The 139,112-nt window shown below is 54.0% G+C and overlaps 3 protein-coding genes and 1 long non-coding RNA gene across 8 annotated transcripts; 2 read left to right on the forward strand and 2 right to left on the reverse strand.

Moving 5' to 3' along the window:
- Nucleotides 1–10,990: 10,990 nt before the first annotated feature.
- SOX18 (SRY-box transcription factor 18) lies at nucleotides 10,991–16,992 on the reverse strand. Its single transcript, XM_074888481.1, has 2 exons — nucleotides 14,885–16,992; nucleotides 10,991–13,040 (listed from the first exon to the last, which is right to left on the reverse strand). The coding sequence occupies exons 1-2, from the start codon at nucleotides 15,285–15,287 to the stop codon at nucleotides 12,190–12,192; spliced, it is 1,254 nt and encodes a 417-aa protein (XP_074744582.1). The 5' UTR covers nucleotides 15,288–16,992; the 3' UTR covers nucleotides 10,991–12,189.
- A 194-nt stretch (nucleotides 16,993–17,186) lies between these two features.
- LOC141951792 (uncharacterized) lies at nucleotides 17,187–23,779 on the forward strand. 2 transcript variants are annotated; one of them, XR_012631452.1, is made up of 3 exons: nucleotides 17,187–17,344; nucleotides 20,115–22,574; nucleotides 23,427–23,779. It is a non-coding gene; the product is annotated as an uncharacterized LOC141951792 (long non-coding RNA). The 2 variants fall into 2 exon arrangements; XR_012631451.1 differs by lacking the exon at nucleotides 23,427–23,779 and having other exon boundaries at nucleotides 20,115–22,793.
- An 8,052-nt stretch (nucleotides 23,780–31,831) lies between these two features.
- On the forward strand, nucleotides 31,832–49,668 carry TCEA2 (transcription elongation factor A2). 4 transcript variants are annotated; one of them, XM_074887818.1, is made up of 12 exons: nucleotides 31,906–32,033; nucleotides 33,185–33,277; nucleotides 33,371–33,579; nucleotides 34,757–34,819; nucleotides 35,472–35,577; nucleotides 37,035–37,125; nucleotides 42,979–43,112; nucleotides 44,572–44,628; nucleotides 45,403–45,557; nucleotides 46,159–46,305; nucleotides 48,680–48,751; nucleotides 49,369–49,668. In XM_074887818.1, exons 4-12 carry the CDS (start codon nucleotides 34,766–34,768, stop codon nucleotides 49,375–49,377), a joined length of 825 nt encoding a protein of 274 aa, XP_074743919.1. In that variant the 5' UTR covers nucleotides 31,906–32,033; nucleotides 33,185–33,277; nucleotides 33,371–33,579; nucleotides 34,757–34,765; the 3' UTR covers nucleotides 49,378–49,668. The 4 variants fall into 4 exon arrangements, with proteins under 4 accessions (XP_074743918.1, XP_074743917.1, XP_074743919.1 ...); XM_074887819.1 differs by lacking the exon at nucleotides 33,185–33,277 and having other exon boundaries at nucleotides 31,969–32,033; XM_074887817.1 differs by lacking the exons at nucleotides 33,185–33,277; nucleotides 33,371–33,579 and having other exon boundaries at nucleotides 31,832–32,033.
- Nucleotides 49,669–49,800: 132 nt separating this feature from the next.
- On the reverse strand, nucleotides 49,801–61,688 carry RGS19 (regulator of G protein signaling 19). The gene is made up of 6 exons (XM_074887815.1): nucleotides 60,911–61,688; nucleotides 58,042–58,184; nucleotides 57,752–57,888; nucleotides 55,592–55,666; nucleotides 54,022–54,256; nucleotides 49,801–53,432 (listed from the first exon to the last, which is right to left on the reverse strand). Exons 1-6 carry the CDS (start codon nucleotides 61,323–61,325, stop codon nucleotides 53,244–53,246), a joined length of 1,194 nt encoding a protein of 397 aa, XP_074743916.1. The 5' UTR covers nucleotides 61,326–61,688; the 3' UTR covers nucleotides 49,801–53,243.
- Between the last annotated feature and the right edge of the window lie 77,424 nt (nucleotides 61,689–139,112).

Raw genomic sequence — 139,112 nt, forward strand, 5'->3', positions numbered from 1 at the left:
GAACATAAAGGGAGAACGAAGTTTATTTAGGAGTCCTCAAGCGGGGCTGGTGGGGCGGTAGAGGGATGCTCAGTGGGGCTGTGGGTGCGTGTGTCTCCGCGGGACGGTGTTTTGGTGGGGCTGGGAGGGACCCTGGGGGTATTTTGGCCCCGGGGTGGGTTGCAGGGTATCACCTTCCTCCTGCCAGAGGGTCCAGTGTGCCACGGGGGATGGTGGGGGCAGCTCGGTCCTCACCGGGGCTGGGATGTGCTGGGGGAGTCCCCACCATCCCCATCCCCTCCACGGGTGGAGAAAGGGGCCCGGGGAGCATCACGCTCAGACCTACAAGAGTGTCCCCAGCCTTCAGCGAGATCATATGAGGTTCCTGTTTCACAAGACGGAGGATGGCATTTCCATTGTGCTCGCAGGGGATGTGTTGCAACGGGGCAGCCGCTTCCATCCTTTGTCCTCCTCCCCGCAGAGGAGGAGTCTCAGCCTCTGCCAGGGTGACCCGTCACACCCTGGCCCCCCCCTCAGCCACCAAATTCAGCTCCGCTGGCCGCGTCAGCCCTCCCCGGTGGGGCCCTGCTGCGGGCATCACCGGCACCGTGGGCATCACCGGCACCGCCACCGCTCTCCAGCTCCCAAGGTGCCTCCTTGCTGCCACCACACCGGGTGCCCTCGGCCGGGGGGTCCCCACCGGGTGTGGGGACACGCCATGAAGGTGCTGCCCAACCTCGAGCCCCTCCCGGTGCTGATCCCGGGGTGCCCCGGCTGCCTCCGCTGCAGGGCTCCTGCCTAATTTTCACAACCAATTAACAAATGAGGGGCTGACCCCACCAAAGCCCAACTGTGAATCCCTGGGCGCTGGTGGCAGCCCCAGCTCCCCTGGGATGATGCCACCATCCCGGCCCCGCTCCCCTGCCCGCAGCGGGCAGCTGCCTGCTTTTAGGAAGCTCTGCCTTTGGGTCGGGCGCTCCCAGCCTGGACCCGCTTTCTATTCCCCAGCCGGGGCCCAGTGCGCTGAATATAAAGTAACACGGCATTGTTACGAAAAATAATTAAAACCCAACAAAAAGGCGAGCAGCAGCTGGAAGGGCGAAATCGGAGCAAGGCGGGCTGGCAGTAACCCTTTGCGGGGCCACAGGGCAGGCAAGGCAGGCAGGGCAGGCAGGGCACTGGCATCCTGCATCCCAGCTCTGCCGCTGGTGCCCGCGGGAGTGTAAGGGGAGGTGATGGGCTCGAGGTGTCCCCGCGCAGACCATGGGCAGGATGGGGACGGCTCCCCGTGGGCAAGGGGGGACTCGTGCTCTGGGGGACTCATAAAACAATGGGATTTTGGCTCAGGTTTTGGGGGTGCTGCGGGGTGGCCTGCTCCCTAAATCCCTGCTGGAGGATGGGATGTGCAACCTGGGGACCACTCAACCCGGGGGCTGCCCATCCCCATCCCCACCCAGGGTCCCTTCTGCGACCACCGACAGGACACAGGTGCCACAGGCCGGTGTCCCCTCCCTGCCACCAGCATCCCACCATGGAGCGGGGTACCAGGGGCGGTGGCAAGGAGACGAGGACGTGTTCCCCAGCCGCGGGCCTCGCTCCAGCTGGGCGCTGTTTTGTAAGGACTCCTGGGCCTCTGCGGCGCAGAGATAAGCCCAAGAATTCACCGTCGGTTCCAAATATCCCGTCCGCTTCCTCCCGCCGTCCTCACCGCCGCTCCAGCCCGCTTGTCTCATTTCCGCAGCAGCGTGCTGGGGAGAGCCTTCCTGTTTTCCCCCCGGCCCCGGGGCGGCGGCGGGGGGCTGCGGGGCGCGGGGAGGAAGGGCAGGACAATGGGTGCAGGCAGGGACGGGCAGCTGCCCGCCTCCCAGGCTGGGGGGGTTGTGCTGGGGGTTGGGGGGTTTCCTCGGTGGGCTGGGATGGGGGCAGGCGGGTGACAGGTGGCAGTGGTGGGGATGTGGGGCTGAGCTGAGATTGCGGATGGGGTTTCTTTCCTTTCCTTTTATTATTTCTTTTTTTTCTTTAAGGCTTTTGCTGTAAATCAACCCAAGCTCCTTGCAGAGTATCTCTGCCCGCACACACACCCACCCTGCCCCCTTCCACCTAGGCATCACCCTGGCATGAGAACGGGGCTGGAGCCAGGTACCACAGCTCAGCCCAACCACGGTGGAGAAAAGCCCTGGGTGGGGGGACCCTGCCCTCCATGAGGAGATGAACCCCCCACCCCAGAGCTGCTTTTTAGGGTCCTTCCAGTAAAACCACCCACCGCAACCCACCAGCCACAGCGTGGGAGAGCAGCATCCCCACAGGCCTGTCACCTCCCAGGGGCCGCGCCGCGGGGTGGGGGGCCGAGAGGCTGCTCCCCCATCCCAAACCGCAGCTGCAGGAAAAGAGGGATCTGCTTTCGAGCTTTGCTCGCTCCCAGCCCAGCATCCTCCCGCCGCAGGTGGGAGCGGCCGGTGAGCAGCCCCACGTCCCCCAGCTTTTGGGGAGGGGAGAAGACTTTTGCCCCCCAGCTCCCGGGCCGAGTGTGAGTGTTTACTCGCTGCCTTTCTCACCGCTCGCAGCGTGGCAGGAGTTATTCAAAGGCGGGCGGAAGCGAGCGCAGCAACTGAAACAACAATGAAAAGGAAACGGAGCTTGAAAAATTCTCCGTTCATAAATCAACTGAACTGCAGGTGATCCCTGGGCAGAGCGAGCCGAGGAAAAGACACGGCTCGGCACGGCCGGCAGCTGGGCGGCCCCCAGCCCCCCCAGACAGGGATGGGGGGGTGGCCAGGGTGGCCCAGAGTGGTTCTGGGGGATGCTGGGGTTGGTGTCCACATCCCCAGGGCTGCACATTGGGGCAGGTGAGGTGCAAGTATCGCTGGGTTAATTTTTATTATATAGAAGCAAATCTGGGTGAGAGGGGCCAAGCTGTGCCGGGTGGAGCTGCTTTCCGTGGTGGGGCTGGTGTCACACACACATGTACAAGCACACGCACACGCACACACACATGTACACACACATGTATGCGCACACACACACACACCTCCCGGACCAGGGAAAGGCAGAGAAACTCAGCCAGTGTGGGGATGGGATGGGGCACAGAGGCCGTGCCGCAGCCCCTCGGGGCCAGCAGAGCGGGGAGATGGGGTTATCATGGTGCTTGAAGGGGTGCAGAGCAGCCCCCCGGCTCTTTCTTCACCTCCTCTGCAACTTCACGCTGCTTTTTGAGGGTGAAACGCATCATTTTTGAAGCAGAGGAGCCAACGGGGTGCGGATGAGCACGGCTCCAACCGTGGCCATGCTACGGGAGACACTGGGGTTAACGGGAGATGATCCAGGGCTCTCAGAGGCATCGGGCCATGGCTCCTCGCTGGGATCTCGTAAAGGCTTTTTCCTCCTTAGGAAAAGGAGCTGCTGTCTTGGGACGGGCTCTTCGGCGCTGGCAGCATCCCTGTGCGGGCAGGGGGTGGGCACAGGCAGAAAACATCTCCCCCCTCCAGCCAGGTCCTGCAGCAACTTGCTTTGGGTAAGATGGGGACCAGTTTGGACAAACCCAGGTCTGCCCTCCTCGCTGCTCCCTCTCTGCCAGCCCCCATGAGCTGAAACCGGACCTTGGGGACACTGAAAAGCTGCTCGTGGCTTTGGGACCGGTGGATGGCCCCAAGGACCAGGCTAGTGGCAGCAGGCTGAGCCTTACAGCAGAGGAAAGGATCCGGTCGTGGTCACCGCGCTGGGAAAACCAGGCAGGATTGTGTGTCCCCCTCTCCCGCTATCCATCCCCCCCCCTTCTGCAATTTCCCTGTCATCTTGTCTTTTGGCAGAGCTGGAAAACTGGGAGACCACCGTAAATAAATCCTGTGTCTTTAAGCCATTTTGTACAGTACAAGAAAACGCACTCGTTGAATTACAGCTTTTTAATCAAATACATGTAACCATGTCACTTAAAGTGCTCGCGAAAAGCAGGGAAAAAAAAAAAAACCAACACAATTGGAAGAGCACGATATTAAAACCAGCTGCTTGCTTACCCCCACCACAGTTAATAGTTTTTGAATGTTCTGAATGAGAGAGAAACCAGAGCCAAGCTCCACTTTCATGTCCATCTTTCTGATCAAGCCCTGTCAGACGGGGGGAGCCGGGCAGCCTGGCACAGAGCGGTGGACACTGGAGGGCTGCACTCGCCTCTCTTGCCACTTCTCCCATCCCCACGGGCTTTCTCCCCACGGTGACGGGGCTGTGGGAGCCCATGGTCTTCCGGCAGGCAAAGCAGCGCAGCCCGGCTGGGACCCAGCCTGGAGATGTGAGCACAGGTTGCCCAAGCCCTGCAGAGGTGAAGGATGCTGCCCTGGGACGTCACTGCTGTGTTGCATGTCCATCCCCCCCCCGCCCCCCGCCACCAAGTTCAACCCAACTCAACCTCCTGATGCGTCTTCTTGCAAGTTGGCATCGCCGCTCGTCCTCCGCGGGTGCCGAGGCGCCGCGGTGCCCGCAGCATCCCTTCCTCTGAGCGTGCCGGCACGGTCCCCCGTGCCACGGCCCTGTGCCCCGCTCCCTTGGGGCACACATGCCAGGACCACCTCGACGTCTACCTCCGGCCTCGCTGGCCACCGACCCCCCCCGCCCCCAGCACAGCCTGCCAACCACCCCGAGCTGTGCGGTTCCCCCGTAACATGGACCAACGCTCATTAAGCGAGAGGCAGAGACCACCAAATATGTCAAAACACACTTAAAATTTATTGTTTCATACCATACGTTTGAGTCTCTTGAACGCCGGCCAGTGTTTCTCCCTCTCCGCGATGGGGCCTATCTGCTGTCACCGACGCTTCGCGTATATGTATAGCCCGCTTGCTTTCTGTCTTTTTTTTTCTTCACCCCCTTCTTTCTTTAAATGAAAAATACAAACAATTGATGGAAAATGTACATTTGTTCCATATGGGACGGTCGGAGCGTGGAGAGGAGCCAGGAGAGTCATTTTTAGGCAGACTCCTCTCTCCAGCGGATGGCTGGATGGCTTCCCAGAACGGCCCCGCGCGGCCTGGCCTGACTCTCCTGACGAGCCTCAGACAGTCTGTGACGTTCCTGTGCTGGCGGGGGGGACATGATTCAGCTCCCTGCTGGGCTCAACCCTCCTGGGGCTGCTGGCCACAGGAGGAGGGAGAGGTTTCCACCGAGACCCCTGCAACATCCCAGAAGTGCTGAGCTTAGTTGTGTAGGAAGTGATGGGGAGACTTGCCTTGTGTGGAAGGTTGAGTTAGGCTGGTTGGGTTGAGTTGGGTAGGATAAGTTGAGTTGGTTGGGTTGTGTTTTGTTAGGTTGGTTGGGTTGTGTTGGGTAAAGTTGGTTAGGATGGGTTAGGTTGGTTGGGTTGGGTTGGTTAGGCTAGGCTGGCTTGCCTTCAGTTGGGTTGGGTTGCCTTCAGTTGGGTTGGGTTGTCTTCGGTTGGGTTGGCTTATTTTGGGTTGGATTGCATTACATTGAGTTGTGCTGGGTTGGTTTAGGTTGTACTGGGTTGGTTTAGGTTGGGTTGGGTTGGGTTAGGTTGCATTGTATCGGTGGTGTTGGTTGAATTGGGTTGTGTTGCGTTGAGTTGGGTTGTACTGGGTTGGGTTGGGTGATCTCTGGAGAGCATGTCCAATCCTCCCCTGACCCTTCGGGTGTATCACAGCATTGCTGGCTCAGCTCAGGAGAGCAGCCCGCATTGGCTCTCATCGAGGTCTGTGGGGCTCAGCTCGGCTGAGAGAACAAACCCCCAAACTCCCCCCATGTTGGGTGAACAGACAGATGGTGTGGGGCTGGGGACTGTGGGGCCAGAGGCTGGTGGTGGCCCCGAGGTAGGGGGAGGAACGTGAGGGCTCGTGGAGGCAATGCTGGGAGCTGGGGGACCACAGCCAGAGCTCCATCGTGATGGAGAGGTTGAACTTTGCATTGAAACTCTAAAAAAAAAGACTTTTAGGCTGCACAGACTTCCCAGCGCACATTAAGGACTCCTTGATGGCTTATTTTCTTTTCCTTTCACAAAACCTGCAATATTTATAATACCACGGCCCCAACTCCCTGCAGGCAGCTGCCTTCCTCTGCCTGCAGCCTCCCAGCACCTAGGGCTGCCGCTGCTCCGCTGCTGGGAAACTGCTGGGGACAGAACTAGGGAGAGCATCCATCATCACCTCGCGTTCCTCTGCCACCCGGCCGGCCACTCCGGGCATGACCATGGAGGAAATGGTGCCTTTCCTGTCCCGCAAGGAGTGTTGAGATTTTCAAACATTTCCTTTCCCAAACTGGCTGCAAAAAAGAAAGTTGGGGAAGGTTTGGGAACTTTTCTTCTGCTTGGTCAGGAAAGGTTGTTCTGGGAACATTTGAAACCTTTCTTCGCATTTCAACCTTTTCCCTTTGGTTAACCTCTACAACGTATATTCAGTGATTCTGTGATTAATGTTCATGATACTACATCCATTAATTTTTTTATAATACTGTTACATCTCAGTGGTTTGCCTCCCATTTAAGAAAAATGGAAACTTTTTTTTTTTTCCAATGCTCTTTTTCTCAAGTCAGGAAATGTTTTGGAGCCATTTCCCACAAACAGGTTTGGTTTTGATAAATCTTTTTTTTTTTTGGTGGAAGAGGGGAAAAAAAAAATCCCATCACTAGCTCTAGAGCAGCTGCTGAGTGCTACCGGTGGGGAACCAGCACCAGCAGCATCTTCCCGTTCCCACCGTGTCCCCCCACAGGGATGTGTGGTGGTGAACCCCCAAAATACATGGACTGAGAAGCTCTAATTCCCCCTTAATGTCCCAGCTGGGATGACTTCACCGAGGCTGCGTGTCTGTGGGTGTGTGTCGGCATTCCCCCCTCTCCAGTCCTCTCCGGGCCAGGACGGCTCTGGCTGCCCCGGCGGGTCCCTCTCGGTCCCGGTTCCGCCGCAGCTTCAGCAACGGGATGGTAACCCTGTACTTGGCACTGGTGAGGCAGCACCTCAATTACTGGGTTCAGTTTTGGGCCCCTCACTCCAAAAAGGCCATTGAATGACTCGAGCGTGTCCAGAGAAGGGCAACGGAGCTGGTGCAGGGTCTGGAGCACAGGTCTGATGGGGAGCGGCTGAGGGAACTGGGGGGGTTTAGTCTGGAGAAGAGGAAGCTGAGGGGAGACCTCATGGCCCTCTCCAACTCCCTGAAAGGAGGGTGCAGAGAGGGGGGATGAGTCTCTTGAGCCAAGGAACCAGCGCCAGGACAAGAGGGAATGGCCTCAAGCTGCACCAGGGCAGGGTCAGACTGGCTCTTAGGAAGGATTTCTTTGCAGAAGGGGTTGTTGGGCGTTGGAATGGGCTGCCCAGGGCAGGGGGGGAGTCCCCATCCCTGGAGGGGTTGAAGAGTCGGGTTGACCCAGCGCTGAGGGATCTGGTGGAGTTGGGAACGGTCAGGGTGAGGTTCATGGTTGGACTGGAGGATCTTCAAGGGCTTTTCCAACTGAGATGATTCTGTGATTCTGTGAGCCCAGAGCTGCGTATCGCAGCCGGGCCGGCTGGCACATGCTGTTTTAATATTTGGGTGATGTCATCAAGTGTTCTATAATGCCGTAAAAAAACCAGAACGTCTATAAACCTGACCAGTGAACCTCCAGCAGAACACACACGTGCAGGGGTGTGCACACAGATACATGCACATGGATACACGCACACGTGCATGCACAGGGACGTGCACACACACACACGTGGATGTGCATGGAGACACACGCCTTCACACACGCAGGAACATGGCTGCACATGCGTACGCACCCGTGTACACACACACATGCATGTGCGATGTGCGGACGGATGCGCCTGTGGACGCACGTGCAGACTGATGGATGTGTGGAAGGGAACACGCACACACACAAACACACGCAGAGGTGCACACACGTGGCTATACACATGCACACGCACACTCGGCTGCACGCACATGGACACCCAGGGATGCACACAGACATTTCACAGAATCCCAGAATCATCTCGGTTGGAAAAGCCCTTGAAGCTCCTCCAGTCCAACCATGAACCTCACCCTGACCGTTCCCAACTCCACCAGATCCCTCAGCGCTGGGTCAACCCGACTCTTCAACCCCTCCAGGGATGGGGACTCCACCACTGCCCTGGGCAGATTCCTCTTGCCCTGGCAGTGCCTCCCCCGCTCCCGCCCCGGCAGCCATCCCGGGAAAGCCAGCAGGATGAGCCTGTCAGGTTTTACATATACCTGTCAAATACTTTCTCCATATTTCTGCCGTAACGACCTGCTAAGAGCCCCTTGCTCCTCCTCCTCCCCAGTCTAAAACCATCAGGCCCCGAGCTTTGGAGAGATTAAGTCATAAAAATCGGAAGGGGCTGTGTAGTAACAGCCCCGGCCTGAGCCATAATGGCAGTGAAATCATCCCCAAACTATTTCAGCTCCGTCCATTTCCAGTCCCACGTCACACCTGAGCCACCGGCACGCAGCAAAATAAACCGCTGGTGGATGGTTTCCTGGCCCCAGCGTGGCCATACAGGGATGGGGGCAGGGAAAGGAGGTGATGTTAAAAATAAAAAAGGCTCTCCCGGTGCTCGGGGCTGGTCCCGGTGCCCGAGCAGAGCAGGATGCGTCCTGGCCGGGCTGAGGGACCGCTGAGCTCCCGCCAGCATGGCTGGAGGAGCCCGTCCCAGCCCCAGCCGGCTTTTCTGCCCCGTGGTTTGTGTTTGTTTGCTGAGCAAACCCCCACGGCCAAATAGCCAAAGTCAAGTGAAACGGGGAGATAGTGGATTCAGCATCAGATCGAACACAGCTAATTAGTGGTGTGGTGAAAGCTCGTCAGGGAGCCAGCACCCCTTCCAGGGTCTGCCCAGCTCCTGGCGGAGCCGGACCAGCCCTGGTGCCAACCAGCCCAGCCAAACCCAGGGTTTGGAGAGGGCCAAATCCTGTCCTGGCCACGGTTAAAACGTGATGCCGCAGCCCCGATGCTGCAGGAAGGCGCCTGCCCAAACCGCTGCCAGCTCCGTACCAGCCACACGCTGCCCGCTCGGAGGCGAGGCTGGAGGAACAGTCCCAGTTTCAGACACTTTTTGATGCATTTGATGAGAAAATGATGAGTTTAGGTGAAAAAGGCTGGGCGAAACACCGAGCCATGGGAGGAGGCAGCATCCCCCGGGGTCTGGCACGGGTCCTTCTGTCTGTTATCTGACCCAAACCTGCGCTCCTGTTTTCTTCCTCTGTCCTTTCCCTTCTTTCTCGTTTCCCCATGACCTGGGGTAGGGCTGGCCAGCGAGACGGGGCAGCCACGCATTGTTCACAGCCTCAATTACAATTAGGCTTTATTATTAATAAAAACACCCAGGGCTGAGTTAGGCAGGGCGGGTGGCAGGGCTCTGCCTGCTTTTGTGTAGAAGCAAGCCAGGGCTTTGCTGGCAAACACCATACGGTGTTAGAGCGATGCAGACCCGGGGAGCCAAAATTTGGTGCTGGGACTTGGTGACCTGGACACGGGTGGGCACAACTGGTCCCTGCAAACCCCCCCGGCACCGCTCGGTGCGTTCGCACCGACGCAGCAGCCGTGGTTCCTACGTGCTGCAGCCCCGGTGCATTTACGGATGGGAGTGACCAGCCATCAGCCCGCAGTTTCCAGTCTGGTGCCCGCCCCAGCCCTGCGGCAGCATCGTGGGCACAAAGCAAAGAGAGCTCCACTCCCCACCCAGCCCCATGGCAAAGTGACATTTTCAACGGTTTTGCAGCGCAGGTGCTTTGGGAAAGCTCCTGTCCGTGCCCAGCCACGCTCTGGGTGCCAGTGAGCACCCAAAACTGGGACACGCTGGACCCAAATTGCTCCAGAGCGAGGAACCGCAGCCAAAAAAACACCCCAAGGGTTTCTAGCCGTCCTCTGAGATCAGAGATGAGCTGGCACGGCCCGAGCCGTGGGGAAAGAAGGGAATTTCTGCTGGAGAAAAATGACTTAACGTTTCCTCCGCGATGCGATGGGCTGCCGGCTTCCCCCGGCACCGCGGGGCAGCTGGGCGAGGGCCGGCGTGCGCATCGCTCCTTTGAACCGCAGGAAGTGATCGCATCCTCGCCTGGAAGGTACCTGGAAGCTGGAAAATAAGTCAAGGCTTTCTTTTCTGCTCCCCCTAATCTCCTTCCTCCCAGGCCGCTTCGGGGAGCGGAGCGGGACGGAGCCTATAGACGGCTGCTTCCTTTCATAGTCATCGGCGGCGGCACAGGATGCTTCTCATTTGGTGTTGTGTTTGTTTGCTGCGGCGCGGGTTCTGGCACCCGCCGGGCGCCCGCCAGCCCTCCCGTGTAGGTAGTGAGGTCATTTTTCCATGTATTCCCCCTTTTTACATACTGTATATGGAAAGACAATGAAGCGCCTTTCTGGCGTTTAATGGGAACACGTCGCCAGCCCCCAAAGTGGTCCCGTTTATTAGCGCTTCACATTAAACAACAAAAAAAAGTGAGTCAGGATTTAGTCTTGTTAACACTAATGTGAATTTAATTTAGGAGAAGCTTGAAAATTAATGTCATTTGTTAAATATCCATTTCCCCTAAAAGGCAATTCTTTGCCAACAACAACAACAAAAAACCTCTTCTTCTATTCAATATTTTTTTTTTTTAAATAGCCTTTTTTGGCGATATCAGCCTGGTTTAAATCACTCGGCGTTCAAGGAACGGATGCCACCGGGTTTTTATGCAACAGATTGTCATTTCTCCTTTTCACATTGAACAAAAAATACTGTAAATCATAAAGTGATTCATGGGAGGGGGATGAAGCTCCGGCAAAGCACCGGCGGCTCCAAGCGGGGCCCAGCCCGGCCCGGCAACGGCTCAGCAAGACCCAGCGGCTGCCGGAGCCGGGCCGCAGCCAGCGAGGGCCGGGAGGTGGAAGGGCTCCGGCACACGGTGGTTTCTTCCAGCTCTGAGGACTGGAGCGAAGGCGTCGGAGCAGCCAGGCTCTATTTTTGGGTGGTTTCATGGGAAAACGGGGTGAGCCGTGGGGACCACGCACCGATGCGCTGGCAAAATAATAACCACACCGAGGCTCGTTTCAGAGGAGGATATCACATGTTTTATTATATTTTAATCTGAGAACAGCTGCTTTTCCTGCAGAGCACATCTCCGGGCGGCACGGCGCGGTGCCGTGGGGTGGCCGCCGGCATCTCGTCCCGCTGCCGGCGCTGCCGGAGCCGCCGTCCCGCGCCGAGCCGAGCCGAGCTCGCGGAGCCCGAGGCGGCTGACGGGGCGGGCGGGCGGCAGCCTGGAAATTAATACATTTGCCAGGTTGTCAAAACATTAATCAACGGATACAAAAATCTGGAAATGGTTGGGACAACATGTATTTGCGGAAAATATGTGTTCACACAACAAGCACACAAGATGGGAACAATTATATGAAGATGTTTTAATAATTAACCAGTATAAAACAGTTTGCTCTCCATACAGTTCTAGACAATAAAAGTGTTTGCAGTCATATTTTTCTTTTGTACAAAATTCCAGTCAATTGTTCCACAATATTTACATTGTCATTCCCTTTTCACAAAATATCTCCTTTCCCCCCCCTTTTTTTTTTTTTTTTAAATCCAGCTTTGCTACATAAATGCTTTAGATCTCATGGATATCCCTTGATTTATTTTTAAAAAGTCTAATAAAAAAAACCCAGAAGACATTAAATACCATTTTATATATAAAAATGCTTAGTAAAAATATAGTTTTGTTGCCCAATTAAAATATATTGCTGAGAATACAGTAAAAACTGTCCTAAAGCCCACCCCTAACAGGCGCCGACTCTTTAATGGCCCCGGCAAAGTCTTCCTAAAAGTTTTCCCCCCCGCCCTGCAAGTCCGCCTGCCCTTGGGTTAAATACTGAGGGCAGGTCGCTTCGGCTCATCCTGGTGGTGGTTGTTTCAGGCAGGATTTACTGGAATTGGCGTAAAAATGCCCTTTTGAGCTGGTGGGAGCTACGGCTACGCTCTGCTGAGGGCTGGAGCGCGGAGGGCGGCAGGCAGGGTAGTGCTTGGGAAAGGCGTCTATCTGTGTTATATAGTTATACGGTATATCAGTGAGTTCAGCATGGTTTGTCTCTAAAAAAAACCAAAATAAAAAAACAAAACCAAAACAAAAGAAAGCGATGCATTTAATGAGATACTCTAAATATGATGGAGCTCGTGGTTAAAGGAGAATGGCTTTTTGTTTTTAGAGGAGAGTCGGGGCTCTCCCGGCGAGAGCATCGGGCGGTGGGGCCAACCTAACCGGTGATGCAGGGGCTATAGTAGACAGCGCTGCTGGCATCGGACAAGGCAGATATCAAGCTGCTCTCCTCGCAGGAGATGCTTCTAGGAGTCACTTTGGACAAGGAGACATGGTAAGGGAGGCCCGAGGCTTCGGGACGAGTCCTGCTCATGTTCAAATACTGGTCAAACTCGTTGCGGTCAACATCTGTCCAGAGCTCGGTTTGGTTCAAGTGATCCACGCTCTCCATGTGGTGGGCTTCGGGCGGGGGCGAGAGCTGGCCCAGGTGGGCGGAAAGCCCGTTCTGAGTTCCCGAGCACATCTGGTTGTAGTATATGCTGGAGGGATGGGGAGTCCTCATGGCGTCGGCCAAGTGCGAGGGGGTCTGCGCGTAGGGCACCGCCACGTCCCGCCCCATGCACTTCTCCTGGGGAAACTCCATCTGGTGATGGTGGTGGTAGCCGCGAAAGGGCATCATGTTGCAGTCATCCTGCATGTGCGGAGGGAAAAACGCCGGCTCGGTTTGTTCCAAGACATCCAAGGGAGACATCTCAGGAGTTGGCAAGCCATAGTTTTCAATATCCGACCCCATGGAGTGGAGTTCTCTGAAGTGGTTAAGTGGGGGAGGCTGGGGGTGGCCCGGCTGGCTGCCGCCATGGTGACTCATGCTGAAGTTGTCACTGCAAGGCTGGGAAAGGTTATGCAGGAGGATATTGGGTTCCATCCTCTTGATTTTCTTGGCTTGCTTCTTTCTCCTTGGGCGGTACTTGTAGTTGGGGTGATCCTGGAGATGCTGGATTCGCAGCCGCTCTGCCTCTTCCACGAAGGGACGCTTGTCGCTGGCGCTCAGCGCTTTCCACGACTGGCCTGGAAGGGGAAAGCGAAGCTCTGTGACACTGGCTCGGCCACCCGGTGCTGGCCGGGGCGTGGGGACACCCGGGGAGAGGGAGCCCTTGGGGTGGGAAGGGCTCCCTTGGACGGTTCGGTGCCTGAGCAGGGTCCCGGTGCTGACACGAGGAACAGCTGGGGAGCGGGAGCCCAAGCAGGGCTTGGGCTGCGCCCAGCGCTTCGGCACAGCGGGAGAATGGGGGTTCAAAGCCTGGGGGGGGGGCGCGGGAACCCCTTTGCCAGAGCTGAGGATTCTGCCTCCCGCTGCCCCTCGGCACAGCCCAGTCCCTGGCGTGCCTGCTTCCCTGCATCCCGCACCCACCGCCCCGCTCCTCTGCGGCCCCACTTGCCCACCCCCAATCCCCACACCCCGCAGCCCTGTATCCTGAATCCCACGTCCCCACACCCCGTGGCTCCGCATCCTGCTGCCCCATCTGGCCATATCCTGCTTCCCGTAGTCCCGCATCCTGCAACTCCCTCTGCCCATATCCTGCTTCCCGTGTTCCCACATCCCGCATCCTACAGCCGTGTATCCCGCATCCTGCAGCCCTGTATTCCATATCCTGCAGCCCCGCAGCTGCGTACCCCACAGCCCTGCCTCTCTGGCAGCCCGCAGCCCCGTTTCCCTGCATCTTGCGTACACGCAGCTCTGTCTCCTCACATCCCACGACCCACAGTCCCATATTCCCACATCCTCTAACACCAGATCCCGCAGCCCTCAATCCCGCAGCCCTCAATCCTGCAGCCCTGCATCCTTGCAGCCTGCAGCCGCATCCCTTCGTCCCACATCCCTACGTCTCGCATCCTGCAGCTCTCTAACCTTGCAGCTCGCAGCCCTGCAGCCCGCAGCTCCCCATCCTTGTAACCCAGCTCCTGCACCCCCATACCCTCGCAGCCTGCATCCCGCAGCCTTGCAGCGCACATCCCAACACCCTGTACCCCGTCATCCTGCATTCCCAGCCCTGGATCCCTGCATCCCAACACCCTGTACCCCTGCAGCCCACATTTCCAGCCCTGGATCCCTGCATCCTGCTGGCCTGGACCCCTGCAGCCCGCATCTCCAACCCCATAACCACCTATCCCTGCATCCCCAGCCCCGTACCCCCACATCCCTGCATCCGTAACTCCGCACCCCTGCATCCCGCAGATCTGGACTCTCACAGCCCACAGCCCCAGCCCTGCACCCCTGCATCCCGCATCCCTGCACTCTTGCAGCCTGCACCCCCAGCCCCGTATCCCCATATCCCGCATCCCTAACTTCGTACCCCTGCACCCCACAGCTCTCCACTCTTGCAGCCCACATCACCAGACCTGTACCCCCACATCCCTGCATCCGCAGCCCTGTACCCCCACATTCCTGCCTCCTCAGCCCTTTACCCCTGCATTCTGCATCCCTGCACTCTTGCAGCCTGCACCCCCAGCCCCGTACTGCTGTAACCCCACATCCCCAGCCCTGCACCCCGACATCCCTGCATCCCTAGCTCCGTATCCCCTTCTCCTGCATCCCTGGACTCTTGCAGCCCACACCCCCAGCCCCGTACCCCCACATCCCTGCCTCTCCAGCCCCGTACCCCCTCCTCCTGCATCCCTGCACTCTTGCAGCCAGCACCCCCATCCCTGTACCCCTGTAACTCTGCCTCCCCACCCCTGTACTCCCACATCCCTGCATCCCTAACTCCGCACCCCTGCCTCCTGCATCCCTGCCTTCTCACAGCCCACACCCCCAGCCCCGTACCCCCGTAACCCTGCATCCCCACCCCGTACCCCCACATCTCTGCCTCCCCAGCCCCTCTCCCCCTCCTCCCGCAGCCCGTCCCGCTCACCCAGCATCTTGCTGAGCACGGCGTTGTGCAGGTCGGGGTTCTGCTGCGCCAGCCGCTTGCGCTCATCCTTCGCCCAGACCATGAAGGCGTTCATGGGCCGGCGGATGCGGGAATCCTCGCCGGCCTTGCCCTCGGCTCGCCCGGCCGGGGGGCTGTATCCATAGCCCGGCTCGGGGCTGGGCGTGCGGCTGGGGGCCGCGCCGGGGGCCGCGCCCGGGGCCCCGGGGCCGAAGGCGAAGCCGGGCTCGGGGCTGGGCGTGCGGCTGGCGGGGGAGGCGGCTCCCGGGGGGCGCGGGAAGGCGAGCCCGGGCTCAGCGGCCGGCACGGCGGCGGTGACCCATGAACAGTCGCCCCGGGGTTGCGATATCTCCTCTCGGCAGTAGTTAGACTCAGATATATTCATTCCAGCTGGACAGCACTTTGTGTCCGACCCGACCGGGTTACCGGAGAGAGAACCGGGTCCCGCCGCGTCCCACCGGGTCCAGCAGCCGCTGAGCACCAGCCCCGCCGCTCGCCTCCGCTTCGGGGGGATTTGGGGTCGGCTTGTTTTGTTTGGGTTTCTTTTCTTTTTTTTTTTTTCTCTTTTATTTTTTTTTCCCCCCTTTCCCCCCAAAAAAAAACTTTTGGGATGATGCTGGGCTGGAAGGGGCAAAATATAGCCGGGCTGGACCAATCAGCGGGGCGGAGGGGAGGAGGAGGAGGAGGAGGACGAGAGGGAGAGGAGGAGGGAGAGGAGGAGGAGGAGGAGAAGGAGATGGAGATGAGGGGGAGGAGGAGGAGAAGGAGATGGAGATGAGGGGGAGGAGGAGGAGAAGGAGATGGAGATGAGGGGGAGGAGGAGGAGAAGAAGGAGGAGAAGGAGAAGGAGGAGGAGGAGGAGGAGGAGGAAGGGGGGTGTCCCCAGGCACCAGCAGGAAGAGCCACCCGGGGAGGGCCGGGCTGGGACCGGTGTGGACGCTGCTGCCCAGCTCCCTTCCTTCCAAGGAAGAGGGTTGTTAATTTTTTCTCTGCCTTCTTTTCCTTTTTTCTTTCTTTTTTTCTTTTTTCTCTGCCTTCTTTTCCTTTTTTCTTTCTCTTTTTCTTTTTTCTCTGCCTTCTTTTCCTTTTTTCTTTCTTTTTTTCTTTTTTCTCTGCCTTCTTTTCCTTTTTTTCTTTCTTTCTTTTTTTCTCTGCAAGCCCCTTTCCTGGCTACTTGCAATCTGCCCACGTCTCCCGCAGCCCCGCCGAGCCCAGGCAGGGCAGTGTTTAGATTCGCCTGCCAGGCTGCCTGTTTGCAGGCGGACAGGGATGCTTGGGGCTTTGCGTTTATTTTTCTTATGACTTATTTCGTGTGTGTGTTTTGGCTAGCATTCCCCGTCCGGGGTCGGGAGCAGCCCTGGGGTGAAGTCAGGGACGAGCACTCTTCCCCCGGCAATTTTCTGGTGGGAATTTCAGTGCCAGGGGGGAGAAACTGCTCTTTGCTTTTAATAAAGCGCTGTTGACATGGAAAGAAACGCATTTCCAGTCTGTCAGCCTTAGGGACTGTTGAGGAATGGTGGGTTCACTGGCAGGCGGGTGATCGCGGCTAAAACCTCCCTCCCGAGCTGCGCTGCAGGGGCTGGCACGGCCGTGCTGTTGCCACACGCGCCGTGGGCACGGCCACATACCCACGGCACGCTGCCATGGGGGAGCAGCCTGTCCCCTGCCACCAGGTCACTGTTCCTCCCGCTCGGCTGCCATCCAGAGCGATTTGCAGTGCCAAGAGCCGGGCTAGGTGGTCTGAAGGTCCTTCCTGCCCTTGACACGGAGGAGTTTTGAACTCTGCGGGACCCTTTTGCAAGCCAGGAGATCTGCTGGCAGACTGTCCCTGCTCCCTGACACCCTGACACCCCCCAGGCCATCGGGTTGAGGTGTGAAAGGTGCCCCAGCTCCGGGCAGCTGCCTCCGAGTCCCTGCTGGCTGCGGACATGCCCAAGACCCCATCCCGAAAGCTGAACCTCCGTGTTCAGGAAGACTTGGGGCACCAAATTGCGCAAGAGCCAAGCTCCCAGCCTCCTCGCAGCGGTGGGGTATTGCATGCCATGGTTTCTGTGTGTCTGGAAGTGATTTGAGAAAGCTGGTCTGCTGTTAACCCTAAACAAAACAAAGGCCTAAAAAAAATAAATAAATAAGTAAAATCTTGTCTCACTTATTCTTCAATCGCAAACCAGGAGTGACAGAGGTTTCGGGCTAGATTTCCTTCACGTTTCTGGAGCCTCTTATTAATATTTTGCAAGAGCAAATCAGCACCAGTGCACAGGAGAGCCCGCACGGCTGCAAGGAGCCTCCTCTCCGCTCTTCCCCGTCCTGCCCCGGCCGTACAGCCCAGGATGGTGCTGGAGCATCGCCACGCCAGAGGAGCTGCCGCGTGCCGCCGGCCGGAGCCGAGCCCCTGCACCGCTGGAGGCTTTGGCTCTTTGCCCCAGCCCTGGGAGCAGCAAGGTGGGTGTTGGTAGGGGAGCTAGGGGCCCCCAGGCCAGGGCCTGTGGCTGCTTGTGGGGTGAAAAGAGCAGTTTTGGGGGCAGTCGGACTGGGCAGCCGCTGGGGACACCCCAGGCATGTCCCCCCCCCACCGATCCTACCCTCTGGCCCCCCCACCACACCCACCCACCAGCACCCTTGGCCTCTGGGTGGGCTCAGGGCAGCCCTGGAACTGGGCTTGGACCTGGTGCCACCAATTAGTATTTGGGATGTGGTGCTGATGAGCTGCAGTGGGGGTGGCAGAGGGGGAAACTCAGATTTTTCCAACCCTGGCAATGATGCTAAGAGCCAGGGCAAACCCTCCTGGGGAGGGGGGAGGCAGACCAGAGCCTCGTGCCTGCCACGCTCACCCTGTGCAACCTCCCAGGTGTTGGGCCTCCTCCGCAGGGGATGGCAGGGGACTCGCCGTGGTTTCTTCACGCAGGGTGGGGGATTGGCGTGGTGCTGCCGTCCCTGTTTGCACTGGGGTGGTTTGGGACTTCATCTGCCCACCGAGCGAAGCTGGGCACTTCAGCAGCAGAGCGTGTGTGCGGTGCAAACCCTGCCCCACAGTGTGTCTGCCACCGGGACGGGGTGGGGGGGGGCGGGAAGAGCCAGGGAGGGTGGTGGAGGGGGAAAGGAAGGACACGGCTTCTGGAGAAGGAGGGATGAGAGCTGCGAAGCAGGGAGAGAGGTGTAGGAGAGCGGTGAGGGGGGGTGGAGCAGCGTGCAAAGCACCTAGAAATGCCTGGTGTAAAAATGCCGGGGTGCAAAGCACACAAAAATGCCCGGAGCAGCCCGGGGTGGGATGGGGGGACCGCGCTGCCTGTGCGGGCAACGCCACAACGCTTCTCTCCCCCTCTCCACTGCCGGCATTCACCCCGCAGAGCAAAAGCTCCCTCACCCAGCCGGGCTGCGGGGTGATGGCCGCGGGCTCTGTGCCCAACTCAGCTTTCCCGGGGCGGGGACAGACACACAAACCCCCCTCCTTTCTCCCTGCTGCTCCAGGGACACAGGGAAGCAACATGGGGTGCTGGTGACCCCCCAGTCCCGGCTCATCTGCAGCGGCACACGGGGAGGAAGCGCTGGACATCCCTGGGCAGAGATAAGGCCAGTGTGTGCCGGCTGGGTGACCTCTCCCCACACCCTCCTCGCCAGGCCTGGCGTCGGGCGAGCTGGACCCCAGCCCGGTACACAACTTCAGGAGTTATATTTTTTTTTTTTTTTCCCTTTTTATTTCTTTTTATTTTCTTCCCCCCCCCCCCCCCCGTTTTATTAGGCTGGCGGCTCGCTGCCCCCATCGCGGCCCCCGGTTTCCCTTCCTAGCATCCCGCGCAGTCCAGCACCACACCTAGCAGAGGAAGCGTGGCAGGGACGGCAGCCTCCGCTCCCCAGCACAAAGGCATTTTCCCTCCCCGCCCCCAGCCCGCGCCTCTGGCTGCCCGTTATTCCTCCCAGCCAGGTCTGATGCCGAGCTCCCACCCGCCTAAAAATAGAGGCGGCACCACCTGGACCATGCCAAGGGGTCTCAGAGATTTGGAGGCTCGAAGTGGGGGTGGTGGGGATGGCAAGAAGGTAAGAGCGAGTGTTGATGGCTGAGCCCGATGGTTATTCCTGCTGCTGATGGCTGTGGGTTGGGGCAGGAACCCCAGGATGGGCTAGGGGCTGTGCAACCAAATCCAAGGGATTTACATCCAGGTTACAGAGGCGGCAGGTGGATGCTGCAGGGCCCTGGTGGCACAGCAGTAGCAAAGCCCTGAACCATGATGGGAAAATTGCTTTTTATTCTCATTTTGCAGAGGTGCAAGGCACGAGGGGAGCAGTCAGTGGGGCAGGGGCGGGGGCAGGATCCATCCCCGGGGCTGGGTGCGGGCACTGAACCCTCCCGCGGTGGCCAGCATCACCTTCACTCACTCACAGGGACCAGCCTGGCTTCGAGATGTGTTCATGCCACTAATGGATTAATCACCACACAATTACCAGTGTGGGGCTGGTGCTGTGGTGTGGCCGATTGGATGAATGAGATATTTCACGGGAAGAGATTTCTTAATAATTACAGCTACTAATTATCTTTAGGCCACACTGCAGAGGTACCCGGAGCAGTGGGGCCAGGCGGGATGGACGTGTCCGACACCCGCACCCGCTTTCCTCATCCCGAAGGAGATGCCCTTTACCAAGGGTGGCCGAGGGGAGCGGGGACATTCCTCACGCAATGTGGGGGGACCCTGCAGCACTGCCCAGGCCGGTGGCTCCCCTGGTCCCCTGAGACATGCCCCCGCGCCAGCAGGTCCCGCGGGCTCCCCCGGGGCCGGGGCCGCTGCAGCCTTGCTGGAACAAAGGCTTCCCGAAGAAAGGCGCTTCCTGGAGAGCAAAGGACTCGGGGCCGGGAGGCTGAAGTCATCTGCTGGGAAATGCTCCGTGTTTCGCCGGAGCCTCCCTTTTTCCAGGGCCCAGCTCAGCGCCCAGTTTCCTTGGGGACAAAGAGTTCAGTGGGTCAGGCAGAGCTGGCAAGCACCGAGCAAGCCGGCCGGGGGCTGCCGGGCGCCGGCAGATGCAGTGTGACATCCGTGTTAGGAGCATCCCGGCAGCAGCCATGTGCCCGTGCAAGGGTGACATGTCCCCCCTGTCCCCAGCCAGGGACCAGACTCCCACCCGACTCGGGGTGGAGAATGGGTGGTTGCTGTCAGCCCCAGCTCTGGGGATGGCCAGCTCAGCTGTTTTCTGCTCATTTGGTCTTTTTCTTGGCTTCCAGCTCCACCTGACAAGTGAAGGGCACTGGGGACAGTGGAAAGGTGCTCTGGGCCACAGTGGCTCTCTCTCCCCGGAGTGCGCTGACCTGGGTGCCCGTTGCCACCCTGTCCCACTGCCACACACACTGGCAGGTCCCCGACGGCTGCGGGACTGAGCCAGGAGCACGATGCAACCTGCACTGGCCAAGGCCGGCCATCAGGCACCACATCCGAGGAAGCAGAGAAAGTTGTCTTTCTTTTTCAGCTCTTTCAATAACCAGAGGTCAGCCTTGTCTATACAGGATTCTAACTGGAATGGCAACAGCAATACCCATTGTGTGAGCAGCGAAACCCACAGCTAACCCAAAAAAGCTGTTTGCTCCACACAGGCACAGCTGGCGCAGCCTCCCGGCTGGTGGCCGGAGCCCTCGGACCTCAGCGGGGCTGTTCTGCCTCCCCCTCCCCTGCCACAGCCTCTTCTTTCACTGCCCTGGCTCTCCCATGAACCAGCTCGGGGTTCTGCACTTCAGCCACATCACCCTGTGATTGCTCCCTGACCTGCTGCCCGTGAAATGCCAGGGTGCAGCCCCCATGCCCCAAGCGTGTGCGGAGCTGCTGGAAATCCCACCCATGGCGCTTACAGCCCGGCTAATGCCGTGGAAAGGCTTCGGCACGGCACGGCACACGAGGAGGGCTGAGCGTGCTGGAGCGCGCGGGGCACGCACGCTGCCTGGAGTCGCTTCCCCGGCAGCTGATTGCAGCGGCAGTCGCTGCTTTAATACTCGGTTCCCATCACAGAGAGAGCCCAGGCTTTTAGGAAGGAAAGTCTTACACTTCTACCAACTATTTCAAGACTCCCATAAACACATTTTTGGTTCAGCATTAATGAATTACCTCAATGCAGAGCTACTCATGCCAAATACATGAATACAGAGTGTAGAAAAGCCGCCGAGAAGCAGATTTGGCTGCCATTCAGCTGCTCCGATCGGCACAATTTCTTTTCTCGATTATAGCAAGAAAATGTGCTCTGCCTGTGGCACCGCGTCCTCCCAGGAACAGGCAGCTGGCTGACAGTTGGGCTGAGCAGAGCCTGGGCACGCCGGGGTTATTCGCTGCTTCCATCACTTGAATTGGCAGAAAATGCTACTCGCTGGTGTCTGTGCAGGAGATGCAGCCAAGAAGCGGGATCCTGCTCTTTCTGCATGCCCAGGCTCGCTGCTCCGGGCCGCCAGACCTCCTCCTGGGTGCTGAGGAAAGGAGAACTGCAATTAGGAGGATTTCCGAGCCTGGCTTTTTTGGGGATGTGGGTCGGGGCTGCCCGTCTCTGGCCCACGAGCACCACGGCTGGGTGCAGCTCCACCACGGCCCCTCGCCATGGAGCTGTGAACCCTCAGCCACGGCCTCGGCGACTGTGTCCCCTGCTTCCCTCCAACAGCAGTGGCCCTGTTGTGCTGAGGACTGCCAGGAGACAATGTGCCCCCCAGAAAAAGTACAGCCCCACTTTTACAAAAACCTTTCTCTCCAGGGCTCTGCCCTCCGCTTTCCTGACCTCCACATCCTGCTGGGAGTTTGCTCACCCCTTGCTCTTCGAGCACCATTTGACTGAAAGTACCGTGGATAATTGGGCTCGTGCTACATCACGGATGCTGCTTTCAAGCAGGGGAGAGGAGGGGAATTAAGGAAGGCCACACAGCAATCACACCTTCACTGCTTTGCGTCTCAGTCCTCAGGAGCTCGTCAGCAAGGGCTGAGCTGGTTATCGCCTCTCTGCTCCCTAAAATGAAACTCTGGCAACAGGGGAGCAGGGGAGAGGGACAGCTGGCAGCACCCGCTGAGCCCCACAGCCGGCAGCAGGAGGGTCGCCCGTCCTCTCCCTCGCCAGGAGGGCTGATGCAGCAACGCAGGACGTCTCCATCTGGGAAAGGTTTGCTGTTCTCAAGAGCCGCTGTGGCTCCCAACGTGTTTTAACTTAGCGTGAGGCATTACCTCACTGGCCTGCTGCAGATGGCAGATGGCTGCTGGCTGCGCCACGCTCCCCTCTCCCCTCTCCCCTCTCCCCTCTCCCCTCTCCCCTTTCCCCGCTTCATCTGCAGCCCCTGAGCCCGGTGCTTTCTGCTCAGGTTTTCCATGCACTGGCTGGTTTGCTCACAGATCCTGGAGAGGTGGTTGCCTGGTTTCTGAGCATCACCCCAGCTAGGCCTGGAGGAAGAGGAGCCCTTTGCAGCACCCCTGGAAGAAGGGGAACACTTTGCAGCACCCCTGGAGGAAGAGGAGCCCTTTGCACATCCCTGGAGGTGACAACCTTTGCCGAAGCTCGCAGCCCACTTCCTTGCACAGGGGGTCTCAGGGCCCCCCCTCTGCTTCACCAAAGCTTTTCCCGCCCAGCAGAAAGGATGAGGATGTTGCTGAGAGCGATCTCACCTTCATACAGACAGGGAAACCCTTGCCAAACTCAAGTGGAGGAGAAGAGTTTTGGCTCAGAGGTGGGTAGATGCTGCTGTGGCTCTGTGCCTCAGTTTCCCCACGTGTTGTGCAGGGCATGGGGCAACCCAGCCTCTCCTCGGGGCCTTTAGAGACAACAATCTCCCTGGCAAAGGTCAGGATGTATCAGGGTAATTTTGACAGAGTGCTTCTTTCCTGAGAGAGAACAATAATAATACTAAGAATAAAGAAAAAGGCCTGAGAGCTTTCCTTCCCTGCAAGCAGAGGAACAACTTTTGCTTTTTGGTGCTGTATTGGAGACATTAAGGGAAGGGAAATGAGCATGAATGTGCTTCATTTGCAGCTCAAAACCCCAAGAACCATATCATGCCCCCCCCCATAAATTGGCCTAAAACATGAGATTTAAAAGCTTGCCACAGACAGCATCTTTTCCTTCACTTTCTGATTTCAGAGCATCCTTTGTGCTGCAGCTCGGGGAAAATGGCAGTGAAATCCCCCAGCAACAGAGCTGGAGCTCAGGGATGCTGCAACTGGCTGCGGGGGGTTTCAGCGCAGGGATGGAGGAGGAGGATGGTAGTGAGGATGCCCAGGGATGAAGGCTGTGCCAATGTCAGGGATCCCCGCCGCTGGCGGGGCGCAGGAGGGCTGGGGGCAGGAGGGAGGCAGCAGGGAAGGGCTCCAAGGGAAAGGCTTTGTTCATGGGCCAGCCGGGAGCGTGCGAGGGCCTCCGGGTTCCAGCATTTCTCCTCCACTTTGCTCCTGCTGTGCGCGGGAGCCGGGCCAAGGTGGAGCACGGCGGGGTGGAGCGGGTCCCTGAGGAAGGCAGGGGACGGCCGCACATTGAGCCCTTAAATTGCCTGGGAAAGCAGCTCTGTCTTTCCAACTCCCTCCAGGGATCTTCTCTCACCGTTTCCCAGGCTGCTTGCCCCGAACACCTCCACCTCTGCCCTCCTCCAGCCACCCCTCTCGCTTGGCCTGTTCAACTTTGCTCCAATCTGAAAGCGCACGGGAAGGATAAAGCAAAGGCTCATGACAGAATGGCCCTTCGTGATGTGCTCGAGCTGGAGAAATAAGGTTAAAGGCTCTTATCTGATGGAGCCACAGCCTTGCCAAAGCCTGTTGCTATCAGCTCGGGACACATGTGCTATTGGCAAAGCTTCGGGGACACAATAATACAAACAGTTTTCATTGTCGAGTCAACAATGATGGGAGAAGGAGCCTGGCGCTATTACCGGTATAAAAGGCGCGCTGTAGGAAAGCTCAGGACAGGAGGATGCAGTCGGGATCAACAGCGGGGTTTAGCAGATTACAGTTCTATTTGTATTCGGGAAGGAGAAACCTTCCATCCCCAGTGGGCTGGAGCCAGAAGGATGGAGCCAGGGGGGGCGGTTTAGGCTGCAAGGAAAAACTCTTTGAGCAGCGCTGGAAGCAGCTGCAGCAAAGTGCTGATGGCAGCGGGTTTGGGCAAGGGCAGGTTTGCAGCGCGTCAGCCCGAGGTCATGCTCTGCCGGCTCGTGAGAAGTCACCCAGGGAAAAAACTTGGGGCTGTACACGACTGAGGGGGCTGCGAGGCGAAGGGGGGCTGCTGCCATGACAGCCCAGGGCTGGTGGGATCCTCTCCACTCCCTCACTACAAAAATCTGTATTTGAACGGTGTGTGCAGGGTGGGTGGGCGATTTGGCACACGCTGCACCCACTCCTGCTGTCATTTGGACTGACACGAGGGCGGTGGGGAGAAGGTTGGTGCCTGGGGGCTGGTGCGCGGGGGCTGTGCTGCACCCCTGAGTTTCACGGGGGGAAGCGGCCTTCCAACACCCGTGTCACATCTCCCCACACTCTTCCTCCTCAGCTTTCCTCCAAACGGGGGATTTTTGGAGAACACACTCTCCTGGGCTGCATTGGATGTGTGGGGGGATGAGTGGGATGGGAGGATGAGTGGGGTAGGAGGATGAGTGGGGTGGGAGGATGAGCAGGATGGGAGGATGAGTGGGGTGGGAGGATGAGTGGGATGAGGCCACTGTCCAGCCCAGGGCAGCAGCCCCTCCAAAGTGGCACCTGAGGTGGCTACCACATGCCCGTGGCTCTGCCTGCCCCAGCCCTGGGGCTGTGCTGTGACCCTGGCACCCAGGCAACGTCTTGATCCACAATGCCACACACTGACGGGGGCACAGGGAAGATGCTTCGGGGGTGCAGGACCCAAACCACAAGATGGAGGGTCTCCAGCCACCCGGCTTGTGGAGGGCGAGCAGCTGGGCCACCCGGACTGAAGCCCAGTGCCAGCCCTCACCCTTGGGGGTGGATGGCAAGGTAGTGGGGAGCATCGCCTCGGCTGTGCCCGTGGCGGTGAGGAAGCGGATGCAGGTTTGCCAGCTGTCATGCCATGGTGGCAGGGATCCCTCTGCCTCCACTCCACAGGAGGCTGTGGGAGGCTGGAAAGCCGGGCAGGAGGTCAGGAACCTATCGGGTGCTGTCAGGGGTCGAGCAGGGCTGGGGTGGCCATTCCCACCAGGAGCAGGGATGTCAGGCGGTAGCCATGGCTGGGAGGCAGGAAGCCCAAGGCAGCCAGCGAGTCTGTCCTCGTCGGCCTTCCCCGTGTATTTTCATGAAACTATGCACCCCATGTTGGGCACAGCACGAGGCCGGCCCCCCTGCACTGCGGACACTGTGAGGCTACTCCTCCCGCAAGGTCAGCAGCCACCTGGCCCCCGTTCTAGCCCTCCTCACCCCGTGTGCAGCTCCCCATCCCCGTGGGCTGCGGGACGGCGCCGATGTTGCCCCTTTTGCACCAGGATTTGGGGTCTCTGCTGTGGCGCTGCAAGGTCTGGAGGGAGGAAAACGCGGCGTGCCTTGGCTGTGGCCTGCAGTGCTGCTGCACAGCCCCGGGTGGCACATCTGGCCCTGGCAAGACACATCTGTGGGGCAGACAGGCTGGCAGGCCCGGGAGGAAGCCCTCGGAGAAAGGACAGCTGTGTCAGCTGCCGGCCTGGCCCTCTCCTGTTCTCAGCTCGGCTGGCGCAGGGTAACTACCCGCCTCGAGCACCCAGCTCTGCCTGCCCGCGCATCCAGATATTCCACCTGGAAGCAGCAACAGCGATTACTCAAATGCACCGAGGAAAATCCCTGGCAGACTGAGGTGCTCAGTGATACTGTGAGATGCAGAAGAGCCCCTCCGGGCTGGGGGTGCACTGGGGTGAGGGGAGGCATAACCCCCACCTCTGCCCTCCCATCCCCGGGCAGCTGGGGCTTGGCGTTGCCTGCCAGCCCCACGAGCAGCCCCCGCGCACCCGGCAGGCGTTCGGAGCAGGCAGGGGGAGGGCAGCAAAGCCAGGGACAGAGCGGGGGCTGCCGACGTGAGCTCCTCAGCGGGGTGGCCAGAACGGGGCAAGGCGCCTGGTGGCGAAGGCGCAGAGGGAGAGGGATTTCCTGAGCACGGGCAGCCCAAGGATGGCCCCAAGGCCTCCAGTGCGGCCTCTCCCTCCACCCCATCCCGCACACCCTTGTTTTCACAGAGGTGCCTTCGCGCAGGAGGTGGGGGGGGGGCGGGACGCAGGAGGCAGCGGCTGGCAGCCATGTCGGTGCTGGTGCCGACAGGCCGGCTGGCATGTTTTTCCCCCCGGGAGGCTTTAGCAGGAGGCTGTGCATTTCTGGGAATTGTGTCGGGCAGGGAAGGAGGTTATTGTTCGAGCTGCAAGTGCGCGGCACGCTGATGAGATCAGGGCTCGGCGGTAGGGCAGCTGCGCCCTCCGCAGCGCCACTGATGGGGCGATAAGCTGGGGGGAGGCTTTTATCCTTGGCCCCCTCGCTGCAGGGAGAACTGGGCACCGCAAAACCCTGGGGATCCGGCTCCGCTTGGCCTCACCGTGCTGTTAGCAAGGGGCAAGGGGGTGTCCGGGGGGGGGGGTTCAAAGGAAGGGACGAAGGCAGGGAGGGCACTGCCTTCACCCTCTGGCACACCACAGGGCAGCTGCCTGCCCTGCTGACTTCAGCCACACAAACTCTTCCTCCCAGTCCTCCCAGTTCACCCAGCAGCCCCCTCAGATACATGAATTCAGCCCTAGGAGCTCCAATAGATGATGGGTGCCCTCACCGTGGGGGAAACCTGCCCTGCACAGACCCCTGCAGCCCTGCCGAAACAGCTTTCTCTCCAGCCATGGGTGGAGGGGGCCAAACGCTGCCTGTTTGCTGCCTGGATGTCACCCTCTGCCTCACCGGTGGGCAGCGAGGGGGGTGTCCCTACAGCCACTGCGTGGGCACTGTCTGTGTGTTCTCGGGAGGCAGAGGGACCACCGTGACCCCCACTGAAACACCGAGGGCCTTGTGCTCTGGCTGGGCAGCGCAGGGGAGGGTATTTCTGAGAAAAGGCCGCTCTGCGCTGCCCCAGCCCTCCCCGCCAAGCCTCTCCCTCCTCCCTCTCTGCCAGTCGATCCCTGTCTCAGCCCCTCTGAGGTCTCAGTCCCAGCCCTGGCTGCTCTGCCATCTGCATGCTTCTTTGCAGACAGGACAAAAGTCCCAGCGATCCCAAACCGTGTGGGAGACGATATTTGCAAAACCACCAAGAGGAAGAGGCTGGGGACCTCAAAGCTCTTGGCAATCCTTTGCTGCAGGTGAGCTGAGAGGTGCCACGTTTGCCCATGAGAAGCCAACCATCCTCCTCCTCCTCCTCGGGAGGATGCCTCCCTCCCCGTGCCGTGGCTTTTGACCCAGAGCAAGTCATGAGAGCCCGAGAAGGACACTGCCACGGAGGGGGCTCCGCTATCCGGAGAGCGTCCCCCCACCCTGGTCTGGAGGTCGCACTGGCGAGCAGGGCCAACATAGGAAACGCTACATGGGAAAGCCCTGTGTGAGAGCCCAGCAGCCCCTGCCTTCCCACAGCAGAGTTATCAAGGCACCAGTTCAGAGTGGCGCTTTCCATGGGCCAAAAGGGAAGTGCAGACACACCAGACTTCTCAGGGTCAAGGATGCTGGGCAAGCAGTGAGCCGAGAGGCTGCAGGGGGCAAGGGAGGGAACCGGGGCGTGGGGAGGGAGACACAAATAGCAAAATGAATGGCTTGAACTTCCTATGTTTTATGGAGGCGAATAAGAGACACAGAGGGGGAGAGAAAGGAGATCTGAGCGCTTGCCCACACTCTCACGCACGCATGGGGTGGCCCAGAGCCCGTAGCCCGTCGGGGGCTGGTGTGGCACGGCAGCCTGCACCCACTCGGCTGGCACGGCTCTGTGCCAGCTGCTCGTCTGGCCCAGCATCCCCCGAGAACACCTCACGAAGCATGACAGGCTGCTGCTTAGCACTTATTCCTTCCCCCTGTCGCTATTAATTTGAACAGCAGCCAGTATAATTAAAATCGTTAGAAGGAGGAGGTTTAGGGAACATCCAAAGTGTCTCAGAAGAGCGTTGGCAAAGCTGGAGTCCAAACTCCCCCCTGGCACTCACAACGAGCAGGGCCCAGGGAACTGTCATCTCCTCCACGTCCTCCCTTCCACACTCCCTGTTTCACAGGATGGCAGAGGCTGGGGTACCACGCAGGGTGGTCCTGGCCACATTCCCCTCTGTGGCTGCTGCCCGCTGCAGCCCGATCCTGCAGCCCTTCCTGGTGCAGGACTTGTCCCAGGAGGTCCAGATGGCAGCATCCCCAGGCACGGGCTACTCACCAGCAGCACCAGGAGAGATGCGGTGGGAGGCTGTGGGGAGTGGAGGACATGGAGCTGGTTTCTGTTGTGTTAGGAGGGCCTGTGCCACAAGACGAGGTGTGAAGAGGACCCTGGGCTCCTCAGAGGAGAAAACAGGACAGTCTGCAAGACAGAAATGCAAGCCACCATTTGTGCCAAATTCTCAAGGTTTTTTAAGGGTTTGACTGGAGGATTTTGGCTTCTCAGGTCCCTGGTGCCAGGGCTAGGAGACTAAGGACATTAGACAATCGCAGCAAGGAGGGAGACACAAGGCAGATCCCTGCCTCTGTTCTGCGTCTGGCGCAAGCTCATGTCTAGGGGATTGGTTCCCCTGTCTCTCTTCCTCCTCCTCCTCTCCCAAATCTGAGCTGTCCTGGGCTCAGGGAGGAACAGAATAACCATCCCAGGGCAGTCAGTGCTAGGAATGGCTTGTGCAGGACAACCCTCCTCGCCAGTAATGCCAGGAGATGGCCAAGAGTCAGAAACGCTCCATTGCCACTGAGACAGGCTCACGAGGGCGAAAAGGAGGGGAGACACATCAAAACCCCTCCCCAAAATCAGTGCTGCTCTGGAAAAGTCTATGGCAGCTGCTCCCATCTCCCGCGGTGCTGGATGAGGGCTCGGGGTCTACCAGCTGTCTGTTGTTCCCTGGATGGGGTCTCTCGCTACCAGCTCAGAGCCCAGGACAACCGAACATCCAGGCCCTGCGAGCTGTGGCCCAAGGCTGAGATCCTGGAGACTGGGGTGCACCTGAAATTTGGGGGTGTCTCAGGATAGAGCTTCTCCAGGGGTCTCATGGTGGCTAGGTGAGCAAGGCTGGGCCCAGGAGGGCCTCTCCTCTCTGCCTTCCCCAAAAGTGGACCAGATTGAGCTGCCAATGGTTGGGAGTGAGGGAAAGGGTGGGGTTTGGTGGCTGATCTCCAAATAAATGATAGTGAGTTGAATCTGCTGGGGATACTGGAAGCAAGGAAAGCTCATCGGACTTGATCCAGGCCATCCGCTGGGTCCAAAGCAGCTGAGAGTCACTTGGGAAACACTGTAGCCCAGTGGGAAAACCAGGTGAGATCTTGTGGGGTTTTATTTTGCAGCACACTCTCCTCCTGGCTCCACCAGCTCTGCCTGCCGAGGGGAGCTGCCAGCAAGGCACCATGTACAGAGACTTTGTCAGTGCCTCTGGGTGTGCAGGGGTCAGCTGAAGCCCCTTCCCAACCTCTCCCTCGAGGCCAGCTCCAGCGACAGGCTCGCCCCTGCTCTGTTTTTAGCACATTCAAGTAGCTGCTTTCACAAGAGGTAAAAGAAAGTTCACGGATCCGTTGACAGATCAGCCCAAGCAGGAATTTCTCTGGGAATTCCTGCAATAGCAGGTTGGCTCCCGCGGAGGTGGAGTTTCCTCTGGATCTACCTCCACCCAGGCTTGGGGAGCGCTCTGGCCACCGGCTCCACGCTCGGGGGGCTGGGCTGAGCGACGCCACTGCTGCTTCCCGGCCAAGGTCAGCCAGAAACCCTCCCTGCTCCGCAAAAGCCTGTCCTGTTAACCCTTGGGAAGAGTGGAGCTGCAGGCTGGCAGGGTTCGGCTGAAGATCTGGCCCGTGCCCGCAGGCATGCAGGGGCAGGGGGCATTTTCTTTTCCTGCCCAGCCGGCAGCGGACGGGGCTGCAGGCGTGAGGAGTTCATGCCGTTCTGTTCCTCAGGGACCCGCTGCCAACCAGGCAGTCGGGCCTGGGCGAGGACGGTCCGCCGCGGCGGGAGGCCGGCGTTAGTGGGGTGACGGGTTTCTTGCTCGGAGGCAGGGAGCGACAGGGTGACGGCGCTCGGCATCGGTGACTGTGCGCTCTGGAATCTGAGACACGTCCCCGGCCATACTTGTGGTCAGGAACCATCTTTGCGCTGCAGCGATACAAACCACATTCACAGTGGCAGCAGTGCCGCTTGAGCGTGTCTCTGACGCCAAGGACCGGTGTGACCCGACCCCACACACGAGACAGGCAGCTGCCCGCTTCCAAGGACCTCCAGAAGGTCCCCTTGTTCGGACTTATTTCCTCCTCCCTCACAGAGGTGGGCCTCTCCAAAATGGCACCCCCTCGCTTCACAGCCAGACCCTGCCAAGGGATGGAGGCTTTCCAGATGCTGCAGAGGCTCCAGACGGCGGGTTGGAGGGAACATGCGTTCGCAAACATGGGGCCAAGCCAAGAAGTTCCAAGGTAGCGCCAAGTGTCATGCCAAGGAGAAGAGGGTCTGGAGCTCAGGTCTGGTCTGAGGCCACCTCTGGTTTGGGGGATGAATTGAAATGTGTCTCGCACATCTGGGGAGCAGCTCTTGCTCGAGGGGATCCCAGAGGTCTGTCCAACTCCATGTGAGCTGCCATAAAGATTAGCAAGCTGGCAGCTTTAGGTACCTAACGGGCATCTTGGGGATCAGCCACCCCAGAGAGGTTTAGCACTGATCTGTTCAATCCTCCCCACCTTTGTGTGCTGGTAAAGCTAAACTCTGCCCTCAGTGACTCAGTTGCCAGAGGACAGAGCAGGGCTGGAGTGGAGCTCAGGAAGCCCTGGTTCCCAACACCTAATTGTGCAGCCTGAGGCCACACGTAGCACATCTCCATGCTTTCGCTTGATCGGCAGCCCCGCCAGGACAGGACACGGCCGCTCTTTACCAGCACAGTCAGGGCCTTCTCTGAAACATCCGTGCTTGGCGAGGGCTGTGAAGCTGGCTGTGCAAGAGGAGGCTTCGAAGTTGTCCCCCTGCCAGGAACCAGCTGGAGAGAGCAACAATATTCAGCAGCGAGTAAGTCCCATTGTGCAGCTCCCGGGGGAAAGTGCTGCCCTCGCACAGTCTACGAGTGCCACCTACAGGGGGGCTCTGCACCCCGGCCTGGGCACCCCAAACCATCCGTTCCCTCTCCACCCTTCTGTTAATTAGTCTCAAGTCCCTAAGGTCACGCTGGACTGGCTGTACAGCCCCACATCTCCATTTAGCCAGGCAGCGGGGCTAACCGCAGCACTGAGGGTGACCCACCGCAAGACGGATGCCATAGGTGATATTCTTGTGGTGCTTGATCACTGCTGGAGCTGCTTCTCTGGCCCCGAGCACCACAGGGCTGCTGATTCGAGTCGTCTTCAAAGCAGTGTTGCGGCTCCATCGGGATCAGCTCACCTGTGGCTGGTGCAGGAGCGAAGCGAGGCCCACCTGTGGCAGGGCTGGGCAGGTTATAAAGAGCAGGGCTCCCTACTCCCACCCTGGCTGGGATGTGGGTAAGGGTGCAGTGGTGCTCAGGCCTCCGTAGGGGGGGGGGGCACCTGGGGCCCAGCTCAGTGAGCCCTCAGCAGGGGGGGGGGCTCCCTGGGGGATGCCAGGCTGAGGGAGAGGAGACCTGGCTCAGCCACAGATGCCCCACGGCAACAATTTGGAACGCGCGTGTCCCTGCTGTCTCGGGGAGACCAGGGCGCTCCCCCTCCGCGCTCCCTCAGGGCGGCGGCCTGCGGGCTGTGAGGGGACGGACTACAGCCCCCACAATGCCCCGCGGCACGGGCCGTGCGGGCGCGGAGCACGCTGGGAGTTGTAGTCCCGCCGCGCGGCAGGAAGAGGCGGGCGGCCCCCCCGGAGGACTACAAATCCCGTCGTGCACCGCGCGCCGCCCGCCCTGACTGCGGTACCGGGGGCTGTGGTGGGCACCGGGCAGTCGCCGCCACCCCCCCCCCCCCCCCCCGCCTCCTTCCCCCGCCTCGTCCGGCCCCCGGGACCGGCCGCCGCGGGGAGCGGCGCGATGGGCGGGGAGGAGGAGATCGTGCGTATCGCCAGGCGGTTGGACAAGATGGTGGCCAAGAAGAGCGCGGTGAGTGGCGGCGGCCGGGCCCCCGCAGCCCGGTTGGGGTGAGGGGGCCTCCCCCTTTCCCCGGTTTCTGGTCCGGCGGCCGGGGCCTCCTTCTCCGCGGGGCCCCCGTCCTCGCTGCCGTGCTGCAGGGCCCCCCCACTTCTCCCTCAGTGCCCGTTGTGAGGGGGCCTCCCCTTTCCTCATCCCCCATGTTGGGGGCCTCCCTCTCTGTGCGGCCCCCCGTCGTTGTGGTGGAGCAGAAGCCTCCCCCCAGTCAAGGTGTTGCAGTGGGGTGGTCTACTTCTCCGTGGGCTCTGGTGTAGGATCCACCCCATTCCATCCTGCTGTCCGTTACTGGGGGGCGGTGGCTCCGTGTTTTCCCCCCCTGCTGCTGTGACAACTCATCCTTCCCACACTGTGCCCCCCACCCAGGCCTCATGCACCCCCTGCCCCACAGCTCAGCACCCTGGGGTTCACCCTGTGCTGCCTGCTGGGGTGTTCCCCTCCAGGGAAGCATCCTCAGCCCTCCCCCCCCCTCCTCACACTGGGGACCGTTGGCAAGGAGGATTCTTGTGCATTGTCCCCCAGCACTGGCCTGGGGCTCTGTTGTGCCCTCAGGAAAAACCCCAGTGCTTCTGTATTTGCCTCCTGCATCCCCATCCCATGCCAGCACCACTTCAGCTCACTCTCATGTGGCCTTTGGAGTGTGGAGGGCTGGCCTTGCTGCTGTCTGCACGCTGCGGGTCTCGCAGGGTGTGTTGTAGCTGTTGTCTCTGTCTGGGGGGCACAGAGCAAGTATTTCCCTACCTAATGGGCTATGTCGGCTGTACAAAGTGTTACGTAAGTGCTAAGGCAGCAAGATGGGTGACGAGGGTTTGTGAAGGAGGTGGGCTGTCGATCTATGTTTGGGGTGGGGGACAGGGCTTTCTGGGCCAGGGAGGGCTGTGGGGAAGGGGAGGTGGTGGGCGAGGAGGGGAAGGGGTTTGGGGAATGTGGTATTTGGGTGATGGGATGCTGGGCGCGGTTGTTGTGTGAACTTTTGGATGCTGGACTGGCTCTGCCAGCCATGGATAGGGGCAAGCGCTGGCACTCATGTAGCTGTTGTAACAACCCAGGAAAAAGTGTGTTTGGGCTAAACCGCAGCCTGTGATGTCTGTTCCCGTTGATGGCAGGTTTTCAACACCATTGTTGAAATAGGAAAGGAGCAACCTTGCAGAATTTGCTTCCAAGCTTCATTGAGAGAGAGGCAGCTTCTTAAATGAGCGGTATGCAATGTTTCCTCTTGGTTGGCATTTTATATGGTACTGAACCGTAGCGTGTTTATTGTATATCGGCTAACTTACGAACTCTTCCTGCAGGATGGTTGCCTGGAGTACCTGTTTGTTACTCTAGTTTTTGCATGGATCCCCATTTGCTGCCACTGTGCCAAGTGGCTCCATTTCTGATAACGGAGACAGGAATCACCCGGTCATTTTGTATGTTAAGGGCTGGATTTAATGAAGCCCGTTTGGCTGTTGGAGGAACGGAAAGGTGTGAAACTGCCTGAGTGGGAAGTCGCTCGTTCTGGGTACGGTAACGTGTGGTTTATGCTGGTGTGAGTTGCTTGTGTGCGCGCGCTGAAAGCTTTGACTTTGCTTTGATTTGGCTTTCTCAGCATCTGTTCTGTAGGGTGGCACTGGCAGCTGGATTGCTTCTTGCAGGGAATTGGAAACGGCCCTTCTGCGTAGGGAGGACAAGATCTGAGGACAGGGTCTGTCAGTGCAGGCTGCTTTGCTTCTCTACAGTTGTAGGCTCTGTAGGTCTTGCGCTGCAAATGGGCTTGGAGTGGTTGGTGTTTTAAATGTGCTGTTAAATGTGAGCACTAGAAGGTCTTGTGTGGAAGGGGGATGGGAGGAAAGAGCCAGCTGAACGGAGACGGACATACTCCAGGCTGAGATCTGCTGAGTGCTGCTGAAGGGTGACTTGGCTAGTGCTTCTGTCCCTGCCATTTCTCTGGGTGACTACCAATTTCAGGTATCTACAGATTGCTGAGTCAGATTTTTTTTCCTGGATCTGGGTTCTGGGCTGCAGAGCTGATAAAACTTATTATATGAAGCTTCCTTGGAAGTGACCAGCTCTTCAGTGTCACTGCTTGGTGGCTTTTCTCCTGGTATCAGCTCTTGTCCTGGGCAGAGTGAGGTACCAATATGAAAACTAGGAAACAACCACATTAAGTTTCATGCTGTGGAAAGAGAAAACTTTTAGCTCTGTCTCTGGACAGTGATTCTGAGCTTTAAGGGGGTGACTGAAGTTCTTGCAACTCTGCTAACCTGTTCTGGCGAGCTAATAACAACATCAATTGGGGCCCCCGAAACAGCGAGTCCGGTGGTAGGAATACTCTTGGAAGCCAAGCGGTGTTGCTGAGGGGACAGTTGTGATTCAGAGTGTATTTTTCAGGTGTTAAAAACAGTAGGCTTGCCAGGGAAGGATAATAAGCTAATGCTGCAGTGGTACCGTACAACAGCAAAGATCTGTAGCGCTCCAGTGCTCTTCTGGTTTGCCCATTCCAATATCTCAGGTGCCTCCAGACTGTGGGATCTACTGTCTCTCTGGAACAGCAATCCTGGCAGTAATCTTGCTGATGTTTTAGGGAAGGCTTGTTGGTGTTTTTCCCTTTGAATTCAACTTTCTGAATTTATTCCCAAGCTGTTGCATTTCTTCACTAAAAGCTGAGGCACTCATTCTGTTTCTCTTTTTCTCTCCAGGATGGTGCAATGGATTTACTGAAAGAACTGAAAAGTATGCCGATGACTTTGGACTTACTGCAGGTGAGTTGCACAGTTAGGGTAAAAAGCTGAAGTCTGCATGTGGATGAGTCTAAAATGTCGCCTAACTAAACCTAATAGCTTTCCTTTCACTTCTTGCCTCACTGAAAGCATCAAAATAAACATTAAATCCAGAAAACAGTACTGAATGGGAGTTTTGGCCTAAACAGCTCTGGGCCACCGTGTGCTGCCTGAAACTTGTGCACAGCTGCTGAGGCAAACCTGGGTAACTGCTCAAATCCCTCCTTCGGTTTCAAAAAGAGGAAAGACCAGATTAAAGCAGCAAACACAAAGGGCAGCCTTGGGAGAAGTTCTTTGAGTCTTTGTAATGGTGATATTCAGGACACTGGGGAGGTGTGAGCAGAATTACAATTCAGATTAAGATATGCATCTTGGATTTTTTCACTCTGAGCTTAGAATGTCTCTTACAGGTGTGTGGAGAAGGTGTTTGTGGGTGATGGGATGTCTAGCTTGTGGTTGGTTTGTGTAAGCTGGAGAGTGTCATCTCTTCCAAAGTTCTAAGGAGTTAATCATTCTGCCAGTCCTTGGATGCTTCATGGTTATTGCTTTGACTTCATCGTGCTTATTTCTGATTTTAGTTAGTAGCAAATAACGAACCTGTTCTTGAATGATTCATTTGGATGTTCACTTGCAGTCCACCCGCATTGGGATGTCAGTAAATGCACTGAGAAAGCAGAGCACAGATGAAGAAGTGATATCGCTTGCCAAATCCCTCATCAAATCTTGGAAAAAACTTTTAGGTAAGAAAATCAGCGTGTTCCTGTCAGATTCAATTTGTGAAGGAGCTGGCTTCAGCAGGAGACTGGGCTTCTTAAGAGAGCTTATCTGTTGATCTGAACAGAATATTCTAGCAAATCAGCCTTTACAATTGCACCCTCTGTCTTTCAAGTTTTGTCTCTGACCATGCATTCCTCTAGATTTAGCTCCCGTGTAGCTAGCTCATCCTTGAAAGAGCATTGACAGCTTCAGGACTATTCTTAACGTGTAACTGTCCATATAATAATTAGCAGTATTAGCTGTAGAAACAATATCTGCACTCTGAACCCTCTGCCCCTACTTGTGTGCATTGTGGCATTAATACAGCGTGTGCTGTCAAGCTTGTGCAACGACTTGTGAAGAGAAGTGCTGGAATGCATTTTGGGTGATGAGGTGGAGAAGGACCTTACTCTAACACCTTGTAGACAAATTCATGTGGACTGTTTCCTGTGGGGAAGGCTTTCCTGGTGATGAACACTGAGAAGCAGAAGCTTGTAATTCTGTCTGAGGAATCTTAGTGCTGATATAGCACAAACTAATGTTGAGTTACAGATGGAGGGATTACAAATATGATCTTAGTGGTTACCTTTGAGAAAAGAATGAGGCTGAGATTGGAAGGGCAGCTCTACCTGCATCCTGCTAGCAAGACCCGGTGTCTCCCACTCTATCCTAGTGGTGAAGTACCCCAGTGTGACATTCAAACACCTTTTACTTTTTGAACTGATCTCCTGGGCAGCTGTGTGTAACAAAGGGATGTGGTATTTGAGGCTAAATGAGATGTGGAGCTGGCTCTAGTCTGCACCCCAGAGCTCCCCATTTCTTGATAGGCTAAATGAGCGTTAGAAGCCCCATCTTCCTGTCCTGGATGGGGTTGTCACTTCCACATGAGGGTTGATGTGTATTGGCAAGGCTGAGGCAGTTTACCTCTGGGTTGAACTTGTTCTACAGTGTCATGAAAGTCCTCTCCAGGGCTGTGCTATTGGCTTTCAGCAGCACTTGGGGAAACACTAGAAGTTGTATTCCCAGAAGGACTGGCCTGTACTGGCCCTTCAGGTGGTGCTGGCTGGAAATGCTGCTTAAAGTGGTTCTTTAGAGAACTTGATCTAATCTGCACTCAGCAGCCAGGGTGTCTCTGAAAGGAACTTTTGTGATGGGGCATGTCTTGTGAGGAAGCTTACCTCCTTGGCAGGGAAGGTGATTGCTCTAGTTTGGTGAGGAAAGCTTTTGTTTGAATTACTTTCTAACTACAGGCAAGTGAAAGGTCTGTTGGAAAGCGTGAAAGACCATAAAGGCGTTCTTTCTCCTGATTCTTCTTGGAGAATAATAACTTGCTTTAGGCCAACACCATGTAGTGTGAAGACATTGCTTAGTGTGTGCAGGGTTGTAGCATACAGACCAGTTCTGAACCCTTTAGCATTCATTTCTCTTCTTTTGAATATAGATGCTTCGGAGGAAAAAAGTGAGGAGAAAAAGAAAAGCCTGTCCCTGCCAACATCTTCCTCGAAGGAGACTGGTAACTCAAGAGACCAAAGGTAATGCTTCCCTTTAACCAAAGATGATACTGCTATGGAATTTGAATTTTCTTAAGGCACCTTAATTTTCAAGTGTGAGTTGTGAGTTTTGCATAGTCAAATTCCTAATCAGAAACACCAGAAGTGTAGACTTCTTCAGAGAGGATCTGTGTGGTGTTTTTAATAAACTGTAATGCAGAAATATAGATCTGCAAAATACAGTGGTTTTAGTGAGTTTTTAAAATTTTATTCACATCTTATTTCATGTTTTTCTACTCTTGGTTATGTGTTGATTTTTCTATTGGTAAAACATTCCTCTGTTCTTTTTTTGTGTTGCATTTTTATATATTTTTGTTTATTTCTAACTTTGAACTCCTTAGAATGAAGATTTTTGGCCTTTGCAATCTCAAGTGATGGATGGGATTAATACATCACTCTACAGTAAAACTTCCATTTCTTTGTCCTTGGCAAGTCCCAGAAGTCCTCTTTTCACCCATCTGGCAGGTCTGCTGTGTGCTTGCTCCTTGCCATGCCCGTTTCCACTGTTGCAACTGCACTTGCCAAGCTGTTGAGTGGAGGCAGTGATCAAAGGGGAGGGGGCAAATGCAGTTTAAAGCTTTGCTCCAGAGACAGGAGACTTCTCCCAGTCTCAGATCCCAGGAGGGTGTGAGCTTTGTAGATTTAACCCTTAAGTGATTTAGCTGATTTCCCAAGTTTGCCAGAAGGTTCAGAGTATTAAGGCTGCAGTCCTGCTGGTTTGCAGGCTCTTCCATGCTTGCAGCCTGTCTGTTGGTCACTTGCTTGCCACTCTACCCTTCACTTTTCCTTTTCTGCTCAGATCTCTCAAGGTTTGATGCTTTGGTGTGAGCTTTTGCAGCTCTACACAGAGCTGCTGATGGAGAAGGCTACTGATGCTGAGCCAAGTCAAAGTTATCTCACTTCCATAAAATGTGAAAAAGGATTTGCTCAGTATTGCAGTGGAAGTAGTGGGGAGACGTCCCAGCCAGAATTGAATCTTGTAGTGCAACACGGGAGCTAGGGCTGTCTAGATCTGCTTGTGCGATACACCCAGTGGTACGGGGTAAAATCAGTGGGACGGAGTCTCCCAGCTGCTGTTCCCTTTTGTCCCATTGAGAGGAGGTGAGGGTTAGAGCCCCAAGAGCAGTGGGTGATAGTGGAGAAGGGTTTGCTGTGTGAGCTGAGAGAGTTGGTTTGAGCAGTATCACCAGCCTTGTGATGCAAATTACCTTCTCTTCATGATCCTGATACTCTAAAGTACAAACTGGGGCTGCCTTCCCCGGGGTGTGGACACAGGAAGGATTTGTTGTAGGGCTGATGAGGGTAGGGACTGAGTCAGCCATGAGTAGGAGTCTTTGTGCATGTCCTTACTGGTAAAGGGAGGTGGATTTCCCTCCAGGCTAAGGGCTGAAGCCTGTGTGGAAGTACTTGTTGGCTGTTCCTGATGGGGAAAGGAGAAGGCAAGTATTACTGACTTGGCTGGTACTGCTCAAGCCAGGAAGTAGTATTGCAGTTCAAAGAAAAAGGGAAGCTTCTGATTTAACCTTTGGAAAATTGACCTTGTGGAATGCGGAGCCTGGAGGGAAGGAAGGAAGTGAGAGATGTTCCCTGGGCATGTGGCAGTAGACACTTTAAGAGCAAAATGAGCTGGGCCTGCTAGGACCTGTGGTTTAAAGGCTGAGGCTCATAGTAATTTCACTCGGAGAAGGATCTTGGCTGTAGGTAGAGAGGCCAAATCCCACTGTCTCCTTGCCTTGTCAGACAGTTGTTGTGGGGTATGTGGAGTGGAGCTTCTGGCTTGTGCTGCTAATGCTCCACTGTGCCTTGATGTGCTGCAGATACTGCAGGGTGGGGTTTGTTTTTCCTCCTTGATGCTTTCTACATTTATTCAGCCTCCATCTTCTGAATGGCAAAGCATTCCCTTGGTTGTGAAGGATAAACAGAAGCAAATGGATTAGTGTACATAGACCAGCAGAAGTGGCTAGCTCCCGGTGTCAGCCTGTTGAGCCAGGATCTCTTCACAGAGACAGGAATGCTTATTCTCCAGTGCTGCAAAATAAATTAATCTGCCTTGACCAAAAAAAAAAATTTATTAGCAGTGAAGAGTCTTTGTTCTTCAGAGCACAGGCTGTGATGAAGGGAGTCTGACTAGTTGCTCAGTGTGTGATAGCTGGTTCAGCTGAGGCTGCTATCAAGACACCAAAGAGATCAGCTTGTATTCAGATATTTCAGCCACTTAGTCTGACAGATTTTGGCTAGGCCTTTCTCTTCTGTCAGGGAGAAATACTCAAATAGCTCTTGGCCTGAAACTTGTCTTGCTTTCTGGAACACAGATGTAGAAATCCCTCTGTAGTGACTAGAGACTGCGAGACCTGAAGGCTCTGGGCCAGCCAGCGCGGAGCTGGCACCTGTGAAGTTATATGCTGCATTACTGTAATCCAAAGCATATTCTGTTGTGCTGTAGTATTTTAGACCATTAGTGTAGTGCATTTTAATGGGCTATGTCTAATGTTTCTCTGTTTCTGGCAGCATTTTTCTTTTCCAGGATTCTCTAAACTGCCTCTATTAGGAGGCATTGGATCTGTGGCCTGAATTCAGCTCTTCCATGGGATTTTCTTCCAGTGCAGCCCTGAGTTCTGCTCACAGCCCCTGGCTGTTGCTTTGCCACCATTTTGTTCCAGTGTAACTTTTTTTACATATAAACCTTCGTTGCTGGGATAGATTTACAAGCTCTTTCTCCTGTTTAACAGGAACAGTGTGAACCACAAAGATTTCCTGAAATAAGTCTTCTAGGTGTGTTTGAGCTCTATTTCCCAACTATTCTAATTATAAACTAATTTATAAAGCTTAATAAATAACTTTCTGTACAGTCTTTGGAATGGCTGAGAAGTCTGTTTCATCTAATTTGTAAGTGATCAGTTGTCATCTCAGAGCATGTATGACGTGTATGTAGGCGAATATGTCTGTACTCATCAGCATGGGATAACTGCATCTTGTTCAGCTTTTTTCCACCTCCAGAGAATAAACATCTAAATATTTAAGTCAGTAGCATTTGCAGATAGAACCTTCCTGAATATCAATTGTTATCTGTGCAAATACTAGTTTAGAGACACGGCTTTAAGTATTGAATGTGTTGAAGGTCGGTGTTGAGAGTTCACATGCAGTGTTTTGCTCTGGGAGACCTCAGTGTCACTGTTGCTTGCAAAATGAGACAAAAGTTAAAGCTAGAAGAGCTCGCAGAAAGCTGCTCCTGCCACCCCTCCCACGACAGCCCAGCCTCTGCCCACGCTGTCCCTGACAGGCCTTTCTCTAAGCTCTTTGACAACCCTAAAAAACCTCAGGGTAAGACACTTCCACAGCTGCCCTTGGCAGTATATTCTAATTCGTAACTTGCAAAGCTTTACAATTTGAAACTTGCTCTCAGTCAAAACCTGTCTTGTCAAGACCATTTCTTCATGCTGTTGTCTTTAGCAAGTATGGAGGATTTTTCCTACCATCTTCCTTTGTAACAAGTTTTCAGTATTTCAGGACTCATCTCCTCTAAGTCTTCCCTGCTGCAAGCCACCCCAATTCCTTCAGTCTTTCCTTTTATTGTAGGTGTTTTCTAGGTTTTTTTTGCCTTTGTACTTTGGGAAGTCTCATTTTTTCCAAACCATTTTACACGACATGATCAGCTGTGATATTTAGATGAGTTATTCCTGAGTTGTGTATGCTTTGCTATATGCACCCCCGTGCGCGCTGCCTGTGATCTGTGCACAGCTGCTTAAGCACAAAAGTACCTGATGGCGATTTGTACACTCCAGATGGGGGAAGATCAGCATCTGATTGGTTATTTGCAAACTAAGTTGGTTGTTCTTTTTGTAATATGTGCGGTGCAAAACCTATTGAATGTTTTGAGCTGTTTGGACACAAATATGTTCCTTTATAGCCTCCTGCAGTGCTGACCAGTAAAACAAGCTGGTAAAAAGTGGTTTTTATTCAGCTACTGGTCAAAGAGAAACAGTAAGCTCACAATAGAATCTCCCTCATAGAGTGCATCTATTTCATCTGAGCAAGAAATTAAACTTCTGCTATGGTTTGACTCCTGAACAATTTGGTGAAGCTGCACTGGTGGATGCTTCTTAAAAGGGCCTGGTGAAGTTTTGAACTGTGGAAATCCAGTAGCCCCAGTGATTATCTACAGGTTTTGAGGCACTGCAGAGCCAGACTGGGCTTGAATTTAGCAGCAGCAGGGTCTCCCAGGATAAGTTCCTGAATCTGGCTGGTTCAGTTTGTGCAGCAGCAGATTCGGAAGGTTTCCAGCTTAGTGCTGTTTTTCCTGTGGGCTGATAATCCCCTCTGGGACAGTGTAGTGGAAGTGCCTGTTCATAACAGATTTATTTTTGATGGCAAAGAACTGGCAATAGTGACCCAGCTTAACAGCAATTGTCAAGCCACTTGGATCTTCAAGGAGATGTTGCTGGTATAGCATGGGTGAAATATCAGGGTTTCTCTTTTTATTTTTATTTTATCTCTTACTACATTAATGTTACCAGACATTGGCCATAAATACAGTGCATTTTATGGCCCAGACACCAAAGTCAGAGCAATCACTGCTGAAAAAATTGCTGTTCAGCTGCCTAGATTTAAGGGTGGGGAGGGGGGGAAGCTCTATAAAATCTGGCAATCATAATAGTGCAAAGCTTTTACCAGCAGTATTTGCAGGGCTAACTAACTCTACGTGCAGATGTTAGGCTTTATGGGCATGATGTCTCAGCCCCGTGGGGGTACACCCAGCTGAACTGCTCGGAGAAGTCACTTCTTGGGCATGCAGACCTTGCAGCGGTGTGTGCCAGCCTGGCCTGCGCGGGGACTCAGCCTGCCCGCACTGTGCTGTGATCATTGGGCAGTGATTCTGTGCCTTTGTCTCTCCAGCTGGCTCCCCTGGCAGATGACCTGACTGAGTCAGGCACAGCAGGCAGGTGTTTGCATTCCCTTGCCTGTGCCCATGATTGCTTGCAGGTGGAACTGAAGTTATTTTTGTGAGTGAAGCAGTATTTATTAGTCCTGTGCTAGCCTGGCACCTGTGCAAGCTGTGTGTGGTTGTGCAGGGGTGCTCTTCTGTGAGATGAGTAAGCAGAGTCTTGTCCAGATTACAGGAAAAAGGAGGATCCTCTTATGTGTTACGCTTTGTTGGTTGTTTTAATATCAGCTGAAGGAGCCATTTTCTTTCTTTTCCTTAGCACGGCAGCTCCTTCTGGAGGGGCTAGTGTAGGCTTCTCTGATTTCTGCCCCAGAAGGCAGCGTGCTGCACTCCTTGTTGGCTACAGAGAGCTCGAGTGATTTTTTGTTTAGCTGTTCTCTTCCCTACATCTTGGCAGTAAAGGATGAGAGACGAGGAACCAGCTGAGATTAACCAGCTTCTGCTCCCTTTTTGCTGAGAGCAGTTATGGACCCAGTGTCCTGTGAAGGAAGAAAGGTGTAAAGCACCAAGCATCTGTGCGTTATGCTACCAGACCGAGAGTGCTCATAGTCTCAGGAAGTCCTGAGTGTAGGATGGTGTCCGACAGCTTCGTAATATTTTCACTTGATGCCCAGTGGTGCAGAAGTTGCGATGTATTGAATAACAGAGGTCGGTTGGCAGGCCTGCTTTGTGGATTAAACCCTCCATGTGCAGTCAGCAGAGTCCCCAGGAGAGCTCGTGCCTGGGTGGATGGTGTTGGTTGCTCTGTGCTGATCTGGGGCAAGTGTCTTTGCACTATTTTCCTCTGACTGGTTTTGTATTATGATTAACAGGATGCTTGGCCACATACCTGCTGATCTCTGCTCTCAGTGACCCGAACTGAGACATTCTGACAGGTGAAGTTTCTCTTTTAGCTCCAACAAAAGGCAGGAGCCTCCGAAGACTCCGACCACCCCCAAAATTACCACCTTCCCTCCGGCACCCGTCACCTGCGACGCTGTCCGCAACAAATGCAGAGAAATGCTGACAACAGCTCTGCAGGCTGATGGTAAGTTCTGGGGGAAATGCTGCATTGTCTGGAGTGCTTCACAGCTCCTGGTGCATCCTGACAGAGACCTGCACGTAGGTCAGCCCCAGCTCCTCTTAGACACGCTCTTCCGGAGCAGCCTTGTCAAAGGATTATTGTCATCAGCTCAGTCTAGCCACCGGTCACCCCTTTCACAAACTGGCTGGCATTGCAGCATTTTTAGGTGCTTGCACGTGGACCTGGCTTGAGCCAGAGGCACGGCTCTGGGTCAGGTAATGGCTGTTAAGAACGTGGGGTTAAGTGGGGTCTTCTGCTCTGCAGCCTGGGGTGGTCTGGCCAGAAGTTTCCTCTTCAGGTGTGCAGGTATTTGCTTCCCTTTCTAAGTCTCAGTCTTGTCTGATTGCTGCAAGGTGAAGCTGTCATCTCTGCTTACCCCTGGGGCACAAAATGAGGCTGTAAATACCTGGGATTTATCAGTCGTGGTGCTTATGCCAGTCACCATCTGCTCTCCGACTCCCCTGCTGCTGCAGGCTGGAGCCCCCGAAGTACCGTGGTCCTCTGGATCTGGTGTGCAGCAGGTCTCTTGCACTCAGGCTGTGCCGTCTAAAATGAGGCAACTGCAGGTGCTCAGCATCTCTGACAGATTTTAAACACTTCAAGCGGAACACGTGCTTGTGGACAAATTGCAGATCCTTTTGGAGAATTGGGGTCTAAGCACTGCGGTGTTGCATTAATTTGGAGCCAAGGAATGTAGACGGCAGATGGAGAAGTTCACAAAGTCTTTATTTCTAGCCTTCCTGTGCACTTGCATGTGTTTATATATATGCTGCTATAATTATTATTAAGTAATTTAAATATATGTAAATACTATGTAACTCTTAGAAAAACCCTTTCCATATGAAGTCTGGGAAGGAGTCCCCTTGAGTCTTTATCTAAGCTCAGCCCTGTTCTGCCCTATCTTCCCTGCTTTATGGTGTTGGTTACCATACCTGGGGTCCACACTCAGTAGTTATTGCTGTTTAACTGACGTGTGAAAGAGGGGAGGGACAGAGTCCTGAGGAGAAGGGAAATGAAGGCTTGATTCTGCTTGCAGGCTCTGACAGATTGTTGGTGTGAGTAGAGCTACTTCTCATTGACAGCAATATCTGATGAGACTCAATTCCTGTCTATGTATGTTTGATTTCAACTATACCAAGAATATATTGGAAAACTACGTTCTGAGACCGAGGTTCTTGTTAGCTTAGTCTACTGCAGTCCATCTCCTAGAAAGGCAGTCTGTGCCCTCTGGATGGGTCTGTTTTCATCACTGCCCTTTTCAGAAGGGTCAGAGGGTAGCTAGATCAAAGGCTGAGATGTCATTTGATGGAAAGAGCATGTAAATCAAAATAACAAACTATCGAGATTTCTATCTCAGAAATCCGGAGCCTGGGGACCTCTTGCCTGGCTGGAAGTCACTGACCGTGGGTGTCTTGTCTTACAGATGACTACATTGCCGTTGGCGCCGACTGTGAGCACATAGCAGCCCAGATTGAAGAATATATCCTTGCTGTACGGGGCTTCCTAAGGGCCTGCGTGCCTCCAGGCCATGAAATCAATGTGCTTGGAGGAGAAACGGGCCAGTCTTTCTTTGCATTAATGTTCTGCTGCAACTCTGCTTGTCGGGGTTCTGGGTGGGGTTCCAGCCCTGCTTGGCTGAGTCCTGGGTCCCTGAGGAGCCACCAGTGCGGTGTTGGGAGCTCAGGGCAGACCTCGTGCTGGGGTGATGGACGTGGTTATCCCCTTCCTGTTTGCACCAGCGTGGACTGTGATCCCCAGTCTGTCCTTCCCATCAACGTGTTACTTCCTGCTCTCAGCTCTGCTTCCAAATCCACGCAACTTCCCTGTGCATCCCTGTTGTGGAGAGTGTGCTGACAGAGATGAAAGCAATGGGAAGGAGGGAGCAATGAGGATCAAGTTGCATGTTGATTTGAGATCAGGCAGGAGTTTTCTTGGTTTGGGGGCTGTGGGGTGGGAGGTGCAGCTGGGCTCTATTAGTGGAGGGTTTTGTGGCTGCCCTCCTGAGAGAAAGAGCAGGTTGAAGCACCGGAGCATAACTGAAAATAAAGATCATTCCCAGCACAGTGAAAAAGCCAGAACTGAAAACCTTGGACTCTGGGATTGTGTAAGTCTGCTCTCAGATCCAGCAAAACCTCCCAGAGCAGACACTGCTGTTGGGTCCTGGCAGTGGGTAACACTCCCTGCTGTTCACGAGTGGTGTAGAAGGTGGTTGGAGACCTCTGGGTTGATTGCAGACTCCTTGACTGCCATGTACGCATATACCAAGATGTCAAGAACACTGACATGAAATACAAAAACCGAGTGAGGAGCCGCATCTCAAATCTGAAGGACTCCAAAAACCCTGAGCTGAAAAAGAACGTGCTGTGTGGGGTGATCACCCCCGAGCAGATCGCAGTGATGACCTCGGAGGTGAGAAAGCCTGAGGAGCTGGGTTTGTGTCTTACAGGGGCTGTGTCCTGGGGTTTAGCTTGAAGCAAGGGGCTGATCTGCTGCCAGGGTTGTGTATTTAGGACAAGAGGGAATGGCCTCAAGCTGTGCCAGGGCAGGGTCAGACTGGCTCTTAGGAAGGATTTCTTTGCAGAAGGGGTTGTTGGGCGTTGGAATGGGCTGCCCAGGGCAGCGGGGGAGTCCCCATCCCTGGAGGGGTTGAAGAGTCGGGTTGACCCAGCGCTGAGGGATCTGGTGGAGTTGGGAACGGTCAGTGTGAGGTTCATGGTTGGACTGGAGGATCTTCAAGGGCTTTTCCAACCGAGATGATTCTGGGATTTCTCACCAGCTGCTGCCAGAGTACACGGGGAGTGAGCGAGCAGTGGGATTTGCAGTATGGAGAGTAGTCTGTTGGTGCTTCAGATCATTGTGGGGGGCTAGGGGTGAACCAGAAACCAGGAATGAAAGGTTTCTGGTCTTAATACCCATCTGTTAGGCCACCCTGTCTCACAGACTCTTTCCACTGTCGTGGGTGTGGTGGTAAAACTTGACAGATGTGATTTTATTGCTTTTTTTTTGAAAGGAAATGGCCAGTAACGAGCTCAAAGAGATCAGGAAAGCCATGACAAAAGAAGCAATCCGGGAGCATCAGATGGCCAAGACAGGAGGGACGCAGACTGACCTCTTCACCTGTGGGAAATGCAAGAAGAAGAACTGCACCTACACGCAGGTTAGTCCTCCTGCTCCTACGGCCTCTGCACAGGGCACGCTCCATCATGGTCACGAGCTCTTACTGCTCCGTGACAGACCCTGCAGCGTTGCACAAATTCTGCCACTGCTGGAGAGAATGTTTTTTGTACACTTGGAGGCTCTCTAAAATGTGCTGGTTTATACAGTGGTTTTGCACACATTTCCTCGGTGCTGCTTGTGTAACTTTTTTTGGCTCATTTGTACAAGAGCAGGGGTTGTGCAGCACTGAGGAAGCTTTCAAAAGTACAGCAGTGTTGCTTGCTGTGTAGCTTGGGAGAGCTGCGTGTTGAGAGCAGGTGTGGGAATGTGGAGATTCAGACAAAGGAGTGGGTAGCATCGAGGAGAGAGACAGCAGAAACCAAGGCAGGCATGTTGATGGTATTAAAAGTACAAATTAAGAATGTAGATAAGCTGTGGCTGGATGAATCCCAACTTAAAATCAAACAGCATGAAACAGGTGAAACATAAGGAATAAATGAAGCAGGGATGTGAGCAGGCAGAAGGGGATTTTCTTCTCAATGGGCAGCTGCTGGAAGCCTCATGCGTTACCAGTGCTTTTAGTTCCCATGTTTGTACCAGGCGTCTGGAGATAAATGTGCCTTTGCAGTGAGTCAGCGCTTCAGAATGTGCAGATACCCACAAACGCACCAGCCACCACGCGATCGCTGCCGAGTGGGTGCGCGCAAAAACGGCCTCTGCAAGCGCCGAGTGAAACTCCCTCCGTGCGCTTGGACTTGACGTGCAAACGCAGCTGAGAGCCAGGCAGCCGAGCGGGGATTTTCCCTTGGCTCGGCAGCAGCCTCGTGGCCCCGCGGGCTGGCCCAGGCGAGGGGCCTGGCTCTGCCAGCGCGTCCCCGTGAGTCAGCTGGAAGCTCTGCCTGGGCTGTCCCGCTCGCCTCGGCAGCACGTGGGACTCTGGAGTTGAGGCAGGTGACGACAGCGTCTTCTAAATAGAAATATCAGAAGGTTTTCTGTGTTTTTACGAGTTTCCCAGTGAAATCGCTATTTGGTGACTGAGATGTTGCAAGTTCCGAGTAGACGAACTGGCATTTCTGAAAGTGTTGGAACCAGGCAGTAACATTGGGTGAGAATTACAGAACTTAGCTATCCAGCATGCTTGCAAAACATGCTTAATTTGCATCATGCGAATACTGTGACTCTTGCATATTGGGTAATTACACATGTAGATCAGTGTAATTGCCCCTCGGCATAGTTCTGCTGTCTGACTTGAGCAGGGAGTGCCAATATTTTCAGTGTAGATCTGCCTCGTGGTATTCAAATGCCATGAAAATCTGATTTTTAGCTAAGTATGTGTTTCTGGCAGGAGCCTGTCAGAGGCAGCAGCCACATCTGGGTTAAATTCCTGAATTCTGGGTTAAGTTCCTTAATGGCTGAAATACAAAACAGCCTGGAAGTGTGCAGAACCTGGTAACCCAGAGCGTGTGTCTGTGAGGTCAGGATGTAGGACTGGTCTGTAAATGGAAATGGCTTGGGTGGGGGTTTTTTTTGTGTTGCCGTGGAGCCTGTGCTTGATGGGCTGAGGGTTTTGTTGTCTCGCTGCTGGCTGCATCCCTTCCTGGGGGACAGTCCTGGGGGGGCACCAGCTGTGGGTATGTCCCCCTCCAGAGCCACCCACAAGGAATGAACAGCAGAGAGGGTGAGGAGGGGAATCTGCTGCCCCAAAACATGCCACTCTGGGTAGTGTCAGGCTAGAGAAGGGTCATGAGGTGTGTGTACCTCTGTGTGAAACAATAACCACACTCCTTTTGCTCTGCTGAGCCTCGGGGTCTCACTGATGGAGCACAGGTCTTATGAGGAGTGGCTGAGGGAACTGGGGGGGTTTAGTCTGGAGAAGAGGAGGCTGAGGGGAGACCTCATGGCCCTCTCCAACTCCCTGAAAGGAGGCTGCAGAGAGGGGGGATGAGTCTCTTGAACCAAGGAACCAGCGCCAGGACAAGAGGGAATGGCCTCAAGCTGCGCCAGGGCAGGGTCAGACTGGCTCTTAGGAAGGATTTCTTTGCAGAAGGGGCTGTTGGGCGTTGGAATGGGCTGCCCAGGGCAGGGGGGGAGTCCCCATCCCTGGAGGGGTTGAAGAGTCGGGTTGACCCAGCGCTGAGGGATCTGGTGGAGTTGGGAACGGTCAGGGTGAGGTTCATGGTTGGACTGGAGGAGCTTCAAGGGCTTTTCCAACCCAGATGATTCTGTGATGGTGTGATTTTGGACAGAGTGACCCCAGCATGAGTCCCTGGTGCCAGAGAGATGGGGAGTTCCCTGTGACACCCCCCCCCCCCCCCCCCACCTCCATGGGCCCACGTGCGGTGCCTGGCTCTCACATCCCTCGTGTCCTCCCCCAGGTGCAGACCCGCAGCTCCGACGAGCCCATGACCACCTTCGTCGTGTGCAACGAGTGTGGGAACCGCTGGAAGGTAGCACACCAAGGATATTACTGGCACTGAGGGGTGTTAGGGTGGCTGCACCCGCCATGCTGCAGAGGCTTAGCTGCTGCCCTCGGAGGTGCTTGCCAAACACTGACAGGCTCTAGCAAGTCATCTGTCCTCCCAGCGCAGAGGCGAGAGCTCCTGGGTTCATCCCATCTCTGCAGACCAGCTGGGGTCGAGTCTCACTTTTGCATTTCCCTGCCTCCCTCCTCACACCCCCTCTTCTGCCATGACCAGCTTCACAGTGCTTTCCATGCTCCCTCTGCCCCCCGAGAGGTGGTGGTGCTGACATTCAGAATTTTAAAACTGCTCTTTTACACTGCGCCCAGAGCTCGGGGGTGAGCAGAAATCTCCCGGTCAGTGGCAAGCAGAAATGGTGCCACGACCACGTGCCAAAGAGCCGCAGCCGAGAGATTCAAACGGGAGCCCTGTTTGGCCCCAGCTCCAGGGGCTGAGCCCTGCCTCTGCGGAATCCCCAAGCCCTTGCCAGCTTCAGACACGAGACCATCACCTGGATCCCCATCTAGGCAGCACACGCATGACCTGCAACTCCCTTTAGGCCACCAGGTTTTTCTAATCGGGGTTTAAACTCCCTTCTCTTGCAGTTCTGCTGATATGTGCCATGGCCCGAGAGCGGCAGCCAAACGCAGAGCGGAGCGCAGCCTCCATACGCCGGCTCCCACGGCAATTGTGTATTTGTGTCCCGAGTGAGTTTTGCATTGTCACGCGCTGAGCGCCGCTGCCTCTCCGCTCGGGGTGGAGAGCCACGGCTGCGGGCTGGCAGGGTGGCAGGAGAGCTCACTAAACACACTTAGTCGTTATTTTTCTCATCTAAGCGAGTATGGTCACGTTTTCTTCAAAAACTAATATTAAACGTTTTTGTCAGTTTCTGACTTTTATTTGAACACTGTGCGTGCAGCACTTGGGGGTTTTTTTGCGGCGTGGAATGGCGTGGGAGCTTGACGGAGGGTCGGTGTCCAGGTGGATGAGGACTGAACGCTGCCAGGGCCACCAGCGAGATGTCACTGGTGGGTACCCCCATGGTGCGGGAAGGCGTGTTCTGGTCACCTCAAAATCTGAACCCCTGGGCCGAGTCCTGGGGTGGCTGCGTGGGCAGCTCTGGTCTTCCTCACCTGGCTGAGGAGACCGGGTGAGGGCACACAGGTTTTGGGGTGCAGATGCCTTCCATCTTGGCAGTGGTGGTTTGATTTTTTTTTTTTTTTGCAGTGACACATACCTTGCCATCTCGGGCCTTTAAATGCCAACAGCAAAGCTGAATGTGCTGCCTGGGTTGTAACACTGAAAGCTGGGTGACACCAGCCACAAAAAAAAAAAAAAACCACCACTGTTGATTTGGGGGAGCAGGAGAGGGAGGAAGGTGAGGTTGGTGTTTCCTAGTGCTCCATCCCTCTGTGGAAGGAGACTTGTAGAAGCCAAGAGCTCCCTCAGCCCCTCGCAGGGAGCAGGGGGGGCCCGGCAGCCTGTTGCTGTTCCTGTTCCCCAAGAACTGGGGACTGGGAACAGCTCATGGTGAGGGAGAAGCCTTGGGCAGAGGTGGAGGGAATCCCATGGCCAGTGGGCGTGTTAAAGGAGTCCCAGGCGTGTTCCTGCCTGCGTAAGCTCTGCTCTTCGCTTGATTTCTGACAGGCAGCCTGAATTTTTGGAAGGATTTGCTGGAGAGGCTCAGGAGGAGGGGGAATGCTGCAAATACAAGACATTTTCCAGAGGCTTGGACCTGGAGGAGGTGGAGAGTACAGGTGTTGGTGGGAGCTGTTAGCACTTGGCTCTTGAAAGGGTTTGAAGTGAGATGAGGCTCGAGGTGAGCTCGGAGGTGGTGCTGGGAAGGGGTGAGATGAAGAAAGGAGCCTGTAGCAAAGTGAGCTACTGCCTGCAGCTGTGACCCCGGGAGGGGACCTGCAGGGTCAGGCTCTTTCTGAGGGGTAACTAGAACCTGGTGGGGAAATTCAGGCTGAAAGTTGTGGGGACAGAGACTTAAAATCCCTCTTCTCCCTTTTTCCTAGTCTTTAACTAGGAAAAGCCTCTGAGTTTGAGGCGTCGCTGGAGCAGTCCTCTGCACTGCAGCTCCTGCGCTGCAGTCGCATCTCTTACAGCACCGCTCCCCTGTTTGAGTGAAAAACAAGTTATTTCCCCTGGCTTTTCAGCGTGCCGGAGAGCAGCCGCTCGCCAGAGACCTTGGGGAGGCTCAGGGAGGAGCGAGCAGCCACATGAAAGCGATGGCGAACGTGCTCGCAGCCCCTTGGCGGGCTCTGCTCCTCCGAGGGATCCCCACAGGATCCTTCGCTCGGGGCTTTCACTTTACGGGGTGCAGCCAAGTCTCCCGAGAAGGGAAAGATTCAAAGATGCTGACAACTTGTTTAAACCTCACGAGTCTTGTGGCAAATGGGATTATTCAAGCCAGGCTTGGGAGGGAACAGTGTCCTCGCAGAAATTCTTAAAAAAAGCTTCAGGATCTGAAACCCAAGCTGGCCATGGCGCTCTGGCTCGTGTGCCGTGACCGGGAGCCAGCGAATTACCAGTTGCTCTTGCCTTTCTTATATTACTGTAACGAGGGGAGCTGAGCTTGGGTACAGTTTGCTGACAACTCTGAATTACGCAGGGATTGTCCTGAGCAGGAGGCGGCCCCCAGAAGTGAGGGAGAAGGGTCATGTCTTGGTGTTTATTATGGTGCCATTTTGGGGGATAACACCAAGGAGAGATGGAGGGGAAGGCCACTGGCTAAAGAGGGGTCCTGGAACTACAGATTTGCTTTAAAGTGTATAAAAGCTCTTTCAAAGAGACAGATTAACTGGTCCCAGCGGGCTCTTCCCTGGGCTGAGCCCTCCAGGGGGGTGCAGAGAGGCTCCGACCCCCCTGCCCTGCTCCTGAATGGCTTCAGGGATGCTCAGCCTCCAGACCTCGAGCTCCGAGGCCACCTCAGCTCTTTCCTTCTGCTCCCCAAACTCAAACCTCCCCGGCACAGGGTGCTGTGGGGCTGTAGTGGTGCAGGCTTGGCACTTGCGGGGGAAAACCCGCCAGTAACAACCAAATAATAACAATACTGACATTCCTGAAGAAATGAACTATCTCTGGTCTCTCTCAAAAATACATTTTCTTGAATTGTATTTCCAGCTTGGCAAATGACACTCAATTTACTGACATGATTTTCCACGCAGTCATGCCACTAGGAAGGAAGGAAACAAAAAAAAAAAAGCTGAATTTTTTTCTTTGTTTAAAAAATATCTTCAATAAAAAGAACCAGTGCTGCTTTTTTTTTTTTTTTTTTTGGAAAGGGAGGAAGAGAGAAGGAGGGGAAAGGGGTAGATAAATAAGAAACCAGGGGCTGTTCTAAGTCAGGGAAAGCAAAGACTCGTGTTGGTTTTTGGCAGCAGGACCCCGGTGTGGAGGGCAGGAGCTGCTGGCAGAAAGAATTTAATTCTGGGTGCCAGTAAATGATTCCTCATGCCCTACAAAACCACATGGAAATTATAAATGTACCTCCTGGAGCCTGACCTGGCTGCGGCTCGGTGCTGAGCTGCTCCTGAGGGGCCGGGGGGGGCTTCTTCCCCGGGGGGGGGGCAGGTGTGGGGCAGCTTTTGGGGGCACTGGTGCCTGTGGGTCTCTGTGGGAGGGCAGATAATACCTGTCCCCTTCCCCGAGGATGTGGGGTGCTTTGGGGAGATGGGTGGGGGGTGGTGGGTGGCCTGGTGCTGCTGGGGACTGCAGGAGAGGGGGTACCCCCTGCCCCCCCTCCGAGCACATCCTCATGGCCCCAGTGTCCCCTCAGGCCCCTCCAGAGCCCCTGGGGCAGCTTTGGAGATGGGGGGGCTGTGGCCCCAGGGTGCTGCTGCCCCCCAGATCTGCTGGGAATACAAAGGGGGCTGCAGCGCTGCCCCGTGGGCCGCTTCAAACAGACGGAGCGACGTAAACCTGACAAGTTTTTATATGTACAGAGACGCTTGTCAAACCCCCCTCCCGCCCCTCAAATCCCCCAATAAAAGCCAACAAAAACGCATTTAAAATAAAAAGTTAAAAAAAAAAAAAGAACAACAATCGACCTCCCCCCCCCCACCCCCCCCAAACCCCAACCCAGTCCCCAACTGGGTCTCAGGTGGGAAACGGGGACCTGCCGTGCCCCCGGGTGTGGCAGAGAGGGGATAAAGTGACCTTTTCAAAAGGGGGTACAGGGGAGCGGGGCCCTGGGCGCTCTTGGGCGCGCTCCCGCGAGCTTCCCCGGCTCGCTCCGGCCGGCGGCGGGGACAGGGGTTCAGTAGTACGAGCCGGCCCAGGCTGTGCTGCCGCAGCGGCCCCAACCCCGGGGACAGTCCTGGAGGGTGGCCCAGAAACCGGGGTGACGGTTCATAGGTAAAAAGCTAAAAACTTCGGGGGGAGCTGGCGGGGAGGGCGGTGGAGGGGAGGAGGCACCGAGCCCTCCCTGAGCCCACCGTGTCCCCACCGGCGTCCCCGCGGCCGGCGGGTGCTTTTAGGACTCCGAGGAGGAGCGGGAGACGCTCTGGAGCAGCGATTTGTAGATGGCAGAGTTCAGGAAGCGAGGGTAGGAGTCTCTGTGCATGAGCGTGTAGATCTGGAGCTGCGCGTCGTCGAAGGTGTGCGAGGACGGCTCCTGCATCTTCCGGTTGATGACCTCCCGCACCCGCGAGTCCAGGCTCACCTGGGCGGCAGGGACAGAGATAAAGGGGGGGGGTTGGTTGAGGGACCCCCCCCTCGATGACAAGCCCAGCCCCAGCACCCACCCCTGCACCCCCGTGCGAGCTCTCGGGGGAAATCGGGTATCAATGGGGCGACGGCCCTGTGCTGTATATTCGCCCGGGTGTTTTGGTGAGCGTTGCAGGGGGGAGTGGGGGGGCGTCTCTGGGTCCTCCCCGTCTCCCCTTGCTGGGCACAGGGAGGGGGGGTTGGGGTGCTCCTGCCCTGGGTGCCCCCCCTCCAGCTCTGGGGGTTCTGCGAGCTGGGCTGCAGCATCTCCTCGGCCCGCTGGTGCCCTCCTGAGGTTTTGGCCCCGCAGCACAACCGGGCCCGTGGTGCCGCTGCCGGCTGCGTCCTGGGGGTTTTGGGGGGCCGGGAAGACCCTTCCCACCGCCATCCACAAGCACGAAGCAAAGCTGTTACCCTGCCAAACTCATCCCCACCACCCCAAGTTGCTGCAGGGCTGTGACGGCAGCTGGGACAGAGAAACACACACCCCCCTCCCCAAGCCCCATTTTCACCTGAGCCACCCCCCCAGGAGCTCTGCCCCGTACCTCCTTGGGCGAGAGGATGGAGATGTAGTCCTCGTAGATCATCCTGGCCTTCTCGTCGATGGTGTGCTTGTTGCACTCGGTTTTGAGCTCCTCGCACGCCAGCCAGAAGAGCATGTTCTCCTCGCTGTACTCAGTCCGCAAGAACTCCCGGAAGACGTTGCGACCCGCCGGGCTCTTCATCAGCTTGTCGAAGGACTGTGCCCACCCCCGCACCTCCTCTGGCGTGGGTTTGGCGCTGCCGGGTCCCGGCGAGGAAGGCAAAGGGACAACAGAAATCCCAGAATCATCTCGGTTGGAAAAGCCCTTGAAGCTCCTCCAGTCCAACCATGAACCTCACCCTGACCGTTCCCAACTCCACCAGATCCCTCAGCGCTGGGTCAACCCGACTCTTCAACCCCTCCAGGGATGGGGACTCCCCCCCTGCCCTGGGCAGCCCATTCCAACGCCCAACAACCCCTTCTGCAAAGAAATCCTTCCTAAGAGCCAGTCTGACCCTGCCCTGGCGCAGCTTGAGGCCATTCCCTCTTGTCCTGGCGCTGGTTCCTTGGGTCAAGAGACTCATCCCCCCTCTCTGCACCCTCCTTTCAGGGAGTTGGAGAGGGCCATGAGGTCTCCCTGCCGTGTCCCTCCCACCGCGGCTCATCCCTCAGCTCACGCCGAGGCTGCTCCTGCTCGGACTCTGGTTATCACAGGGGCTTTCGGAGGTCGCTTGTGGGGTCTATCCCAGCTCTGCTCAGCCAGGCTGCAGTGTGGGCTTAGTTTCAGCTGAATTTTCCAAGCTGAGATGTATTTTCCTGCTGTTTTTTGCATGAACCCAAAAGGGAGCGAAAGCCCTTCCCTTGCCGAGCTCCGAGCTGCTCTGGCCAGAGAGAGACTGACACGGGTCCATCATCCCTCCCAGCTGGGGGCAGGAGGGAGGGAGGCTGCTCCCCAGCAAATCCTCATTACCTGCTAAAGCACGGCAGGAGCATCATTATCAGTGGCTAATCAGCACGTCTGACCCCTAACCCTGCTGTGCCAGGGCTGGGCTGTGCGCGGGGGTCCCCCAGGGAGCGGGTGCTCAGCTCAGAGCATTCCTGGAGCGGGTCCCTGCCCGTCCCACTCCCCTCCAGACTGTAAATACACCGTGTCCCGTGGTACATCCACACTGCTGCTGCCTCTGCTTCTTTTGCAGCGCTGAGCCCCCCGCAACAGCCTCCCCCCTCCTCTCCGCGGGGCTCTGGGCAGCAGCTCAGAAGGGCAGGATGAGGCTCTCTGCCTCACCAGGACGTGGCCTGAAAGCTGCTGAGGTTCTTGTGTGCCTCAGTTTCCCTTTGCAACGGGCCCAAGGGTCAGAATCTCAGAGGGCTCCAGCCTTTGGCTCCGGGCTCCCCGTTTCTTGCTGGGAACCAGGGACACGCCGCTGGAAGCAGCACCAGGAACTCCCGAGTCTCGGTGCCCCGATCCAGCGGGCAGGATGCGGGGCTGGGGGCCATGGAGGGTGGCAGCAGGGACTGTGCCACGCCGTGCTGTGCCATGCTGGTCCCCCCCTCCCCGTCCCCTGTCCCCGCGGCGCTGCCCCTGCGCTCACCACGCTTCACAGTTTGGGATGGTCTCCAGTTTGGTCTCCCGGGACGCCCTCCATGCTCGCTCCCGGTCCTCGTTCCTAACGGGGAGATGGAAAGGTAGTCAGGGGCGTTGGGGACGCATCCAGACCCCCACCTTGACCCCCCGACTGGGTCTGGCCACCAAATCTCCTCTGTGGGCATCAGCACACCCCCCAGGATCCCAGCACCCAGCCTGGCGACACCCCGGCTCCTTTGTGCAATTTTGCTGTCATCATGCTGTGCTTGGCCCATGGCAAAGCCGTCATGAACCACCACGAAAAAACACCAATAAATAAATAAATGGGGGTGGCTGCGGGGCCCAGGGCTGTGGCTATCGGGGCTCGGGGTGCTCAGCCCCCGTGCCTGGTTATCACCATCTCAAGCCAGCAACAGCCCCGGCTCGCCCAGGAAGCCGGTGGCCGGGATGGATGGAGAAACACAAAGGGCCGGATCCTGCACCCCCAGGACACCCCAGCACCGGTCCAGCCCAGAGGCCGAGCACAGGGTGGAGGTGCCAGGGCTCAGGGGTGCCAGTGTCCCCTGTCCCCGCCCCATCCCTCACCCCCGGGGGTGCAAGGGGGGAGCGGCCTCCAGCCAACTTCCCTCGGGCCCTCGAATTTCGGCACCCGGCGCCGACCGCAGCGCTTCCTGCTTGCGACACCGTCCCGCACTGCTCGCCCAAGATTAAATGTGCAAACTTCTCCCCCGGCGAAGCTGCGGGCACGTCCCTGCCCCTGGGATTCGCTGCCTGAGCCCCAAAATGGTTGGCACTGGTCACTACTTGCCCCAGGAGCGGGGTACAGGAGGGATTTCTGTCCTGGAGGGACACAGGGAAGGGTCACCCTCCCTGTGTCCAAATGCCACCAAGGCTGTGGCAGCGTCCAGGAGGGAGATGTTTGGGGCAGGCTGTGAGGGGAGTGGCTCGCTGTCCTCACTGCCTGGCAAACAGCAAGGAAATGAGACGGGATCAGGCGAGATGAGGCCCCAATGACACCGCGGGGGTTTGCATGGGGCTGGCATCGGTGCCGGGGCTGCAGGGGGGGTCAGCTCCAGGCTTTGCTGCTCCTCCCAGCTCAGCGTTGTCGGTGGCCATAAAGCCCGAAGCTACTGCAAAACTTGAAGCCATCAGCAATCTCAGAGCGGGCTGACGCTGGGGATGGAGAAGAGCAGATGGGATCTCCAAAAATCTGGGCTATCCAGAGAATAAGGAGCTGGGGATCCTCGGAGAGGACAGGAGATGCAGCTGCAGGCAAGCAGCTGGTTAAGCCCTCGGCTCTGGGCAGCACTGGGAGGGCAGGGCTGGACTCTACACCCGCTGCTCCAAGGCAGAGCTGTGCAGGAGGGCTCCCACGGGCGAGGGCCACCCACCCTGGGCAGGCACTGCAGGCGTGAGAAGGCAGCCGTGACGCTGGGCAGGGAAATCAGCTCTCCTCCTGCCCTGCCCTGCCTGAAACAGGCAGCAAAATCCTCCTGCCCGCACAACACTGCACCCAGGGGTCCCGCTGCCCAGGGTGGGCGGGCTGGGGAGGCAGAAATCAGGCAGCTCAGCTGGGCACTGTGCTGTGCCATCGGTGCTGCCCAGCCGGGGACGTCCAGCCCAGGAGAACCGTTAGTGCAGCACCACGGGGGGTCCCAGACCCGCTTTTTTGTATTTTTAAAGATTTGGCTGATGGGGAGGAGTCACGGTGCACCGAGGCTCGGCTGGGGCTCACTGCGTGGGAGAGCAACACGCCACGGCGCTGCCTGATGCCCATCTGCTCCAAAACACTGTTTGTGCCCTTTCTAACCCCAGCACCCGCTGTGCTCTCGACTCCCAACCCACCGCCAGCACACAAGCGGCCCGGAGGCTCCATCCCTGCCACCCTCCTGCACCCGCTGCCTGCGGGCACCGTGCAGAGCACCCAGGGGTGGAGGCTGCTGCGGGACCCCCCCCCCTCCCTCAAACCTGGGCTCGGGGCAGCAGCTGTGTCCAAGTGCTCGGTGCTGCACGAAGCACCGAGGACCAGCAACACGCGGGGGTGACCCTCATGTCTCCCCGGCTTTATGAGACCCATGAATATCGGCCGAGGAGGCGGGTGGGTGACGCTTGGTGGCCGCCCCCTCCCTCCCCGGGAGCCACGGCCGGGGCGGGCGATGGGACGTACCATGAGCAACTGCAGCAGCAGCACCAGCAGAAGCAGCAGGCGTTGGGGCGGTGGTTGCTGGCGGGTTGCACCGTTGTCGGAGAAGTCTCATGCCGGGACATCGGAAGGGGTGTCTCTGCGGACGCGGGTCCTGCGTACTGAAAGGCAGGAGGGGAGGGAGCGGGTGAGCCCCCTCACCACGTGCAAATGAGGGACCCCCCCCTACAGCGACTCGCTGTGATTTAATTTTGGCTCCCACTTGCCATCCTGGCCACCAGCCGGCCCCGAGATGGTCACCTTGGCTACCTCACCTGCGTCCCAGCCTCATACACGGTGGACGGGGTTGGGTCGTGCTTCAGGGGCTCTTCTGCTGCTCTCCGCTCCCCGCAGCCCGCGGGTGAGCCGTGCTGCCCAGACCCCCCGGCTACTGTCCCTGCCGCCTCCTGGACGGAGCCTGTGGGGAGGGAGAGGAGCGGCACCGCGTTACCTTCACAGAGGGACTCCCCCTCCGGCTTCGAGCGGCTCCCGAGGGGGGCTGCTCCAGGCCGGGGAAAGCCCTTTGCAGGCGGCAAGCTGGGGCATGGCAGGCAGAGAGCGCGCAAGAAAAGGAAGTGAGAGGGAAAGGAGGAGGGGAAACACGGCAGCAAGACGCTCTGCCAGCCCCATGCTTTGCCCAGGACCCCCCCTCCACGCTTTGGCGGTGCTGCCGAGCCCCCCCAGGCAGCAGTGGGGCTCAGCACCGGCCCTGTGCACCCCTGGCCGTGCCCTGTGCCGTGGGGAAGCATGGCCGGACCCCCTGGTGTGTTCAGGCCCAGGATGGGGAAGTCGGAGTCGCTCCACGGCATCATGTGAGTGGAAGGAAACGGGGTGTGGGGGGGGAGTTTTCACAGCTCCCAGCACTACACCAAAACTCAGCCTGTGCCAAGCATTGGCCCGGTCCAGCACTCCGCACCGGTGCTGTGGAACGGCCCCGCCGTGCCCACAGGCCTTCCTGTCCCTGCCTGCCTGTCCCTGCCTGCACTGCTGGGTAGGGATGCTCCCGGGCAGGAGCGGTGCCGGGGCTCAGCGCCCACCTTGGCGTGGGGTGGTGGTAAGGATGCGGTCACAGCCGGCTCTGCCTCCCTGTGCCCCGCCGAGGGTGGTGGGCAGCAATCATGGTCCTTTCTCTGCCCAAAGCAAGGACCAGGAGTGGGGGGCAGAGCCCCCCCTGGCCACCCCAGCCCCAGCATCCCTGTCACAAGCTGCCCCAGGTCTCATCCCTTCGCGTTTGAGTCCTGCATGGACTCAGCGAGGGGGACGGAGCCCCCACCCCGAGCCCACAGCCACCCCAGCGGGTGCAGCCCCCCCCCCCCCACCCCGCTAAGCTCCTCGCCTGGGCCTTTGCAAACCCTCCCGCTGGCTCCCATCGCTCCCGCAGGAACGAAAAAGGAGAGAGTCTGCGTTTCGCTCCCAATTGTCCCTATTTATAGCCCCGAGTGCTGGCAGGACGGCCGTGACCTTGTCACCCGGCTCTCGGCAGCAGGCTCCACTCCCTCTCGCACCGCACTGCCCTCAGGTCCACTTAACCCCCTACTTTTTCCCCTTTCCTTCCCCCCTGACCGACCATCTTCCACTCCTGGTGCCCACTCTTCCCCCATGGTGACATCCTGCTCGCCCCACGGTGCCACGGCCATGCTGCCGTGCCCGGCGCTGCCGGGGGAGGGCTGTGGCACTAATTACAGCAAGCGGTGACGAGGCTGTGGGAACTGGGAACGGGGCGAGCAGGAGGAAAACCTGAAGGCTGGGAAAACGCTGTTTCCACCCAGCCCAGCCCGAAGCAAAGGCAGCCCCGGCTCTGCTGCGGCCCCGGGGTGTGGAGCGGGTGGCTGGGGGGTGGTTGGGAGACAGGGATGTGGGGACAGCGCGTGGCATTGCTCCACGGGGACTTTGCTTCTGCAGCTGGTGCTTGAGCCTTGGCCAGAGCAGACCCGCAAGCAGTTGAGCCAAAACATCCCAGAGTGGCAGCAGGACGGAGCAGCATCCCCCAGTGAGGAGCACCCCCTCCCCACACCCGCGGGGTGCACTCAGCACCCAGCCAGGAGGCAGGATCAGCTCGCTGCCCACCCTGGGTGCTGTGGCACCCACCTGGGGACACCACAGCTGCATCGGCTGCACCGAGGAGGTCTGGGAGGAGAGGAGAGGTGTGGGGCTGCAAAGGCCCCCCCTTGGCCCGTGGCACTGCGAGGCGATGCTGTCACACTCTGGATTTGCAGGGCTGGTTTCGCAGCCCTGTGCACCCCTTAACGCCCCTGTAGCACCCCACCCCGCCGGTGGTGTTTCTGGCTGCCCCTGGGGGCTGGGTACCGCTGTGGGGCTGGTGGATAAGGAAGTCCCGGCAGGCCATGGAGCCTAGGGGCGCCGGAGGGAAGGTGAGGGCGTGCGCGAGGCTGCCGAAAGAGGAAGGATGACAAAAAAGGGACGTTTCCCCAGCAAGGAGAAGAGACGCCCCAAAAGCCGCCCTCGCCCAAACACTGTGAGCTCCCCAAGCCCCCCGTGAGCCTTTGCTGTTACTGCCCGGTGGCTGCAGCACCCAGCCCAGGCGTCCCCACGTGCTGGGTGTCCCCAGGCCGTGCTAGCTCATGCGCCCGTGACGTCCCCAGTGAGCCTGGCACCGCCCCGTCCTCTCCCCAAATGGAGAGGGGACCCCTCACGCAACCGGACAAGACGAGTGCTCCCCAAAATCGCTTTTGAAGCGAAACCTCCCGTTCCCTGGGGCTGCTCCTTGCCAGGGCGCTGGGTCAGCTCCATCCTGTGCAGCACATCAAGCGCCCTGTGCCTGGCTCACCCCGGGGCAAAGCAGTCACCAAAATCACCCTGTGCCAACTGTGGCATCGGGGTGCCCACATGGGCAAAACCAAGGTGGTGGCAAATGGTGGCTGCAGGAACGACACCCCTCCATGCACCCCACTTTCCCCGAGCGCCCTGGCTGGGGACGATGCCCTGAGCAGCGTGGCATCCCCCTCCAGCCACCCCCACCTCTGCAAAGTGGGGCACAAACCAGTGCCCACCACGGTGCGGGGGCACCCCCAGCACAGCCTGCACCGAGCCCCCAGTGTGCCCACCCATGCTGTGGCTGGCAGGAGGACACGGGGGGTGGGGTGGGGGGCATGGGGAGGGGAGGCGGTGGCGGCGTGTCCGTACCTGCAGCCTGGCCATCGCGCGGCGGCGGCGGCGGGTGCCAGCCAGGGTGACCCCGGCCGGCTTCAGGGGGTGCGTGGCATCGCCAGGACCGCCGGGTCTGAGGGCGGGGAGGTGGGAGAGAAAAGAAGAGAGAAAGAGAAAAGAAAAGCAGCCGAACACATCCTCTCACAGGAAAGGGAGTGGTAAGGGAAGTGGCAAACTCAACCGAAGAGTTCAGACCTTTTTTGGGAAAGCCCCGGCAGGGCCTGGCTGCTCTCCTCGCCGCCCCGCTGGGGCAGGAGTGGGGCCGAGCGAGTCCCGCCGGCGGCTGAGCCAGGTCACCCTCCTGCTTCCCACCCCTCGGCCGGGTCCGGTGGTTGCCACAGGCATGAGGGTGGCCGAGCCGGGGCTCCCCGGCCAGGACCGGCACCGACATCTCGCCCAGAGAACGCCAGCGCTGGAACGACCCCACAGCCAAGGAACTGGCTTTGCGGAGGAGCGACGGGCAGGACACGTCCCCAGGGTGGGCACGGGCTGGGCTCTGGCACCCGGCTGAGGTCGCTTCGAAGCGCCGGTGTGTCCCCGGGGGCTCGGCGGGGCAAGGAGCGAGGGAAGGGGCCGGTGCCCACGGCGGGGGCTGAGTCAGAGCCTCCTGCCGTGCCTCCCCGCAGCATCGGCCCTGCGACGCCGGGATGTGCCAGGCTGCCGCGCAGAGCAAAGCCCGGCTCCCTCGGCCAGGAGTGACTCACAAACAAAGTTGTTTGGTTTTTTTTTCCTCTTCAGACAAAAAAAAAAAATAGAGAAGAAAGAGAGAGAGAAATCAGACGCCCAACCTCCGTTTCCTTCATTAAATTTGCCCTCGGCACCGCTGCGGGCTCTGGCCCCAGCACCACACCAGCGACCGAAACTGGTTTGTGGTCTCTGCCGGCGGCTGTCCCCTCGCTCACACGCGCTCGCCGCAGGTGGAAAAGGGGAGAAAAGGGGAGAAAGGGGGTGTGGGGGGGATGCCGGCACCCCCCGCACGCTCCCCCGGGGCCCCGGGGCCCAGCCACGGCACGTGCCCGTTATCAGCCCGGCCCAGCGCCCCGCTCGGCGCAGCCGCTTCCCTCGCCCTCCCCGGGGACGCTGAGCTGTTATCTCCTCTCCTCCCCACCCCGCGCGCCCCAGCACCCAAAAACCAACACAGTCAGGCCGCCGCCATCCCCAACCCCACCCAAGTGTCCCCCTCTGCTTCGGCAGGTCCTTTTTCTGCCAGCGCCCACCCTGCTGCCGCTGCTGTCCGCACCGGCGTCCAGCACCGCTCTGCTCCTCTGGTCGCCTGAACCTCATTTATTTTCCAGATGGTTTTCCAGGATTGCCTTTGCTGCTGCCAGGCGGCTCCGAGAGCTGGAGGCTGCCAGGATGCGGCCACGCTCCCATGGGGGACCCCCAGCACCCCCAGCTCGCCGCCCTTGGGGCACCCACGCTCACCAAGGATATTTTTATTCTCCAGCCACAATAGGAGCTCCCCGCCCCAGGAGGGACCTTCCCTCCGCATTTTACGGGTCAAAACCAAAGCGAGCAGCTTCGCTGCTCATCACAGACCCCCGCAGGGATCGCTTGGCCGGGGGTGACGCACAAACCGCCCCCCCCGGGTGCTGGTGGAGGGACCGTCCCCCGCACGGCCGAGCCCTTGCCCTGCACCAGCACCGCCTCAGTGAGGAGCAGCGCTGGCCCCGGCCCCTCACCGTGCCTCGGAGGAGCTGCGAGATGCCCCTCACCTGCGAGACCAGCCACGCTGGATGAGGGCAGGCAGAGCTCGGCCTCCTGCACGCCGCTGCTGGATTCTCCAGTGTCTAATAAGGGTTCAGCCCAGCCTGCAGCTTCCCCACCTCCTCCCTGCCTTTCTCCCGGGAGGGACCCAGCACCTCCAACCTCTGCCAAATTTGGCCAAAATGGGCCAGTGAGTGCGACCAGCAGCAGGCCAGCCCTGCAGGCAGCACAGGTAGGCTATGGGGGGACGGGACCCACCCCCCCCGACCCCACCTCTGCCGGGGTTACCCCGTGGGCAGGCACCGCCACCGAGCCCCACAGCTGCCACTCGCCCCCGCCGCCTGCCCCAGCCACCTGCCAGCGGCACAGGAAGTTTTAGGAGATATTTTTAGACCCGGCTTTCCCCCCCCACCCCCCCCGCCTCCTTTAGCAAACTATTAGAAAAAGACTAAAGAGGTGAGGCTCGAGCCCCCCCCCGATTCTGTGGGGACAGGGCTGGGCTGACCCCCCCACATGGAGGTGCCAGGGGTCCTGGGCACCAGCCGGGTCAGGGTCCCCCCACCCCACCGGGACGAGGTGCTGGTAACGCCGGCAGATGTGCCCACGAATGTGGCGGCGGCGGGCGGATGCCTTTGGGGGAGCTCCTCGGCCCAGCAGTGATTTTTCTGCCATCCCCTGAGACTGGAAAGGCAGGTCCTGGCGATGAGAACCGGGAGATGCTGCAGCGTGTCCCAACACCTCCCCGGTCCTTCGCATCACGAGGGCCGACGGCCCCGTGGGCACCTCTCCTGACGGGATGAGGATGATGCCGGAGTCCTTCCTCCGGATCGGCCATCTCTGCTCCCTGCCCCTCTCCTCGCCTGTAGCCGGGGTGTATTTCTGCACCGAGCATCCTCTGAGCCAAATCCCACCATGAGCTCTCCCGAAAGCACCACGTGAACCTCTCCAGCACCCCCTGGGAAGAGGCGAGCGGACTCGCAGCTCTGCCTGGCACGGCACTGCCGGCACCCACCCCTCCGGCCCCGGCTTTTGACTGAAACAGAGTTAATTATTTCACAGCGTAAAAATAGCACCTGCGACAATCAGCTGGGGGATTTAATAAGGCAAGCCCTGACAATTATGTTTCTATTAGTAGAGGTATCGCGGCGTTGTTAAAGCAGACTCCTATTAAGCATCTGGTAATGATCCATGCGAAAGGAGAAGAAAGATCACGGTAATCAATACTCCGCAGGGGCTAAACCGTACGGATGGAGCCCGGCGGCTGATGGGAGGGAAGGGAAGAGGAAAGGGAGGGATACAGCATCGGCATGGCCGGGGTGAGAGCTGAGCAGGGAGGGTGACAGGGTGCTCCTTGTCCATGGGGTGCTGCCAGCTCAGGACCTGCTCGTCCCCATCCCAGCACAGGCCAGCGCGGGCAGCACCGTGTTCCCCCAAGGACCACGGGGCAGAGGAGGGGGCACTGGTGGTCATTTGGGGGATGGGGATGCTAGGAGGACTGAGGATAAGAAGATGGGGAATTGCCCGTTCTGAGGAAATGAGGAACCAGAGAATCAAGCCTGGATCAGGACAAAAAGGAGGGACCCTGCAGCAGAGGGAAACGCTGGATCGAAGGGGGCGCTTACCGCGGCTCCAAGCGCTCCCCGATGTGTGATTTTCTCGCCGGCACCAGACCAAACCCCACCGGCTGCATCCGGAGGCCCGCGCCAGCACGGGAGCCGCCGGCCGGGCAGAGGGAGGAGGTTTGGGAGCCGGCACCGGCACGGGCGGGAGGTGGGTCCGGCCACGCCGAGGACAGGCCTGGCCCTGCTCTCCAGCCACGCTCCCTGCCCAAAGCGCGGCCCCGCGCCATTGATGTGGTCAGGGCAGGGCTGAGCCCGGCAGCCGGCTCAACCCGCGGTGGGACCGGCCGGGCCGGGGCTACACCAGCACCATGGCTGGGGACAAGGGGGACCATACCCCAGATGCTGCGCCCTGGGGATATCTGCCCACGGCGGGTGAGCTGCGAGCACTGCTGCCTGCACACTGCCAGCCCTGACAGATGCCTTTTGGGGTCTGGCATCAGGGCAGATGTCACGCCTCAGGGCTGGGATGTCCCCCCGGCCCCTAATCCAATGCCACCCCAGGTCCCACAAGCAGAGCTTGCAGAGCCGAGCTTTCGCTTGTACCAGTAAAAACCTTCCTCCCACGCCAGGCTTTGGTCCTACGTTAAAACAGCGAAAGACTGAGGAAGGAGTTTCCCAGGACCTACAGGCAAATACCCAGGGCAGGGAGATTTGGTGACCTGATGCCCTGTCCCAGCCCCGGAGCATCCCGAGGGATACATGACCCTGTCCTGCGGTCACAGCAGCCTCACTGGCACCGGGATGCTCTGCCCTGGCCCAGCCGTGACAAGCAATGGGGAGCTCTGAGCAACTCGTGTCCTCCGAGACCGGCCGCGCCAGTTATTTAAAACCCAACCAAAGGGGAAGAAAGACACTGGGGTTCAGCTCAGCCATCCCCAGGGAGGAGCTGGCAGCATGGGGAGGAAGGAAGCGCTGTCACCCTGTGTGGCCCCTGTGCCACAGAGGTGGCTCTTGGCCCCCGGGCAGTGCCAGCCAGCCACAGCATCCCACTCCTGCTGCCAGACAGGAATGTGGAGCTGGCCTGGGCAACAGGAGCCCGGCCACAGATGGATGCCCATCGCAGGCATTCTGGGCTCAGATGGCAGTAGCTGCCCTCGGTGGGGATCTCAGGGGGACCCCCAATGTGACAGGCCACGGCGATGCCCTTTGCCGAGCTGCCAGGATGCTGCAGGGCCCGGCTGTGCCGTCGGAGGACACAGGAGCTGGCCTGCCACCACCGTCACAGCAACGCATTTCCCCAACCCCAAATCCCCTCTGCGAGCTCTCTCCTCGTGGTGAAACCCACACCAGACTCGCAGGCAGCATCTTTCCTTGTTTTTTTTTCTCATTTTTCAAAGCTAGCTTGAAGCTTTCCCTTCCTTTTCCGGGGTTCCTGCCTGCTAATGCCAATATGTACCTGTTTGCTCTTCCCCTGCCCTTTGCACTGAAACGCTGCTTGGGCATTCGCCTTCTGTTGGAGGAAACCTAAGCCCCAGTTGGGTTCATGCCTGAAGGAGGGGGAAACCCAAACCCTTAACCGCAAACCCCTTTGCTGGCTCCCTGACCCCCTCTATACTGAACCAGCAGTAAATCCAGCTCCGGGTGCGAGCTGCCAGCGCACCCACAGCCTGTCCCCTGCACCCAGAGTCACAGCCACGCGTGGGGACCGCGGGGGCTCTGCTCCCCCCATCCCGTTGCTGCCCCGGAGTCTCCGTGGCTTTTCCACCTCTGGAGCGGGCAAGTGCTGACAAGAAAGCCCAGAGTGTGGCAAAACTGGGCCCCCAAACCCAGCGGATCTTCACAGTCTGAGCAAAGAGCCCTCAAAAGGTCAACCGAGGCCGTTTCCACGCGGTTAGAGAACTGGAAGGGCGGCTTGTTATAAAACTCTACCATACATTTTCCTGCCATCAGGAAACCCCCTTTTTTCCATGTCTAAGATGAACGTTAAAGCTGAACCCCAAAGGACTTTGTTGTTGTTTTTGTTGCTGTTGCTGCTCCACCCTCCCCCCGGTTAAATCTTTGCTTCCACGAAATGGCCAAAGGCAGGAGGTTTTGCAGGATGGGCGAGCGGCAGAGCGCTCCCCACCTCTCCCAGTAAATGCACCCGGGACGGCCGAGCTCCCACAGACCCGCAGGAGCCGATGGGGTGGGCTGGGGCATCACCCTCCATGCCCACCCCAGTGGTTTCCCAGCCAAAAATAATAGAAATAAAATAATTCTCTGTGCTCCCAGAGAGCGCTTTCGCAGAAGGGTGAAGGGTCGAGCAAAACTCAGGGGTCATTGCCGTGTTTTACAGGGTGCTCTGGAGCCAGCAAGAGCCAGGACTTTGCCTTTGCTATAGGTTTACCCTCAAGCCACCAGCTCCCGCATCCCCAGGTCCCACACAGCAGCCGGGCAGGCCCCACGGCTCGTAGATGGGCACAGCCACAGCTCACCCCCAGCAAGACACCGAGCCGGTGGCTCCTGCAGCACACGCACAGCTGGATTTAAAAGATCTGATCCCTGCAAAAAGTTACGGGTGTCCTGAAACTCGTGGGCGCGGTGGGGAGAGCCGCCCGGCGGAGTTATTTGCCACAAACAACGCCGCGGCTCAACGCTACCGTCGGGATTGGGGATTTTCTGCAGGTCACTCTGCCTGTGCTGCATGAACAACCTGTGGTGAAGCAGCTGGGGGAAGAAATGGGCTGGCCGAGCCCAGAACTGATGGAAACGAGCTGGTGTGGCGCTGGGTGCAGGACGGGATGAAAGGGGAGACGCTCGCGGCGCTGGAGGCCCGTTCCCTGAGCTGGCTGGAGCCGTGATGGCCACCGCAGAGCAGCTTCCAAATCTGCGACGGGGCTGCTGGAGTCCCCGAGTTTAGTTTCTTCCCCTCTTACACCACAGATGTTGGACACTCTTCCCCCATCCTGTCCTCCCCACGGGTGAGAAACATGTTGTAACATGTTGGGGGATGAATATAACCGGTGATAAGGTCTAGTATCTTTTCTTCCCCCTGAATTAAGAGGTAGCTACAAAATAATGTACATAAACAACTGGCTTCAGATCCACCCCCCTCTGAAGAGCTTTTGTAATGGAAATGCATAGAGAGATGTGCAGAGACAAATAAGGAACTGAGTAATAGGAAGTCTCGGCAAAGGCCGTGGGCACCGGCGCACCCGGAAGCCGCTGTTATCCCAGGCAAGAGCCCGGAGCGCCAAACCCCGAGAGCGCGTGGTGCGGTGGCATGAAGGCGGCAATGCCCGCCGGCCTCGCTCTGCCGTGCCTGCTCGGCTTTTGGGGTGCTCAGGCCCAGGTTTGGAGCAAGAAACCGGCCCGAGGAGCAGGAGGAGCTGGAAGGGAAAGGCAGGGCACCCTGTGGCTGGCACCCAGCATGGCTCTTACCTCCTCTTGAGCTGACTTCCCAAAATAATTTTATCCAGAGGATAAAAATTTGGAAAAAAAAAGAGGAAAAGCCATGGCAGCTTGAGCTCATGTTCTGCAGAGGTCGAGGAGCGACACGGCGGCTGCTTTGTCACTCCAGACCTGTTGCTCAGAGGGAAGAGCCCTAAGCGCTGAGCTCATCCGGCCCCTTTGCACAAGCCCAGTGGAAACTCAAGATGTTGTAGCCCAAGTCCAGCCTAAAAGTGAGACTACAACTCAAGATGCACTTCAGGAGGTGACAGAGATGCGCTGCTCCCGCACCTCGGGCAGACTCAGCATTAATTACTCTGCCAAGGTATTTTTCTCCCTTTACCCTCTCTCGGTTTGAGTTGCATTATCTGATTATCTGCCTTCGGTTCCTTCTTTTTTCTAATAACAGTATCAAAATGGGCACCCGCACCCTGATTGAGATATATTCGTGTCACTAAATTTCTGCTTCTCCACTATAATCTTATGAGGTGGAGTTTGTTTAATTGCTGAAGAACACGACTGTATTTTGATTAGCGGCTTGAGTCATTTGTGGGGAAGGGCTGATGCGGAGGAGCTAAAATCCTTGTAGGGAAATCTGATGTGGCGCTCTCCCTTGGGAGAGATTCTGAAATATGTGCCCACTGGGGCGACCCGTTTTCCCAAAGAAAACGATATCCACCAGGCCAGCAAACGCCACGGGCTCTGCTCATCCAGCGTGCCACGGGACGAGCGTCTCTATCGACGGCGATGGTGGAGACGCATCCAGAGGGGAATGAACTCCCCTCGCAGCAGGGAAATCCCTCCCACTCACTTAACACTTTTTGTTTAGTTTCTTAAATAAGGCCATGGATCTGCGCCAGAGCAGCCTCATGGAAGCGACGGGGAGACGGAGCTTCCCGGGGGAACCTCTCCGTGCCCGGAGACGCACGGCGATCCACACGCGGAGCAGCTCCGGCCGCGCCGGGCCCTCTCCATCCCTCGGCCGTGGTGCCGAGTCGCGGCATCCCACGATGCTGCCCCATGTCATGGGCTCGTGTTGGGTGACGGTTGGATGTCCCATCCCTGCGGGGTGGGGGGAAAAGCTACATCCCGGTCACCCCCAAACCAGGTCCCTCCACCCAACCCTTTTGGCCATGCCGCTGCTGGAGGAGCCGGCAGGGAGCGGAGCCCACGGTTGCCCTGACCTCAGCCAACCTCCCCGCGCCCCGGCACTCTCCTGTCACAGCCGGCGGGGTCAGGGGTCCCCACGGCTGCTGCTCCCCACGACGAGGCATGGCACCCCTCTGCACAGGGACCCCCACGGGGACCCAGCCTGCCTGGCCCAGCCGGTGCGTGGATGCTCCAGCACCGCCCTGGCACTCACCTGTGGGTGCAGGGAGGGCCGGGGAGGCCTCCGGGGTGGGGGGTTCTTCCCTGCAAGCCCCCCCCTGGGGCTGGGCAAGCCCCGGTGCTGCCGGCCCTGCGGCTGGAGGGTGCCCCCCCCTCCTTCCCCCTTCATCCTCCTCCTCCTCGCAGGAGCCCTGCCCTCCCCCGGGGGGATGCGGCGGGGAGGGCCCCCTCCCTGCTCGGTGCTCGGGGTCCCCCCCTCCCCGCCCCGCCGGCCGGTCCCTACGGAGCATCCCTCTCCGCCCCCCCGCAGCCCTCGCACATGGGGCTGGTGACAGGCAGCAGCCGGACAGACGGACGGACACCCAGCCAGCCACACACCGCCCGACCTCTCCAGCAACCCCGGCGCTCCGCGGTGCTCGGTGCGTGTCCGGCGGGGGGGGAAACGTGCAAAAGGGAGGATGCACGGGGCGGGGGGAGCACGCAAAGGGCGGGGGGGGCATGCAAAGCCGGGTTCACCCGGGGGGAGCGGGGTCCGCCCGCAGCCCGCGGAGGGGGGGGGGGGGGGGGGCCGCGGGGGGAGGCTGGGCTGGGCATAGGGCGAGGGGGGGGCGATGGGCCCGTGTGTGTGTGTGTGTCCCCCCGCCTCCGCGGCATCCCCCTGTACTCACGGGCCGGGCATCCGCGCCGCCGCCGCCCCGGTGCCCCCCCCGGCCGCCGGGTCTGCGCTGCCTCCGGGCTCGGCACCGGAGGGAGGGAGAGGGAGGGAGGGAGGAAGGGAGGGAGGGAGGGAGGGAGAGAGAGAGGGAGGGAGGGAGGGAGAGGGAGGGAGGGAGGCAGCGGGAGCGGAGCGGCTGCGACTGCGCAGGCGTCCCCCGGCCCCTGCGATTGACTTCCTAAAGCAATCGGAGCTTCGGCACTTCCTCACGTCAAAACACACACACACGCACCCAGCGCCCGGCACCGGCACCCAGCGGGGGCACCCAGCACCAGCACTATGCACCCAGTACTGGCACCCAGCACCTACTACATGCACCCAGTACCAGCACTTTGCACCCAGTGCTGGCACCTTGCATCAGTACCCAGTTACCAGCACCATTTACCCAGTACCAGCACTCTGCACCCAGTACTGGTACCCAGTACCAGCACCATTTACCCGGTACTGGCACCCTGCACAAGCGCCCAGTACCAGCATCCTGCACCCAGTACTGGCACCCTGCACCAGCACTGGACACCAGCACCATGCACCCAGTATTGGCACCCAGCATCAGCCCCGTGCACCCAGTAGTGGTACCCTGCCCTAGCACTGGAGGTCCCCTCTCTCCCGCTGCCCATTCCGTGGGGTGCCCATGGAGCTGACCCCCCCATCCATTTCCCGGCCGAGTCCCTGCCAAGCAGCAGCTTTCCCTAAATCATTGGTTTCTCCGCCTTATTTTTTTTTTTTTTTTTGAAAAGGGGGGGGGTTATGCATGGCTAAAAATAAAGGGTGATAAAACTTTGGGAAAGAAAGGAGACATAAAAATTTCATGATCTTGCCAGCCAGGGAAATTATCCCACTTTATTATTTAAAACCTCATTAAAAACCATTTCCCTGGGAGAGACAATGATCAAACCACCGTCTATTTCGATCCTCGAGACGTGCACTCTGCTACGCGGGGAACACGTTTAAAATAGGCCCCGACATGTGCCTGAACACACCAACCCCGACCCCCACCCATGCGAGCAGCATTTCCGAGCTGAGCCCCGCTGCCCCTATGTGGGGGGATGGCACGGCCCCCCCCGCTCCTCCCACCATTTCAACCTGCTCTGTCCAATACTCCGGATTTTCGTCATTTTCCCCATCCAGCTCACGCCAGTGGGAGCCACAAAGTGTTTGCCCAGGGAGCTCTGCGGACGAAGCAGGGTCTTTCCTCCGACTTTGACTTTTCCAAATCTTTGGAGCGGCGGCTGCCAGGCTGCTCCCTCCTGCCGTGTGACCGGGCCGCCAGCCCTCCGCTTCGCTTTAGTGCTTCATTTAACTGGAAGCTCACAAATGCCCATAAACGTTCCTGCATCTTCTGGAACTTTGTAATGGGGGTTTGGGATTATTAGAAATCCCTGTGAACATTTGGGTTTGAGATTCCTTGTGATTTTCCAGCCAGTCTGTCCCTTCGGGTGGTGAAAAGACCGTGAGTGTTTGGTTTAGAAGAAGTCGCCTTTTTAAACAGAAAGTGTGGATTGGGAGGAAATGTTTGGAGCTCCGAAATCACCTGCAGAGTAGTGCTGTCAATAAACAGCCAAACTCACAGCAGCCTGTGCTCAGGGTGCCACAGCTCGGCTGAGACACCTCTGCAAATACACACCCAGCGGGGAGGGAAACGCGGCTTTTCTGGCAGTTGTAAACGCTCCGATAAATACCCAGGAACGCTGCTCCAATTGGACTTTTGAGTTTGGAAAGCTGCTTTCTGCCAGTGCCAGCCTGGGCTGTGAAGCAGGGGTGGGAGCAGGAGCTCCTGGGAAGGCCGAGCAGCACCCAGAGCCCCCGACGAAGGACCCGACAACCCGGCTTGAGCCGTTTCTGTGTGAAACGGTGACAACCGGTGGCAGAGGCGCTGCCGGGGCGGGGGGGGGACACACCCTGCGCCTGTCCCGCAGCGTCCTCTCCGGTTGCACCCCAACCTGTTAAGGCACCCGAAGCTCTTAAGGCATCCCCAGGGTTTTCCCACCCAATCCCCCCCCACCACCCCCGGCGGGTCTCCAGCCCCCGGTGCTCGGCGCTGCAGTGGCGGGACCCGCCCGCAGGTGCCGCCCGACTCCACCGGCAGCGGCTCGGCGGGGCCCCGGGCCCGCCGCCCCCCCGGCGGGGAGGGAAGGGGACTGGGGGGGGGTTCTGCCGGGCGCCTGGGCGAGGGAGAGGAGGCTGCACGGCTTGTTGCAGGGCAGCTCCAGCCCAGGAGCACCTGGGCAGCCGGGGCACCATCCTGTTAGGTGCTGGTGGCGTGTCTGTTTGGTACCAGAGAGGCATCACGGAAGGGAGAGGGTGTGCGCCCCGAAAGCGTGGAGCGGGGCTTTCACAGAATCACAGAATCATCAAGGTTGGAAAAGGTCATCATGGTCGAAGATCATAATTTCAATGGTCATTTTTTCTAATTTTCTGATGGTGTTGCTATAAGCGCTGGGTGAGTGGAGGTGACCTCTGCCAGTCTAACTGCGAGTCCAGCACAAAGCCAGCACCTGCAAAGCTGGTTTTCCTCCTCAAAAACTCCCCCAGTACCACCAGGCAGGATGCTAGGGAGCAGGAAGCCTCTTCTGATGAATATCTGAGAGGAGTCAGCCTGTGTCAGGGCTGAGATACAGCAGCCAGGCTCCCGATGGGTCTGCAAAGCACCGTTTGATGGAGAAATCCTGTCAACGGTTGCTCAATACCCATCACCGGAGCACTCGGCGGTATCATCAGCCTCGCGGGAGCGGGCTGATCCCTCCCAGGGTGTTTCCTGCTTGTGAGCTCCTCAAGAGGCTGGCAGGTGATGAAATCGGATGAATGAAGGCTGCTGAGATGTTCTGCTTTAGAAAAGCCTCTTTCTCCCACCAGCTGCCTGGGCCTTTTAAAGCTTTCCAAGCAGCAGAGCGTAGTTTGACTGGAGTGACCAAAGGAGATGCACCCAGGACTGGAGCTCTGAGGAGGCAACAGTATTTGAGCTACTACAGCCTGAGTGGGAGTTACAGGAGGAGCAACTCAGCTGTCACCCCGCAGGAAGCGCTTGTCAGAGCCGAGATTGCAAAGGTCATGTTCATCCTGTCCCTGAATATGCATCTCCTGGCTGCCGAGGGCAGCCCGAGGACGCTCACCTCGCAGGCAAAGAGCTGGCACGGGTGGGTGCAGGAGGCAGAGCTGCCCTGGAGACCAGCCCTGCTCCGGGGTGTAAATCCACTCTGTGTGTCTCAGTCGCAGAGCTGTCTTTGCAGAATACCTGCTTTGAGCTCTGCAGTCCCATCACAGTTAGTTTATTCCCTTTTGAGAAATACCTGGGCACCCTTTATAACCTTTTTTGCTCTTTTAAGGTCCCAGAGCTTCCCGGGGAATGTCCGAGACACATTTCCCACATGGATCTCTACCTTAGCTATCAGGTGTGTAACAAACCTCCCTATCTCCACGGCTCCCTGTGACTGCTCACATGCTGACTTAAGAGTCATTCTGTTTGGGGTCACGTTTTTCCCCCAGGGCCCTGAAGTGTACAGGTTGTCTCTCCTCTTCTTAAGCTTGAAGATAAAGCAACAACTTGAAGTTCCGGAGTGTGGCTCTCCACAGGTTGTAGAGCAAAGTTTAAAAGGGGCTTTTGCACTATCAGGAGCCACACAACTATAAATTCTATCACATTTAGAGGGAAAAGGGTTGATTATTTTGATTTCCTAATGTAACAGAGCTTATGCAATCATACTGTATATCAACGCACTCATATTCTTCCAAATTCCTCTCTTTAAAAACTTTTTAACCCTTTGGCTGGTTTTATCCCACACTGACAGAGGTACATGTACAAACAGTTGGGTAAAGAATGACCCTGCCAGGGCTGCAACTGTGAGAAAGCCCAACGCATGCTGTCAGACCTTATTAGACAGTAGAGAATCCACATGGATCTGACATTTGATTGATGCCCAAACCGTGGGAAAAGCTTCAGTCAGAGTTTGTGCCCTCTCAGGCACCCAGGTCAGTCCCCCAAGAGACGCCAGCCTGCTGAAAGCCAGACTCTGCAAATTCTGCAGCTCACAGAGTTATTTGTTTGCTTTTTAGTGCCAAGCTGGGAGGGGGTGGGCAGGGAGAAGGAGCTTAGCAGAAGTCTTAGCCAAAAGGGCTAGTGCTGGTGTTCGAGGATGGAACTAATGAGAGCAGCACAGGCACTGCAGCCCCAAAGCCTGGTAGAAATGTCCTTGAAGGAATCGCTGCAAATTATCAGCTCTGCTGCCTGGTGGTACGAGCTGGGAGGGTCTTGGGGGCACTAAGCCATGTCACTACCGCGATTTTTGTCTGAGCCTCTTGATGATCTACAGACTTTCTCTCAAACTCCTGTTATTGTTTGACAGATGGCTGAACTCTTGTTTGAAGTGTGTCAGAAGGAGCTGGAAGTGGTGACAATAAGGACAAAACTGAGGTGGCTGGACTCTTCTGGTTACTTGTGGCTGAAATCAAGGCAGGCAGAGGAGAGCTGGATGGCTGTGCCCTTTCCTCGATCACAAGATGGACAGTGGAAAAAGCCCAGCCTGTTCCAACCTATGTCTGCTAGGATAGTTCAAAAGCATCTCTGACTTTTAAAAATGTAGAAGGAGTTGAAAGACTCTTTGGAGACCTTCCACCTGTAAAAACGAGCACAGGTTGGTCTGGTCTCTGTACAAGTCTGCAGGTAGGTGGAACAGCTCCTGCAGGTGTGTTGGAGAACTAGTGGAAAGTCTCTGCTCCTTGGCTGCAGGGGGAAGGTGATGTAGATGATAAGAGATGGGAAGAGAGTATTTGAGGGGAAGGTTTGAGAAGTCAAGGTCAAGTGTCTATAAGGAAAAGAAAATACTTTGCACAAGAGGGGAAGGTAAAGATACTCTTGGTCACATAATCTAGCCCGAGAACTGTATTTTCTGATTTTTATTCTACTTGCACAAAAAGCATCTCTCCGTCACTTCCTCATCTCTAAATTGTTTGGTAGACACAGTTCATTAGAAATCTGCTCTGTTGAATAGCAAAGTAATGAATCTTTGTGCTTTCCATTTCCTCCATCTGAGCCGGAAAGTGTTTTTCTCACACAATCTCAGTCTCGAGCAGTAATAACAAAACCACAACTTCTGTTGCAGTTCTTTATTTGCAGGTTGGATTCCTCCGTGGACACCTCTAAACACAAGTGTACATGACCTGCTGGCTACAAGACAGCAGACAAAGAAAATGATGGTTATGACTGTGTGAACAAATATCATTCTGATATTTCTGTTTTAACACAGCATGGTCCAGAACGCATTGTCAGGAAAAACTGCTCATGACTTTGAGGTTTCTCACGTATACGCTAAGCTGAGAACAACGTCTCTATGCAGAACAACTGTTGTATGTGGTTTTTGGTTTAAGACCATACACTCCTATTTCTAATTGATCGGGTGACACTGAAGTGTGTAAAGCTTTGATTATGACCTGATTTCTGTTCGTGCAATTCCAGAGCAGACACAATCAAGTTGCAGGATTTACATTTACATTAGCAAGATCCTGGGCAAACTCACGTGGCCAACCTGCCTGTGGCCAACCTGCCTGTTCCTCTAGCTCTTCCACACTGCAAGCACTGAAGGCCCATCTACTGTAGCTGCAGCTGTTGCACAGGTTGGGAAATAATTTCTTTAATTTGGTAGCTGAAACAGCTGGCTATTCCTGGTCGCCCATCCCAATTCATCAGCTGTCTTGAATTATTCTAAAGAGTTCCTCAAAGTTTCAGGGTCTTCTAACAAATATTCCACCTCTTTCATCTTCTAGTATTGCCTTTATGTGATTCCTCTGTAACACAAAAGCAGTGTGAGATGGTGGAGTAAAGGAGAGCAGGGTGCAGTGCACTGAGGGAATGCTGGCTCAGATGCTGGTTCCCAAGTTAGAGCTGTCAGTGGTGGATTCGCCTCAGTCCAAGGGAATAAAGACAAGAAGCAGGAATATAGATGTTTTCTCACTTTTCCCTCTTCTTTCTGTAATGGATGTGGGACAGAGGGAAGGTATTATTTGACATCCCTGCACTCTTAAGATGTTTTTCATTACAGAAGTAAAAGTGTCAAAAATAAGGACCTCCCCCCCTGCCTTAAAATGCTTGGTCCAGTGTGGGAGGCACTGTTTCTGAAGGGAAAGGGTTTATTTTTTCTCAGTCTTGACTCAATCTCAGCTTTCCCTGCTGTGACTGCTGGAGGAGGAGGGGAGGGCTGGCGGGCTTGTGTGTAAGGATTCATTTCCTCCAGGTCCCCGAACAACCATCAGATAACACTGGGGTTCAGGTGCCACGAGCCCAAACTGAATCCGAACCGGTGGCCCTGTATGAAATGCCTGAGCCCAGGGTGTCTGGGGGAGGCAGCCCTGCCCTGCTGCTGCCTGTACCAAACCCCCATCTGCTTCTCCTGCTGGAAAGGGGGGTTAGGAGAGGTCTGAGCCTCTCAGGTCTGAGCCTCTCAGGTCTGAGCGCTGCTGGAGCAGAGATCTTCTCACTTTCTGAGGACAGACTTAAAAGTACCCCTCGAGCAAACTGACTGAGGCATCCTCTTTCTGACACGCTCCTGGGTAAGATGAAAGGAGCCGTTTGCTCCTTCCCCTGCCCCTTTTCTCGGTGACACAGATAGAGGCCATGCGGCTCTTCCTCTGTTTTGGCGAAGGGAGGGGCAGTTTCCTGTTTTTATACAGAAATTAGATTGATCCAGGATGCCTTTGTGCTGCTGCCGTTCCTGAAGCACGCAGAGGGGCTGACAGTGTAGGTGGGCTCTGTGGCTTTTACTGCAGTTTTCCTGCTCGCTGCTAACACCAAGCCTCGGACCCTTCCTGCGCTGCCCCTGGAGTTGAGCTGTATGCAGGGTCCCCTCTCCGACTGGCGCGGGAGGCTCCCAAACACCACTAAAAAGCCTTCCCTGCAAAAACAGGGTCTGTTTTTCCAGTGGCCCATTTCAGGGGGTTTGCAGGGTCCTGGCGAAGTAACGCAGCTCCATCCTGCTCCAGCCATGGGACTGCCCGTCCAAGGCCAGGGCTGTATCTGGCATTAACATCCCAGGAATCTGCTCCAGGCGGGCAGGAATAAAGTGGAGAGACATGTTTACAACTGCTGGGGGGGGAGCTCCCACAGGCAGGGGAGCGGACCCAGCCCAGTGTAACAGTCTCACGGTCTGGCTGTCACTGTCAAGGAATTGGTCTTGAATAAGGAGCAATGGCGAGCAAGCAGCAAATTGGTTTTGCTCGGTGCTTTGGCCACAATTAATGAGGAGGGAACTGGACAAAGGTAATGTATAATTAAGTTGGCTGATAGCAGAGTTCTGTTCAGAGCAGGAATGTGTTGTGTGCTGTCACGCTATAATTAGCAACATTTTGTTATAGTGCTTTTCCTTTCCTTGAAGGAACCCAAAAAGCTTCACAAAATGCACTCGGTTAAAGTTGCCAGCTCCCCTCGGGGACAAAGTCTGCAATGCCCTGATCCTGCGTGGTGGCACGGCCTGGGGCTGGCAGAGGCAGTAGAATGAGGCTTTTCCTCCAGAGACACCCAGCTGGGAGACCCAGGGTCCCTCCACCTGGGGTGACCTGTGAAATGGGGGGTTTTGCCTGTGAGAAAGCTGGAGCATGGAGAGGTGAAGTGGCTTTCTAAGGTCACCAAATGAGTCATGGTAAGGCTAGGAATAGTAGCCAGCAGTCAGGCTCCCAGCTGCTGTACCTATGGTTATTTCTATTTATGCTCTTTACTTCTCTCGCCCGTGGTTTACTGAGTGCATTCCAAGAGTAACTTGCCTGCCAAACTTCCTCCTCTTTAAAACCAGAAATGGACAGATAAGATAGTAGAAGAAATCAGTTTAACTGCTGGTATGTGCACAAACATACCTGAACCCCATCCAAGTTATCAGCCAGGGTTTTTTTAATGCTCTTTCGGGGCAAGAGAAACGCCTCCAGTCTCAAAGCGCCTGTGGCAGTTTGCTGGCAGGGTACCAGATGATTTATTTCCTTCGCCTGTGGTCAAAAGGAGAAAAAATAAAAAAAGCAAAAAATAAAGAAGGCAATCATGTTAGACATAGCAAAACCCGGTCAAGTGACTCCAATATAAATCCCGTGAAGGCAATGGGAGAATCGTGGCTCTGGGAATTAGAAGTTTAGACTGTAAACCAAAATAAAACTGAAACCCCAAATGAATGCTGCATTGTCCCCCAGTAAATTTTCCCAGAATGCCTTATCTACCTCTTAGTGAAGGTCTTGAGGCTTTCTTCCATCAACTTGAGTTGTAAATCAGATTGGCCCCAAGGCCAGAGTATCTGAAAAGCCCTAAACCAGGGGGTAATGATTTGGCTCCTCGTTATTCTTGGGGTGAGCAGAATTAGACTGCTGGGTAAACTGGTGTTCAAAGGCAGCATAAAAAGTCTCATTCAGGCAGCAGAACTGACGTGCAGTCAGACTGTTTATAGCAAATGGAAGCATGGTAGTGGCACGGGCAACCAAAAATGCTGTGCTATATCTGCCAGTCTGCTGTCCGAAGCAGGCACTGAGCATGGAGACAGGCTTGCCTGTTTTGTGACACGAGCTGCCTAAATTCCCTCAAACTGCCCTTGGTCATGGATCAGCGGGTGGGCTGCCCTCGTACTCTGCATCCCAGTGCAGTATCCTATCGCCTCCTCACACTTCTTGGCTCTGTCTCTTCTTTCTAGAGAAGTCCAGAGAAGAGGAGGCTGAGGGGAGACCTCATGGCCCTCTCCAACTCCCTGAAAGGAGGGTGCAGAGAGGGGGGATGAGTCTCTTGAGCCAAGGAACCAGCGCCAGGCCAAGAGGGAATGGCCTCAAGCTGCGCCAGGGCAGGGTCAGACTGGCTCTTAGGAAGGATTTCTTTGCAGAAGGGGTTGTTGGGCGTTGGAATGGGCTGCCCAGGGCAGGGGGGGAGTCCCCATCCCTGGAGGGGTTGAAGAGTCGGGTTGACCCAGCGCTGAGGGATCTGGTGGAGTTGGGAACGGTCAGTGTGAGGTTAATAGTTGGACTGGAGGAGCTTCAAGGGCTTTTCCAACTCAGATGATTCTGGGATTCTGTAATATTTCTCCTCCAATTTCTTCTTTTTGCATTTTGCCCTTTATTTTTCTATTTGCAGTGCTTTTACTGCAGTCTCGTTTTATGGTTCTCTTCACTCCCTGAGTTGAGAGGTGATCTGCTGTGGAAGGCACGCAGAAGCCACTGCTGCTGGCACGAGCCCCCCAGAAGAGCTGAGAGGTGCCGCAGTCCCTAGGCCACCGTCTAAGCCTCAGGATGCGGCCGTGAACTTTGCTCTCCGTGATCTGCGCTGTGGAAGGCAGGGAGCTGCCTGATCTTTGACCAGGAGGGATTCAGTGTTGTGTGGTTTTCTATGTTTCTTCTGTTCTCTACTCTGCTGGATTCTTCCCAACCTTCTCTGGGATCTTCACAGAGGGATCAGACTGGAATAATGTTGGTTCAGTCCCCAGATATCTTGTATACACAGGCTATCCATTTCGATGAGGTGACTTTTGCAGTGTTCCAGGCATAAAAGCTGACTTCCCCTCTTTGCCCTCGCGGTGATTCCCCGATGCTAGAGCTGATGAGTAAGTGTACAACCAAGCTCTCCCTCCTCCTGCCAGCCCTGGCTCTGCACACTGCAGTTCCAGGTCCTTTCACGGAAATTAACATTTACTTTAAGAACTAAAATAAACAAAAACAAATAAATCTCCTAACAAAATAAGATCAATAAAAACATAGCCAAGTGCTTTGTTTTGCTTAGAAGATGCATCTTTGTGCACATCCACTTGTGTGTTGCCAAGTTTTGGAAATCAGCAAAGGCTGACATTGTTTACTGCAAATTAAAGACCCTCTGGAGACACTCTGTCTTGCTTTCCAGTGTAGCCTCGGGCTGGGGGAGGGAGGCAGTTGGACAGTAGCATAGAAGAAACCCTGTTCCAGTGTTGCTAACTATAGCATTAATTTCAGAGTCATAAATAACTTCAGTACCATGGTTACAGCACTAGCCAAGTATGATATCATTTAGTTTAGGATTAGGGAAAAATATCTTCCTTGAGCTGTGGGTTCTAAAATAAGCAACTTTTCCCAAATGGGTTTCTCCCAAAGACTACACAGAGAAACTCCAGCGTGTAGCGGTGAATTAGAAGGATTACTTTGGTAAGGCTGACTGGATGAGAAGTGTCAGCAGGTAAAAAAAGCTCAGAGGGGAGATTCTTCTAAGTTCCTCAGTGAATGACAGCCTGGCACTCGGTTGGTTTTCTTAGAAAACAGCATCTTCCCGTGAGTGAGAGCAAGCGTAGTCTTTTCCAACCCGATCTCTGTATTAGGGAGGCAGGCAGCAGCATCGGTCCCTTCGGAAATCAGATGCCACTAATGCCCACTAGAAAGATGGATTAAGAGATCAGCGCTGCCAGTTCCCATGGCTGCGTGGGCAACACGATAGTAACTGCATGAGCAGGTGAGAGCCAGTGTGCATCCATTGCTCCAGTCGAAAAAACAACTGTGATATTTGTATTACAAAATTTACACACAATTAACATGCACGTACAATTCCGCAGGACCTTGGGGGCAACAGTGAAAGGCTGTTGTGAGAGAGATCCTCACAACAAGGGGCTGCTGGGAGGAGGCGTAATAAGAGAAAATTTGATGGAGAAACCAGACACTTTAAATACTGCAAAAATGGTCATAGGTGGATGATACAGGAAATCTGAATCTAGTGCTCCAGGATACAAAATGCTAGACCACTCAACCCAAAGCACTGATCCCATTCAAAATTGTTCAAAAAGTTATGACAGTAAGTCTGTATTGGTAGGCTTTATGCCAGATTAGATATTGTCTTTCTTCCTGCTGCCGGCATAAAGCCAGCATAAACGCTGTATTATGTACTCTGGCTAATTCAACAGAAACGTAATTGTGTGCCCAGGCATGATCTGGATTGAATTTGTCCTGCTCAATGATCCAGTAGTGCTCAAACCTGTTATAAAGGACCATAGAATTGTGGTACAAACTTCCAAATTTCATGTCTTCTCTAATGTAAGGCGAGAGAATTTTGCCACATGCAAACGTCTACGATAATTGTTGAAATGCTTTCCCTCAGTTTAATGCCATTTCACAGCACAGATTAGAGGGTGCCCTCTCATGAAAAGCTGTGGAGAAACTTGAACACACAGAGAAAAAATAAATGTACTTTTTATTTCTGCTATTCCCGGTTCTAATCATACAGAGAACAGCTGAAAAGTGACATTTCAGGATAGGTCGAACAAGTCTGACTGATACACTGCATTCATTAGCCCTGCCCTTCACTGCTACCCGCTGATCCCAGCCGAGAGATCCTCTGGTAATTAACTTACCCCCAGCCCCTGATAGCAGAGTCTCTGGTGTCGAGGGGATTGCGGGCTTCTGCCGCTCTGAGCAGCCCGAGGACCCCGGCCTCTTTCTTTTGCTCTTTGTCTATGCTAGGCTCGGCTTCTTTGAAGTAACTGTTATCCATCTTGAAGACGTGGGAGGCCAGCATGGAGTTCATTTTCTCAGCAGTGGACTCAGCAAATACCAGATACCTTGCCCTCTCTTGGGCTGTGTTAAATGCAGGGATGCTTTTGGGGGAATAGTCCTCTGTGTGTGAATCTCTCTGTCTTGAAGTCATCTTTACTTCAGCTGTGAACTGCAAAGCAACCTAAAGAGGGGGGGAAAAGAGGAAGATGACAGGAGAATTATATTTGTATATGAGGACAGAGGTTTCTTGAATTACTTGGTATACTTTACACGAAAAAATAGACAGGTCATCTGGCCAAAGGAGTGGCTAGAAGAGATCTCAGTAACTTTAGTACTAATTTGCAGTATCAATAGTTTCTTTAGCATGGCCAGTGAATAAAAGTATTCAGGCTCAGAAGACATGCAACTTGCTTGTGGCTTTGATGCTGACCTGTCCTTTAGCTTTAGCAAACTCAGATCTTTGTCATCTCTCACACTGTGCCTGTTTTCTCCATCTTGGTGGCAGGACATCTGTCCACTGCCTAATAATACAGGACCCTGACCTACGCTGGGACTTCTGCCACCACACGATCCATCACTTCCACAATGACCCAGTCTTATTTCATCAGGGTTATTTAGAACTTCATTCTTTTGTTCAAATCCTCTGCTGTCAGGTAACAGAGTCACATCTGGCCCACTTGAGAGGTTTTGCAGGTAGCTGAGCTGCACTATGCTGAACAGCCTCGTCTGTATTTGGGACGGGGCCTGGACAGCCCAAGGAGCCCTCTCTCCTGCAAGGAGAAACCCTCTGCCAGACCTGTGCATGCATCTCTACTTGGAAGCTCCTGGAAGCTGTTCTCAAGTGTAGTTCAGAAATACGCAGACAATTACATATCACTGCTGTTGTACTAAGACTGCCAACTGTGGGGTCAGGTTGTCCCCTTTGTTTTCCAGTAATTACTATTTTTAGTTCAGGTTTCGTTTGGAGTGTAATGTTTTTAGATGAGCCCAAAGGTCCTCTGGCTGTGCTCTGTGCAGCTTCACAGAAGACAGATGGGGCATTACAGACACAGTGTACTTAGTTCCTGCCACTTCATGAGATTCAAAGTCCAATTCAGTTGATTAAAGAACGATGTTTCCAAGTTCTGAGAAACGCCGTCTCTGCATGGAAGCAGAATACCTGCAGCAGAAATGCAATTTAACAGGGAATAATTTCACCTGCGCAGTAAACGAGGAAGATTGTAAATGTTCAGGGATCACAGGGAAAGTCTGCCATGGCTTGTGTTTTGTTTTAGTAGCTCAGGCCAGGTCAGCTTGTCAAGTGCATCTTGAGATTCATGGCCCTCCTCAATTCCAAGGCAGTCTGTGACCTAAACCAAACCCAAATCGAAGGCAGGACCTAGGCACCAGGCACTGGCCAGCCTAAGTCAGCGCAGCTCCACAGTTCCCATTCAGTGGGGAAGCGGGGCCAGGCAGCACATCTCAGTCCAAACGCCGAGGTCACCAGTGGCTGTCCCAGCTGCAGTGTGAGCTGAGGGCGTGAGTCAAAGCCACAAAAGGCTGCCACAACCTTGCCATGTATAAAAAATGCAAAGATGCTAGATACTGCCTTGTGTGTGCTGATATTTCTTGCTGAAAGCAGTAGAGAAGGTACAAGCCAATGGATGTCAAATACTTAGGCAATCAGGATACATCTGTTGTTCAGAAAGCACCATATCTATTTTAACCTCCCATACACATTAACCAACCGATCCTTCTAAGAGGCCTGGGAAGATCCCAAGTAGCACAATCCTCATTTTACTGAGGCCACAAAGGGTAATTAGCTGACTAACGACTGCAAACATCAGCACCCATATTAAAACTGACACTCAGAGAGTTCTTACACTCATCCCTTGCTGCTGCTGCTGCGTACCTGTAGCACACACGGCAGCCGGGGAGCACTGGCCACAATCCCGATGTTGAGAAACCCCAAATAAAGGACTGGCACAAAGACACAGGGTCTCATGTTTAGGATGTCCTCACGACAGAGAAGACAGGCGGGGTTAGGTCAACAGCTTCTGAAAGCAGTCTGTGTGAAATAGAAACTGCTGTTGGATTTAGCTTGTTGCTACCAAAATGGGTTCCTTGGAGTCATACCAGTATTGTAGAATAAAACCTGAAGTCTAGCTCCTGATTTCAGCCCTAGCTGGCTGCAGATTAACACAAGGCGGCTAGTGGCTGCAGGTGAAAATTATACTAAAGATGGATTAAACGCAGATATTATGGCTGAAACGCGGCGAGGTGCTTGCTGGAGCGGAGGGAGAATGAGTACAAACCCATGGATGGGCTTATGGGAGCCGAGATTGTTTTTCACCAAGCCGTGTGAACCAAACCTGTCAAGTTTCACACGAAGGGCTGCCCGAGGCATACTCGTTTAGTTCTCAGAAACTGGAATTTGTGCATAAATATGTGCCAGCCTGTGGTAACCAGAAACTATTCTTATCACAGGAAATGCTGTTGGTCAGGAGGAACAAATATGTTTGGTCCCCACAGTGCCAGCAAGCCTTTGACTTTGTGCTACACAGATCCTCAGGGTTTATTTCATTGACAACGTTCTTAATAACAAAAGAGCTTGAGTAAATTGGTTTGACTCTAAGCAGACAAGCCACCAAGACACAGAGAATAACATGTTCGGAGCAGAGGGATATGGTGGAGTATAAGCAGTCTGCCTTTGCCTCAGCTGGGTTCTCCTTAGATTGATTTGTACCCTGATGAACATGACTAGCAGGAAGGCAAATTGATTTAATCTACATATTAATATAAAAGAAGAAATTTTAGGGTGTTTGGAGGGTTTATAACACACAATGGAAGGTGGGTGGCAGTTTAAGTGAGACTAAAAGAATCTAATTGAGTGTAAAGGAGGTTAAATTTCTGCCAAAGCTCAGTTTCAGGAGCTGCCAGAAGATGCCAACTTACCTCAATTTAGGATCCATCAAAGTAATATTAGAGTTTGGCCTTAAGCATTGAGTAAGCAGCTTTACGTGCCTGTGGGAGGGAGTGATAGCCTAACAATAGTAGGAATGGTGCATGGTGCATGCAAATTACTCTGAATACATTTGCTCTTCACAGTGGATTTTGGATGGGGATGGAAAGGAAATTAATTTCTTTTTGAAATAAAGCCTAAGATGTTTGTAGTTATTAAGATCAGTAGGTGATTTCAGTGAAAAATTAGCTCTTATGAATGCAATAAAAACTTTGCTGAGCTGTATCCCAGAAAATATATTTTGTAACAGAAATAGTGAATTTTGGGGTTTCTATGTTAACAATAGCTGTATTTAAAAAAAAAAAATAAATAAACAAACCAACCAACCAAAAAAAGCCAGGAAGAGGGTTTTGACTGTAGAGAGAAATACTCTGAATTCCAGGGGAAAAAAAAAAAGAGAAAAAAGAAAACCTGTTAGAAAACTGCTTTGAAGAGGGGTTTTGTAAGTAGATTTAAAAGAAAAGCTGCTAAAGACAGAAAATAGCTTTCTATAAATGAGGAATCCTTTCATTTGTACTGCTCTTACAAAACAACGCAGGAAATCACACAGGATGCTGCTGACGAGCAGGAGGAAGTGGTTTTAAGGATGACATTGGACTCTGCAAGTGGGATGCCAGCCATATCTCAGCGCACGTCTTTCTACCGGTTCATACAGCACGAAGTGCTTTTGCTTTCTCTGCCTCTGCTGCCAGAGCAGCCGCGCACACCAGGATGAGCAGCTCGGGGAGCTCTATTTGAAGCCTCCCTGGCTCATGACTCAACAGGGCCAAACTGTCTTGTAATCTCTTGCTTCGGGGTGGTGTTGTTACAAAACCTGTTCAGGAACTGAAACTTTTGAAGTCTTACCGAGCTGTCTGGTGAAGGCCCCACCTACTCTTGAGTCCTGTTTGACTCGCGACACACCATGTGGGAAGCAGGCAGTGCATGAGGCGGCCTTATTATAGAAATAGGGCAAAGCACTTGACTTCTGCAGAACTCAAGGCTGCCTTTGCCATTTTTAAGTGGTTACAGTAAACAAGATAATCCATGTTTACTGAGGTCCTCGGCGTGTTATTTTCCTTTCACTCTTGATGTGGTGCACAGGTTCAAAGGCACAATACCTCTTCGCCTCAACAGAAGTTGCACGAGGTGGTTTCTAAGAAGGCTGCATGCGCACAGCCTTGCGTGCTTGCTGTGACAGCGTGTGCATCTACTGTAACTGCAAATGAAAACAGTTTCAGTTCTAGCTAGTCATTTGCTACAGTTTTGAATACACTTAAAAATAACTGTGCACACAAATAAAAGACGGACGCACCTACAGAATTTGTGTACACATTTGTGTGTGTATATATATATATATATGGTACACTTTCAGTGAAGGTGCCTGTGTATTTCTGCATGGAGTCTATGTCCCTGCTTCTTTTACTGTACACGAAATGTAGCTCAGATTATTTTCAGCCAACCTATATAGCTTTTAAGCAGTTAAGTTCAGCTCAGTAGCCATGTGAAGCTGAAAAATCTTAAATTTCTATCAGTGCCCTTAAAAACGTCCAAACTCAGAGTAAAATAATTATTCATAAGGCTTGCTCATAAATGGTTCCTGAAAACATGATATTGGTGAGCCTATAACAAAATGCAGGCTTTCACCTCCATGCTGTTTGTTACTCACAGACAGAAATTCAGGAGTACTTAATTTAATGAGAGCCAGTGCAGATCTAGCTGCCTGTTCGTGTGTCTTAAATCTCCCAATGCAGTTAACGCATCAATTCTCTCAACTCCTGCTACAACACTGAAATATATTTTCCTGCTAGGTGTCACCTCAGCATCAGAGGGGAAAAAAACCCCACTGAAAAGGTCCCTTGCTTCAGTGGCACCTGCCCTACCTGTCCTCAGGCACTTGAAATGTGCTGTGTGCCTTTGTTTTTCAGGCAAAACATGGCTTCACTTCCTGACTTCTGTAGTGAAGCAAGAAACAACTTCTTCATTACTAAGAAAATATTACGGACAAGACAAATAGGAATAGTCATGTTTAAAATTTGCAATTTATAAAATACAACTCAATTTCAAATCTGCTGAGGAAAAAAAAAAAGTATCTTTGCTTAATAAACAAGGTCCACCTGCAGTTTGGCTTTTTAGTTTCAAGGTTTCTTTTTGCTGATGGAAGTGGCCTTCGTGTGGGTTAAAGCTCTATAAATGGTTGCACATTGAGGTTTAGTGCTTATCCAGTTTCTCAAGAGGAGGTCAGCCCCTGGTATTTGGGTGGTCCAAGGTAAAACAACAGTGGTTTTCATGATGGTAGAAATAAGACAAGTGAGGTCTTTGTTCTACACCACTCTAAAAGTTACCAAAGAGCCCTGGAGCAGGAAGACCTGGGGCTGAGGTTATCCCCATAGATGCCTTTTCTGAGCTAGATCCATTCCCTGGGCAGAAGATGGAGAGCGAGGATTGCTCATGTACTGCACTCCCAGACAGAAAACACTTTTGCAAATGAAGGAAGGACTGATTTCCCCCAAAACACTGTATCACATTTCCTAGGCTAGTACTTCCCAAGACAGTCTGGCTTGCTGCCACTTCGGTGTGGATGCAGCCACACAAATTTGATCTGAACACAGGCTCCCAGCGCGAGTATCGTGGTTATCTTGGCTCCCACAGCTGGCTTTCCACCCTGGGGAAGTATCAGGGTGAAAACCTGGACGCACCCTGTGAGGCCTTGGGTATTGCCTGGGTGGGTGGAGGCCCTGTGGCCTCACAATCTGGCCCTGCAAGAGGTTTAATTTTCAGAAAAGCTCAGCTGCCGTCTGTGTGCTGGCGTTAGCAGCCAGGCTTTGAAAACAACTCAGCTCTGTCGAGATTGAACTGTCGAAAATCTGGTCAGTTGTGTAACAAAAGGAGCTGCCACACGCTAATTCATAGTCATTCGATCTCTAAGAAAAGCCACTTAGCAGATCTGGACAAGGCTGAAGCTGATAAGGAAAGAACTCATTAAATTGATAGAATTAGAGATCTCTTTTAGCCTTCTCCCCTGCTTGCTATTTGCCACCTGTCACTCACTGTTGTTTCTGTAACTCAACAGTAGGTTTTGGGAGCTGGGATTGTGTCTTCCTACATCTTCTGCTTAAAGTTCTTTTACCATTACGTAATTACCAATAATACAAAGAGAATAGGGTATGAGAAGGGAGCTGCAGAAATCCAATTTTTGTGATGTTGCTCCTGACAGCAAAAAGCCGTTTCTATCTCAAGAATCCTTTATAGTAAGTACATCTCCTAAATAAAACATAAGACTCAGAAAAAAAAAAAACCAAACCCAGCAAAGCTCTCTAGAAAACCTCTGTAACTAACATAGCACTGGAGCTGACCACAGGCAACCTCACGGCCCTGTTGTTTCAGACGATGCTAAGTCTGCCTGGGAAGAACCCCAAGAGCAGACATTCAAAATCGTTGGAGAATTACCTTTTGAATCCTGATACCCCACAGTTCAGTGTTTTGGGAAAAGGCATTGCAGGGACCTCTCCCGGCTGCCAGCGTTGGGCTGAAACGCTGCATCACTGCGGAAGCTGTTGCCCACCATTGTGTAGACAATATATTTATGTGAAAAGAGACAGAAAAGCAGCTCCTTTTTGGGGACAGAACCTGTCGCCCCGTCAGCAGCGCATCTGGAGCACGGCACAGCAGTGCCATACAACACCCCTCCTCACCACACCTGCCCACCCCAGGGTGGCAGCTCTTGCCGAGATCCCCTCAGCCGGGCCCACTGTGGCTCCCCACCTCCTGCCTTCCCCACACACAGATTTGGGGTTTCCTTTGAGGTTTACACACGGTAACAGCACAGCGCCTTCCTGGCCAGCCTGCCACAGCGCTCGGCAGCGCAGAGCCCGGGCTGCCCCAGGCCCCAAAGGAGTGATTTTCTGTCAGGGTTTTCCCTCCTCTCCCCTCGCACTCCCACGCTCCCCTCCGTTGCTTCAGGGCAGCGCAAGGAGACCTCAAGGCCTCGGGGACTGTGGCGCGCTGGGCCGGGCGGCATCTGCGCCCCTCACCGCGGTCTCTGTTCCGCCGGCCGGTCCCCCGAGGCCGGCTGGAGGTGTCGGTCCCCCCCGCGGGGCCGGCTGGGGGTGTCGGTCCCCCCCATCCCCGATGGCCGCTCTTACCCGTCCCCCTTCGCGCAGGCTCCCGCCGCCTGTGTACGGGCGCTGCCATGGCTACGGCGCTGCTAGGCAACGCGGCCACGTGACAGCGGTCACGCCCCCCCGGCAGCGTGACGTCAAGCGACGGAGGGGCGGGACCTAGGGGGCGTGGTTAGGAGGGAGGGGCGTGGCTGGGCGTTGCTATGGGGGCAGTTGCTAGGGATGGGGGGGAAATGGCGGCGGGTGCCAGGGTGAGGCCTGGCCTGGGCCTGTGTGGTCCCTGGTCAGCTGGCCTACCCCACTGGCCCCCTGGGCCAGTCCGCTGAGCTCGCCTGGGGCCTTTAGCATGATCCTGATAATAATAATAATGAACATTTTTGGGCTCAGGCGTGGTAGGCCGCGCCTCAAGTGCTGTGCAGGCCTCAGTGTGGTGGCCCACCTCTTGTTGGGCCTCTTTTGGCAGTTAGCTGCAATAATACTTCATAATTATCATTATTTTCACGGGTGAACTCATTTGAATTTTTCTCATCTATCGTGCTCTCCGCTGCTCTCTCATTGCCAGCAGAGATAAGAGCCACTTTGTATGATTTAATTTATTGCGTACTGGAGTTTTTTAGAGAGGTTTCCACTAGCGGTGCCTGCTTGCAGGCCTGGGCTGTATTTAATATTGTTGGCTCCCTGCTCCATGCCCCCGCTGTGGGGTACTTCTGTTAAGAGCCTCTGGGTGTCTGTGTCAGGCAGCCTTTGGGGCCCTTTGGGCAGTTCACAGCCATTTTGTTTTTCCTTTGCATGTTATAGCTGGAAGCAAATGGCTCGTCTAGCTGAAGGATTCAGTTTGTTTATGTTAGTTAAGTGCTTTTTTACCTTAGGAAAAGGTGTACAGTGAAATCTCAGTAAATAGGTAATGAAGGATGCTGCTCAGGTGCCTGGTTTTGTTTGTTGGGGGTTTTTTTTATTATGAAGACAAAGACTTTCAGGAACTCAATTTTTATTTCCCAGCTTCTTTCATTTCTTTTGGCTGGGCATCATCAACCAAATAGGTATAATAAAACCATGGAAGAAAGTGAATGTACAACAACACGTTTTACCTGAGCAGATGTAAAATTGCACTCATTAAAGAAGCACATTTAGGCATAAATGCAGCTCAAAAATCTCTGTAAGAGCTTCCACTAGGGAAAAAGATTGCTTTGACCTTCAGAGATTGACGCAATGTGCAATGTTTATTAATAGTTTTAGCAAGAAAGTAGCTATATGGGGGGATGTCTTGCCTTTTATTTGGCTGATTTTAAGAGTGCCCTTACCATTTCCTAACTTTCCTACTGAATAGGGTTGATGAAAAACTCCCCTACTCTTAGGTTAATGACTTGGCCGCTGGCTTATACTAATGTCAATCAAAGATTTCTTTGCTCCTCTGATGATGAAAGTAGCACTGTAAATGCTGCAAGACCCCGGGCTTAATCCCACTCACCGCCTTTCCAGAAAGGGGAGGCAGCTCTGAGGCTCTCAGTAGCGGTTTCGTGTATGAGAAATGCTCTCTGAAGCATAAGAGATTTTCTTGCACTGGGCTTTGCTCAAGTTATCAAAGAAAATAAGGACCCCACAAGAAAACAGAATGCTGTGAGGTCATTTTTAGGATAGCATGATGCTGGGAGCGTAGAGCTGGTTGAGTCCTGAGGAAGAGTTTGACCCCCGTGTCCTGCTCCCACCCCCAAATATCCATCAATCCTCTGGCAGGGTTTTTAACACTTCCCATGCGTGTTGCTTCGAGCTGCTGCCGTGCCCATGGTGTCTGAGACGGACGTGAGTCGCGGTGCTGGGCTGCAGGAGCTGTGTGATGGGGCAGAGAAACGCGAGGCGTGTCACAGCTGCTGCTTACGGTGGCGATGAAGCCGTCTGTGCTGTGTCGTGGCGTGTTTAATGGTTGCCTGTCACACGCATGAAACAAAAATGCAGCCTGAAGTCGGAGAACATGCCACTGAGATTCTGCTGTGAAGCGTGTTTCCTGGCGCAGGGCTTGGGAAGGCGCCTTTCTGAAGCATCCCCTTGTTTCTCCTGGGGAGATGCTTCCTGTCCTTTAGGAGGTTTTCTATAATCAAGATTTTCAAGATCTGCTTTCATGTTTTTGCTCACAACTTGTCATGGGTGTGATTACTCATGCTGAGGGTCTTCCTTTGAACACTGCAGCTCAAAACCATCCTCAGCAATACAACCCTGTCTCTTTGCTGTGGACGTGATTTTCAAGCGTAAGAGTTTCTCCATCTAAAGCAAAGATTACATGAATTTTACCAAACCCCCCCATTTTTTTTTTTTTTTTTTTGACAAGTCTCAGCATAACCAGGCCATGAGGAATAAAGCTGGCAGAAGAATGCCACTCTCGTGTCTTAACACTCACATGTAGCAAAGCCAGGGCCTGGGAAGGGTTTGTGGTGTGACTTTTCACAGGCAGTTGGAGCTGGGATTTATTTTTGCCCTTCCCCAGCAGCCTCTCGTCCAGCCCAAGTGAGCCTGCCAGCAGAGGGAGCGCAGCACATGGGCTCACAAAAATAGGAGCTTGCTAAAAAAACCCTAACAAACCCAAACAATTAGCAGAATGATTATGGTCTGTAGCAGAATAAACAGAATAGTCAGAAGTCAGCCTTTCCTCGGCAATGAGATCCAGCTGCAGGCTGGATGGGGAACAGGCACTGCGTCTGGTCGCGATCATGTTCCTTCGGCGGGGAAGTCCCCCGCGTATTGCATGTCCCTGTGTATCGCATGGGGCACTGTCGCTGGCGGGGGTGGACCCCTGTCCCTTTTTTCACCCTCCTTGGTGGATCCACCTCTGTAAGTCCCTATCAGAGCGCAACAGTTTTAGATAAATCAGAATGGAGCTTCCTCTCCCACAGTGCAGCATGAGAGCAAGCAAAGGGCACGAGTGCAGGCGATGGGCAGGGTGATGGGCTCAGAGCTGCTGCGGTGTTGTGCTTGCTCGTGCTCTGGCCATGCTTCAGTTTTTGGCCAGAAGCTGGGAAGTTTTGGGGCTTGCCTGCGAGCGGTGCAGTTCCTGCAGACGGCAGGCTGTGCTCAGCACGGAGAGGTGGAAGTTAAACCTGCTGTCTTAACGAGGCTGATAAAGACTAATGGGAAGTGAAGGTCTCCCCTGGGACTTTATTGTCTGCGGTTTATGCTACCAATGGGCTTTTCCAAAGGATTGGGCTAGTGATGGAACCTGCCTTGCCTACAATGTTCCCCTCATGTCTGGGTGTGGGGGGACTGGCAGGGCTACTCTGGCTTGGGGGAGCTGAGGACCCCCTCCTGCTTCCTGCTCAGACAGAGACCCTCTGGGCCCAGCTGGAGAGCACCCCAACAGTGCTTGGACCTGTTAGCAGGGTGCCAGCCCCCGCGGGAGCCCCGTGCTGCCACAGTTTGGTGTAGGGGAAGCAGAGCACGTAGGATGTATGGCTGTTTTGCTTGGGGGGCAGCAGCAGCTTGTCCTGCTGAAAGCATTCAGCTCTGGGACTTGCTGCTCTCTCCCTGCACTCACCAGCGTGAGAGGCAGCTAAATGATTTCTACCATATCCCTGCCAGCATCTGGGTCCTCTACATCAAAGTTATTGCTTGTGTAGTGTCTCCAAACAGGGCAAACTGCACATCCAGGCTCTGATCCCTCACCCAGAAGGTGTGTGGGGGTTTCGGTGGACTCACTTTGGCACAGCTGTGAGCCGAATCTGGCACCAAACCACTTTTATAGCAGGTTGATCATTAGGAGGAGCTCAGTGTTTGCAGGGTATTTCCATGAGAGCTCTGCAGCCCTTAAAATCCAACGCACTGCTTTCATTGGGGATTAAAAAATGTAGTATCCAGCCAAGCTTTGGTAGTTCAGTTTTTAACAGGGATTTAAGCATTTTAAATCCTTTCAAAGCTGTAAGTAAGAATCATAATTTGAACTCTTGCAGACAGATGTCATGGGAAAAATATGAAGGCTATTTAGAAGGCAGCCTGCCTGCCTGTCCGTCTATCTATCACCTTCTAATCTGCCTGACATGTGCAATCGCCTTTCTCTTTCAAAACACTACGAGGCCAGGTCTGCACAGGCGCGTGTGGAGTGACCTGAGCTTCCCCCGGGTCCTGCCTGCCAGCCGCCCGGCGGCGGACACGACCTGGTGCTCAGCCTCGCTGCAGAGGAGCCTGTACCTGCCTATACCTGGTGATGCAGGTTTGCTGTAAGGGAAGGGTACAACCCACGAAGCAAACACCTGCAGGTCTGGTGGAGGAACTTATCCAGCCAAGGCACTCTTCCCTCTGAAGTGAGTGGGAGAAGGGAAGACGTTTAACTTACCACCAGATAGAGTTTCTTCCCTACTTGTCTGGGGATGAGCGTGACATTTGCAGAAACTCAAGCGCCCTTTGGAAACAAGCAACGCAGGATGATATTTCACTTTTTTAGGTGGCCCGATTGTATTTTTGCCTCCTCCCCCCCCTGCCACTGTAGAGAATTAAATGATGCTCAGCCAAGTAAATCTCTTACTTGGTCAAGTCTTTCCAGCTGTCCTTCACTGGCCGGGGAGCAGTTGCCTTGTATGGGAGCCACGGCTTCCCTAGGAACCCACTCACAGCCTTGCAGATGTTTTTTGGGGAGGCAGGAGGAATCAGCAGCTTGGGCTGACACACACACATCTAATTCTGGCATTGCAGAGGAGGTCAAATGCGGCGAATGACATGGGGATGGCACATCTGACTTCTGAGGCTGGATTTAAATGAGTGAAAAAAGTGTGGTCTGGTTACATGTCTGAAAAAGTTTGAGAAAGAGTTTTTTAAGGGATTTTTGTAGATAAATGAACTGAGCTTAATTCTGTCTTAAGAAAACCATCTTGGGGCTGACTGCTGAAATGCCCTTTGTGTCAATGGTGATTTGAAAGAGAATGTGAGTTTATTTGGTGAATTTAATGAGGGGCTGGGGGGTCTGAGCGAAAAGGTTCATTGCAGAAATTCCCAAGGCTCGGTCATCGCAAACTGCCACGGCTGGAGGAGCATTTCCAGTAAGTGGTCTGGTGTCTGTGCAATGAGAGATGAAAGTGCCCTTTGCCTTTAGCTTATCAAGAAGATTCGATTGTGATGCTTGAATAACATTGCACAGGAGTAAGTAGCTTGATAATGTGGCAGAGTAGGGCTTAGCGAGGTCCAACATCTGGATGCAAAATGCAGATGAGTTCAAATTAGAAATAAGGCAAACATTTTGAATAGCAAGAGATTTAACCACTGGAGCACTCTGCCAGGGGGAGTGGGGTGTTTCTTTACCTCTTGATAATTCTGAGTTAAGGCTGACTGCCTTTCTGGAGATGCTTTTATCCATCACAAGTTCCTGGGCTCAGCACAAAACTATTTCTGAAGGGGGAGAAAATGTAGCAGTTTCTTTTGGCCTTAAGGTCCCAAAAAGGTTGGAAAGAGCAAGATATGCTGTAAACTTGCCTTGTGTTCCTGAGATTATTGAAGAAGAGAAAATGGTCATTACTGTCCAGGCTTTGCTACAGACTCCCTGCCGTGCTTTTTTGCTGACTGCAGTCTGTGCTGAAGTTGCTGCAGCCCATCCTTGGGCGTCGGGAGGGTTAATCAGTGTTTGCAGAGCACCCTGGGTGAATGCTTTGGTGAGGAGGGAGGGCATCATTTATTACTGCAGAGATTGGAAACTCCCTGATGTGATTATAACGTGTAGTGATGGAGGCTATTTTTATTGTATGTTGTGAATATTTCCTTGTATGGAATCACAAGGAGCTTGCTTGTGACTTGTAGCTCTGTTGAAAGCTCTCGCAATGAAGTTCTGGATGTCTTTGGTGTTCCCAAGCCAGTGCTGCATGCAGCAGTGTTAATTAGACTTGGGGGACAACGCATAATAGTGACGAGATAATGAATAACTGAAAATGCCTCTGGCTGCTGCTCTTTGCAAAGGGAGAGGACAGAGTATCACAGTCTCCTCTGCATCTTAGTACCTGGTGTCTTCCCTGGAGCGAGTAATCCCCATCGAAGTGGGAGGAAACTCTTATTTCTTGTTAGTGATCCAGACTGCTGCTCAGCAAATCCCCTTACCATTGGAGCTGCAGATATGTAGCTGTTAACGAGTCAAAATGGCATTAAAGAGGAAGTCAACCTTTTGCACAGTTTCCTCTTGGAAAGTGAGTGTTGCTTCTAATTATAGCGATTGCAATTTTTCAAGTGCTCTCCCAGGGACCAGAGCGCCGGGAGTGGGGAGGGACGACTGGAACTGCAGACATATTCCTCCTCTCCATTGATTCATGTTAGTTATCTGAAACGGGAACGGAGAGAAACAGTCTCCTACAATACCGGCTTGGCCGTTCTCCCCACGCCAGGCCCAACGTTGAGCACGACTGCGTCCCCGATAGGCATCGGCCTTGATTGCAGAAACGGCTCTCCCAAGTTGTGGTTCCTTTTCAGAGAAGCTCAAACGGTCTCTTTTTTCTCCTCTTCCTCCAGCGCTTCGATGCTCTGGCTTCCTTTTGAGGTGATGGGTTAGAACTGCGTTACCAGCGATTTTGTCCCAAGGCCAGACCCTCCTGCAGAAGAGCCATCCATCGTCCAAGGACGAGTTGAGCCTGCCACCTTCTGGTCAGAGCCTCCAGGACCAACCACCGCCCGGGGCATGAAGCCTGGGGACAAAATGCTTGGTTGTCATGTCCAGAGCACCACACACACCCTTCCTCCCACCCCTGCCTGGAGGAGGAGGCCAAGAGGTCTCAGTCTCTCCATCAGCTCCTGCTCCATGTGGGGTTTCAGTTCCCGGCCAAGTGGTGATGCTCCCAGCCAGTGCCTGTTTTGGTGCTGTTCTGAGGTCCCTCTTTCCCCCTCACCCTGACCCCAGAGGTCACTTCACTGCCCTGGGATTGTTCCTTGGAGCTCTCCTGTGGGGTGTGAGTGTGGGGTTCCCCCGGTTTTGCAGAGGGAGGACTGAACCTCAGCTCTGTCCCCCTTGAAGTGCTTGAGTTCGGTGTCTAATGGTTTGGGGACCAAGATTTCCTGTGTGGCCAATGGAAAAAAGATGGACATCTTCTGAAGAGGGCCCAAATCACGCTCTGGAGGCGAGGCAGGGCCGTGGCATGGCCCAGTTTTGGCCACCTGTTGTCCCCCTCAGTGGCTAACGGCTGGGCTGTTGTTGGAGGCTCGTTTGCCACTGGAATTCACAGACCGTGTCCCTCCTTCTGCGCTGTGTCTCTGGGTAATCTCATTGCAGCTCCACTCAAATACCATCTCTATGGTGATGACTCAGAGGCACGCATCCCCACTCTGGGCTCTCCTCTCCCTGTCCAAATTCATATCTCGGAGGAGCTCTCTGACATCTCATGAATGTCTCACCACCCGCTCAAGCACAACATGGCAATATCAGAGCTTTTAACCTCTCCTCAGCTCAGTGTTTCCCTGAGCTCAGCAACACCAGGATACTGCTCCTCTGTCAGAATCTGAGAGCTGTCTTCATCTCCTGCCTCCTCCTGTATCTTCATATCCTGGCCACCTCAAGGGCTTGTGTAACCTTGCTAAGCCTCTCCTAAAGCTAAAACTCCCACCTGCTCTTTCATCACATCCCCCTCCACTTGCTGCAATATCCCTTTTTTGGCCACAACAAGCTTGCTGTGGGCCAACTTTCATTCACTCAGATGCTGCTTCAGGCTTTGCTTTCCCACCTCTCCTGCTTCTCTTGCCTCACCTCTCCGGGCTGCCCTCGTGCCCGCAGCCACCCGCTGCCTCCCCTCGCTTCCCACTGGTGCCTGCAGCACTGCTCAGCCCTTGTGTCTTGGTGCCACTCAGGTGTATCCTCCTGTTAGCTGCTCATTTTATTTCTTAATTATAAGCTTTTGGGGTCAGAGGCAGCTTTCTTTGTTCCTCTTCTCACCATCACTAGACAATCAGGCTGTTGGCATTTGACCCAAGGACCTATTAACTAGCACAAATGGGAAAACATCTTTCTTGTGAGCAGGGAGGAGGTTGGTGGCTGGACAGGGCAAAGTATTTCCTCAGAGTCTTGTCTGGGACTTGGCCCGCAGCCTGCCCGGCTGTGCCCGGGGGTACCTGGTTGTCAGGCTGGAAGATGCGGGGCTGTCGCGGGCTGCTGGCAGCAGCGTGCTGTGTCCCTGCCAGCCCACCGTGCTGCCCAGGCCTGGGGCGGACCAGCAAATGGATGGGATTTCAAGTGCAAATAAACAGCCCTGGGCTCCAAGCACAGAGGACACGGCTTTTTCTTACAGCTGCGGGAGTGCAGCTCCCACAGAGGTTAAATAAGCCACTAAACGGGGACTGGCAATGGGAGACTGCTTCAGGGGAGCAAGCAAGGGCGGGGGGGAGGTGGGTAGAGCCTTTGCCTGTGAACTGAGCGAGGCTGGGAAGATGATTTCTGCCCCAGGGTCCGTGCTGTCAGCAGGGGCTTGCTGCACTGATGGGCATTAATGAAATGATGGAGGACCCGGAGCTGGCTGGACTCCCGGGTCTGGTCCCCATGGTGGGTGGTGAGGAGGTTGTTTCTACCAATGTGACGTGCTCTGGACCAGCCTCAAGGCAGCTTGTTGCAAAGGGGACACAGCAGAATGAGGGCAGAGCTGTCGTGCTGTCCCAGGAAGGTGTCAGCAGAGCCCGTCTTTGCAATTTCCCTGCCAGCTGAATATTCATTTAGGCAACAGCAGAAAGCTGTGATGGGCCTGCTGAGATCTGCGGTGGCTCTGTTCGAAAGCAAAGGCAGTTCTCCTTCTGTTAATTTATTGATGCTGGGCTCCGGCCTCATCTCTGCTCATGCAGAAGGATGAAAGCGGCTCCTTGTTCTTTTCTGGCAGGAGCGAGGCAGGTGTGTGTCAACAGGAGTTCTGTCTTGAGATGTGAAGAGCTTATTTCTAAAGCAGCTCATCCCCGGCTCCCCCGTGCCGGTGCTGATGTGCATCCCTGTGCGCCCGCGTTCGCCGCAGCTCTCCGAGCCCCCGGGCCATGTCGTGTGCCTCACTGCAGCTCTCACAAGAGCTGCCCTTCCCACATGAGCAATCCAGACGAGGGATGGTTTTAATGTGGCTGCAGGAGAGGCATGTCTACACCTCGTGCTGTGATCCTTTCTGTTTTCTCCCGGGGAAAGGTTCAGTTCAGCAAGTTCTTATTGATTTCTCTGAGATTTAAGGGTGGAAACAGTAACATAACCTTACTGCTGCCTAGCTGTGCTCTTTCTTCATTCCCCAGATCCTCCCAGCTGGGATTTCTCCACGTTCGCTCTGTCTTCAGTGGGTTTCAGCTATGGCACAGCAAAAGCAACGTCAGGTGTTTGTTTTTCCTGGGAATTCGCCCTATGGCCATGGCCTGCTTGGGGTTAAAAATAGCAGCGGGGCCCTGGGCAGTTTGCTTTGCAGCACATAACACGACACGGTTGCTGGGAGACGCAAATCCGTGACGCAATCCCAATTTTGGAGAACTTGACTTTGAGCCGTGTGACGCCACCCCAGAAATCAGTAAAACCGCTGGATGGGAGATCCCGGTGCGTTTCCAAATCTCTGGAATGTTCCTGCAGCGCCGGCATGGAGGGATGCTGCGGGTCTGCCTGTCTTGTCTCCGGCCGGGAAGGGGATGGCAGGGTGGCCTGGCCCAAGACAGTTTGGATGGGGCTTTCTTGGCTCTCTGAAGCATCTGAAGCATCTTTAGGTCGCCTCATGGTGTCTTGACACATTTACCTCTTCCCTTTCCTGAGAAAATGGTGGGAGGTTTCTGCTAATGTTCTCCAACTTCCTAATGCACAGATTGCTGCAGGGTATTACTTAGCATTAGCACCTCATTCACAGATGTGAGCACTAAATAAGAAATATTCATTAGTCTGAAGAACCAGTTCTGCTGCTCAGGGTATTAGTCAAGTCAAAGATGACCTGGCTCTTCTGACACATAACACATAATAATAATAATAAAAAAAGCACGGTTCCTTGTTAAGCATTACATTATCTTCAGGCAGCGGCTCTCTCATGCTTTATACGAAGGCAAAGCAACACAAAGGAAGAAACCAGCTTGCGCCAGAAGGGCTCCTGCTGTTTGCAGGGCAATTTGTGGTGGCCAGAGCCTGTTCACATGGAAGGACAGGGCTGGATGTGGAGAGCTTCTCCTTGTCTCCACGTTGTTGGGCTTTTGAGGAAACAAGTTGGATCTTCCAAAGCCAGGAGCCACACCAGGTATGAACAAGAGCTGGCCACGCTCAGGCAGAGATGCTGTGTGCAGGAAGGATGGGAAATGGTGCCCAGCAATGGGGAGGTGAGCGGGGTCCGTCCATCCCCACTCAATTTCCACCCAACGCCATGGATGCTGCGGGCTCACGCTGCTTGGAGAAGAAACCGGACTTAGGAGGGGGGTCAGAGACATCAGGAAGGTGCTGGCAGGGAGGCCAGAGCAAAGAAGGGTCCACAGGTGCTCAGCACAGAAAACCAGCTCTGCTGTGCCGGGGGGATCCAGGGCTCAGCCCTTGCTGAGTTCACCCTGCCAAAAAATGAAGGTCTTGCCGTTTCCACTGAAATGAATCCTTATGGGAATCTGGTCTCTGATGCAACGCTCTGCAGGAGATTTCTTTTTCCCATCACTCTGCTTATTTCAGCTCGAAAAATAAACAGAGGCAAAAAAGCAATAGGCAGTAAAAATATCTAGGAGCTGCTTGAAGAGTTAAGAGTTTGCCATCTGTCCGTGGGGAGTGCACCACGATGGGTAACGCAGAATGCTGACTCAGCTGCCATACTTCAGTGATGAGAGCGGAGGGAAAGACTAAACAGTGCTGCCTCGTATTTTGGCTTGGAATTACATTAGAAATAACAAACATCTGAGCTCTGATTCTCAAACTGACAATATCTCTAAATGGAAGGGAATGTATGGGATGGGAACCAGCTGCGAATGGCCAAAAGCAGTAACCAGCTACTGCTGCGAGCGGAGAGTGTGTGGAGGGGCAGCGTGGCTGGAGAGGGCAGGGGAGGGGGCTGCCGGGGGCCTGGGGGTGTCTCAGCTCATGGGATGGGGACCAAAACTGCCTGCTGGAACATGTGTCCCCCTAAGGACGATGGGGATTGCGAGGTGGAGGAGGAAGAGGAGGAGGACTCTTGTGTTGCTTCACTGCTCCATATCTGGAGCATATCTGGGCTCAGGCTGGAATTAGGGCTCAAAGAGTGCTTTGTGTCCAGAGTGCTTGTGCCGAGGCTCCTGCTCGTGCTGCTCTGCTGCCTGCAGCAGGAGAGGGCTGGTGTCCTGGGCACTTTGGACAAGCCCTTGTGAAGCCCACGGCTGCGACAGTCTCCTGGGTTTGCATTGCAGCTCCAGGGTTGGCCTTGGGCTGCTTGGCTTTGGTGGTGTTTTTCTTGCCACCGTACCTTTGCTGCTTTGGTGCTGGGTCCAACTCTCCCCCACCTTTGTCAGCCCAACACAGATCCCCTTGGTGATGAAGATTTCAGAGAGTTTTTTTGAACTCTTCATCTTGGGAACAGCAGAGTAGAGATGAATGAAGTGGCTGAACTAATAATATTCGGGGAAGAATTCATTTGGGGTTGAGTTGAGATCTAAAATATTTGCTGTGTTTTGGGCTTTTCAGACAAAATGGAGAAGAACAGTTTATTTCACTGTAATTCACAGCAGCTCCCAGCTCCCCAAAGGAAGTGTCTTGGAGGGTAATGTCCTTTTTTCTCCCTCTTTCTGTTAAATGGACACGTCTTTTTTAATTGAGAAAGATAATTTCAGTATAAATACATTTCAATGCCATGTTTAACAGTTTCCAAAATAGGAGGTGAATTTTCATGCTAATGGGGCTGAACCAGGGTTGGGAGAGGGTCAGCCCCGCTCTTGGATGGTGCTGCCTGCGTGGTTCTGCAAGACACAGGAGTCCTCCCATCCCAAATGCCATGGGATGAAGTGCTGGAAATGTCACCTTTTTTGTCCCTATTGCTTCAGCAACCCATGTGTGCTGACTGAGACAGCTCCATTTTGCTTGGGCCGCAAAATGCCTCATGTCTCAGCTCAGGCAAGCTGGAGGTGTGTGATGAAGGGACTCATGCTTGGGGACTAAACATTAAAAGGTGTCACCTTCCCAGTAGCTTTCCCCATGCTCTTTTCACCTTTCCAATTTGCCTTTTTTTTCCTGCCTTGGTCATCATTTTGCCATTTCTGTAGGGCTGGAGACTTAAATGTTTTGCGTTAAGGCTCTAGAAAAGGAACATCTTTTGCTGGGAGAGCTGGATGAAGATGAGTGGCTTAGCATTCACAGGACAGTGTTGTCACACGCTGCTGATGCCTCCTGCTCCCCAGCTTCTGCATCCCGCGCTGGGACTGCCCTTTGGGAAGTGCAGGGTGCTTGGGACAGTCCCAGCCTCTGGAAATTGGTGACATTGGGCCGAATGACACTGAGATGGCTGGTGCTGAGCCAGGTTTCCAGTGTCTCCTTGCATGCTTCTGCCTGGTGTGTGGCCTCTTGGATGACAAGAGGATTTTGCCGTTTTTGAAGGGGAGCTGGAGCCTCTGTGGATGTCCATGCTGGCTGGGGATGTCAGCCCAGCTTCTCTGCAGTGCTGCTGGGAGTCTGCAGGAGGCAACATGCTCCCGTTGCATAAACCTGGAGCCAACTGCTATGGCTCAGCGGTGGCTTCTTCTTTGGAAGGATGGAAATGGGAAAGGCTCCCTTTGGGTGTGCTGAAGAAGCCACATGAGCCAGCTGAACACCTCCAGGAGCTGGTGGCTGCTGGCCTGCAAGGCTGGGCAACCTCCTGCTTGTCACGAGCCCCATGGCTAACTGGTGTGCAGGCCCAGGAGGAGTAGCTGCCCATGGCCACGGGAGCTGACTCAGCCTCTCTGTTGCTTTTTCTTCCAGGGGTTTTTCCTCTGAAAGGTGTTTGTGGCTCTCCTTCCCCATCTCCCTCTCTTCTGGAGAGTTCATCCTTCATCCCCTGCAGATCATCCCTGGTCCTGCTTTGAACCTGCTGGACCAGAGGGACACCATGGGCAACCTCCGGAGGTTTGGTGTGTGAGACCAGAGAAGGCAGCGTCACACGTCGCCTCTATGTGAGATCTGATTTCCCAGGGAGGGAGAAAGAGAGAAGGTGTTTGTTGTCTTCAGGATGGTTAAAACACAAACCCATGCACTTGGTGTGCTCAGGGTGGGCACATCTGGGTCTCAGCAGTGTGCTGGGCAGTGTGACCTGCAACTCCAACAGCAATAAACGCAGAGGCAGGGCAGGCTTACCTTCATCTCCTCCTCCTTCCTGACTAATTTCCTGCAGCAAAGCAAACCATTGCTTCGATGGAAATAAATGCATAGTGGGCGCATCTCTAATCTGAAACTCAATTTATCCTTGGAAGCACTCAGAATGGGTCCTTGGGACATCTGTCTTGTCATGGGAACGCATGAATAGACCCATTCAGATGCAAACACAGGCCAGGTATTGCCTCCTAAATATGGCTCCATTCACCAAGAGATGGATTTCTAATGAAATGAGCTTGACGAGGCGGGCAGTGGAGTACACTGGAGATAATAGCCTGAGTGAAAGAACTAGCCGTGTATAGGAATTTTAATTAAACCTAACAAAGCCTGAGAGGAAAAGGGGAGAGATTGAGGCCAGCTGGCGTAAAGATGCTGAACAAGCTGAATTTGGTGAATACCGTTGACCTGCTGCAGTTTAGGAGGACTTGCCTGTCTCTGGGTGCGTGGGCCAGGGCCAGGGCCACAGGTCCTTCCACCATGCCGGGTCAGGAGAGATGCCAAAGGGAGCTGTAATCGTACTGTGCTTTGTACAAATTCATTACACCTTCCTTGGAAGTAAATTAGCACCAGGAAGCTCTGCCCTGTTTCTGGCAGCACCAGGAGGAGGGGGCATGAAGGGAAATGCTGGTGGGAGGATGCACCGTGCTGCTGCGGGATTTCGTGCCACCTCCTCGTGGTGCAGATGGGGTTGATCCACCCACTGCAGCCTCCAGTTAATACTGGGCTGCCAGGCGCCTTTTGGGACCCTTTGCTGTGTACCCAGCTCATGCTCCCGGGGGAAGTGCAGCACCTGGGAGCAGCCCTGGCACCCGGAACCTTATCGCTGCACACAGAGCTCCAGTAAGCTTGGCCTGAAAACAAGAAAAGCTGCTATCTCTGCACCAGACCTGCCAGGAACATGCAGACCTTTACGAGCTGGAGCTCAGAGGCCAGCTCCACCGTCAGCACGGGCAGCTAACGCGGGCCAGGAGTGGTGCCGGGCGGGCGGCACAGGCTCAGCAGCTGGCTGCAACGTCAGCAAACTGGGAATAAACCAGGAAAGGGCTGTCAGAGCTCCCGTGCACAGCGCCTGGCCGTCTTTGCTGAGCTCTCTGGGGCATTTGACACACAGGCCGAGCCAGCTTTAACTCCCCTTTGGGCTATTAATGCAAACCGGCAAGGCATCGGTGATACGTTTTAGTTTAGCTAAAAAAGCCTTCAGAGCGATGCTGAATAAGTATTAAAAGGCCATTTAATTTTTTTTTTTCTTTTGCAAACACAAGGAAAATTCAAACCAGCTGGCAGGGCCGGTGGTTTAGAGCCAATTGCAGCAGCCCTTGGGATTTCCCTTGCGTGCTGTGTCTGCCGGGGGTGAGAGGCTGGGATAAACCAGGTAATTTGGGCTCTGTTCTGTGGTGTTGCAAGAGGGGAAGGCTGGTGGGAGGCTCTGCTTCCCCTTGCCCTGCAGTGAACCCCTCCACCACGTGCAGCAAGCATCGTGCTAGGTGTTTTACCTGCCTGGGGTGAGGATGGGTCCCTGCCCAAACAGGGGAGCCAGGGGAAGAGAGCTGAAGAAGGCAGGAGAGGTGCTGGAAGGATGTGGTTTACTGGGTGGGTCCTGCTAGCAGCCAGATACATCCCCAGGCACCGCTCACCCCGCCTGGATGTCCAGCACCTTTGTGTGGCTCTGCCATCCCCCTGCCCCGGCAAACCCAAACCCTCCATCGCTCTCCCTTGCCCTAAGGAAACCCGCTTGGATAGCCTGGCCTGGGGACCTGCTGTTACTTCCCAGCCCCACGTGTGTGGCTTTGGGCCTCCTTTCCTGGCTGTTTAACCCAGCTGGGAGGACACTTTGGGTGCTGAGCCCAGCCTGCCCCAGCCCTGCCTGGCTGCGATCCAGCCACCTGGTACTTAACCTGGTTTCTTCACACCTCTCGATGCTCCCTGGCCAGCAACTCATGGTGAGACATATCTCACTAGTCCTGAAATACATTTTTTCCCTAAGTACAAGTTCCATCCAGAGTAATTGCTTCTTTATTGCAGCTATTGTATTACGCAAAATAATAAAACTTCATTAATTAGGCACAAAATGAGAGCAGTGGAGGCTGGGAAGAGGATGCGCGTTGAACAACTGCAATACCCCGTGTCGGATGCTGCGTTTCACTGCCACTAGCACTGCCTGCAGGAGGGGTCAAGGCTCAGCTTTCTGCAACCCCCCACCCCGTGGGGCTCTCCTGGGGTGCTCCAGCCCTCCCCGTGCCTCTGCCTGGCGTTGAGCTGCACACGCGGATGAGGGCACCTCCCCGGCGCGTGTGCCAGAGCCCATCTTCACACGCCTGGAGCGCTCTTGAAATAATTGTGCCCAAACATTCTGACTAAGCCCTTTGCTCTCCCCTCCCTGCTAGCATCCCAGCTCTGCGGTATCCCTGGAAAATGCTGGCTCTTGCTGTGGGACAGGCTCTCCTGCCTGCTCCGCCAGGCGCCGGTTGGTTCAAATTAACTTTGCAAGCAATGCTCTGTCTCATTTTCTTCTGACTCCAACAACCTCCAGGCTGCTCAGCGCCTGTGTGGCCTGTCCCCCTCTGCGCCTTTGGGACAGATATAATGAAAATCATTCTGGGTTGAAAATCACAGCCTGGGAGATCGGGTTTCTCCTCTTCTCACCAGGAACCCGACTGGAGAGCCCAGGCAGCTGAGCGGAGGAAACTGGTTTTGGGGAGCAGGCGGGGATGGGGAGTAAGGCTGGGTGCAGGGCTTTGGGAAGCGTTGTGGTTGGGAAAGGGAGAGATCCCCTGCAAAGCTGTGCAGGCCTGAGCTTTTCTTTTCGGCAAACCATGAGCGTAGGCTAGATATGCCAGTTGGAGAGGCTGGGATGGAAGTAAAGGCTTGAAATCTGCTTTGCACCAGAGCAGGCTGCACCCACCTTCAGAAATGACCTAGGAAACTCTCTGCCTAGGAGAAACCGTGGCACAGGGCACGGGCTGGGGGGGTCCCAATGCATCTCAGGTACCTGCAGGGATTTTAGGGAGAGCTGGGACATTCCTGAGAAGCCTTGATCAGTGAGTGTCACACATGCTAGCCATGGGTCCTGCAACACCCGGGTACCAGCCTGCTCAGTGCCTGCCCCTGCATCCCCATGTCCCCATCCCTGACCTGCACCAACGTGACTGTGAGAGCAGGTTCACTAAGAAAGGGATTTATTGGCTTGAAAACCAGCAAAAATCCTCAGTCTGCAGGGGGGTGGTCGACCCCCGGGAGGGCAGCAGAGGCTCCTGCAGTCCCTTTGGGCAGCTCCGTCGGGAGCATCCCTGCCTCTGCGGCACCATGGGCATGGGTGGACACGGGATTGTAATTACATTTCCGATTGTTTTGTGCACGCTGTGAAATTAATGCTCCTGAAAATGAGGGCTAGTTTCACTGACGAAGAGCTGAATCTCAGCCCGGCAGAGCCTGGCCTCCTTTCCTTGGTTTGGTGGAAGAAGCAAGGTGGGGTTAGCAGAGCAGAAATGCTCCATGCTCCAGCTCAGCGAGGATCAACGGGATGGGCTGTGCCGGCTCCCAGCTGTGTGGCCGGGCTCTGCAGCCTCCGGGCACGGTCTCCCTGCGCCTTCAGGAGGAGAAGAGCATCGGTTGGGAGCACAGCGGTTCTCTTGGCTAATGCAGGGAGCGGAGATATCTAAAAGCTAGAGCTGATCTAAGTGCTTTGGCAGTGCCTGGTGTATCCGCTGTACTCAACCCCCTACGAGCATCTGGCTGCCTTCCCCCGGGGAGTGGGTGCAATGAGCTTCAAGCAGAGGAGGGAAAGCAGGAGGGCAGAAAGGGTGCTACTCTCTCCAAAGCTGACTCAGGAGCTGGCCGGGAGGATTTCTTTCTGAAATGTTGACATGAGTTGCAGGGGGAAATCACTCAGAGAGGAGTTTCTTATTTCTGGATTTCTCCTGGGTTTAGGTAACTCACGTTTATTGGCAGCCACTCAGGAGAGTGTGCTTAGAACAACTGCACTCTGCAAGGAGCGGAGTGTGGAGAATTAACCAGCGTGTGTCCTCTGCAATGGCTCTCAGGGGGAAGAAATCCTCTGTCAAGCACAGCCCAAAGGCCAGAGGAGCAAAGTGATTTCACTCCTGCATTTTCATCTCCTTTCTATCAGCAATGGACTGGAAGCATCCATGATGAACTTGTCAGTGATGAGCTTTGGGAACAATTATTTCTGCATGCTTTTCTTTCCAAAAAGAAAAAAAAAAAAAGCTTCTCTTTGAATTTGCTGGGTCAGCGCTTTGGCTGCTCTTGGTTATTTCAATTTATGCTTTTCTCCTCGTTAAATCCTGCCCTCTGCGGAAATGCGTGAGCTCAGGAACTTTGACACACTCGGTCCCTGCCAGGGCCCTGCCACCAAGCCTCCTTGTGATTGATTACTGCGTGAAAGACTCTGCAGATGCTGTGGTTACATATAACAACAGGGAGCTGGTTTCTGCGGTCCAGGAAGATGCTATCTGCCTGGGATTCGCCTTGGATAAAGCTCCCCCCCGAGGCCTCCCCTTCGAGTTGCACAACCAGCTGAGGCCACCCCAGATTTGGCTGGTTCTTTGCATAAGCACTAAATGGAAGCAAAGATTTTAGCAAGCCCCTTTGGACGTGCCGCTCGGCAAGAAACTGGGCAGGGAGGCCAAAATTCATGTTGGCTGCCTCAATGCAGGGAGATGGGCTTTGGTCAGACCTCTCATGGCTTAATAGTGTCCAAATCGATGGAGCCACAGAAAAAACTGAGCTGCAGAGATGGTGACCCCCGGACCCTCGACAAGGGGAGCTCTGGGTGAATCAAGATGTGAAGCTGCAGGGTTAAAGCCTCGGGGTGTGCTCTGTCAGACCCTGGGGCAATGGTCACTTTGCTGGGCTGAGCTTGGCCACTTGCCCTTGCTCTGGGCAAGGCAGACCTGCTGCCTCCTCACCTCTGCAGGGCTGTATCTATCAACATCTGCTTCCTCCATTTTTAGCTCTTTTCTTCTTGGGGGGATGTGGTTGAGATACAGATTTCCAGTGTGGGGCCTCTTATTTAAATACAGATTGTTTGGGCGGGAACTTCCCAGAAGGACGAAGCCCACCTCCCCCCTCCTAAACACACACATACATGAAAAAACTGTTGCTACTTCAGAATGTAAAGCAACCCTGCTCAAATGTGTTGTGAAATCAGGTAGATCAAGTCTTCCCTGCTGTAAACGGCCGGTGTCTGGCAAGATACTTTCTTTTTCAATTTGTAGTACCTGGACAAAGCAATCTGCCAGGATTTGGTGAGGTACGATACCCATCCATCAGCTGCTGTCGCCCTACGCAGAGTCTTGCTTTATCCCAGGGAATCAATCCTGCCTAATGTATAAATATTAGATCTGGAGTCTCAGCTGTAGAGGAGAACACGGAGCTGTCAGATAAGCTGCAATTAGTGCATTTATCTACTTTATTTTCCTGTCGTTTCCCAAACTCCATTTGCCTGCCTGCTCTTAATAGACGTTATTAAACCTGCACTAAACGTTGATTAAAGAAGCAGAAATCCCAGGTGTTTGTTATCTAACACTGCTGTGAGATGCACTCTTCAGCTGCCTTGTGTAAATTTTAGTTTTTAGGGGGTTTCTTCCCCTTCTAAGTACATTCATGCCAGAGGGATGGGGCATGAATACAGGGGGAATAATGGGATTAGTGGGTCATCCTGATTTGCTTTCTGATTTGCTTGGCTTCACCGGAGGGGTGATGGATCCTGTCTTTGCAGTTGGCTCTGCTGTCTTGGAGAAGCATTTACCCCTCTTCGTCAAGTGCTTCAGAACCTCTTTAAGCAAAAAGCTGCAGAAGAGATAGATATATTCTTATTAGTCTTGCAAGAGAAACCACAGCAATCAATCCCAGCGCTAGGCTAACTCCTTCCCTTTGTAGTTTGGATGTTTAGAAGTAATTTGGGGAGTAATCACTGCGAATGGCAGTGTGGAAGTAAATGCCTGCAATAAAACATTGCGGGGGTGACTGTTATCCTAATGATATTTCCAACAAACATTACTGAAATATGTTTTCTTCTCCAAAAATGGCAACAGAATTTTAATGTTCTCAGTGCTAACATGGAAATGGAGTAAAAATTAGCTGGGTTGGTTCTGAGATGATTTTTCTTTATTATTGCAAGGGTGAGGTGGATTCCTCACTTCCCTGCCTATCCAGGAGTACAGCATTATTCTCTACTTCACGATCTGCTCGTGTTTTATTTCAGGTTACGAAGCGCCTTTCCATTAAACCAATATAAATAATTGCTATATTTTTCACAGAGTAAACATTAACATTGCAAGCTGGCAATAGCATTACAGGAAAAAGCTGCTGGCCTGATCCCAATGGCCTTTTCTCCTTTTTTCCAGATGGGTTCGTCTCTTATTCTTTGTGAATAATTTATCCAGGCATGCCTGGAAATGTTCTCTAAAGAAATTACAACTGCCTTAAAACATCTATGCCAGGGCTGCCTGTTGGTGCTGGAGAACCTTCCTTTTGCCCTTCCAGCTAAGTGGTTTTCTCTCTGTGTGTGAGCAAGCCCGTGGTGCTGGGATGTGCTGGGATTTTGGGAGAGGAGCCTGGGAGGGTCGGGAGCTCGAGGCAGGCAGCGATGGCATGGGCAAGGCGTGTGGACCAGCCCAGCCATCATCTAACTGCGGCGTTGGAGGGTGGCGGAGTCGTGCAGGGATCTGGTTCAGCACTGGGCAAATCCTCCAGTGCCTGCTAGATGCGACGGTACATGTGTGTCTGGGCTGGTATCTCTATCTAGGCCACTTTGTAGAGATTTCCAAGGAGAAATTTTCCTGTAGACAAACATTTCCAGGCTAATTTGGTTGTATTTGTCAGATTTGCCCTGTGAAACCAGGGTAACTTCAGCCTCCGCATCTCTTGATGGAAGTAAATCTGCTTGCTGTGGTTCACTTGAGTATGTAGAGCCAAGTGTGGGGCTGCAGGTGGGCCTGCCCCTGCCTTCTTTTGATGGATGGGTGCATTTTAGGTGCCGCTGTTTGCAGATGGAGCCCACGGTGGCCAAGTCTTGCCAGCCAATTGCTTCCTGTTATTCGGCATTTGCAAACCAAAGTGGAATGGATGGAGAAGCGATGCCAACCGTTGCTCTTGTGATCGTGTGTCTCCATCTGGCCAAACCTGCCGAGAGGGATTGGAGGCCAGAAGGAAAAAGTCACCGTGCTCAGAATCAAAGCACCTGAAATCCCAGGACATCATGAGCTACAGGGAACACAAAGGGGGAGAATTTGGGGGAGGCTTCAGGTGTTTGCTGTGCCTGGAGCTCCTGTTAGGAACGCAGCCAAGCTTGCTCTTCCATCAGAGGCACAGCAATGCCCTACAGAGCTACATGGCAAATGCCTACCAATTAAATGCTGCGTAAAATGAGGCAGAATGTTGTTCAGCCCTCATCAGTCCCTACAGAAGGATGGGCTGCTGCCGTTAGCCTGTTAGCAGGACTCTGCCTCTCCCTAAGAGAGAGGGCTGGCTCTTGGCTTGGAGGTTTATAGCAGCTACCGGTGGTCGGGACTGCTCTTTTCATTGCATGCCTCTGTCAGATGCAAAGTGATTAAGGCAGGTGATTAAATATGATGCCTCTCTGTTGATCCTCTGCTGCTTCCCTATGCTGACGTTATCCTCTTTGGATATTCATAGCGCTGCCGCTGAGAGCCGGCTTAAAAATCCTTCCGGACAAAAGTATCAGAGCCCTCTGCTGCCTTCTGCAGCCCTTTTGGCTCCTGCGCTGAGCTCCCTGGCATAGGGGGCCACGGGTTTTTGCTTGTTAGCTCATGAACAATCACGGTTTAACCCCAGGCTGGTGGTGACGGGACGTGGCGGGGAGGATGCGTCCCGGTGCATCACACTCCGCCTGTGGCTCAGGCTCTCTCTGGCTCCGTGCAGACGGGAAGCTGATGTCTTCCCAGCAGCGGCGCTGGATGTGGGGCTCCCCGGGCTGTACCTCTGGGGATAATTTCTCACTTCCCACTGGCTGTGAACACCACTTCCCAACGGGTCATATCATTTTGCCTTTTCTCTATGATTTGCCTAATTTTCAATGGAAGCATCCCTCTGTGAAGTGATGCCAAGGCAGCCCGAGTGACACCCCCCTCCTGTATGGCATGGGGTAGTCAAGGACAGAAGGGGAGGCCTAAGAGCGGGCAGGTTATTCTCCTAATGCAGCAGGAAAACAAACAAACAAAAAATTGGTTTTAAAGCGTTTTTATTAGGTGTTTGGTTTGCAGCCAACAGCCTAATGCATCACTGAGTTTAGCTGTGTCTATTCTGCAGTGCAGTTGCCCAAGAAATCAATGGCCTGACATACTTTCCTTTGCTAGAAAATACACTTTTTGCTTGAGTGGGTGTGAAAACCGAGAGCTTGCCCAAACCCGCGCAGTGTCGGGGAAGGCTCTCCTGCCGAGTCTGGCATCAGAAGAAGTCACAGGACAAAGACTTTGCTCTCTGACTTCTGTTCTGCTTGTAGGGGCCACAGGGCTTTGAATACTGACCAGAGGGCAATTTAACAGAGGGAAATATCTTCTATTTTCTGGTTAAAAATAAGCTTTTTGTAGTGCATGGCTACCTGAATTTGGGGTCCAAACTGATTTTCTGGCTTTCTCTATCAATTGTGATCATTAATTAAGCATCAGAAAAACCCTGCTGCAGCATCTGGGCAGTGCATTGATGTCTGTGTGGATGTCATGGCTTTGTTAGGTCTACTTGGTGTGGCCGTGCAACGGGGAACATCTCTGCTCCTTTACGGACTCCTCTGGGAAAGAGGTGTGTAATCCTTCCCGCTTCCTCGGTGAATCCCAGCCGTGCTGGGAAACCCGAAACATCAATATAACTCCTGACCTCACAGCGGTATCCATCGGTCGGCCAATTGTTTAGTACTTGGAGAACAGCCACCATAAAAAATAACAGAACAAATGTCACAAAAACAACCTCTGAATTACCCTCTTCCCTGCCCGTGTTTTGACACGTGGTGGTGATTTCCAGCAGTGCCCAGGCAGACCCACTGGAAGCAATAACTGCTGGCCCCGGGGGCTACCTGCGGCCACGAGGATGTGGTGATGGTCTCTCCTCAAATGAGGAGGATATTTTTGAAACTTTTCTGTAGGACAAAAAGCCTCTGCACCATTGTCCACCGTGAGCACAGATTTTGGGAAATGGTGACTTTCCTGCAGGGACAACCCCCCTGGATTTGGGTCTGGGGGTTGCTCTGCTGTTGTCAGCCCTCTGCCACCGCAGAGGAACCGTAACCTCGGCTTGCAGGATCGCTCCTACTGCTGGCATCGCCATCCCCCTGGGCTTCTGAGTCTTCTGACTCAGAGCCTGTCTCCTTCTGACAAGTTTATTGGTTTTTCCAGAGCCTTTCCAGTGCTACCAAGGCGATGGCTTTCATTTCCCTAAAAGCAGCTGTGGGAGAGAGAAGCAAGGAATGGTTAATGCCCACAGGAGTGAGCCATGCGGCCGGGTGGGCTGCGGCATGGGGCTCGTGTAGGACCACCAGCCCACTGTGTCCCACATCCCTGCTCCTGCTTCAGCGTGGAAAAGCATGGGAATGCCCTGCTGCCATTCCTGGAGGGGCTTGCTTGTGTTCCCAGCTCTGCTGGGAGAGCCTGGATAGCTGGGGGATGGGTGGGGTGCTTTGGTGGTGGTTTTGTTCACGGCAGAGCCAGTTTGAGTGCCCACTGCCTGTTGGGGTCTGCCCGGAGCAGGGGCACGAGGAGTGTGTGCAGCACCCAGGGTGAGGGGGATAGGGAAGCGCCAGAGGGTTTTGTCGCTTCTACAGCAAGTCTGATCGGTGTCATGGACACAGGGTGCTGTCAGCCCTTCAGAGGGACGTACAGGCTCCCAGATGCTCATTTTCTGGATGGATTGAGGGCTCCTGGCTCCAAAGCCCCCAGGAGAAGGAGAGGTGAGCATCCTGGGCACCCTGCTGCCTCTGCTGTGCTCAATGGCAGCTGCTTCTGGGCTGGAAAAAGCACACACTCCACTTGGAGATTCACTCTGCCATCTCTAAGAGGTCCTTGACGTCCTGTCTCCTGGCCAGCTGTGAGCTTATTTTCCTCTGGCAGGTCTGGCCGGCTGCTGGGCAGAGCTGCCATGTTCTCCCCCTCCCCAGCACCCCAAGCCCCTCGTGGGGGCACACCTCGGGGACCCACCTCTTGCCTTTCGGGAGGATGCTGAGCTTGTTTAATCCACTTTATGGATTAAAAGACTGAGAACATTTGGAGCTTGAGAAACCATGGCCCAAACCTCTGCTGCCCCATCACTTGGCACCGTGCCTTCGAAGTTGCTGTCAGTTTACAATATCAGGCCAAAAATGTGGCATTCTTAGAGGCAAAAAAAAAAATAAGTGCATCTGGGGAAAGGAAAAAATAGAGGTGTTTGCTCCTTTGCCACATTATAATTGGAGTGTGATGGGGAACAGTGAAGTGGTGCAATGAGCAGAGTGCTCGTAAATGAGTGCTGCATCCGTGGAAGGGGAGGCTGATGACAGGAGTGCTGGCAGGACCGTCATCTTTGGGACTGGGGTAACAGATCATCTGTTTCAACAGCAGGGTAGAGAGAGACAGCAGGGCTCTGAGGAGGAGTGAAACCAAATAAAACCCCAGAAGAAAGGAAAGCCGGTAGCCAAAAACCAAAGCCACCCCTTTCTTCCATGCCCAGAGTCCCCGAAGCAAACCTTTAATCATCCTAGAAGGGAAGCGCTCGCGTGGTGGCAGGAGGACCGTGGCTTCCCCGCTCGCGGCCAGGGTTTACTCAGTGATTAAGATCTCAGCTGGGGAAGAAATCCGCTCGGCAGTTGCAGGGGAAAAGAGCAGGGAGAGACACTTAAGAGCTGCTGTGTGAAACCTGTGAGCCCCGTTTGTGCTGCATGGCCGTGCGTGAGAGACAGCAGCTCTCAATTTGAGCTGAATATTTTCCAAGTATCCAAAGGTTTGGGGGAGTTGATTTTCATTACTGGGAAGGTTCTGGTTGCCTGGGCAGTCCCAGCCTGCTCGCTGCAGGTGCCTCCTCTCCAGGGGCTGGGAAGATGCTCTCTGAAATTTAACCGCAGCGGAGGGGTCGCTCAGGGGTGCTCCATGTCACTCACGGAGCCCCACAGGGTTTTTGGAGGATGATAAACCCCTTCAGAGGAAAAAGTCACTCCCAGTGCTATAGAAAAGGTGTGAGGTTGGGCTCAGCTCCTCGCCTGGAGCAGTGAAGTCCAAGGGAGCCGCTGTTTGAGCCGGCTTGCTGTTCACAAAGGATCCCAGCTCCCTTCTCCGGCGGGGCGGCCGGTCGAGAGGCCGGGTGAGAGCCAACCCCAAAGCTCTGCCCCGAAGTGCTCACCCGCTGAGCTAGAGCCTGGCTTGCTCTGTGTGAGACACATGGGGAAAACGGCCGGGGCACAGCATGCGGGGGAAGAGTTTGAGGAGCAGCTTTGAAGCTTAGCACAGGCATTTACTGTTCTGCAGAGCTGCCATAGTTTTCCTTTCCTCTGCAAATAAGTGCAGAATCAATCAGTTTGCATTCAGCTCTTGACTGCGCAGCCAGCCAGCCGCTGAATGCAAAACGTTGCTCAGCCCAGCTTCCCTCTCCTCTGTCCAGGTGGCCATGACCTGGAGAAGCTGAAGTCCTACTCTTGTCCTCCCCTGAGACACGCTGGATGTGCAGATGGGAGTTTTCTAAATGCTTTTGCAGGAGCTGAGCTAATGCAAAATGCTGTTTTTACTTTGCCCTTCCTGTGCCTCCCCTTGCCCTTGTCGCTCCGGTTCCATCCTGCCCCTTGTGCTGCTCCTGCTCCATCACTCACCTTCTGCCCTGCGACCAGGGGAGGCTGTGGACCTCATGGTCATGGTTTGAAGAAGATAATGGTGGAAGAAATGCCTGCTTTGAACAGCTCTGCCAGAGCGGTGAGTGATTCAGTGAATTCAGCTCATTACGGCATGTTCTCACAAATTTCTGCTGCCCTCTTATCAGACCATCAGCCTAAACAGATCACCCTTCAGCTCCAGTCAGACACTGCCTCGTGCCTCCGCAGTCGAAGCCTCGGGTAGCTGCAGCCTGACTCACACTGTGTGGGAGAAAGTAATTATTTCAGCCACAGCAAATTGGACCAGTAATAACCTTTCTCTCCGTAACAGCAATGATGCTCCTTTAAAAATATATTTTAATTGATTTTGGATAATGAGCTGGGTTTATCGGGGTGCAGGCAGTGGGGAGATGAGGAATAGCGGAGCGGAAAGGAGAGGTGATTGTTATGTCCCGTGGAGAGGGTGCAGAAGGCCTGATCCTTCAGGCAGGGCACGGGCAGGGCACAGGCAGGGCACGGGCAGCTGGTCTCTGCGATGTGAGCAGAGGGAGAGCAACACCACTAGCAGACTCGGCTCCTCGTGGGTCTCACCAGGGGCTATTTCTCTTTCACGGAACCAGAGCAAGGGCTGTATCCACAGCGGCCCTTGGTGAGCATCGCATGTACACGTAAGGGCTTTCCTTCCTCCTCCTCCTCCTCCTCCCTCTGCCACCCATTTCGGCAGCTTCCTCTCGGTTCCCTGCCCGCACCCTGCTGCGGTGTGGAGCTGTTTTGCTGTCTTCAAGAAGGAACAATTGCCTTTTCCCCAGAAGTGTTTTGCTGTGAGCCAGCGAAGAATGTTTGCTGAAGAACAAGTGGGATCCGAAACTACAGTGACCTCCTCTGTGAGGCTTTGTTAGTCCTCAGAGCTTGCAGAAGAGATGTACGGGGGTTTTTACTTGAGATCACCATGTACCACTGCAGCATTTCAAGTGCCTCTGCTCGCAGCGCAGGGAGATGCCTCAGTTCCTGTGTCTCGCTGGGAAGAAAATGCAACAATGCTCTCTAGAGGCAGAAGAAGTCAAGAAGAGGTTCGCTTTCCCCAGCTCTGCCTTTCACCATGACCTCACTGCTCTTTGCAGCTGTTTATTTCCCACAGAAAGAGCAATTTCTGGGCATTTTAGCCTCTTGAGTTGTAGCTTGGGTTGTTTGCTTCCCCCTCCCTCCCCACAGGACAACCTGATATAATTATTGCGGATGCTCAGAGAAAGGCTGGGAGTGGTGGGGAGTATTTTGGGTCAGGGTGGAGCTGTGGGATAAGATGGTTGAGCAGGGTGATGGAGGAAGGGGAAGGGGCTGGTGGAAATGTGCTGCAGCGTGGTCCAGCATTGCTCTGGGGCAGGGAAGGTCTCTGGGGCTCATGGTGGGATCTTGGAGAAGGTCTTCTAAGGACTAATTAACCCCAGGCCTCAGGCAGGGGCAGATGCAGCTGTGGGGCTGCACTGGGGAGGTGGAGCTGCAGGAGCCCAATTGGGCACCAACTGCCCCTTAATAAAAGACAGATGGGGCACAGAAATTAATTTGGGAGGGTGTGGACCTCTTCTCCTGGGTGGAGCAGGCAGCAGCTTTGGCCCTGGTTCACTTAGGATCTACTTTGGGGTGTAAAGAAGGGACTGGAGCTCTGATTATAGAAAGGTTTTCAGGGGAGTGTGGGGCTGAGCCCAGGGAGATGCTGGAGGAGCTCCTGGGGTGCCTTAGCCAAGACTGAAGGAGGTTTTTGTGGGGCAGCTCAGGAGGAGCTGGTCCAGGTGCAGCTCCTGAGGTGGGGGCTGGTGGTGGAGGTGTGCTGAAGCTGTGTAGATGTCCTACAGGGCTTGGAGCCTGAGTCTGCAAGAATTGGCAAAGATGGGAGTGCCAGCACCTGGCTCTGCAGTTACAGATCCCATCCTCTGCTCTTCCAGAGACCCCTGATGAGATCTGCGTCCAGCTGCACTGGCTGCCGTATGTATGAAGTGTTTGAGTCCTATTGTGATCTTCCAAGGGGGAAAAGGGTTAAAAGGGGGTGCTCATGAGGGTGTCGGAGGTGATGTACAGGGCCAATCCAGGTGAGACTTTTGGGGTCCTGATCCATGGATGACTTCTTGGAAGTTTCTTCATGTGGACAGTTGACCAAGCAGAGCTCAGCCTGTGGAGTCGTGGTCAGTGGGGTCCCTTTGCTTCTGCAAAAAGACCAGCTGAGTCTCCTGCAGCAAGCAGGGCCTGTTCCCCAGCTTGTACCCAGGGCTGGGTAGGAATGCAAAGCCCAGACTGCTTCTGGCCATCAAAAAAACCCCAAACAACCCGAAATAAAATAATTCTTTTTACTATCCTGGCCAGTTTCCAGTTCACTTAATTACATTCTGCCAATCCACCCTGCAATCCCATATGTTGCTGTTTATTTTATTAGCTCATATTGCATATCTTTCAGTAACAAGGTCCCTATGAATAGCCTAGCCTGCCGAATTAATGGTGCTGGTGAAAGGTTCAGGTTAATGTATAAAATGTACTCGCATCCCCTGAACAAAGGAAACAAAGTAAATTATATTATTGAGCTGAACCAGGCAAATCTCTTGTCCCCGAGTGACCGGGAAGACACGTAAAGAAGCGACTGGACAAATTGCCTAAAAAGCTGCAGGAGAATACCTGGGCTGAGTGTGGTTGGCATAACAATCTGATGTCTGCTGCCTGGAGAAGCGTGTGGGGCAGCTGGTGGGGTGTGCTGGGGACCTGGGTGAGGCTGGAGAGGAGCGTGGCCACCACGGCCCATGACTTTGGGTGCCGGGCAGAGCTCTGGGTCACGTCCCTGCACGGAACCACAGCCTGTTCGTCCCTGAGAGCATTTCCACTGGCACAAGGTGCCTCCAAGCAAGCTGGGTCCCAGAGCAGACCAGCCTGAGCCCTCCAATTCAAAAAACGTGGTTGAGTTCAGCCCCATGAAGGTTCACAGACAACGCTGTCGCTTAATCCCCTTTGACAGGGAGAGCAGGAGCAAGGAAGCGGAGGCTGAAGTCACAGATTTGAGGTTTTGCCATCAAAAGGACTTTGGTGTCTGGGTGGACATTGTGTGTTTGAAGCTTTCCTGGGTTTTTGACCCGTATTGTGTGTTGAGGGTCTGGCTGAGGAGTGGGAGACCTTAGGGTTGAACCTTGCCTGCCTTCCCCTCTGGCATGTGGGTGAGGAAAACCCCCGGGGAAATCTCAGCGCATCAGTGTACAGCCCTGGTGCAGGCGGGTCTCCTTAACGAGATCGAGCTTAATGCTGATAATTGCAGTGGCAGTGAACAGCTCCTCCTGGCTGGCTGAGAGCTGCGGAAAGCAGGACAGCGAGAGCTTTGCAGGACTTTCACACTGTCTCTATCAATCCATTTAATGCCTGTGTAAATACGATACCTGGGGTTGTGAGGAGCTGGTGGGTTACGCTGGGTACGCGCAGCTGTGGCTGTGTCTTTTCTCCTTGCTTTGTGCTCATGGGATTAACAATACCTAATACTGCTAGATAGCAGATGATATATTGCTTTAATTTCCTGTTATTCCCATAAATGAGGAACTCTTGTGCGGTTACAGCCCTGTGTTGCGGGAGTGATGCAAAGTCTGGGACATCTCATGGAGGTTGTCCTGAGTCTGGAAAGCGCGTTGGGAACCAGGGGACGGGGCGATGCTGAGCCCCGAGAGCTGGTGGAGCCTTGCTGCAGGTCTGCGCCGCTCCGAGGACGGGGCTAAAGAGGTCGGGATTTAGTGGCATCCAGGATGTTGACATTTCTTTGCTCAGGAGACAAGGAGCCAAAGCCCAGCTGGATTTCCTACTGCAAATTCAAATCTAGCTGGTGGCAGTTCTGAACAGTGCTGGGTTGGGGCTTCATCAACAAAAACACATTTGCTGTCCTCCCAGGCGGCTGGATGCTTTTGGTACTTTTATGCTTTTTTTTTTAATTCCTGCTAAATTTTCTATTGGAAAGCAAGTCCCATATTTCACATCTTCCATTATTTGGGATGCTTGATGCATCTGGCCACGTCCTCCAGCTTTTGCCACGTGCAGTCTGCGAGTCGAGGTGGGATGCATGGGGCTCTGCTCTTCCTCTGCCGTGCTCCGGTCTTCCCAGACTGGTAAAACATCAGTGCTGGGGGGTTACACGTGCGGACTGCAGACGCACACGAAGGGCAGTTTGTGTTAAATTCCAAACAGAAATGTTTTAATCTGGTGCAAACCCTTGCTCTGGCTTAATTTCATGGGGTTCTGTGCGCTGTTAAACTGGGTTGCTATGACATGGTTAGGGGTGCTCACTGCCTTTGAAAGGAGGAGGGATCACTGATTATTCAATCTGGACCCCCACGAGGTGTAAAGCTTTACCCCATTATTGCCCCAAGCCCACGTTTCTGTCTGGGCTCTTGCATATGTTGCTTCTTAATTTCAAGGCCGAGTGATGCATGACAGCAAACTCCCTGAAAGCCCTTGTTAAGGTTGGAAATTACCCTTGCAATCAAAAACTGTGTCTTGTTTTTAGGTTCAGTTTACAGTGCTGGGAGCTCAGTCTGGCTTCCCCTGCTGCATCAGAGCTGCCTGTTATCAAGGGAACACCAGACAGGGCTGTCCCGGAGAGGTTAGAGGGAGATGACTGGATGGTCTGGGCCAGTAAATGGGGTTCACAGGCTGCTTTGGGAAGGGGGCAGGCAAGGATGGATGCTAAGGGAGTGGATGAAATAACGGAGGCCTGATGCAGGAGCTTTTTTCTTATTTCATGGATCTCAGTTCATCAGGTCGATGATGCTGGTTGTTGCAAATGTCCTGGATTTGTGCAAAGGCTCAGCCATCTCTTGCTTAGACTGCTTTGCTTTTCCATCTGCATTATTCCCACCTCGTTAGTGTGGTTACATGGCTGGATGACTCGTGCTTTGTTTTATCTCTGGTCTCTGTCGATCAGTAGCACCTGCAGCATTATTACAAGGTGCTGAGGCCACTGGTGTCTGCCTCAGACACCACGTCTCAGCCCGACGTGGCCCTTTGCCACCACCCTGTTTGCTGGGGACCACTGCTGGGATGCTGGGGGTTCTCGAGGACGGGGGATGCTGAGATCAGAGGAGATGCTTTGTGTTCTCCCAACGGCTAATTACAAGGACTGTGCTAGCTGTGAGGAGCAGAGGCTTGTCCCCAGGGAGGTGCCTGGGGTGTGGAAGGGCACAGTGCTAAAATTATGGGGAAATTTGAACCCACGTGGGACTGGAGCTGTGCTGCCTGTCTGACAGCACCGTGTTGAGCTGAGATCCACAGAGCCAGTGGTGCAGTGCGGGCTGGGGGTCCGAGGGTGGAGGTAGCACTACAGACAGGTCCCTTCTCTGTTATTCCTTCTCCTTCAGTCACCCGCGTGCTGGAGCAGCTTCCCTGTGCCCGGGGGAGCCTGGTTGTCACCTCTGATCCTCATTAAGTGTTTTCACCCCCCTTGCTCCCTCCTTTGCCGTGCTGTGCTTTCAGGGCACAAGCTCTTGCCTCGGCAGCATCGTGCATTGCGGACCCCTCCTGTCACTTGAGGCTGACGTGCGTTTGCTGCCTACGAGATGCATGTTCTGCATGCAGATTCACAATTTGGTATTAATTCTTATTGAATCCAAACTCTCATGGATGCATGCAGGAGTTTGTGGTGCTGTGGAGGGGACTGTGCATTTGGCTGGCGAGAAGATGGTGTATCCAGAGGGATGCTGGGGTCTTCCATCAGGCAGTGAGTGCCAACCGCTATCCGCTCGCTGCCTGTAACTCGATTTGATGCACTGTGCTGTCATCTGTTTAAATCTGATTAGCACAAGTGTTTCTTCCTCTCCTTAGTGATTTGCCATGTTCTTAATGTGATGCCCACTAATGACAGGGGAAGAAGCTAAACCAAGTTATTTTCCCATCGACTAAATGGCAGCTCTCATTGCTCTCAAAAACAGTGAGTGGAAGAGGGAATGTCCTTCACAGAGGCTGCTGGATGGAGCCAATTAATTCTGGCTGCTAAGAGTAGGATAAATGGGGAGGAGGAAGTTGGACATGCACTTGCACCATCCCGAGAGGAGGAGATGATCTGCTCTGTCCGACTGCTGTTAGTCCTGGTGAGGGAAACTTGGAGCTCAAAGGACGGGTGGTTTGGGACAAGTCAACGCTGGGGTCACCAGAGACCCATTAATCTCCCAGATTTCTTGTCAGCACCATCCACTTGCAAGAGGAAGGCGTGTCCTTGGGGATGTGTTTTACATGATTCCCCAGTATGGAGCTGGTTCTGTCTCCCTGTGTGTCACGACAGAGCTGAGGACACGGGACCATGGGGCTCAGGACCTCTCCCTGCCAAGCCAGGCTTAGCTTGGTGACTCGCAAACATTCTTATAACCATTGGAGCAATTTCAGAGCGTGTCTATGCAGCAAAAAGTGAAGCAAGCCCTGAGTCTCCTCCCCAGCTTGCAGAGTGCGTCATCAGTTATGTCTCTGCAAACTGGGATGGGAAATGCAAGTCAGATCTCCCCTCTGCCATAAGCAGGGCTCGTATTTTGCATGCAGAGTGCAGATGCCTCGACGAGGAGAAACACAGCAGAGGCTTTGAGATGATGCAAGAGAAAAAAATGCCAAGTGCAAGTGCCTGCCCTTGTGCTCCATGGGAAGTAGGCTAAAGCAGTGTTTTCTTTCTTAATCTTATTTTTCATTCTTGGTGTGTGTGTTGCTCCAGGATTTACTACACAGAGCCCTTTAGACTGTTTCCACAGGGCTTATTTAATATCTGGAACCTCTGACAGTCCTTCCTTGGCCTATATGTTTAGATGTTTTTTTTCCACACTGCAATTTGCTATTAAATTTCACTGTGAGCCCTTGAGTGCTTTTATGGAAGGATCTCACCGTATGGTATGTTCACTATGATAATCATAACCCTGTGCTAATTACTTCCATCATAGATAGATGTGCTTGGCTTGAAAGCATTTCTCCTCTTTTTTTCCTTTCTCTCTCCCCCAGTTCCTCCTCCCTCCTGTGCAGCATCCATATTCTCTGTTCTGATCATGAATGCCACTGAAGAGTTGCTCCTTGCTAGAATACCCTGAGTAAATTATTTGGAAAGCAATCCTGCATCTTACACATCCCATAACGACCCCGATTAAAACTTGTAATGGTCCCTCATCGAGACTCACGCTGAGTGGTCTGCTGCAGACTCTGAGATGGCATTTTCCATAATTGATGTCCCACGGAAGGAGGTGATTTAATTCTGCTGAAGTAATTTGTTTTCTGCAAGTCTCCCAAAGTTAATGAGACCAATTATTCCAAAGAGCTGAGACTTTAATAGTGTCAGAGTAACATGTCATGTTGAGCTCATCCCTGCGTGTGAGGCAGGGTGGTGCATGGGATGAGGATGGTGATGGCTCGGATCAGCCCCCGTTCTCAGCTATTGTCTCAGTGCAAGGTGAGATGCTTTGCTCGGTATGGACACGGAACAAAGCCAGGACAGTCACAGTGTGAGGGAATTTGCAATCTTAAAGTGTGTCTGACACAATCCAGGACAGATTTACTGTTTAACCGGACTCAAAAATTGTCACATTGTAAGTAAATGTAAAAGGCGTCTGAAGAGCAAAGCCTACAGAAGTGGAGTAACGTCACGCTTGCATGTTCCTCTGCTTCCATCTGCTTGAGAGCATTTCTTCCTCTCTGCATTTCCCAGCTCAGAGGATGCTCGCCCAGCCAACTGGCTGGGGATCCAGTACTGATGTCAGCTGGATGTGCTTGTAGTTTCCTTCATGGAAGAGGCTGAAAATTAGAGACTTGAAACTTTTAACACCCAAGACTTCCCTAGGGCTCCATTCATACTCAAATCCTCCTTTTTGCCTTGTTTCTGTGAGCTGTAACTTAATCAAGATGTTAATTTTAACCTGTTTTTTAGGATTATGTTCCACCCCACTTAACTCCCAGAAATGCTGGCACCCCGTGGGCATTCCCTGTGACCTAATGTTTTTTTCTCCCTTCCAGCTTTCCTGTGTCTTCGCAGTTCTGCAGTGTTACTTCTTCCTAATGGTGGCGACTCAAGTCCTGGTGCTCACTGAATAACTCTTCTATATGCTGGAATTAATAATTAATAATAGGCATCTATCAGCTGGAAACTTTGCATTATCCAAAGAGGGATAATGCACGTGGGCAGCTGCTGGTGGAGCATCTCTCCTGCGGTGTCATGTCACAGCACTGGGGGGAAGGTGGGTGATTTGCTGGGTGTCAGTGGGCATGTGGGAAGGGTGCAGGTAGTGACTCACCCCTGTGAAAACACGCCTTGCTCACTGCCAGTACCCATTTCTGTGGAGCAGGGAAGGGAGGGATGGAGTTGATTCTCCCAGGGCTTTGCTGGGCTGTTGGGAAGCCAATGGGACAAATGGTAGAAGGGAAGAATTGCCAAGGCAGAGCCTGAGCTGCTTTCCAGGCACTGCTACCGTGACTCATGGGATTAGATCACAGGTTTGCCTAAGTGACAGCTCTTGTAGGTTTTGTTCTACTCATTTAGATGACTCGTTTGTTTCCCAGAGGGGTTTTTTTTGGGGAGTCTGCCTCTCTGCTGTTTCTCTGAGAGGTTTTCAATGCTACCATGATGTCTTTCTCCTACAACGCTGGAGCAGCCCGGTGTGACCCACAGTGAGGGCAGAGCTGTCCCGTCAAGGCAACACGCAGGTTTTCCAGGTGTTTGGTATGGTGAGGACAGGACCCCCTAAAAAGTGCTTTGTTTGAAGAAATATCTGAGCGAGAGCTGCTGATGGCTTGTGGTCTTCCTGAATTACTTTTCCCTGTGTGGGCCTTTTATAACTACAGAAGAAGAGCAGAATAAGCATAAGCATCATGGGAAATCATGATGCCTCCCAGCGCCATGGGTGGCTTCTCTTTAGCATGGAGTGCTGCTACTGCCATAGAATATTGTTTCAGCGTGGCAACAGGATGGTTCAAAATAATAATAAGGCAACCGTTGCTTGCGCAGATGAACGTAGAAAATGATGGGAAATACTGTGGTGGGGTTGTGGTGACAGGGGAGGGGGCCCCTGTGAGAAGCTTCTTGAAGCTCCCCTGGCTCCAAGTTGGACCCACCTCTGGCCAAGGCTGAGCCAATTAGTGATGGGGCTGTGCCTCTGGAATAACGATTTTAAGAAGGGGAACCTGGGAGGGGGTTGGGACTCTGTCCTGATCCAATGTCGGGGGAGGTTTCAATATGATCCCAAGAACGAGATTAAGACACAAATGAGGTCAAATGCTGTACACCCAAACCAGTTTTTATTATTAAAAAGTGAAGAGAGGTAGCGATAGGACAGAATGGAAGGAAAAGGCAGAAATCAAGCAAGCATAGAGTCGCAAGAATAGTCACCACCATGGATCCAGCAGCATCCCATTGGTCTTCATCTTCAGTTCTTCGGTAGTGGGTGCACACACAGCACAGTTTTCTGTTGCCTTTTAAGTTCATTGTATCAGCTGATGAGCATATCTACCCACTTTTAGTTTTCCCTCTGTTCCCACAGGTTTTTGCTGACTTCATGCTTCTTAATCATCCAACTTCTGGGGCAGAAATGCTGCCTCTTATCAGTTCTTTAGCAAGGCAAGCATGGTATCTGGCATACACAATAGAGCCACAAAGTATTGGACTTACAAGATGGAGCCAGTGATAAACATTTGGTTTCACTCAGTCCATGTCTCCCCCTTTGAGGCTTATTTAAGGAGTTTGTCAGTGCAACTGCAAGGGAGTAGGGGGAGCATCCTTCCATACACTCCTGCTTCCTTGGGTGACGTTCCTTAGACTAATCCAAAGGTTGTGGCTTGTCCTTGAGGTTTGCACGCACACAAGCAAGCTTTGAGACAGTCATCTGACATCTCAGTCTCTCACAGACTTTGAGGATGAGTTATGAGGACACCTCTGCGAACACTGAGGTCAGTGGAAGGAAGGAGGAGGAAGAGGGGAGGTGCACTGGAGCAGAGAGCCCCCCTGTATCCCATGGTGAGAGGGCAGGGCCACCCCCCTGCCACCCCTGGGGGGTCATGGGAGGAGCAGGGACCCGCCTGTGGAGGACCCCTGGGACTCTGTGGGAAGAAGCAGCCCCTGCTGTTGTAGTTTGGTTCTGGGAGGGCTGCAGAATGAGGGGGGGACCCACGCTGGAGAATATCAAGAATAATGCATCCTGTGGGGAGGACTCAGAGTGGAGAGAGTTTGCGGAGGACTGTCTCCTGTGAGAGGGATGCCCCATGGAGCAGTGGGGAGAATGCAGCAGAGTGCTTCCCCCCACCTTGGGGGAAGAAGAGGTGGGACTGACTGCACCCCCCATCCCCTGCTCCTGCGCTGCTGGGAGAGGAGGTAGAGATACGGGGAATAAAACTGGACGTGGGAAGAAGGGAGGGGTGGGGGGAGGCATTTTAAGATATGGTAACACTTCTCACTGCCCCATTCTGTCTGTTAAGTGTGGGTTTTGTTAGGGTTTGGATTAAAGTGATGCTCTTGTTTTCTTCCCCTAACAAGCCTGACTTTTGCCCATGACCATAATGGGTGAGCCACCCCTCTCTGTCCTTATCTCCATTCCTGAGCCTTTTGATTCATTTTTCTCCTTCCCGGCACTGGGGGGAAAGGGGTGAGTGAAGGGCTGTGTGGTGCTCAGTTTCTCTCTGGGCTCAAACCATGACAAATAGCAAGAAACCCATTAGTCTGGAAAGACACTTTGCTTTCTCAGCATCCACTTCAGTCCTCTGACACATGACGCTTCTTACTCCGTGTTTCAAAGGAACTGAAGGCTGTGAAAAGCAGGTTGTCTACCATGGAAAGAAGAAATATGTCTCTAGATTACATATATATATATAAATCCACATTCCCTTGTGCTGTGGAAGGAATGAGTTTGCCCACGGGGCTGTGGGAACATCCCTCTGTGTCTGACTGTCCTCGCTGGGCAGGCGGCTCGTGCCGCTGAGGATGGGTGTGAATGTGCAGCCTAAATCTAGCTCTTCCTCCTTGTCACCATTGCGGTGGTGCTTACTGCTTAAATGAGTAAAAAACATCTGCCTGCCAGTTTTTCTGGTGGAAACTGTTCAAGAACGATGCTATAAGAAAAATGCAGTTACACAGAAGTGATGCTTTCAAATGGGGGCTTTCCATTTTTCCATCAGCTCTTGCTGTCTTGTTAAGTACCAGTTACTAATTAGCCTTCATGTCTCACTAAAATCATAGTGTGTGTTTTTTTTTTACCTACTGAAATTTTGTAAATAGCCTTTATTCTGGTCTTTAATGCATGTTGATTGAAGTATTTATTGGATGTCACTTATGCAGCTCTGTGCCTGCATTCATTTTCTTCTTAAGACATCTACTAAACCACTGCTTAGAATTACTCCAACCCATCTGGCATATTAAGTGTTTGTGCAGAGTGTACCCGACTTTCCCATCCACTTCCTCAATATTAAATATTCAAGGGAATTGAATTTTTTTCCTCCTTGCCATCTGAGCTTCATACCATCTACAACAGCCTATTTGGGTAGAAACGTGGCTCTGGCAGTGCAGCATTGGCTCAGAGGCTGGGAGGTGGCTACTGGGGGTGACATCAGGGTGCCCAGTTCTGCACAGCGACAGGGATTTTGGCAGGCAGATGGCTCCAGTAACGGGTATTTTTGAAGCCAAGGATATCAAAGTCAAAAGATATTATTCCACTCTATTCTGGCATAGCAGGGAAGGGTTTCCTGGAGACAGGGATTTAAATCTGCCCCGCTAGCCGTGTCGGCTCTGAAAGCTGCCCTGCAGCCCAGGGAGGAGCGAGGATGGAGAGGATTAGAAATGAGCTCCACTGGCAGAGCTTTGTGGGGAAGCACTTGTACAAAACCTGTCTGCATTAGGCATGACAGCGACAGGATTTTACTTCTGTAGTCAACCCCACAAACAAAAATGGGAACGGAGCATGTCACTGCCTCCAAAGCAGGCTAAACCCCTTGTCAGCAGCAAAAGCAGGGCTAAGAATGAATTTAAGTGGCAGTAAAATATTCACAGTGGGGTTGAGAGCGGAAGGTAGTTATTAGCTCTGAAGAGGATCTCTTGCAATGAAGAGGGGATCTGGGCTTACAGCTCTTCCAGGCAGGTAAGAAAAGGTGCTGCTTGGACTATCCCAGCCATAAATCTGTTTATCTAGAGACAGAAATAAGAGATACTGAAGAAGAGGATTTATAGCAATTCTTACTCCAGGATGTTATACAGGGTGTTTCAAACGGTCTTTATAGCAGCATCGTGGCTGGCTTGTAATGTTGATAAGACCTTGCTGTCTCTATTACCCTTTCAACAAGAAGAAAAGCAGCAAGCATTTATGGAAGGTGAAAGCACATGGTATTTTTTCCCCTTGGAGGTGACTGTGATGCCATGGGTGAGCTGCTGTACAAGCTCACAGGGTGATATGTGGCTTCTGCCCACAGGGGACAGGGCTGCCACTTGTGCCAGGGAATCGCTGTAGCCTCCCCCTGTCCTGGTGCTGCCAGAGCAGGGGGATGCTGAAGGTGTGAAGGCTGTGCTGAAAGGGGGGTTCATGTGGAAGCACCCCTCTGATAGCTGGTAGAGATCAGTGGATGCGACTGCGGTCCACGTGCAGCTGGGATGCCCTGCCTGCAGCTGCCGGGAGCTCCTGCCCATGCTGGAAATGCTTTGGTGGCCATCTGGCTTTGAGCAGCATCTGATCTGGGCACTGGAAATACCTTCTCACCCAGGGCACGGCTGTGTTCAGTCACTGCTGGGGGGGAACAGTGCTGTGCTGTCAAATCTGTGCTTTTGGCTTGGGTTGTCAAATATCCCTCGTCCCTCCCAGCAACCAGACCACGCAAAGTGAGTGTTTTGGCAAAAATCTGTATCCGTGGTTCAGGCTGCTGCGGCTCTGGTGGGCTGGGATGGCACCGCTGCCGTCGCCAGCAGCGAGCGATGCTGGAAGACACCCACCACGGAGGCAGCACCGATAGCCCTGTCCTGAATTCTGGATGGCAAAGCTGCTGAGCACCAGCTCCGGCAAAGCAAAGAGCCTGCGACAGACCAAAACACCTTCGTGCTGAGCCGATGGGAGATCGCTGCTGCTAATGGCTGTCGCTCTGAGAAAAGCAAAAGCTGTTCACAGATGTGTCACGCACACAAGGAACCTGCGTTTTCCTAACGAACCATCTGCTCAAAATCCTTTTCCTTAGGGACTAACGATGACCCAGTCTGACCGACCCAGTCTGACCAAACCAGTCATGTCAGCATTTAAGCTCTTACTCAGTTTGGCCCAGCCTCAATACCTGTGAGGGCGAGCAGGGCTTTGCAAATGCACCTTCCCCTTTGTGTGACTGATGCTCTTGGGGGAAATAACTTATCCCCCAAAGCGTGGGAAGAAAGCTTGAGCAGCTGCATAAAAGGTAAGTCTCAAACACAGCTTGTGTTTGTAGAGTCTGAAGAGGGTTTTCGGGAGGTGACTGGTATTTGGGTCCTGGTGCCCCGTCGGCTGCCCAGGACTGGGTCTGACCGCGCTCTTCAGCTCAGCCAGAGGCTTATGAAACCATTGGCAGTTTATTCTAATGAGAGAATTATGTAAACACCAAGCAAAACTGGCATTTGAGTACTTTGTAGGAAGTACTTATTTTGCCAGTTCATAGAAAGAAAGATCTTGGAGGATACAGAGAAGAATAAACCAAATCAAAATAATTAAAGCAGATATTCCAGTACATTGCAAATGAGTCTGCAGCCCGGACCAAAGGACTTTTAATTGGATTCTGAAGTCCCAAGACGCGCTCGGCGAGGAGCAGCTGGGGAACCTCTTTGCTTTCATTAACTTTGCCTGAATACAAACAGCGAGAGAAGAGGGAAGGGAGCACATGGCACTGGAAGGAGGAGGTGGAGGTGAGGAAGAAAAGGGGAGCAAAGCACCTGGAAGCAGCAATCCCGGGGAGTGGCGGTTGCTGGCAGATCCTCCCGGCCGCGATGCGCTGCTGTGGTTTGGGCAGTAACCGTTCCTGCTCTGCTCCGTCTCTTCCCGGAGCACCCAGGGCAATTTCAAGCTCTTTTCTCATTTTAGTTGGCCATCCCCTGGGGAGGAGATGCTGCAAATGATTCATGTACCTTTTGCTTACTGTAACTTGGATCGTTCTGGCGCTGCTGAGCGATCCTCCTTGCCTGCTTCGCAGTCTGCAGGGGCCAGGCTGGTAGGCAGGGAAGGGATGACGAGCCGCTGGGGAGAGGAGCAGGCTTTGCAGGCTGCCTTTTTGCTTCTTCTGAAGTACCAGCCTGCATTTCTACCAGCTATGCGATGGCAGGAACAGCTTTTGTGATTTCCAGCTTTCTATGCCTGAGGCATGCAGAAATAAGTCCAAGTTCCCCAGCCATAACGTGGCCATAATCCTCCAGGCCTGCTAATGGGCGCATCAAGAAGAGGCGAAGGCTGTCAAAGCCGTCAGATTTTTTCAGGAGCTGCTCAGTGCAAACACAGATACTTGAATATTGTGGGTGGCTTTGCTTCAGACAGCCTGTGACGTCTCGGTTTCTGTGACTTCTTCACAAATTTGTCTCCTCTTGGGAAAGGAATAGAGCTGAACTGGCCCTCATCATCATCCCAGGGTGGTCGACCTGAGATGATGCAGGTGTGGGAGTGGAGAGGCTGAGCTGAAGCCATGGGCCAGTTATTCCCCGAGTGCCTGGATGGGAAAATAATTTCCTCATGTCCTTCTCCAGCCATATGCTTTTAATCCTGAATTCCAGAGCTCCTGAGCTGCCAGATCAGACTTTTTTTTTTTTTTTTTTTTTTTTAACAGCTTGCACTAACTCAGCCTGGCAAATTTTTCTTTTTGGCTCCTTTTGAGGTATTTACAACCTGATGCTGACCCAGATGTCAGCTCTGCTGCTGCACCAGCCTGGCCAAAATCTCCCTCCTCCCCTGGGGCTGAAGGTGGGAAATGACAAAAAGGATCTTGGTGTTTCTGTTGCAGCGCTGCTGACACAATCCTGATACCTTTATAGCTTTTTATCCCTAAATGAATATAACCTTTTCTGAGGGCAGTTGCTGCGTGCACAGAGATGCTATGGGAAACAGTAGGGCAGAGAAATAGAAAAATAGGGTCTTGGCAGACTGGCCCTGGTGTGGGGCTGGGCTGGATGATGATGGGGAGCTGTGCCGGGACCAAGCCAGTGGGACCCAATGAAGAAGCAGCTTTTCACTGACCAAATAGCATCTGCTGGTCCCCCACGATGTCCCTGAGCCAGGCACTGGGAACCCTTGATTTCTGCCATTCATCTTGATGGCGGATGCTTTTCTTAGCCCCTAACGAAGTCATCTCAGTGCTATTTCTGGAGATCATTAGGAGCAGTCGGATCTTGGCTTTGTCTCTCAGCCTGATTGAGGGAAACCAAGGGGAGATGGGGCATTACAGAGTCACACATGGGTGCAGGCACACACTTATCAGCGTAAACGCAGTGTCTAAAATTTACGTTGATCCAAACAAGGCCATAGAGATGCAAATCAGTCATGTCATGCCTCATTAGCATGCTTCAAAATCTGCCTGTGCTGCTATCGGTGGGAGCAACATCTTCCCCGGGTCGTGTGGGGGATGCGCGGGGTGCTGCGGTCCCGGCGTGCGACGGGGGATGAGGCTCCACGGCTTGTTTTGGGGCGAATCTTAGATTCTAGCCAAGATTTTACTTTGTGATAGAGTGGGGGCAGGTGTGAAGTCAGTGATTGTGTCACTGTGTGTGTGTGTGTGAAATTCCTGCCCCAAAAAAGACCCTGCTCATGTCTCTGGCGATGCCCCAAGATGCATCTGCCTGGGAGGGGAGTGCTGACCCCATGGAGGTCCGTGTTCCTCCGTGCTTGGTTCCCGTGTATCCTTCTTGTGGCATTTTGTGTGCTGAAAAGAACATGAAAAAGCAGGAGGACAATAACCCCCCACGCTCTCTGCTGTCTAAACGGGATCTGTGTGTTTTTATCCCCATTTTTGGAGGGCCTGGTCTCTGCAGCTCCCTTCCCGCTGTCCCTTCCAAGTCCCCCTGGACCTGATATCCCGGTTTTTGGAGAGCCGGAGCAGCGTTTCCTCCGTTGTGGCCTTCCTGGTGCAAGCTGCATTTGTGCTGCCCAGCCCAGCCCTGTTTTGCTGGTATTTATAAACAAAGCAACGCAGAGCTACCGTGCAACTGCAGAGTCCTATGGAAATTCTGTTTTTTCTTCCCAAAATAGCAGAAGACAGTGTTTAGCAATAATAATGTCTTCTGCAATGGGAGTGACTGACAACAGCATCTCCTGGTGAGAGCTACGAGCGCTGTATTTTAGACAAAAGGAGACATTTCCATTCCTTCAGGAACTGCAACCTGTATTTTGCAAGTTAAATTGCTCCAATCTGATTGAAATCCACCCGGAGATGAGCTTGTTATTTAGTGACACACTGCTCCAAATTACACACCCAATACTTTTGATATTTCTAAATTGCGTATTAGACATTAATACTTAAGAAGGGCAAACACTCAGCGTGCTGCCAGCCTGAGAGTTCACTGCCACCCCCTTCAATAATTAAGAAGTTTTGCCAAATAGTGGGAAGAAGGAGCACAGGAAAGCCTTGAGCGATGCATTACCCTCTCCGATGGTTCGAGGTGGAGAAGACCCAGAGGAGGAAAAGCACTTTTTTGATTGTCTGGACATGGTGGTTTTTGTAGTGTGAGCGGTGGGTGAGCACAGGGCTGGCAGCGGGCATGGAGGCGGCGGAGAGCCCTCCTCCATCTGCGCTGGACGGGAGCCTGGGGGTCTCTTCCCAGATTTTGCCAACAACGTGTCTTCCCAAACTCGCCAAAGCGACAGAAGGGAAAATTAATCACGAGGATGGATTGTTGGAGCCGTGCTGGAAGAGGCACAAGCGACTCGCTGTGTGTTGGGTTCATCGGTACGATTTCCTAAATGGAATTTTAACCACTTCTGTTACTTTTTTTCTCTCTAGAGGTGGATCTACCCCGAGGCATGAATCGCAGCCCATCTCCATGTCCCCACCTCTGCTGAGCAGGGTCCTGCCTGGAAGCAGCTGAATGTCCCTAATTCCCATCTTCTGCCCTCTTTAGTTGCCAGTTTCTGGCGCAACCAGCCCTCCCACCGGCATCACCTCTGCGGAGCTGCTGTGAGCAGGTTGCAAAGAGAGGTTTGTCTTTGTACTCTGCTCATGTCCCTTTGCTTCCAGGCTCTCGTGTTTCCCCCCAGCTCCTCCTGGCCAGGAGAGCACCTGATGCAGAGGGAGAAACGTGTCCTCATTCCACACTCTTTCCAAGAGCAGCAATCATGTCAGGACACGGCAGCCCAAATTGCTGGGGGGATTTTGCATGGGGAGGAAGTAATTTCCTCCCTTGCTGTTCCCATTTGGAAAATTGCACATGGGGATATTGCCAGCTTGTAGCTCCCAGAGCCTGGGAGGCAGCTCCCTGCACCCTTCGATCAAGGCTGGGTGCAGCCGGGTTTGCTCCTGACATGCTTTGTCACCTCCTCAAGCTGATCCTCGCAAGCTCGGCAGCTAAAATGTACCTTTCAGTGAGAAATGTCATGAGAAAATTGAAATGTTTTTCCTCTTTTCTAATCAAAGTTGAGGGTTTTTCACCCAAATGTGTGCCTGTGATCTGGAGTTTTGAGAAACTGTGGAATAACTCAGTGCTCAGCAGATGCCTGGCAGCTCTCGGTGCAGTGATCCGCCTTTCAGGTACTGCTGAAGCCTCATCAGATCACTGAAAACAGGCTAGGAAGGGACCTCGCCCTCCTTTCATTTCCTTTATTTAACTTATTGAAGGTGAAGAAACTTCACCCTTGTTTTCTGTATCATCACTTTTTGACTTACTGCTCCAGGGTTTGCCTGCTTGGAGCCACCGATGGGCAAATGGTTGGAGGTCCCAAGTCTGCTCGTTGCAGTGCAATAAAAAAGCCCAGCTGGACTAGCCCAGTGCATTGGTTGATTTTGGCAGTGACTGCACCAGGAGAGGCCTGCAGGAGAAAGGACCGTGCCGCTGGAGAGGAGCTGCAGGTACTTGTGGGGCTGAAGGTGGTGAACCAAGCTAGAAGGTTGCCTGGTCACAGGCAGGGGATGTGCTGGGCTTTCCATGAGGACCTGTCTGCCCTGGTGGGCTGAGTCGTTGCTATTAAAATGAGATTTAGCAATTCTTTCCCCTCCTGGAGTTTTATTTGAGATGCGCCAGACAAATCTGGAACACTTGGCAACTCTCTTGAGGGGACCTGCCATTGAGAAAACCCAGTTTTGAATGAGACGTGTACATGACAGCTGCCTGTCTCCGGGTTTTATACAGCTGCTCATCAACTTAATGGCAATAAATGAACTCCCAGGCAGTCTTAATGGTGTCTTTGGGACGGCCTTGTGCTTGGGAGCTGGTTGGGTAGCCGGGTTTATCTCTTCTTTTCTTTCTTCTTGGTGTTTAGACTTTTAAAATAGCCTCCATTTGCCCTACAGCTCCAAGGCTGGATGGGTTAGAAGTGCCATACGGTCCCTGGGCTTTGCTGTGCTGTTGCTATAGCTCAGCCATAAAGGGAGAAAAAAATGTATCTAACTAGCAAATGCACCAGCTGTAGCTGTATATAAAACTCTCACCGAAGGTCACTACACGTAAGCCTTGCCCTAGTTTAAACACGCAGGAGTTTACCTGCAGCCCCCATCCCATTTGGGCTTGAGCTACATCTCGTGGCAGCATCCCTTCGGAAATACCGGCTGGTTATACCTGCAGGAGCACGGAGAGCCCTGCACGGGCCAGGAACCCCCCAGCTCGGTGGGGTTTTTTGTTGGGGGGCACCTCTCCACGGGCTGCCCCGTGTGCTGGGCATCGTGTTGGGGTGCAGGGCTGGAGGGGCAGCAGCGTGCCGAGCACGGCTGTGCCCTGAGATGCCGCGGGGAGCCGACGGCAGCTGGAGCGCCCAGGCTACGGCGGGTTGACTCACGCCTGGTGGTGTTGCTTGCCATGTGTTATAATCACCGAGAAATGCTTTGCCTGTGGTATCGTTTTCTTTAAATATATCATTAGAGAAAATGACAGCCCAAATTGTGGGAGGATGCTAATGGCTCCGGAGTGGCAGACGGATTGCAGAAAATAGTTCCCTGCAAACACGTTGCAGGTGGGAGCCCGTAGAGGAGGAAAGGAGACGGGCCGGGCACGTGGTGGTGCAACGGTGGGGCACAGCTGCTCTCCTGGAAAGCCCTTCTCCCACGGCCTTGGAAAACCCTCCCCTGCCTCTCTGCTGCTTTTCTACAGGGTGGTTTGGAGGGAGTGGGGTGAGGAGGAGTCGATGGCCCAGACAGGGCTGTGCAGCCTCACTGGAAAGGAAAAATGTCAGTTTAAGCACCATGCGATGGAGCCATGCCTTGGCAAAGCGCAGCCAGGACTGGGTTGCCGTGTACCTCCCTCCCTGCCTGCCTGCCTGCCTCCCTGCCTGCCTGCCTGCCTGCCTCCCTCCCTGCCTGCCTGCCTGCTGCTTGGTCCTGCTGCCAGACTCCTTGCTGCTGCCCCGGGCTGTGTGACTGGCACAGGATTTGTGATCCTGTCCCCCTGCTACCTCTAACAGGAGGTCTGGGGAGGAAAACCCTTCTCCTCCTCCTCCTCTTCCTCCCTCAGAAAGGCCTTGTGGTCCCCAGAGCTGCTGAGATAAAGCTCCTGGTGTGCACCATAACACCAGGGCCCTTTCCACCCCCCTGCATGAGCAGTGCTGCCTCTTTTTATATTGCGTGAAGAATAATAAGGAACAAAGTGTGTTTTGAACTTTGCAGCTCTCATAGTTTGTTGTTTTTATCACTCCTCTGTCCTCAAAATCTTACATTTCTGCTGCTGTAAGAAACAATAAAAAGAATGACCTTTAATTTCCACACAGCAGCCTGCAGTTCCTGGGGATGCTACACAAACACCATGTATCCTGGTGGATAAAGGTCTTCTGCCTTGTACTTCAAAGATATCATGCTTAAACCCTCCTGGACTTTAATTTTGATTGAAATTCTTCCTCTCCAAGAGCAATTAGCAATGAGAGTTGCTTTCACATAGGGACAGTTAATTGCCCCAACCCACATGTTGCTCAGATCAAATGCCAGGGGCCTTGCGGAGCCCCACGTTGCCCTTTACATCAGAAGTGGGGTGGGGAGAGGAGGGCTCTTTTGAAGGAAGAGCCTTGTAGAAATGGTGCTTCTTCAACTAAACCTGCAGCCTCGAGCCTGCATGGGGGCGAGGACAGCCGGACCCTGCGTTATTGGAGCATCAAAGACATTTCTGCCCACGGCACAGTCCCATCCTCCTGTGCTGTAGCAAAACCAGTGGGATTTGTGACCCCGCTGCTCTGATGGGAAATGTCCCATCTCCCACCCCACCCTGGTGCTTCAGCGCACTCAGCTTTCCCCCCTTGAAGGATTTCCCCTTTTCCTCTGCACTTGTAGCAAGCAATCCTGTCTTCTCTCCCAAAAAAAACAAGTGCTGTTCACTCTCTCTGCTTTTAATTTCCTTTTTTATGCCTGACTCGCCAGTTCCCTGCTCTTCTTCCCCCCACCCTCGTGCTGTGCAGGGAAGCTTTGGTGGTACCTGCAGCAGTGGCATCGCCCTGCACCTCACACCTGCAAGGTTGAGCCCCCCAAGTCTGCAGCCCCACGAGGGTCTGCGTGGACCAGACGCTCGCTGCCATCAGCGCTGTGGTCCCACTGCCGCTCACCTCCGGCAGCCCAGGAGGCATCTGCCACCTTTGAGACCTCCCTGGTGCCATGCAGAGCTGCTGGTGAGGCTTCTCGGCTCAATCCTGCAGGCTCTATCTCCTAAGGACTGAAATTACTCTTTATTTTTCCTTTTCTGCTGCTAAAGAGTCACTGGGAAGACCTGCCAGCGGTTTGTGGCTGGCAGGGGAGGGATGGGGACTGGTAACACCAGCCCATCGCTGTCAGGATGGGCTTAATGAGCCATCAGGTGTGAAGTGAGGCAATTGGAGCCCCTGGGAGAGATGCTGATCTCCAGCACCTCTTCCACTCTTATTGCCCCTTACATGTAATTAAATGAAACACTTTCGCTTTCAGGCAACTTGTTTCACTCGCAGAAAATGAAAAGTTTAGGGCTCCTTTTACTGATTTTGTGGGCATTTTCTGCACTACCTTGCCCTTCCCTCTCTGCGTGGTCACAACCTTTCCCTGTGCAGCTGCGTGCAAGAGGGGGGCAGCTATCAGATACCCACCCCCAGGCTGGAGGCATCGTTGGACACGGGGTTGTAAGGAACTGAAGGGAGTAATGCCTCAAACGTTCATCGACACAGAAAACCTCAAGGACAAACTGTGGCCTTTGTGATTAGTCTAAGGAACGTCACCAAGGAAGAGGGAGCGTATGGAAGGATGCAAGACACCATGCTTGCCTTGCTAATGACTTCGGCCTTCGCCAGTGAAGAGGTGACAAGAACTGATAAGAGGTGAGCATTTGTATCCAAAGGTATCCTGCCTTGCATCAGCAATAGTGGCCAGCAGGGACAGGGAAGGGATCTTACCCTCTCTAATTATTTCTTTGCATATTCACATTTCTGAGAACGTGACATCATTTCTAGCACTGGTCTGGGACTAAGGGCAGATTTATGCCTCCACTGAGAGGGAGGAATATTTATAACCTTCCAATGGTGCTACAGGGGCTTCCAGCTCTCCAGTGAAGAGGGGGACCTGCCACGCTGCCTCAGCACGGCAGATGGAGAGAAAAGGGATTTATTTACTATGAGTGAGCTGGGAACATCCCTAAACGCTCCCCTCTGCCAGCAGCAGCAGTTGGGAAGGAAAAGCACTTAAAAATGATGGAATTTGTTGACTGTCATTAATGTTTTATCGCCTCCATGACTGCTGCGTGGAAATGTTGTTTCTAGCTAGTGGTGCTCCCAGGCAGGGAGTTTCCAGTGGGATAAATCAGATTCTGTTCCTGATGTGGGACCCTGAGGAGACACTGTGGTCATTTTCTCAGCTTTCAGTTGTTTCTTTCTCCAAACTTGGCTTAATGAAATTAATTTACTTTAAAAAGGGTTTTCTTCTGAAGCCAGTATTCATTTAAGTGAAATGTCGCCGGGTCTTCCTTGTTCATATGGGAGGGATGGATTCATCAGCAGGAAAGTGTTTTCTTTTCAAAGGCTGATAAACAGCCTGTAATGTGAATAACTTCACACATTCAAGCAAGGCCTGACCCTCCAAGAGGTTTTTTTAACATGGATCTGTGAATAAATAGCATTTCTGAAAAGCTACAAAAATAAATAACAAGCCATCAGGAATCTCATGTTCCTATTCAGACAGCAAGAAAGTTGCTGGGTATTTCTTGAACAAAATTTGAAACACCTGAAATGGCTGTTAAGGAAAAAAGGGTCGGTTGTGGGGAACCAGTTGGCAAATTAACAGGGAGGAAGGATCAGTCAGTCCCACCTGCACCAGATTCCTTGTTGCTCTTCTGAGTTGGTGAACCTGGAAATAATTATAATAAACGTGAAAAGCTGATGCTGGGAAGGAGGTGGGTTAGGTGGCCTGAGGAAATGTTGCATCCCTAGAGACTTTGCTTGTCACACAGGTACAATGTGGCTTTGGTGTGAGAAATGTGAGTATGGAAATGCTGCCTTTGCCTGAGCTATTTTTGTGTGTGTTGGCTTGTGACTCTAATTCTACCTTAATTTTCCTTTGGCAATTCTTCATGCTTGGCGTTTGATGTAGCAGGCGTGAGATGCTCTTTGATGCAATTATAGCTACGAAGCAGGAGCAGGGTGGAATACCTGATTTAAATTCCAAGCCTACTGTGAGACAGATGAAAGCAGTCACTTGGATAGCTGCCGGCTCCCAAGTTTTGTCTCTGCTATCAGTGCAGGATCTCAGATTTGCTCCTTGGCTGGGTGGTATCACCACACTTCCAGCTCAAGGTTGCCTTGTGGGGTTTTTAATATTTTTTTTTTTTCAGTCTTTCTGCTACTTCACTGCAATTGAAAATCATCAAGTGCTATCTCTGAGTGAGGGACAGCTGGGTGGATGAAATGGGTGATCTTTTGCTGTTGGACAAGCGTCAATTGTGCTGTCTAGTGAAGCTACACTGAGGTCACTTCATTAGCTACTCGAGGGCAGGAGAAAGCCAAAAAGCTAGATGGGATGTGAGGTTGGTTAGTTCTGCTCCAAAACTGAAAGAAAAATCTTCAACAGGGGATGTTTGATGGACAACTACCTCCATGTCCAGTGGTCACCCTGGAGGAAATAATTTATAATTGAAATATGGTTTGCAGCTAAATTAATGACTGACTGATTATAGCCTTCTGCTTGGCTTTCCCTGCTTATTTCATCCTTCACCTCTTTAAAAGGTCAGTAAGGAAGTTAGGTGATGGGCTCCCACTTCAGCTGTGCACACCAGCTCTCCTGCTTGATCTGTGTGTGCTTCCCCACCCTCCTCCTCCTCCAGCTGCTGCAAAAGGGACTCAGCTCCTGGCAGGACCAGATGTACTTCTGGAAACCTTCAGCATCTCCGCTGCTGCTGATAAATAATATATTTACTTATTGCTGCTCTCATTACATATATATCTAGGGCTTATCCACATGGTTATCAAGAAAAATGGAGATAGAAGAGGTAGATAACAATTGAAAAAAAATGTCTTGTAGGTGGTATGTAGTTCTGTCCTGAAGTCCAGCGGTCTGGCCAGCATTAATCGTATCTCCCACTAGCACCTGACATATATGTGGGATTGCTCCTGCGTGTTGCAGGGACACAAAAACGTGAAACAATTACCATTTAAAGTGGTACAAGAAAGTGTGGCTGAGATACAGATCAGGATGTCCCAAAACACCTAGGAGAGAGACACCAAAAAGATGTTGCCTGTCAAGATTTTCCTTGTGTCTCACCTGTTTTTCTAATGTCTCAAATGTTGAAGGCAGCAGCTGAGTGTGTTTTGCTGAAACCAGCAGGACCATGGGAGTCCCTGAGATCATCCTGGGGTGACCTACACCTCTTCTCGAGTCAGGGCTGCTGCCCTACAGTGGAATTCCCCCTCCAAGGGAATGCGCCTCCTGTTTTTTTCTGATAGCTTTTATTTCATATCACCCTGAAAAACAAATCAATGAATCCACAAAATGACTCACCAGAGCAAGAGCAGGTCAAATTACATGTTATTGTATGCCTTGCTGAGATGTTTTGAATTAACAGAATTAGCTAATTAGGCAAGCTCTCTGCTCTGTCCTGCAATTAGCAGCCTCAGGTGCTGGTGGGTGGGAGCAGCCTCCAGGATATGTCCTGGTCAGGAGGAGCCTTGGAAGTGACAAGAGACTCCCAGCAGACATTGATGTCTGTGCAGGTCACGAGGAGTCCTTGTTTAAAAAAGGCAAAACAAAAAAAAAAGAGAGAAAACAACCCTGGCTTGTATCTGCATGGAGAAAAGCAGATATTCAATTAAGGTTCTAATCTCTGTGTGCAATTACTGTGGCCAAAGCAAACTGCCTGGTTATCTGTAAGTGGTGATAACTCGTCTTGCACCTCGCCGGCAAATTGCCAGAACTGGGGAAATGGTAAAAGCTGGTGCATCAGGTCCCTGGCTGCCAGTGCGAGCCGTGCTGTCCTGAACTCCGCTTTAATCCCACGCTGGGGCTGCTGCCTGCGCCGTGGCTTCACCCAGGGACCCCTCTGGATGTCTCCAAGTGGAGTGAATCCTAATTAAAGCGTGTGGGTTTTATGCGGAGGAAGGCAGTGCTGTCTGGCATGGGATGGAGGGATCAGCCTCCTGGACCTGCTGCATCTCGCTGTGCGTCTCTGGCTTGGGTCAGTCTGGACATCGGGGTGAACTGATGGCAGAGAACCAGTTTTGGGACATTTAGTGAGTGTTTACAAGCAGAAGAAACTAGTTGTGCTTCTGTAGGAGCCACATCTGAGACACAGCCCAGCGTTCTGCAGTAGGGCTGGAATTAAGAGGGCATCTCCCTTCCCATCTGAACGTGAAATTGTCTTCTTGAATGGCTGCGCCTGCCCCAAGTGCAGCCCTGAGCCCCGTCTGAGTCTGGGGAAGGGGTTGGGGAGAGGGAAGGCAGGTGGGAAGCGGGGAGGAGGGTGGTTTGTGGGGCCTGATGGCTGCCTGTGCTGCTGGACTCTCCCCAGCACTGTGGAGGGAGGAAGCTGTGCAGGTAATCGAGTCTCTCATCTGCCCTGCAGTGGCTTCCTCTGCGCTTTCCTTCGCCGATGGATGGTGCCAGAATGTGACTCCTCTGAGCACCGCTCTGTCTCAGCAGCTCCCGGCCTCTAATGAGAGCCTCAAGCTGCGGAGGTGCCAATTAGGGGCTATTTATAGAAAGCTGTTTGCCTGCTCAGATCCGTGGGGAATCGCTGCACTTTGCTGGCTTTTCTGAGGAGGGTGGAAACAAAGCTCGAGGGGACCACAAAAAGGTGGGAGTCACAGAGGTCATTATCTCTCATGGAGGCAGTTATTCCATGAGACCATCAAGGGATGAAGGAAAGTCCCGCTGAGGTCCTGGTGATTTTCTGCAAGCACAAGAAAGCTCTTGAATCTCACTGAATCAATGAGCAGCTTCTCCCATTTCCTTCTTACCCATGAACAGGAGGCAAAACCTCCTTTGCCCTCTGTCCTGGCTGAGCGATGCAGCTTGGATGGAGGCTTGCTGGAGCTCTCAGCCCTGCAAGCACATCCAGCCCAGGCAATTTATTGTTATTATTATAACAACGGAAAAACAAGCTGGTAAAACTCCCCAGGAAGGAGATTTGCCTCCTCGGCAACAGGCAGAGAAGGGATTAGCCTTGTCTGTCTGTTCTACCGCTCGTCTCCGGCAAAGGAACTGGGGTTGGAAGAACTGCTGTGCTTTGTGGGGTGGCTCTTAACAGAAAGACAGCTGGAAAAATTTCCCTTAGACAGATG

This window comes from Strix uralensis, chromosome 18, assembly GCF_047716275.1.
Source record: "Strix uralensis isolate ZFMK-TIS-50842 chromosome 18, bStrUra1, whole genome shotgun sequence".
NCBI classification, from domain to species: Eukaryota; Metazoa; Chordata; class Aves; order Strigiformes; family Strigidae; genus Strix; species Strix uralensis.

Bases quoted from the DNA above. Each gene is read 5' to 3' on its own strand.
- RGS19 (XM_074887815.1), bottom strand. From the start codon at position 61,325: ATGTCGGTGCCGGTCCTGGCCGGGGAGCCCCGGCTCGGCCACCCTCAT. The intron at 57,889-58,041 runs GTGAGGTAGCCA...CCTGCCTTTCAG, and splicing joins TGTATGAGGCTGGGACGCAG to TACGCAGGACCCGCGTCCGC. The intron at 54,257-55,591 runs GTGAGCGCAGGG...GGGACCCGGCAG, and splicing joins ATCCCAAACTGTGAAGCGTG to CGCCAAACCCACGCCAGAGG.
- TCEA2 (XM_074887816.1), top strand. From the start codon at position 31,965: ATGGGCGGGGAGGAGGAGATCGTGCGTATCGCCAGGCGGTTGGACAAG. The intron at 34,820-35,471 runs GTGAGTTGCACA...GTTCACTTGCAG, and splicing joins TGACTTTGGACTTACTGCAG to TCCACCCGCATTGGGATGTC. The intron at 35,578-37,034 runs GTAAGAAAATCA...TTTTGAATATAG, and splicing joins ATCTTGGAAAAAACTTTTAG to ATGCTTCGGAGGAAAAAAGT.
- SOX18 (XM_074888481.1), bottom strand. From the start codon at position 15,287: ATGAATATATCTGAGTCTAACTACTGCCGAGAGGAGATATCGCAACCC. The intron at 13,041-14,884 runs GTGAGCGGGACG...TTCCCCTTCCAG, and splicing joins CGTGCTCAGCAAGATGCTGG to GCCAGTCGTGGAAAGCGCTG.